This window comes from Mastigoproctus giganteus, chromosome 4, assembly GCF_048544385.1.
Source record: "Mastigoproctus giganteus isolate SK-2022 chromosome 4, ASM4854438v1, whole genome shotgun sequence".
In the NCBI taxonomy this organism is placed as follows: domain Eukaryota; kingdom Metazoa; phylum Arthropoda; class Arachnida; order Uropygi; family Thelyphonidae; genus Mastigoproctus; species Mastigoproctus giganteus.
The window spans coordinates 37,391,912-37,517,649 of NC_143578.1; the positions used below are offsets into that span (position 1 = coordinate 37,391,912).

Consider the following 125,738-nt stretch of genomic DNA (forward strand, 5'->3'; position numbering starts at 1 on the left):
AGGGCGTAAATTATTCCATTAATTTATATTAGTTTGAACAACTAGAATGTATAAACATGCAAATGGTAACTCGACCGAACAACTAACATAACTTTTCACGAATAAGATATAGGCGCACAATATATAAGTAACTTTCGAATTGGTTTCTTAACTTTCCATACTGTTAATTCAGATTTGGCTATGTATTATTGATGCTTTCGCACTATATTTATACATTTCTTATTGATTATACAGTAAATCTCTTGTTTTTTATATATTACAACACTAGGTGGCGCTGCTATGCAATTTAAAATAGCTAGAGTAAAAAATATATAACATAGTTTGTTTATATATGAGGAGTTCATCGAGTTTTGTAACGTTTTCTATTCACAGAAACAAACTTAGAATGTTTACCTCATCTGCGTGATTCTACTCGGGAAGCGAAGTTATATTACGTTGCATCAAACTGATTAAGACAACTCATTGGTTGAAAGAAATTGTCTGGCTCTTTCGTTGGTCTTGAGGGCATCCAATCCCGTTGGCGTCCATTGCCAACAAATTGTGGTAAGTGTGATCTCTGTTTAGTGTGATTGGCTTGTTCTCGACATCAAGTGTCCTACTTTGAAAATGTTTCGTTTTTCAAAGCACTTATTGATAGTTTTCGTAAAATTCGACTTCTATATTCATTTAGTGAAATTATGAAATGAGCACCTATACAGACGCTTGTAAACTCCGCGACTGGTGTTGAAGGCCATGCTTTGTATAAGATCCATAAATTATCGACTGTGTTCTGACTTCTTTCGTAGAGTTTACCACCTAGAACAGAAAGTGACCTATTTTATTCCTTTAGTACTTTGTATATCAGCCAGATTTAAGAGATCTGATAAGTTTTGCAATGTACTACGATTTTTTTTTATTTTTGATCTTTTGTAATCACGCATATTGAATGTATATAATTCAAAGAAGCAAGTAAAGATTTTGATTCTTGCATACAGGTAGAATTATTTTTAATTAAGGCCACAACGTTTTTAATTGAGGTCACAAGCTACATTATCTCTAGAGGGGGGTCAAGCATAAATTGGTTAGTCTTTACAACCTGGTACTCAAATATTCACATATTCAGAATTTGCAGGTACACTTGCAAGATTAAGGGGGGGGGGAGCTTGCTAATGTAATCTCTTGTTAAGCTTGTTCATCTGTGTTGCGTTCAGTCATTGTTATTGATAAGCAGAGTTGTTATTATTCATTTCATTGTTATCACGTTATGGCTAATGGATGGAGACAAAAGTGCCCTGTGTTTTTACGTTTTTGTTACAGCAGAAGATGTATAATGGAAATTTCACATATGTTTCAATTACTTGGGGGCGGGGAAATACAATTAAAAGTATATTTTGTGTAATTAAAAATATTTTTGTTAATTTTTGTATTGAATCGTTTACTTATTTTGCGCCCAGGAAATTATGATTAGAGGGATTATTATAAAGTGGTTTTGAACTTGTGTTCCGGAATCTGTGGGGGTGGTGATGAGTCTCACGGAGTAATTCTTTATGTAATTTGTATATGTTACATGTAGTTCATGTATAGTATCACTTCTGAAAATATTGGGGTTCCTTATAAAATTGTCACAAAACAGTTCTGACAGAAAAAGGTTGAACATAAGATTGTTTCCCTCATTCGTCTTGCATTGCTTTGATATGTTAGTTCTGTTTATTTTTCTAATTTCTGAAGATTCAAATTTTTGATTAGTCCCTTTTCTTATCTGCTCTCAGCTCCATAGTTATCAATTGTTGATTTTTTTGGCAAATTTCTCTTTTGCTTCGAAGGAATCATACACGTAAAGGTGAGTACAGTGGTCTCAGACAGTTTTTAAATTCTGTACAGTGGGATCAACTGATAATGTTACAAACAACAAATTCTAAGTGGGAAGCATTCAAGGATTTAATCGTGGAAGCTACTAAAAGTTTCATACCTATTAAGAAATATATTATTCAAGGTTTAGGCCTAAATGGTTATCAAATGAACTAATGAGACTCATGGAAGAGAATTTATATACATCCCATGCATTTTTCTTATCAGGCGACACAGAAGCCTATGGCAGATATAAGCTAGTCTGTAATCAAGTCACAAAGGAGGTTAGGCAGGCGAAGGCAGATTACGAGAAATCTTTGACAAAGGATGCTAAGAAAAACAGCAAGGATTTCTTTACTTATATAAACTCTAAAAGGAAGGGGATGAATCTGATTGGTCCACTTGATATCGATGGTTCGATTGTTGATGATCCTGCTCAGAGAGCAAACAAACTGAATGAGTATTTTGCCTCTACATTCGCACATGAGGAGTTATTAACATTTGAAAATGCCAGAAGGTTATCAAATTGTAGCAGGGTGCTTAATGATTTTGTGATAACTGAGTGCAAAGTGGAGGAGAAATTGTTGAAGTTAAACATAAGAAAGGCATCTGGGGTGGATGGGATCTATCTAGTTATATTAAAGGAGGCAGCAAAGGAAGTAAGCAAACCCTTAGCCATAATTATGAGAGCATCTTTGGACTCGGGGGGGGGGGGTTACATTTGCACATTTCCAGTCCCCATGGACTGGAAATGTGCAAATGTATCCCCAATTCACAAAGGGGGATCGAAGGGTGACACAAATAATTACAGACCAGTTAGTTTAACTTCTGTACCACGTAAAATAATGGAATCACTGGTTAAAGATGCAAAGATGCATTGCAGGATCATCTAGACAAGACTGCAGCAATAATTCAGACACAGCATGGTTTTGTTAAGGGAAAGTCTTGTCTGACAAATTTGATTGGTTATTATGATGTGGTTACAATGGAACTAGATGCAAAAAATAATTTTGATATCATATATTTGGATTTCAGGAAAGCTTTTGACACTGTTGCGCATGAAACAGTGTCAAATTGGAGTAGAATGGTATTAAGGGTAAATTGCTACAATGGATAAAAGGATGGTTGAGTGGGAGAAGACAGAGGGTGGTAATTAATGGGTGCTGCTCTTCGTGGACTAATGTTATTAGTGGAGTCCCGCAGGGTGTTGGGTCCACTGTTGTTTTGTATATTTATCAATGATGTTGATGAAGGTATATCAGGCTTAGTGTCGAAGTTTGCAGATGATACAAAGGTTGGCAGGGTTGTTAATGGCAGTGTGCTACCAACAGGATCTAAAAAATTTGGGCAGATGGGCTGAGAAGTGGCAGCTGAAGTTTAACCTTGACAAATGCAAAGTACTGCATATGGGTAGAAGTAACCCCAGACAAATGTACCAACTGTGTGGTACTACAAGTAAGGTGGTAGAAAATGAAAAAGACCTGGGAGTAATTGTGCAGTCGGATATGAAGTTTTCTGAGCAATGCAGACAGGCTGCCAGGGCAGGTCATGTGGTTTTTTCAATGATATATAAGAATTTTGCTAGCAGGGAAAAGGAAGTGATTGTCCCTCTGTATAAGGCAGTGGTCAGGCTATGCCTTGAGTGCAGCGTACAGGTCTGGAGGCCTCATTTTAGGAAGGATATAGATTTGCTTGAACGTGTACAGAGAAGGGCAACAAGATTGGTAAGGGGAATGAAGGGATCCTCTTACCAAGAGAGGCTTAAGTTCTGCAAATTGCTGTGGCTGGAGACTAGGCACCTGCGTGGTTGCCACTGCTACATCATGTTTTTCTTATTTTGATGTTTATTTCGTCTAATGTTCCATATTCAAGACTGATCTTAAATAAACAAAATTACTAATTTGTTCCAATTTTTGGTTATTTAGGCAACAATCTAAATTTTTGTTTTCCAGCTTTCATAACTTTTGTGTAATATAATTTCCCCTCCAAATTCAAACACTATCTGTTTTATTCAGGAATTCCTGAAGATTTTGCAAGCTACTGTTTTATTAATTAATAACACAATATTGTCTGCTTATAATACTGATCTGATTTTTATATTTCCAATGCTAAAATTTGTAAGTCATTTCCTAGATCATTTTAACAAAAGAATTCTGGTTCTGTTAAATGATATAGGAAAATTATAAAAAGAAGTGATGGTAAGATGTAGCCTTGCTTCACTTACAAGTTCTGTTTTATGTTCTGGCACAACTATATAACTCAGAATTAAAAGTAATTATTTGGACAAGAATATACAATGATTACCATGTTAATTAGTCTCATTAGCTCAAACTGTGATCAACTCGAAACACCTGTGCTGCTTTCCTGTGCAAGCACTTAGCATTTTAAGGCCTTAAAAAATGTTCTTTTTATATTCCAGCATATTATTCCTGATTTTGTATTCCTGACCAACATAAGTTGTCAGAGGAGTTTACGTTGTTGGACAGATAACTTGTGTAGTCGAGACCCGCTAATTTTCGTAAAATCGGATAGTCTTAGTGGGTCTTGACTACACAAGTTGTCTGTCCAACATGTTTAATAAAGTTTCAAGACTTCGGACCTCCATAATATATTTTTTTTTTACAGGACTTTACATTATATAAGCTAGTCTGTAATCAGGTCACAAAGGAGGTTCGGCAGGCAAAGGCGGATTACGAGAAATCTTTGGCAAAAGATGCTAAGAAAAACAGCAAGGATTTCTTTACTTATATAAACTCTAAAAGGAAGGGGCTGAATATGATTGGTCCACTTGACATCGATGGTTCGACTGTTGATAATCCTGCTCAGATAGCAAACAAACTGAATGAGTATTTTGCATCTACATTCACACGTGAGGAATCATTACAGTTTGAAAATGGAAGAAGGTTATCAAATTGTAGCAGTGTGCTTAATGATTTTGTAATAACTGAGAGCAAAGTGGAGGAGAAATTGTTGAAGTTAAACATAAGAAAGGCACCTGGGGCGGATGGGATCTATCCAGTTATATTAAAGGAGGCGGCAAAGCAACTAAGCAAACCCTTAGCCATAATTATGAGAGCATCCTTGGATTCAGGGGAGGTTCCCACGGACTGGAGATGTGCAAATGTATCCCCAATTCACAAAGGAGGTTCGAAGGGTGACACGAATAATTACAGACCAGTTAGTTTAACTTCTGTTCCGGGTAAAATAATGGAGTCACTGGTTAAAGATGCATTGCAGGATCATCTAGACAAGACTGCAGCAATAATTCAGACACAGCATGGGTTTGTTAAGGGAAAGTCTTGTCTGACAAATTTGATTGGTTATTATGATGTGGTCACAAAGGAACTGGATGCAAAAAATAATTTTGATATCATATACTTGGATTTCAGGAAAGCTTTTGACACTGTTGCGCATGGAAGACTACTGTACAAATTGGAGCAGAATGGTATTAAGGGTAAGTTGCTACAATGGATAAAAGGATGGTTAAGTGGGAGAAGACAGAGGGTGGTAATCAATGGGTGCTGCTCTTCGTGGACTAATGTTATTAGTGGAGTCCCACAGGGTTCGGTGTTGGGTCCACTGTTGTTTTGTATATTTATCAATGATATTGATGAAGGTATAATGTCGAAGGCTTAATGTCGAAGTTTGCAGATGATACAAAGGTTGGCAGGGTTGTTAATGACAGCAATGGCAGTGTGCTACTGCAACAGGATCTGGAAAATTTGGGCAGATGGGCTAAGAAGTGGCAACTGAAGTTTAACCTTGACAAATGCAAAGTACTGCATATGGGTAGAAGTAACCCCAGAGAAATGTACCAACTGTGTGGTACTACACTTAAGGTGGTAGAAAATGAAAAAGACCTGGGAGTAATTGTGCAGTCAGATATGAAGTTTTCTGAGCAATGTAGACAGGCTGCTAGGGCAGGTCATGGGGTTTTGTCAATGATATATAGGAATTTTGCTAGCAGGGAAAAGGAGGTGATTGTCCCTCTGTATAAGGCAATGGTCAGGCCACGCCTTGAGTACTGCGTACAGGTCTGGAGGCCTCATTTTAGGAAGGATGTAGATTTGCTTGAGCGTGTACAGAGAAGAGCAACACGATTGGTGAGGGGAATGAAGGGATCCTCTTACCAAGAGAGGCTTAAGTTCTGCAAATTGCAGTGGCTGGAGACTAGGCACCTGCGCGGTGATCTGATTGAGGTCTATAAGGCCTTGAATGGGTTGAGCACGCTGAATTCTGATGGGATCCTCCCACTTGTTCAGAACACGAACCTACAGGGACATAAGTTCAAATTAAGAAAGGATAGATGTAGAATAGATGTGCGGAAATTTGCCTTTAGCCAGCGGGTGGTTAATTGCTGGAACAAACTTCCATCTGTCGTTGTGGAAGTTGATAGGTTAAATAAATTTAAGGAGGAACTGGACAGGCGATTGGAGGGTATGGTGTGATTTTTTTTTTTTTTTTTTTTTTTTTTTTGGCTGATGCTGCATAAGCTCCTACACTTGCTTTCTTGCATCAAGTGCCACTACTACTACTACTACTATTATGACAAGAAGACAATCATTACCATATTTAGCAGGCACATGGGTATGGCCAGCTGAAATGCATGTGCTGTTGCACTTTTGTGCTGACAACTCAGCCTTGTCAGGCCTTATATTCATTCTTTCCAGTGTGATTTAGCTATTTATTTTGTTGGGCCATTTAACTATTTTCCAGTACAACCTCATTGCAGATTTGCCATTTCCGTAAAAACTATTTTCCTTATCATTTGCTTTATTTTTCAATTTGCTTTATTGTTATATAAGAGCCACAAGAATAGAAAGCAGAGTCTAGGTTTTTTTTTTTTTTTAAGATCAACAAATTCTAAATATAGGTTCTTGTTAATGTTTGGCCCAGAACTTGACTGTTCTTCCCCAAAGTTAGCTACATTATCTCTAGAAGGGTCAAGAGTAAATATTTAATTATCAGTATTTCTAACCCTCTTCTCTAAGATACTTGCATAGTTTTTACCTGATATGTTGAGTGAAATTTCTGTTTAATTTCCACATTCAACTGTATTTTCCTTTTTATATATTAGTATAATTAATGCCTTAACTTTCTCTTCAGAAAACAACTCCTGGATAATATATGATATGATCATCATAACACTGCTTTCCCTCATTCCAGGTCTGATTTCATCTACCACATGCTATCTTTCTGAATTAATATTTTTTATAAGCTCTGTATATTTAAGTATAACTATTTAGGTTAAAGGAGTTCATAACTAATACTACATTGCAAAAAAAAAAAAAAAAAAAAAGGTTTATATTTGCTTTCTTATATGTATTTTGTGTGCTGAATTCAACAGTATCATTAGTTTTCCTCTGGTGGAAGTTGGTTTTGTTTCTGAAATATTTATGTATTACATAAGTGTGTACCAATACTGTGTTAAGTGTAATTCTTCCCCCCCCCCCCAATTTTTTTTTTACTACCAAATGGAAGAGTAGGTTATCTCCAGACTTGTTCTACTTGGGAATATTATATAGGTCCCAGGCAGACACAGCATAGCAGTATTGGTGACAAAAATTTTCAGTGTATAAGAAGCCTACTTTAGAATGCTTGTGGTTGATTAATACAAGATGTGGGCAACTGATTTCTACTGTGATAGTTACAGGTCAATGTTAGAGGAATGGTTTCTAGGTAATTGAAAGCATGTGAATTTTGCTGGATTTCATATATGGAGAGAGTCCACAAATAATCATCACAGCTGCTGCTACTTTTGTGTGATAAGAATATCCAAGTTTAATTTAAAAAGTTTACAGATTGAAAAGCTGCAGTTTATCTTAACATACCTTCCATTGCTTTAGTGCCATACAATAAAGACCTGCCAATTTCCAATCAACCATCTAGAAAAGTCTTCAGAAGTGAATGTTGAATCTAGTGAACAGGATAATTGAGATTATGCTTCGGAAGCCTGTTCATATAAAGGGGCACATTTCTCTAATCAGCAAGAATTGCATGATTAATGAGGAGCTTGGGTCTAACCAAATCCAGTGCAGCTCTGACACCTTGTTTAAAAGAATGGAATATTACTAGATCCTAGGTGCAAGACTGTCACATACAGAAAAAGACTTGACTCATGCAAATTTTACACAATGGCAATTTGGAATCTCCTCTCTTTGATCTTCTCTGGCTTAAAATCTCTCTACCTCATTGTGTCAAATTCATCTTTTGTCTCTACCGTTCCCCCAACTCCACTAATCACTTGGAGCTCTTTGACTTCCTTTCGTTGCAACTTGACTTTCTACAGTCCAACTTTCCTAACAGTGAGGTAATTTTCCTTGGTGATTTTAATGTTCACAACTCCAGCTGGCTTCCGTTTTCTAGTCACACGGACCCAGCAGGTCGAGATGCTGAGGCTTTTGCAATTACTAATGACCTAGCACAGATTGTTCATTTACCTACAAGAATACCGGACAATCCGAATCATACAGCCAATACGCTTGATCTTTTTCTCACAAACAACCCTTCTAAGTACACGGTCGAAGTGAGAGGTCCTTTAGGCACTTCAGACCACAACTTGGTGATTGTCTCTTCTCCAATGGAACCTTTATCTCATGGCTATTCCCAACCTCGTGTTGTTTGGCATTACAAGAATGCAAAATGGGATGACCTGCGAGACTTCTTTTCTTCTTTTCCTTGGTCGGATTACTGTTTCAAAACTCCTGATGTCAACGTTTGCTCAGATCGTGTCAGTGAAATTATTCTTGCAGGAATGGAATCCTTTATCCCACACTCCACTTTAAAATCTCGTCCTTTATCTAAACCTTGGTTTTCCATTAAATGTGCTAAGGCTGTTCATGAGAAGAATGTTGCATATCGTAATTGGCTTGTTTCTAATTCTTCAGTTTCATTTTCTGCCTACACCAAAGCTCGCAACAATTGTAAAGCAGTTATTAATCAGTCCAAACTAGAGTTTGAACAGGCTAAGAGTAGAAAGCTTGCTTCTTGCCCTAATGGTAGCCGAGCATTCTGGTCTCTTGCCAAAGCTATTGGCCGCAACTTTTGGCCATCTCTGCTTCCACCTCTGTCCAAACCAGATGGTTCTGTTGTCACTTCAGCCAAGGATAAAGCTGACCTGCTAGCATCCCATTTTTCTTCCAGCTCATGTATTAATGAACTTGGTAAAACACCTCCCACCATTCCCAACACGGTCCATTCAATGCCTCCTGTGGTCTTCCATCAAAAGGATATCAGAAGGATTTTGATGAATCTTGATGCTAAGAAAGCTCCAGGTCCTGATGGTATTTCTCCACTTGTTCTCAAAATCTGTGCTCCTGAACTTACTCCTATTCTTTGCCGCCTTTTTTCACTTTCTTATTCCAAAGGTGTTTTTCCTTCTGCTTGGAAATTTGCTCATATCCAGCCAGTTCCTAAAAAGGGTGACAAATCCCTTCCATCCAATTATCGTCCCATTGCAATTACTTCTACTCTTTCTAAAGTAATGGAGAAATCAATTAACCGCCATCTCTTAAACTACCTAGAAACCTTCCATCTGATCAACGATCGCCAGTATGGATTCCGTCAGTGTCGATCCACTGGTGATATTCTGGCTTATGTTACCTATTTATGGACTACTTCAATGGAAAGGTTCGGTGAAACACAAGTAGTTGCTCTTGACATCTCAAAGGCTTTCCATCGTGTTTGGCATAAAGGTCTTCTAAACAAGCTTCCATCTTATGGTTTGCCAACTGTTTTTAGTAATTGGTTATCCAGTTTTCTCTCTGATCGCTCACTGAGGGTGATGGTAGATGGCTCTCTGTCTTCTAACTTCTCCACTAATGCCGGTGTCCCCCAAGGTTCAGTTCTTTTTCCCCACTCTTTTCCTCTTGTATATCAATGACCTTTTTCCATTGACTGGAAATCCTATCCATAGTTTTGCCGATGATAGCACATTGCATTCAACTTTCCATTTTGAGAAACCTTGCCCTGCTCAATCAGCTTCAACTTCTCGAAAATCTGCTACCAATTCCTTAAATGCCGATCTTCAGGTAATTGTCCAGTGGGGCAAAGACAACTTAGTTGATTTCAACCCTTCTAAAACTCAGTCTTGTCTTATATCTTGCAAAAAGGATTCTTCTGCTCCTATGCTTATCTTTAGTGACACTCCAATTTCTAGGCAAAAGGATATATTTCTTTTGGGAATTACCCTGACTTCTAATCTCTCTTGGCACAAGCACATTACAAATATTGCTTCCTCTGCATCTAAAAAACTTGGTTTTCTCTTTCGCTCTCGGCGTTACTTTTCTTCCAAACAGCTGCTCACTCTGTATAAATCGCAAATCCGCCCTACCATGGAATATTGTTCCCATATTTTGGGGTGATGCCCCCAAAACCTCTCTCAGGCTTCTTGATTCCATTCAGAAGAGGGCAGTTATGTTAATTAATGATTCATCTTTAACAGAGTCTCTCCACTCGCTTTCTCATAGACGTACTGTTTCTGCTGCATGCCTCTTCTACAGATATTTCCATGGGCACTGTTCTTCTGAATTGGCTTCTATAATTCCCGCTCTCTCTTTCAAAACAGTCCGAACACGTGCCGCCACCAGCCAACATCCATTTACTGTTCAACTTCAGACCCACAGAACCAACTTTTCATCTTCCTCATTTATTCATTCAACTGCCGTTTTCTGGAACAACCTTCCTTCATACGTATTTCCTGAAAATTACAATCTACAGAAGTTCAAGTCCAATGTCAACAAATATCTTCTTTCGTCTTCTCAACCTCCAACCCAAGCACGGTACTAAGTACTATAGGTTCTAATACCTCTCGTGTTTGGGGTTCACATAAAAAAAAAAAAAAAAATTTTACACATTGCAAAATTCCTGTGTTGCTGTTTTGATTTGTGTAGGTTTTATGAAGAAATTGGTATTAGTCACAATCCAGCAATGTCTCATCTAGGCATTTTAACTGAAAGTTTGAAGCTGTGTTGCTTTACAATCGAGAATATGTACCCACTGATTCCTCTTGCACACTATTCATATTAAAGAAGGCTACAGAAATGTGAAGCATGTGCTAGAGAGGATCAAACATGACCAATATAAATGAGATAACAGTGGAAACTTCAGGTTCCTTCAGCTGAGGTTCCTTTTAAGTTTGAAAGGTGGCTTCATTCCATTGCCCTCTGGATAGCAGGACAGTAGATCAGCACTACAGGAGAAGAGGAGATAATGATCTATTAGAATTGAGTTTCACCTTGGCATATCCAATGTCTTAAACCCTTTGTTGAAAGAAGGAATCTTACTACTTCCACTCTATATGAAGCTGCGATTGGGCAAGCAATTTGGGATTCTCAGGGTGACACTTTATATGAATGCAAAAGGGAAAGGTGGCATATTTATTAATCCAAAGTTAAGCACCATGTTGGCTTCACAAGAACTGGAAGGAAATGACTGGTGCTAAGCAAAAGTCCTGGCATTTGTTACATCTTATAGCAAATGGCATTCTTGGTAACATTTAATGAGTGAAAATAACAAGAACTGGTTGTCAAGTTCATTGAAAATTATGTTAAATGGGATTCACAATTCAGTCAGGCTCCGTTACTTGCACTCTTACCCTGATATTTTTCGGACAAAATCTGGGCAATGTTAAAAGAATAGTAATAGAAGCATGTGATGCAAGCGTATGAGCTTATGTAGCATCAGCCAGAAAAAAAAAAAAAAAAAAATTCACACAACCATTCCCTCTAAAAGTTTGTCCAATTCTTCCTTGAATTTGTTTTAGCTGTCAACTTCCACAATGACAGATGGAAGTTTGTTCCAGCAATTAACCACCTGCTGGCTAAAGGCAAATTTCTGCACATCTATTCTATAGCTGTCTTTCCTGAATTTTAATTTATGCCCTCTTAGGTTTGTAATCTGAGCAAGCAGAAGAATCCCATCAGAATTCAGCGTGCTCAACCCATTAAAGGCCTTAACTCAATCAAATCACCTTACAGGTGCCTAGTGAAAGTAATCCAGCTGCTGCAATTTGCCGAACTTGGTAAGAGGACCCCCTTCTTCTTTCCCCTTGCCAATCTTGTTGCCCTTCTCTGTATATGCTCAAGCAAATTGACGTCCTTCCTAAAATGATGCCTCCAGACCTGTATGCAGTACTCAAGGCATGGCCTGACCATTGCCTTATACAAAGGGATAATCACCTCCTTTTCCCTGCTAGCAAACTTCCTGTATATCATTGACAAAACCCCATGACCTGCTCTGGCAGCCTGTCTGCATTGCTCAGAAAATTTCATATCTGACTGCACAATTAATTTCAGGTCTTTTTCATTTTCTTTCACCCTAAGTGTAGTACCACACAGTTGGTATGTTCCTCTGGGATTACTTCTACCCATATGCAGTAGAGAGAATCCACCAGGACATGCAGTCAATGGAGAAGAGGTATCAAGGAAGGTAGGATGAAGCCATATGTGGTTCTTTATTTCAGGATGGTCATACAGACCACAAAAGATGATAAAATGTACATTTTTAAGTAAATATTGTTGTTTAATCCAAAGAGGGCTTAATGATTTGATTGTTTTAGCTTATTGTTATTCATTTGTTATTATTATTATTTTTTTTTTTTAGCTTTTTCTCTCTGCTCTGTATAGAAGTTAAGCCTTGTTAATACAAGGTGTGATCTAAATGTTTGGATACAGACTTTGTATCTTGAAATTGTGTTGCTGTGGCTTGTCACCAAATGTTAGGTCACTCATCTAGATATGGAGAGTACTCATATGTCAGGATCTTTGTCAATGTGCTGCTGCTGACTTACCTGAATCATGGAGGTATATGGGCTATGACCTGAAAACAAAGGCCCAGTTCTCTCATTGCACACTGTCTTCTCCAGTGCTCAAAAAAGCATGGCAATTTATCAAATGTGAATATTATTATCATATATTTTTTGATTGCATGGTATTGTTCATTACAAATTTGTTCCACATGGACAAACTGTGAACCAGGGGTACTGCAAAACAGTTCTGTGGCAGCAATGCAATTCAGAGAAAACAGCTGGAAAAATGGACTTCAGGGAGTTGGTGCTTGCATTGCATTGCATTGAAACAAAATACCCAATCTACTGTGCTTTCCATTCACTTTTTTTTTTTTTTTTTTTTTGCAAAGCACTCTTGGGTGTGGTCCTCCATACTTGCATATTGACCTTCCCGTGATATGTATATATATATATTTTTTTAAGCTGTTGCTTCCCAAGCTTGAAGGATCATAGATTTGTAACAGCTGTGGAAATGATTCAGAACACAACCCAGGAACTATTAGAATTTCCAAAAGAAACCTATCAGGAATACTTCTGGAGGTTGCAGAAGCATTGGAATCAGCATATACAGTGTCAAGGAATATATTTTGAAAGTGATCCATCCAAATAGCTGAAAGGCATCATTTCCTAAATATTAGTTCAATCTCCAAAACTTTTTTGGTTGCACCTCATAATTCTGATATAGTATTATTGTGTATTTACTTTTCTTTCATTTCTGGGCAAACCGTTGATACCATTCAATAACACAGGTAGTATTCAGAATCAGCCTTCCCAAATTTACCAAGAAACAGAAATAAACAATTTTCAGATGAACAGAATCTTTTTGAAAATATAGTGTAATCAATGAATGCAGTCTGAATGATTGAGATAGTATCCAAAGCTTTTGCAATCTTTTTCTTCTTCAGGGACATCTTCAGTTTCTTAATTTAGTAAATCATAAAAATATTTACTTTTCTAATATATAAAAAATATTTACTCTTTACTTTTAAAATATCCTTTTCTTCTGTACAGAGCAGAGAGAAAAGACTAAAAAAAAATTAAGGATTACTTTAGTTAGGATTTTTTCTTCCTTTTTCTTTCTGATATTTGTTTTCCAAATGTTCCGAAGAGTTTTCTTTATTCTGTTTTACACATATTTTAGTTCTCTTGCATATTTTTATATTACAATAAGGATTTGTTAGATTTATTTTGCCAAAAATTCTTTTTTTTTTTTTTTTTTCTTTCCTCTGACTGCCTCTTTAGTGTCTTGTGTCCACCCATTTTTGAATTTCTTGCCTTTACAGACCTCCTCACATTGTTTTGCAGCTTCCACTAAAGTTCTCTTATTTTGTCATTCCTAATCTAAAGTTTCTATACTTACTGTACTCAGAGTTGCAGTTGTTTTAGCTGATATGTGTGGAACCTGTTAGTGATTTGCAGCTGTACCCATCCTTACCAGAGCCAACACATTGTGGTATTCTGATATGTCATTGGTACCATCACTGGGCTGATTGTAATCCATCTGTTTGATTGCATAATTATTTTCACCATCTCTTGGCCTCTCAACATCAGCAAGCTCTCTCTGGTCACAGGACATGCATTTGTGCATGAACATCCTCAGCAAGGCAGCAATATCCATGAAAAGAGCTCCCCGTGTTGTTTTAACTAATGGTATCCCTCTGATTGCAGGGAGTTAGTGGCTGGTGAGCCGTTGCATTCAGCAACATTGTGAATGGCAAATGCTTAAAGTAATGGGAAAAGGTGGATTATGTTCCAGGCTGGATTAAAAATACAGAAATTAAATTTTTAAACAACAGAAATCGGAAAAATTTATAATAAATAATATGTATGAAAATATATTTTTATGTAATAGCAATCCAGAAAAGCCCATATGCTAGTCTTGTCACTTGGGGAAAGGAGAGTGGAACTGGGAAAGGTGGTGATTTGTTGATGGAAAAACTAGGTGCAGTGCAACTTGATTTGTTTTCAGTTTCTTTATAGAGTTCTTTATAAGGTAATACAGCAGCTTTGGGATTTTTTGCCTCCATAATGTGAAAATCAACTTCTGAACACACACACACACTAAACCATATGCACCAGCATACTGTAAGCAGAACATCAAAAAATCGCAGAATCAAAAATCCTCAGAACAAGAATAACCTTAATAAATTTGAATTTTTTTTTTCTATTTTCTTTTTATACAAATATAAGAATAGCATAAGGTGCATACAGAATTTAATTGTACCACGAGGAAGCCCTGCACTGGGCAGTTGGGTGCAATTTACCTATACATATGGAGCAAAGTGCTGGATAAGAAATAAAGGGATTTATCAAAAATTAAAATCTTCAGGAATTTCTTTTATACTCTGGATGGGCAATAACAATTCTAATTGTGAATTTAACAGGTTATAATTGTAAATGGTGTAGTGTATGTGTGTGTATATGTATGTATATATATAAATTTTATTGATGAATCATCTCTTGCCATACAAAACTCATCCCATTCAGTGCTTCTCTTTGTTTTCTAACAGGTAGCTCTTTTTCCCACTAAAATAATGAATATCCCTACACTGTAGATCTTTTGAGTTATCTTTATTCCACTTCATAATGATACCAGAGTTAGCCAATTAAAATGCACCTCCAGTTTGCAATACAACCAAATTTTATTCAAAACGAATATAGAATTTAAAACTTAACCAAATTTGCTAGAAGTATGTCTTGGTCATGTCGACGTGCATTTACTCCTTTTAGTTTGCATTTAATGTAGCTCTAAAAAATATGTTTATCAGTAAAATAATTGGGATGTATGGTGAAATAAAAAAAAAAAAAACCCTTTTTTTTCTTAAGAAAAATACAATATTGCACTCTACACTAATTAATACTGTACTCTTCTCAAATACCACTCCTGTCACAATGAAGCTATCACCCATCAAAAAATACTTCATTCCATATCCAATGATGTGTACTCTATTGCTATAGTTATTTCAGTACAGTTTACTACAAGAATTTGAATGATAAACTCTGAAATAATTTTGTAAAAATTATTTAACATGTTGCTGTTGAACTGATAATATCATTGTTTGGAATAAGTACAAGAGATAAACCCATAAGTGAATAGTATATTGAATTTCTAAATTGCGCATACTCAGTGGTTAGTTCATCTAGTAACTTTTTTGGGAGAGAAAAAAAGATACTATAGTTGCAGACAAAAAAACTGCATCACTTATGAATTTTGCAAACAATGTGTTTTGCACTGCATTATGGGTTGCAGAAATGTTTGAAATTTATTTGTTAGATGGGATATATTTCTCTGAATGAAATCCAATAAAAGACTCCACCTGATATACCTAATTGCCATAAATATCTTCCCAAAGGGTAAAATGTGTAATTAATAGAAATATGAGAAATCATGCAAATGACAGTCATGACAACCAAACATACATTTTATTGCATTTGCGTGTACAAACTAAAATTAGCATTAGTAGAGACATACAATGCAAGAAAGCAAGCTTATGCAGCATCAGCAGAAATGACAAGTTAACGCAGTGGTTTTCAACTGGGGTGCCGTGTAATTGGGTTTAAGTTACTTAAAGTTATTATTATTTATTTATTATTATTTTTTTAATTTATACATTTATTTCGTTATAAAAAGGTGTATGGTATCCATAGTACTATATCTTTTTAATTTTGTGGTGATCTATAATTAATCTTTATTTAGTACCTCTATATAAAGAATAAAATTATTATATAGGTATATATTAAAAGGTTGAAAACCACTGTGTTAGGCATTTATTTTGGCTTAGGGGTGCTGTGAACCGAGAAAGTTTGGGAACCTCTGAGTTAACATAATAGTATTATGTACAATCAGCAAAACAAGTCCTCAATATTTTTTTGTTCCTCCTTGAGCTGCAATTACAGCCTTGCAACAATCTGGCGTAGAGTTAATCAACTTCTGGATATACAGTTGCCCAATTTTGTGGTACCACATCCTTATAATGCTCTCCTGCAGCTGAATCTTACCTATTGACTTTTTCTGAGCAATTTTAGATGACATTATGTACCAGCAATTTTCAATAGGGTTCATATGTGGACTGTTGCCGGGCCAGTTCAACACTGCAATGCCAGCATTTCTGAGGTATGACTGCACCTTAAGGGAGAAAAATGAGGGAAAACATTTGTGTAAGTATGTTTTAAGCCTTGTGAGACAAGAAGACAAACTCATCATTAAATCTAAATAGCATAAAACTTACCAATTTTGCTGTGTGACAAGGTGTGCGTCCTATTGAAAAATGCAGTTTTGGATGTCTGTGTGGTGATCCTAATAACGGGTTTCAGGCACTCCTCCAAAATAGCAGTGTAGGTTTCTGCATTCACTGTTCCATTAATAAACTTAATTTGCCCCACCCCTTTGCTTTTTATGCATCCCCAAACCATCTGACTGACAGGAAACTTTAGTCTGTGTTATGCAGTCAGGATGGTATGCCTCTGATTTTCATCTTCTGACATGTTGCTTCCCATCTGAGCCATGCAGGTTGAATTTTGATTTGTCAGAAAAGATGGTGTCCCATTGCTCTTTTGTCCATGAAACATGCATTTTAGCCCAAGCAAGTTACTTCTTCTTCATTTGTTGGATCAACAAAAGCTTATTGGGCAGATAGACATGCAGACCACATTCTGCAAGCCATCTTTGGATAGTTTGTGCACTTTTTTTCAGCACCAGAGGCCATCTCACAGTCCAGTTTTAGATCAGGAGCACTAACATGACGATTACGAAGGCATAGCCATTTCAAATATCGATCTTGGGAAGACGTAGTCACTCTTACGGCCTGATCCAGGTCTTCTCTTCATATCACTGGTTTCACGCTTTAATTTCAGCACCTGGGATACTGTTGACTGGTGGCAGCCTATTTTATCAGCGATGGCATGGGTAGAAAGCCCTTCCTTGGACAGTACAATTGCTACACTTTTTTTTTTTTTTTTTTTTTCTTGGTGTCAACTGAACATATGGAGCCATGCTTACATCTCCACAAAACAGGATACTAATCAGCGTGTATACCCTTCCAATTCCGTATTTATAGAAAGGCTGATACAATACCTTTTGCTTTCCAACAAACAAAATGACTGTAATCAAACAATATCTTATACATTTAACTACAAATGTTACTTTTTTTTAAGGTGATGCAATTTTTTTGTCCACCACTGTATACCTTTTTATATCATTATCACTAAAGAGTCAGTATCAGAGTCATTATGGCTGTTAAGATATTCCAATAAGGTATATTGGTGAGAACAACCAGGAGCAAGTTGAAAAACAGGCAAATTAGCCAAATTATCCATTGTCACTTAGTCATAGGCACTTGTGTAAATTGAGTACATAAGTTCCCCTGTGTTTCTGGCAGACAGGTTCCATTCTTCTTCAGAGACAGGAGTAATGGATATAAAGATGAACAAGTAGATTTAAGTATAGGTGACTTGGACTATTTAGTATAACTGCAAAAAATGGTATAAAAATCAAATTTAATTGAATAAATCACAATAGGGATTCCCAGAGTGTGGTCCATGAAGCTTCATTTAGCTGTCAGGAAAAGAAACAAGGGTTACAAATAAACATGAAACTAAATTACTAAAATATACTCTTGATTCTTGATTTCATATTCCATTTCATTGTATTAAATGTGACTTTTTTTTCTTTCTTCTTTTTTAGCACATTCATTTCAGACTAAAAATTGCTCATTTAGCTCTATAGGCTGGTGCATTTTTATGAATTTTTTTTCTTTTTTTATCTTTATTTTGATGTATTTGGCTCTAAAATGAGTGTTGGTTTTATTTCGCACATAATTAGCACTAATAGAAGCATTAATAGCAGTGAACCACTGGTGATTTGCTCCACCTGATGAATTAATATTGATGAATGGGCAGATTCATCTAGTATACACTTATTTGTTCTGTGCTGCAATGTAATGTGATTTGTTTTTATTCATTGTTCAAAATCACATTGTTAATGCTTTTTGTGTAATAAACTATTTAAGGTAATTTTTTAAAAAAAAGTAATAATTATGCCTCTTTAATCTGTCATTGTTTGTTCAGGATATATGCCTGTATAGAGGAAACACCTTTGAGGGGAAAAAAAATAATACAATACAGTAATTGTTCCCATGTAATAAAAATCATTATTTCTATAAAATAAAGCTGATGGAAGAAGAGCAGGAAGAATGTATTGCATTTTCTGATCATATTTTTTGCTTCAGACACAACTTGTTTGTGTTGTGACTTGAAGTAGTAAGATAATTACTTGAAAAAAGAAAGCTAAGTTTGTTCTTGTGTTATTATCAAATATAATTAATATATGAAGGGAAGGAGGGAAATATTGATAATTTATGTGAATTTCTATCACTGAAAGCATTTCGTAGCCTACTGATGGGTCACCCCAGCATGAACATGTTAAATACTTTGGCATCTATAGCATTATAATTGTTAAACAACAGAAAGAAAAATCATATGGTTCACAAGACTCTTAACAACTTAAATTAAGTTAAGCTTAATAACTAAAAAATTCCTCTACCGGTGAACACCTAAAGATAAGGGTTATAATGTATGATTTGTCCAATTTAGATACTTGTGTATATTTTTTCAGTTAACATATTAAAATTTAATATAAGTATTTTTATGCATTTTTTTTTTTTTTATGTTCATTAAAAAGGCATTGTCATGATCTTTTTAAAGATCACATGTCAGTTTTCTTAATTTTACTCTTCCTCTTCCAGGTAAAATTGATTTCTTGAGTCTATCATATAATCTGTTTTGAATGGCTCAGTCTGACTCTTCATACACATCTAGCTCTGGAGGTAGTCATAGCCAGTCTGAAGCACATCAGATGTTGGATACATTTTGGCAGAGAGTAATTGATGATATCCGCAACATGGGTGTTGTAAGTACATTTGAATTCTTTTTATGTTTCATAGTTATTTATTAGGTGCTATTAACTGCGCTATTATAGCATAGCTTAACTTAAATTAAGCTATGCTATAATATTGTCAGTTATAAATGGTACTTTAAGAGATCTACAGTTTTCGAATAGTTGCTACTAAATATTAAAAAACTTATTTCTTATTTGCATAGGTTATTTCATTTACACTGACTCTTTATTAAGGTAATGTTCTTTTGCAGCTCTCCTTATGTTATTGTTATTGTTTGTTATTTGGTTTTTAGGAGCATTAGCAACTAAGGCCATATTGCTCCGGGAGGCTTCCTTGCATCATATGGATAATAATAATAATAATAATAATATGCGGTGGTCATTCTCTGACCTTTCCGCATCCTCCATATTTGGTGGTAACGGGCTCGAACCCCGGTCTAATCAAGAAGCGTGTGCTATGCACTGCTGCTCCTTCCCACCTGGCTAGGGAGGCGCCAGCTCTCCTTATTTACCATTTTATTTATATATTGCTTCATATATTGTGCAATTGATAATGTAGACATAACTAGTATGGAAATTAACACATTCACTTTGGTTTAAAGAGACTGCTTTTAATTTGTAATTAGCATAGGAAACCATAATACAAGGTAGGTAGATGTGTGCGTGTGTGTGTGTGTGTCATTTTTTATTGTTAAAACTTTGGTTGTCATAGCTTGATTTGATTATGATGTAAGTTCTCCTTGTAATGGAGATGAAGCTGAAAGCATATACTATGTGCTGCAGACTATAACAAAAGTTTGCTTCTGAGAACTGCTTATGTTTTATAATTTCTGAGAAATTCTTATTTACAAACTAATGAGAGGAATTACCTCATAAGCATGCAGAATGCTTCTTTCCTAACACTCTCCTTGAAAAAAAGAATTTAAAATAACTAAATTAATTCTCTACACTAGAGAGAAAACAATAGCGATCAAGCATACCTGGAATCTGTGGTTCAGCAGCTCTAAACCTGACACCAAAAAACATCAGACAACCAACAAATATCAACGAGCGAAAGAAGACATTGTGTATATAATTAAAATGAATACCAATCTATTCTAAAACAATTTACTTTCTTGAAGTGGACAGGACTTTTTGACTTTGGTCGTGATCACAGGATAGTAAAAACATGAAATTAACAGCGGAATTTGTAGATGAGAGATCAGTTATCCTAGAGCATGATGTAAAAAACCAGAAATCTGAAATAGGATAAGGGCGCTGCACATTAATCGAATTTCTAGTGTTTCAGCTATTCATAATTTCGTATGGCCTTCACTGACAGCATGGAAAGCTAATTCTGAGGCTGAAGAATGTTTAGCAAGGACAGAAGCCTTGTGCTGTTTCACTTTCATGTCTGAAGTATACCATGTAGATCCCTGATAGAATGAGTTGCAGTCTTTGCATGAAATATGATAAACAAATTGTTTTAAACATGAAAGGAGATTGGATAGAATAATTATTTAGCACAGTTTGTAATTTCCTCATAGGAAAATTATGTCTTTGAAAAGTTTTTTTTTTTTTTTTTAATATGAAAACCCCAAACATGAGAGGTATTATAACCTATAGTACTAAGTACCGTGCTTGGGTTGGTACAAAGTACTATAGGTTATAGAAGATGAGATAAGATATTTGTTGATATTAGACTTGAACTTCTGTAGACAGTAATTTTCAAGAAAGACATGAAGGAAGGTTGTTCCAGAAAACGGCAGTTGAATGAATAAACGAGGAAGATGAAAAGTTGGTTCTGTGAGTTTCAGGTTGGACAGTAAATGGATGTTGGCTGGTGGCGGTACGTGTTCGGACTCTTTTGAAAGAGAGCGGGATTATAGAAGCCAATTCATTAGAACAGTGCCCATGGTAGTATCTGTAGAAAAGGCATGCAGCAGAAACAGTATGTCTATGAGACAGCAAGTAGAAAGACTGTTAGAGACAAATCATTAATTAACCTAACTGCTGCCCTCTTCTGAATGGAATCTAGAAGCCTGAGAGAGTTTTTGAGGGTACCGCCCGAGATGTGGGAACAATATTCCATGGTAGGGTGGATTTGCAATTTGTACAGAGTGAATAGCTGTTTGGAAGAAAAGTAATGCCGAGAGCAAAAGAGAAAACCAAGTTTTTTTAGATGCAGAGGAAGCAATATTTGTAATGTGCTAGTGCCAAGAGAGATTAGAAGTCAGGATAACCCCCAAAAGAGATATATCATTTTGCCTAGAAATCAGAGTGTCGCCAAAGATAAGCATAGGAGCAGAAGAATCCTTTTTGCGAGATATAAGGCAAGACTGAGTTTTAGAAGAATTGAAATCAACTAAGTTGTCTTTGCCCCACTGGAGAATTACCTGAAGATCGGCATTTAAGGAATTGGTAACAGATATTCAAAAAGTTGAAGCCGATTGAGCAGGGCAAGGTTTCTCAAAATGGAAAGTGGACTGTAATGTGCTATCATTGGTAAAACTATGGATAGGATTTCCAGTCAATGGAAAAAGGTCATTGATATACAAGAGGAAAAGAGTGGGGAAAAAGAACTGAACCTTGGGGGACACCGGCATTAGTGGAGAAGTTAGAAGACAGAGAGCCATCTACCATCACCCTCAGTGAGCGATCAGAGAGAAAACTGGATAACCAATTACAAAAAACAGTTGGATAACCATAAGATGGGTGCTTGTTTAGAAGACCTTTATGCCAAACACGATCGAAAGTCTTTAAGATGTCTAGAGCAACTGCTTGTGTTTCACCGAATTTTTCCCTTGAATTTGCCCATAAATGGGTAACATAAGCCAGAATATCACCAGTGGATCGACACTGATGGAATCCATACTGGTGATCGTTGATCACATGGAAGGTTTGTAGATAGTTTAAGAGTTGGCGGTTAATTGATTTCTCCATTACTTTAGAAAGAGTAGAAGTAATTGCAATGAGACGATAATCGGATGAGAGGGATTTGTCACCCTTTTTATGAACTAGCAGGATACGAGCGAATTTCCAAGCAGAAGGAAAAACACCTTTGGAATAAGAAAGTGAAAAAGGCGACAAAGAACAAGAGTAAGTTCAGGAGCACAGGTTTTGAGAACAAGTGGAGAAATAAAATCAGGACCTGGAGCTTTCTTAGCATCAAGATTTGTCGAAATCCTTCTGACATCCGTTTGACAGAAGACCACAGGAGACATTGAATGGAGCATGTTGGGAATGGTGGGATGTGTTTTACCAAGATCATTAATACAGGAGTTGGAAGAAAAATGGGATGCTAGCAGGTCAGCTTTATCCTTCGCTGAAGTGACAACAGAACCATCTGGTTTTGACAGAGGTGGGACCAGAAATGGGAAAAAGTTGCAGCCAATAGCTTTGGAAAGAGACCTGAATGCTTGGCTACCATTAGGGCAAGAAGCAAGTTTTCTACTCTTAGCCTGTTCAAAATATAGTTTGGACTGATTAATAACAGCTTTTCAATTGTTGCGAGCTTTGGTGTAGGCAGAAAATGAAACTGAAGAATTGAAAACAAGCCAATTATGATATGCAACATTCTTCTCCTGAGCGGCTTTAGCACATTTATTGGAAAACCAAGGTTTAGATGAAGGACGAGATTTTAAAGTTGAGTGTGGGATAAAGGATTCCATTCCTGCAAGGATAATTTCACTGAGACGATCTGAGCAAATGTTGACATCAGAAGTTTTGAAACAGTAGTCCGACCAAGGAAAAGAAATCTCGCAGGTCATCCCATTTTGCATTCTTGTAATGCCAAACAACAACACGAGGTTGGGAATAGTCATGAGATAAAGCCTCCATTGGAGAAGAAACAATCACCAAGTTGTGATCTGAGGTGCCTAAAGGACCACTCCTTTCGACCATATACTTAGAAGGGTTGTTTGTGAGAAAAAGATCAAACGTGTTGGCTGTATGGTTAGGATTGTCCGGTATTCTTGTAGGTAAATGAACAATCTGTGCAAGGTCATTAGTAATTGCAAAAGCCTCAACATTGGTGTGACTAGAAAACAGAAGCCAGCAGGAGTTGTGAATATTAAAAAATCACCTAGGAAAGTTTGACTGGAGAAAGTCAAGTTGCAAAGAGGAAGTCAAAGAGCTCCAAGTGATTAGTGGAGTTGGGAGAACGGTAGAGACAACAGATGAATTTGACAGAATGAGGTAGAAAGATTTTAAGCCAGAGAAGATCAAAGAGAGGAGATTCCAAATTGCCAAGTCTCTGACAGGGAATATTGGAATGGGCATAAGCGCAAGTACCACCCTTTGAGGTGAAAGGAATCATAAAGTGAATAATTTGGGCAACTGAGATGAGCAGTAGTTGAATCAACCGATAACTGAGATTCTGTCAGAAAAAGTACATGTGGTTTGGCAGACTGCAAGTGGAAATGACATTGTCGAGATTAGAATTGAGACCACGTATATTTGTGAAATGAACTAGGAAGTGTTTGGGAAGTTTAGGTCTTTTCGCAGATAAACTTACTCTATTAGTTTGACAATTCATGGTGTATTCAATAGTAAGAAAAAGTGGGGGGGGGGGACATGCTGTATGAAGTAATGAAATTTTTGGATATGGCATACATATGGTAAGAATATACCCAGATTCTTGACATAACGTGGCCTTGACAATGCCCGCTGCATACACACTACTCGGGGCTCCTCCAAAGCCAGGTGGGCAGGAGCAGCAGTGCATAGCACACGCTTCTTGATTAGACCAGGGTTCAAGCCCGTGACCTCCAAATACGGAGGTTGCGAAAAAGTCAGGGAATGACCACTGCATATCCCCGGAGCAATATGGCCTTAGTTGCTAATGCTCCTAAAAACCAAATAACAAACACACTACTCAGACTCCCTCCAGTCACTATCTGGCAGAATAGAGGTAGCAAGATTGTACACTAGCTGATCCGGAAGCCTCCTAAAGAGTTACCAATAGGTTCGGTCTGGTGTACTAACAAGCAGCTGGCCTGCGAACACTGTTTTAGAGCTGTACCCTCGAAATATAAGGAAGATTGGATCTCGCCACAATGTCCATTATAACTTCAAAAGTCAATCATACTGCGTGATGGAAGAGATGGGGAAGGGTTGACCGGAACTTAGCTCTGGAGACTAAACATGGGTTCCATCACTTGAAGCCTCAAATAAGCAAATTGGTGGTATAGCACTGGTTGATGAGTCATCTACCACCTAGTATTGCCTGGTAACACAGAGGGGCGTGATTCCTCCATGTGGTGTGGGCTTCATACCTGGGTGGTCACCCACTGTGTGCTTGTGCATGGAGATTTTAACCAGGATTACTAACAGTCCAACCATCGTGAAGGTACAAGCAGAGGATTTGGCTGTCACAGACCATCCGGACTTTGCCGAAATTGGGTCCACTTGACTTGAGTGTCACCTGAATATCAGTTCCATCAGTGATTTATTCCCAGATAGCAAGTACAGATGGCATATCTGAGAGAATGTCTGTGACAACCTCAAGGGCCAAAGCTTAAGCTGTTTATGCCATTGCTCAATGTATGGTGAAGAAATAAAATATTTTTTTTTCTCCTATTACTATTGTTATTCAGTGCAGTTTGTGTTAGCATTAGCATTAGTAGAGGCATATGATGCAAGAAAGCAAGCTTATTCAGCATCAGCCAAAAAAAAAAAAAAAAAACACAACCACTACTCCCATTTCACCCCTCCGTTCGTTCGAAATACCTGTCCAGCTGAGCCTTAAATTTATTTAGGCTATCAACTTCAACAACAAGCGATGGGAGTCTATTCCACAAACCAACTGCCCGCTGGCTAAAGGCAAATTTCCGCACATCTATCCGACATCCGTCCTTCCTCAATTTGAATTTATGCCCTCTCAGGTGATTATTCTGAGCAAGAGGAAGAATCCCATCAGCATTGAGCATGCTCAAGCCATTCAAAGCCTTATACACCTCTATCAGATCACCTCGCCGATGTCTAGTCTCCAGGCTCTGTAATTTGCAAAACTTAAGCCTTTCTTCGTAAGAGCAACCCTTTGTTCCATTCACTAATCTTGTTGCCCTTCTCTGTACTCGTTCGAGCAGCTCTACATCCTTCTTGAAATGAGGCCTCCAGACCTGTATACAGTACTCAAGGTGTGGCCTGACCAATGCCTTATACAAGGGAATAATCACATCCTTATCCCTGCTAGAAAAATTCCTGTATATCATTGACAAGACACCATGAGCTACCCTTGCAGCTCGTCTGCACTGCTCAGAGAACTTCATATCTGCCTGCACAATTACCCCCAGGTCCTTTTCATTCTCTACCACTGTCAACGTAGTACCACAGAGTTGATACGTTGATCTGGGGTTACTGTTTCCCATATGTAGTACTTTACATTTGTCAATGTTAAACTTCATTTGCCACCTCTCAGCCCATCTGCTCAACCTTTCCAGATCCTGTTGCAGCAGCATAGTATCAGTAGTGTCCTTAACAACCCTGCCAACCTTGGTATCGTCTGCAAACTTGGACATTAAGCCTGATACACCATCATCAATATCATTTATAAATACAGAAAACAACAATGGACCCAACACTGAACCCTGAGGAACTCCACTAATAACATTAGTCCACGTTGAGCAGTGTCCATTGATTACCACTCTCTGTCTTCTGCCACTCAACCATCCCTTTATCCATAGCAGCAATTTGCCTCCAATGCCACACTTCTCCAATTTGTGCAGCAGTCTTCCATGCGCAACAGTATCAAAAGCCTTTCTAAGATCCAAATATATAATATCAAAGTTATTCCCTGCATCCAGTTCTTTTGTGACTACATCATAGTATCCAATCAAATTGGTCAGACAAGACCTGCCCTTAACAAAACCATGCTGTGTCTGAGCTATAACTGAATTCTTGTCCAGATGATCCTGCAGTGCTTCTTTAACCAGTGCCTCCATTAATTTTCCTGGAACAGAAGTTAAACTAACAGGTCTATAATTACTTGTGTCAGCCTGTGATACTCCTTTGTGAATTGGGGTTACATTTGCACATCTCCAGTCCATGGGTACCTCCCCTGAGTCCAAAGAAGCTCTCATAATTATGGCTAGGGGTTTGCTTACTTCCTTTGCTGCCTCCTTTAATATAACTGGATAGATCCCATCCACCCCTGGTGCCTTTTTTATGTTTATCATCAGCAATTTCTCCTCCACTTTCCTCTCAGTTATTAGAAAATAATCTAGCTCACTGCCAATGTTTACTTCACCTACGACATTCCCCTTCCTTAATAACTCCTCATGTGTGAATGTAGATGCAAAATACTCGTTTAGATTGTTAGCCACCTGAGCAGGATCCTCAACTGTTGAACCATCAACATCCAGTGGACCAATCTGATTCATCCCTTTCCTTCTTGAGTTTAAATAGGTAAAGAACTCTTTTCTGTTTTTCTTTGCGTCCTTTGCCAAGGATTTCTCATAATCTGCCTTTGCCTGCCTAATCTCCTTTGTGACTTGGTTACAGACCAACTTATATCTATCATAGGCTTCCATGTCACCCATTAATTTGTATGTATCCCATGCATTTTTCTTCTCTGCCATATGTCTCATTAGTTCATCTGACAACCATTTAGGCCTGAACCTTGAACAATATTTCTTGGTTGGTATGTAAAGCCTGGTAGCTTCCAAGATTAGTTCCTTGAATGCTTCCCATTTTGAATTTGCTGTTGGTAACATCATCAGTTGGTCCCACTGTATAGAATTTAAATACTGTCTCAGACCATCATAGTCGCCTTTACGAAAGCAAAAACCCTTCCCTTTGCCTCTGATGGTAGTTACCTCCTTGAGTAAATCCCACTTCAGCACACTGTGATCACTGCTACCCAGTGGTTCCTTTATCTGCAGATTCCTAATGCATGAAGAATCACTACTGATAATCAGATCAAGAGTATTACTCCCTCTAGTTGCCTCCCTAACATGCTGGTGTAGAAAACAATCATCCAATAAATCCACAAAAGCCCTGCTAGTGTGTGAGTGACCAACCCACAAATTCCAGTCAATATCTGGGAAATTAAAATCCCCCATTATAACACTCTCTGATTTACTGACCCATTCTATTTCCCTGTACAGTATCTTATTATACTCATCAGAGTCATTAGGCCTATAGCACACTCCTACTCTCAATTTTGATTTACCTATGCTTATGTCACACCAAACTGACTCGACACTGCCCTGTCCATCATTGTCGACTGGCTTCACTTCCTTGGATTTTATGTGTTTTTTAACTAATAGCATAACCCCTCCTCCCCTCCTGTCCTGTCTATCCTTTCTATACACATTGTACTCCCCAAATTCCAGTTCTGCATTACTTATATCTGTGTGACACCACGTCTCTGATATCCCAACAATATCTGCCTTTGATGTTTTGAGCAATACCTCAAATTCATCAAATTTATTTACTAAACTCCTAGCATTGGTGTACACGCAAGTATACCTGCACTTGTTTCTATTCTTAGCTACCCTAACACAACCCATGTGTTTACTTGTATCACAATGACTTCCAGCAGTCTCTGAAATATCCTGCATCTTGTTTTTCAGGCTTCTGCTCATTTCAATAGAAGCAGTGCAAGAATCTCTTTCACCTCTGCCAGTGGCTACAGTTAATCCATTAGTCTTTGTCTCCCCCCAAGCTAGCAGCTTTCCGACCCACCTAACACTGCCTCGGTAGCATCAGCAAATATTCTTGCACCCTTTCTATTTAAGTGTATCCCATCCCTGTAGAAGCAATCTCTCCTGTTAACAAGTACATTCCAGGCTGAAAAAAAATTCTACCCCTTGAGCCTTGCACAATCTTTCCATGGCCGAATTGATCGACAAGGCTCTCATCATATACTTCCTCCTATCGTGTCTGGGCAGAATTGCAGACACTTTCAAATTTAACCCTACTTCACGGCTTTTTTTCAACAGTGACCTGTACTTGTTAAGTAATTCCGCTGGTCTCCTACTTTTAATGTCATTAGTGCCAACGTGTACAACTATATCACCTTTTGTGCCCTTAAAAGATGATATCTGCTCTACAACGTCATCAACCCTTGCCCCTGGCAGACATACCCTGGTCCTGTTCCACCTATCCTTTTTACAAAGCATGTTCCCCGTTTCCCTGACAATAGTCACCAACAACTACTAGTTCCTGTGGGACCAGCGCATTCTGTCTTGGGGGCTGCCTCTGTGTTGCAAGATGACCAAGTGCAAGCTCTGGCGTTGATGTGGGCAGCTGAGAGCTTGATGGGCCCCTCAATTTATTTCCTTCGAGGGCATCCACCCTGTCCTTCAAGGTCTCATATAGGCCCATAACAATGCCGAGTTGTCGCCTAATTTCCTTGCACTCCTTGCATCGTGCACACACAAAGACATCCCCCATGGCAGTATCATGTCCCGTACCCGATTGCTCCGCAAACATCAAGCAAACAGTGCATCTTAAAGGGCTGTGATTCAGAGGGCAACTGCCCCCCTCAGTTCTCCCCTGAGTCACAGCACTCCCATTAGCTTGAGCCTTTTGCTTTGCTGCTCTGGTCAGAGTCATGATTTCGATTTAAATGTCAGTAAAATTACAATTTCAGAACAAAATTAAAACCTTAAACTTGTATCTTAACACAGTTATAACGCTATATTTATTTTTCAGTATCGAGTGTTATCTACGAGTTCCCTTTATATAACTTCCGTATCAAGTATGTATTAATTATTTGTTACGTTTGTACTCTAAGTCGTTATATATATATAGTTAAAAGAACAATTTAATTGACAATGAAGTTTAACAAGATTAATAGATCTACTGATTAATTGACAATATTATATTATGCACTATACTATACAAAGCTAATGCTATCGAATTCCGGATATGCTGTATCGCGTTTCAGTAACGAGTGTTATCTACGAAGTCCCTTTATATAACTTCCGTATCAAGTTATGTATTAATTATTTATTTTTACTAATTATTATGTTCCGTAACCTAAGTGGTTATATGTATAGTTAAAAGTACAATTTAATTGCCAATGAAGTTCTACAAGATTAATAGACTTACTGATTAATTTTCACGTAACAATGGCGGCTGTTTATTAACGGTAAACACGTGTATTTGATACCCTTTCCGATACTAAGTAATACCTACAAATCTCTATCTAAGTTACTTTAACTTTAAGTACCGTAAATAGGAATATAAAGCTACTCTAGAAATAAGTTAATATGTCAATTTAAACTAATAAAGCAGAAAATAAATCAGAAAAAACTTCTCTGTTCCAGTAGCGGCAGAAAGTTAATATGTCAATTTAAACTAATAAAGCAGAAAATAAATCAGAAAAAACTTCTCTGTTCCAGTAGCGGCAGTTAGCCTGCTAGCTGCTTGTTCCTTCCTTGAGAAATTTTTATATGAACACTGAATGAGTTCACCTAAATTTAAGTAATGCTGGGCATAAACAAAATAATTGATTATGGAAATGTCATAATTGATGAGCATTTGCATATTCAATTATGGATTTTTGATAATCAAATAGAAAATATAATCAGAAATGAGAGAGAGAGAATAAACCAATAAAGAGCTTATACTTCTGTTTTTTATTTATTTATTTTTTATATTTTTATTATTTAGTTTTTTTATTTATTTTTGTTTTTTATTTCATAATAGATTATGACAATCATTCGATTATTCCTGTTGCTAAATTTAAATGCCATATGTATCAGAAAACCTGCTAACAGTAATGCAGTGAAGGTTTCATGTAAACAGCCAAGAATTATAATGCTTGGAGCTTGAATATTTTTAGTTAATATGTATATAGAAGTGTCTGTTAACCATAGATTGTGTTGACAAGAAGTGTCCTTGCAATGCCTTGTTTTTGAAGCCATGATACATGATAGGAGTACATGATTGAGAGCCTTTGTCAATCAATTTGGCCCTGGAGAGACTGTGCATTACTCATAGGGTAAATTTTTTCTCAGTGTGGTTTTTTCTTGTAACAGGAGAGACTGTTTTTACATGGATGGGAAAATCTTACATATTAGGGGTGCAAGATTATTTACTGGTGTGCTTAAGGCGGTTTGATGCTATCAGTGCTAGTAAGGTAGTTTTAAATGGGTTGGAAAACTGCTACCCAGGGAAAAGGATACACAGACTAATCGATTAATAGCAGCCATAGGACAGGTGCAAGTGATTCTTGCACTGCTTCTATTGGAAAATGCAGGGTTCTCATGGAACAAGCAAAAGACTCCCCTGTTCCAGGCTGTGTTAGGATTACTAAGATTAAAAACAGGTGGCATGTATACTTGCATGTTCACTAATGCTAGGAGCACATAATAAATAAATTTATTGAATTTGAAGTATTTGTGGAATCATCAAATGAGGACATCGTGGGACTATTGGAGAAATGGTGCCACTCAGATACAAGGGATTGAAAATTTGAATATGGGATAACAGTGTGTACAGAAAGGACAAAAATGACAGGAGGGGGAGGTTAGTTAAGAAGCACATAAAATGTAAGGCACTGCATTTGGTTAACATGGGTGGCTAGTGCAGTGTGGATCTAGGTTGGTGTGACATTAGCATTGTGAAAACAACACTAACAGCAGAAGTGTGTTAACGGCCTAATGATTTTGATGAGTATCATAAACAACTGAACAGACAAATAGAATGGGCCAATAAATCAGAAAGTCTTATAATGGGGGACTTATTGACTGGACCATGTGGCTTGGTCATTCTCACATAGCAAGAGTTTTGTGGATTTTTTGGATGCATGTTTTCTACACCAGCAGGTCAGAAAGGCACTGAGAGAATGCAGTACTTGTGATCTGATTATCATCAGCAATTCTTTATTCATTAAGAATCTAAAAATAAGAGATCCACTGGTGCCATTGATCACAATGTATTGATGTGGAATTTATTGAAAGATGTAACTACAGGTAGTCATCAACTTACGACCATGTTAGGTTCCAACCGACTGGTCGTAAAGCGATATGGACGTAAGTCGGACCAGTTTAGGTAAATCAGACACTGTGTACAACACAATTGGTTTACTATTTACAAAAATAAAAAATATTATGAAAAAGATATCAAATACTGTATAAAACCTAAAAAAAATTATCTTACAGAACTAAACAAAACATATGTAGAAAATAGATAAGAAATATTTTACTGTCCACTCTTGCTTGGCTGCGGGTCATCCATGCCGCCACTTGATGTAGTGAGAGTTGTTTTTCTCATAAACATGTTGATTTTTGTCTGAATTGTTTGTTTCCTTTTCTGCTCATAAATTTCACAGTATGGCCGAAAAGCATCTTGTACCATTCGTTCAATCCCTGCAAATTGTTCGATGTTTGGGTCCATTTCCTCAATGTGTAAGAAGTTTATTTAGTAGAGAAAAACCTTCAGATAACCCTCTAGTGGTGAATTTTCTTTCTGGTTCTTCCTCATCTTCATTTTTCTCTTCTTCCATCCTTTCTTCTTCAACCATTCTTTCTTCTTCCAAAGCGATAAGTTCTTCATTCGTAAGTTCTCCAGATTCTTGCTCTAGCAGCTCCTCAACATCTTCCACTTCAATCTCTAAAAGTCCATTTGCCAGTGTTTCAATATTTTCCATAACCATTTCAAGTTCATGTTCACTATCAAATTCATCAATAGTATTAACAAAACTCTGGACACAGTTTTTCCAGATTCCATTCATGCATTTCTTTGTCACAGCCTCCCATGCAGCCGCAATATTTTTGATGCATTTACAAATATCGTACTGTTTCCAAAACTCACGCAAAGATATTTCTGGGTCGGCGTCTGTTGTGGCTATAGCTTGGGCAAAAGTGGTTCGAAGGTAGTTCGCCTTAAATGTGGCAATCGCCCCTTCGTCCATAGTCTGAATGAGTGGAGTTTTATTTGGCGGCAAATAAACAACTTTTACATCTGGATGGAGGTGGTCTAGGTGAGGTGGATGGCCAGGTGCATTATCTAAGATTAATAAAATTTTGAAAGGAATTTCTTTCTCGAATCAATATTCATGAACTTGAGGAACAAAATAATTTAGAAAACAAGTTTTCAAACAAACAATGATTGAGTCATCCAGGCTTTTCGGTTTGAACAGAAGTATACAGGCAGAAGTGTGCTTGTTTACATTCTTGAATGCACGGGGATTTTTCAGAATGATAAATTAAAAAAGGCTTCAGTTTAAAACCTGCGATGTTCCCACCAAGGAGCAAAGTCAGCCTATCTTTAAGTACCTTAAAACCAGGCATGCTTTTGGCTTCTTGGTGAATGTAAGTGTGTTCTGGCATTCTTTTCCACGACAATCCAGTTTCATCCACATTGAAAAGCTGCTCTGGTTGATACCCTCCTTCCATAATTATTTCATCCAGACTTTTAACAAACTCTTGAGCTCCTTCCACATCTGCACTTGCTGATTCTCCAGTGACTTGAATCCTACGAAGGTTGAATCTTTTGAACCATCCTGTACTTGCTATAAATGTCTGAGTGTAATCTTTTCCGGGGCATTTCTTCAGCGTCTGAAAGAGACTTCTAACCTTTGACTGCACTGTAAAAAGGCTTAAGGGTGTTCGCTTTTGTATCTGATCTTCCATCCAAAGAAACAATTTTTCCATTTCATGGATGGGCCCTGTATGTTGTTTTGTTATCACTGTTGCTTGCATGGTGCCGAACCTTTAACAACTTCGCGAATCCTTTCTTTGTCTTTCAAAATTGTTGACACTGTAGATTGAGAACTTAAGATCATGTGCAATCGCGTTCACCTTCTTTCCTTCTTCCTGCTGCTTTATCACTTTCAATTTTGTGTCTAAATCAATGGCCTTTCTTTCTTGACAGGTCTAGGAGTAGACAAAGGCACTTTCCTCTTGGTTGACATGTTTAGGGGTCTTAAACAAATGCTAATTGTAACATAAATATAACTGAACCAAAAATAGTGAACGTAATATTATGTATGGAAACAGATCGAGACACATGAATCACGACATACATACATCGATAAGATGTTTTGTTCAACTATGATGGCAAAGCTGACTAAACGGATTAAGACTAGCTCATTCGCACCAAACACACGTTACTGGACAGTGGGCTGACACTACACGCACAACCGTTCCCATTAGTCTTTGGGGCTACGGAGACCACATGGATAGGGTGTGAGTGTAGTAGAAAAATCTGAGTGCACTGCACTAAGAGAGGGGGGTTGACGTGCGTATAGCATTCTTCCTAGCAACAATTTTGTATGTATGCTTAGTTCAGGCTGAAATGCGGTGCGAGATGCAGTCGTAAAGTGCATAGGTCATAAGTCGACGACTACCTGTACTGTGAAGGACAAAGGAAAGTGCTTTTGTAAAGGTGACTACAGTGGTCTCGGATGGTTTTTAAATTCCATGCAGTGGAACTAACTGATGAAGTTACCAACATGAAATTCTAAATGGGAAGCATTCAGAGACATTCTCATTAGAACTGCTAGGTTTTTATACCAAGAGATACTGTTCAAGGCTTAAACCTAAATGGATGACAGATGTACTGAGGAGACTTGTGACAGAGAAGAAGATCTGCTCTGAACTAACAGATCAAGGAGTGACAGCTGTCAAGAGAATATCAATGCGGAAGGAAGGGAATCTCGTCTCTACCCGAGTTCTCATCCTAACATTTAACACCCCACGGCCTCCTAGTTCCATCAAGGCAGGGTATTTAAACTGCCCAGTGAGGATCTATATTCCAAACCCACTGAGGTGTTTTAAATGCCAAAAATACGGACACTCACAAACGGCTTGTCGTGGTAACCCTGCCTGTGCTTGATGTGGTGCGAAAGACCACGAGAGCAAGGAATGTTCAGCTTCTAAACCGGTCTGTGTAAATTGCCAACAAAATCATCCTGCCTACTCCAGAGCATGCCAGCGGTGGAAGGATGAAAAGGAGATCCAAAAATTGAAAACGGAGCTGCATATCTCCTACCCAGAGGCTAGAAAACACATTCAGCCAATAAATAGTGGGAAACCTTCATATGCCCAGAAGGTTTCTGCGAAGTGCACTATCGGTACGCAGACTGAGATGACTGTACCACCAAGAGAGTCATTCACACCGATTGCCCGCTATTTATTGGGTTCACAAAAGCCCACCAAAAAAACGCAATCAGCTGCCACTCCTATATCTGTACCTCCTAATGCTCCACCACTACCAAAACCAAGTGGTAAAGAGCCAACAGTAATAACAGAAACAATGGATGTCGAGCACAAGGAGGTACCGGATGAATCAGTCTTGGAACTCTTTGCGGAGGAAGAAATGGACACGGGACAGCGTCCATTCTTCCCCAAAAAAGACAAAGCCAAGACTGATAAAAGTAAGCCCTCAGCACTTCGGAAGCCGCCTGATAGACCCACCAAGCCAAAATAATGGCTAAATTCCTACAATGGAATTGTTGTGGATTCCGGCGAAATACTGATGACATCAAGGCCCTCCTGCAAAAGCACGAGCCAGTTTGCTTTTGCTTGCAGGAGACTTATCTAAAAGCAAATGATGATCCCACCATGTATAACATCACAATCTTTCATAAGGATAGAATTGCGGATGGTCCTGCTCATGGAGGAGTGGCTATCCTTGTGAGTAATCAGACCCCAGTTCAGCCCTTGCTAATTACAACCAGCATAGAGGCTGTTGCAATTCACCTTACAGTGGGATTTTTATTAACGATCTCCTCTATTTATTTGCCACCTGGGACTGACATCTCCCAGGAAGACCTTGATGACCTTGTAACGCAGTTGCCTCCCCCTTTCTTACTTCTTGGGGATTTTAATGGACATAATACCCTGTGGGGTAGTGCTAACATCAATGGAAGGGGACGGATCATCGAGCGTATACTCAATGACAATGCCCTTTCCCTTGTAAATACTGGAACAAACACCTTCTTCCACATGCCTACCCGTACTTTTTCTGCCATTGATCTCTCTATCTGCTCCCCTTCTCTACTCCCTTCACTCACTTGGGAAGTGGAGGAGAATCCATACGGAAGTGATCACTTCCCTGTGATAACCTGGTTACACAGTGGGAGACCATGTCTTCCTTTTAGGTTACCACGGTGGAAGTTTGATCAGGCTGACTGGAATGCCTTCCAACATCAGGCAAATTTTGACCTCAGTATAGTCAGTCAGGAGCCTATCAATGACGCAGTAACGTACATCACAGAAATCATTGTCCAAGCAGCTGCAAATGCTGTTCCAAAAACATCTGCCCGGTTTCCACCATTTCCCAAACCTTGGTGGAATTCACAATGCACAGCAGCAAAACAGGCTCAAAACAAAGCGTGGGGGATATTCCACCGATATCCTACCACGACCAACCTTATAGCCTTTAAACGCGCACGAGCCAAAGCACACTATATCCGCCGTCAGAGTCAAAAGGAATCGTGGATCCGTTTTACATCATCTATTAACCAGGCTACCAATTCTAAGGTAGTCTGGGATAAAATCCGGAAAATGAAGGGAAAATATACATCCCACCCTTCTTCAATCCTAGATTATAATGGATGCACTATTGCAGATCCAACTGCAATAGCCAATGCTCTTGGGGAAACATTCTCTAACATCTCCGCATTCCCCAGAGTTCCTGGTCCTAAAACATAAAATCGAAAAACAGGCACTTAATTTCAAGTCCAAGGGCCTCTATCCCTACAACGGGGCATTCACTAGAGAGGAACTGAAAAGAGCCCTCACTCTTTCCAAAGCAAGTGTTGTTGGACCAGATGGCATCCATTATGAAATGATTAAACATCTTTCACCAAAATCTATGGATTATCTGCTCTCTCTGTATAACAGAATCTTTATTGAAGGGCAGTTTCCGGTCTCCTGGCGCAAGGCAATCGTTCTTGCATTTCCTAAGCCAGGAAAGGATCCAAAAATCACCACCAATTATCGTCCTATTGCTCTGACTAGCTGTCTGTGCAAAATCCTGGAGAGAATGGTTAATTCTCGTTTAATATGGTGTCTAGATTCAAATGACCTTCTCTCCAACATCCAGTGCGGCTTCTGAAGGAACCGGTCCACTTTGGACCATCTTGTTAGACTGGAAACATCCATCCGGGATGCTTTCCTAAAACGCGAACACTTGGTGTCGGTGTTCTTTGACATGGAGAAAGCGTATGACACAACTTGGAGATTTGGCATCTTAAAAGATCTTCATAGCCTTGGTCTTAGGGGACGACTCCCCATTTTTATTAAAAACTTTTTAGACAATCGATCGTTCCAAGTTCGTGTGGGATCCTCACTCTCTCGTTCCTTTAGCCAATAGGAGGGAGTACCACAGGGATCAGTTTTAAGTGTCACGCTTTTTGCCATCAAAGTAAATTCCATCACAGAACAACTTCCTCCTACCGTAAACAGTGCCCTCTATGTTGATGACTTTAGCATATTTTGTCAGTCATGCAACATGAGGGTTATTGAAAGACAACTGCAAAAATCCATTGATTGTCTTAATTCCTGGGCTCTTGCTAATGGCTTCAGCTTCTCGCCGGAGAAGACCGTTTGCATACACTTTTGTCGTAAGCGTAATCTTCATCCTGAACCTGAATTAAGGCTCGGACAAAATGCTATTCCAGTAGCGGCGAACACAAAATTTTTGGGACTCGTATTTGATAAAAAGTTGACCTTTCTGGATCACATCCGTCAACTCCGCACAAAGTACACAAGAGGGCTGAATATTCTGTGCTCTCTTTCCTCTACATCTTGGGGTGCGGATCGATGCACCCTACTACGCATCTACCGTGCACTTGTACGATCCAGACTAGATTACGGGTCCCTGGTATACAATTCGGCCAGAGACAGTGTACTTCGTTGGCTGGATCCTATCCACCATCTGGCTCTCCATACTGCTATTGGAGCATATCGAACATCTCCAGTCCAGAGCTTATACGTCGAAGCAAACGAACCGCCGTTATCGCTTCGACATAAGCATTTGTCTCTAAACTATGCTCTAAAACTGAAATCCCTGCCAGACCATCCTACGTGGCTATCCGTTTTTGAGCCACTATGGGAAAATTTGTACAACACCCGTAAGACTGCCAACCGACCTTTTGGTATTCGTCTCCAAGAGCTACTCAAAGAACTTAATATCAAGGTAGACAAGGTTGCCCAAACACCGAAGCAACCCCTTCCACCCTGGTATGCTCATTTCCCGGCATGTGACTTGTCCCTTAGAAATTGGGGAAAGTCGGACACTCCATCGTCTGTCTACCTGCAGCTTTATTCAGCACACAGAGCTGAATATTCTGACTTCGCACCAGTTTACACAGATGGCTCGAAGTTGGAATCATATGTGGGATCTGCTGCTGTCTTTACAGACAGCACTTCATCGGAGCAGATTCCCTCTGAATGCAGCATATTTACTGCAGAGCTGCACGCTATAGAGTTAGCCTTGGATCACATTAGTGAATGCCAATACCAACGGTTCATTTTATATTCTGACTTTCTCAGTGTGTCACAGGCTTTAATATCTGTGAGATATAATCCTCATCCGGTTCTGTCTAGCATTCAGCAAGATTCACTTCCTCCGAGAACGTGAATATGATATCCGCTTCTGCTGGATTCCCAGCCACATTGGGATTAGGGGAAATGATTTGGCTGACACCGCAGCCAAATCAGCAATCCCCAGTAATAATCTCTGCCTGTCAGTCCCCTATACAGACTACAGGCAAATAATACACGAGAAAATACACTCCCAATGGCAGGATTTGTGGAATAGACAGACTGGGAATAAACTATATCGTATAAAGCCTGTAATTGAACCGTGGCAGTCTAGTCTGCGCAGGAATCGTAAGGAGGAAGTTGTTCTTGCCCGGACCCACATAGGATATAGTCATTTGACACATTCGTTTTTGCTGAGGGCTGATGACCCTCCTATGTGTGAGTCCTGTGGCACAATTTTAACAATCAGACACATTTTAGTTGACTGTACCAGTTTTAGAAATGCTCGTTTTACCGCTTTTAACCATCTGACTGAGCCGTATACACTCAGTCAGATTTTATCCGACAATGACCATGTGTCTGCTATTTTTAATTTCCTAAAATCAGTAAACCTGTTTACTCATATTTAAAAAATCTTATTTTAAGATTTACTATTGTTACCTTTTTTACTGATATTTGTCTTTTACAGTTTATACGTGTTTTTAAAACCTGACGTAGTGACCTAATTCAGTAGGTCACTGGAAGTTTTTACTTTTTATGACAAGGTTTTGGCGCATTATAGCCATAGTTGCTGATGCGCCAATAAAACTCAATCAAACAAACAAACAAACGACTGTAGAAAAATTAGACAGATGGGCTGAGAACTGAAATTTTGCATTCATATAGGTGGCATTTATCACAGATTAATGTACCAACTGTGTGGTATCACACTCAGGGTAGTGGAGAATGAAAAAGATCTGCAGGAAATTGTGCAGTCAGATATGAAGTTCTCTGAGTAGTTTAGACAGGCTCCCAGTACAGCTCATGGGATTTCATTAATGATATATAAGAACTTTTCTAGCAGGAATAAGGAGGTGATTATCCCTTTGTATATGGCAATAGTTAGGCCACATCTTGAGTATTGTATACAGGTCTGGAAGTCTCATTTATGGAAGGATGTGGATCGGGTGGGTGCTCAATCAAGAAAGGCCTAAGTTCTGAAAATTGCAGCATCTATAGACCGGGCATCTGCAAAGTGATTTGAAGTGTTTAAGGCTTTGAGTGGATTGAGCAAGCCCAGTGCTGATGGCATTCTTCCTCTTGCTCAGACTACACGCATGAGATTGCATAAATTCAAATTTAGGATGGTTGCAGAGTATATGTGTAGAAGTTTGCTTTCAGCCAGTGGGTGGTTGATTGTTGGAACAAATTTCCACGTGTTGTGGAAATGGATGGTTTGAATAAATTAAAGGAAGAACTAGACAAAATTACTGGAAGGGATGGACAGTGATGCACAATTTTTTTTTTTTTTTTTTTTTTCTCTAGGTTGATGCTTTATAAGTTTAATTCCTTGCATGATTTGCCACTACTAATACTATTAAAATAAGCAGCAAGAGAAATATGCAAACCTTTGGCCATAATTATGAGAGCAATCGTGGAGATTCAAGGTTGTTGTTTGTTATTTGGTTTTTAGGAGCATTAGCAACTAAGGCCATATTGCTCCAGGGATATGTGGTGGTCATTCCCTGACCTTTCCGTATTTGGTGATCATGGGCTTGAACCCCGGTCTAAATCAAGAAGCATGTGCTACGCACTGCCTCTCCTGCCCACCTAGCTACTGAGGCGCCTGGATTCAGGGAAGATATCTATGGATAGAGGATCTGCAGGTAACATCCCTGAATCCAAGTCCTTGTGTAAATGTCTTTCCTATTCAAGGTTGGGAGGTGTGGTTGAAGGGTAAAGTGGGTAACTACAGACTTGTAAAGTTGGCTTCTGTTCCAGGGAAAATACACTGCTCAACAAAATTAACAGAACAAAATGATTTTCATGAATATTTTATTGCGAACTGTGCCGCCAGAGGCAAATGTTTGACATAAATGGCATCCTGGCTTGCAAATTCAGAGTATCCATAGATTTCTATGGATACTCAGAATAGATTTCTGTTGATACCAGAGCATCTATCTACCACCTTACAGAGCTGCATGTTATGCAGATTATTCATGCCTATAAAAACACGGGTTGCAAACATGTCACTTCATTCCCATTTTTTGGCTTGCTCAGGGGGATAGCCACATCTCCAGTACTCAAGATGGCATGTCATCGTCATTTAGAATTTAAAATGATTCTTTGAGATGGCAGGCTGTTGGATGGCTTGAAGCCTGGCAGTTAGCATTAGCAGAGGCATATGATGCAAGAAAGCAAGCTTATGCAGCATCAGCCAAAAAAAAACCACTTCATCCCTCCGTTCATCCGAAATACCTGTCCAGCTGAGCCTTAAATTTATTTAGGCTATCAACTTCCACGACAAGGAATGGAAGTCTGTTCCACCAACCAACTACCCACTGGCTAAAGGCAAATTTCCACATGTCTATCCTACATCTGTCTTTCCTTAATTTGAATTTATTCCCTCTCAGGTGATTATTCTGAGCAAGAGGAAGAATCCCATCAGCATTGAGCATGCTCAAACCATTCAAGGCTTTATACACCTCTATCAGATCACCTTGCTGGTGCCTAGTCTCCAGACACTGTAATTTGCAAAACTTAAGCCTTTCTTCGTAAGAGTACCCCTTTGTTCCATTCACTATCTTGTTGCCCTTCTACTTGTTGTACTCATTCAGCAGCTCTACATCCTTCTTGAAATGAGGCCTCCAGACCAGTTGCAGGCAGAGGTGGCATGTTGGCTTAATGTCATGCAGTGTTGTCTCAGCACTGTGAAAGCAGTTTCAGGAGAGAGGAACCATTACAAGAAATGCTGGCCAAGGTTGCGCGAGGGCATCAACCAGACCAAACTACTATCTGTCTCTAACAGCAAGATGGAACCCTACAATATTCTGTCATCAACTGTCTCCTTAGGTTGTTATGGCCACAAGTGGAAACATTTCCAACCAGACTGTGTTAAGAAGACTCAATTCAAGTGGACTCTCTGCCTGGAAGCCTGTGGTTTTTATCCCATTAATTCCAAACCACCGCAGAGCTCATCAAAACTGGCACCATCAATATGTGATTTGGAGGCCTGACAAATGGGTTAAAGTTCTTCTTCCTTGTGAGTTTCATTTTAGCTTACAAACATTCTAGACATTATTTCATCTAGAGACAATGAAGTATATGGTACCATCTCGCCAACATCAGAAAGGGACACTTACAGTGGAGGTGTTGTCATGTGGAGTAGAATAATGATCGATGGCCACATCCCTCTTCATGTTTTTAATAGAGGTACTGGGAACAGATCCTCGAACCCTATGTACAACTTCTTAGGGGTGTGGTTGGTCCAGATTTTCTTTTCATGCATGACAATGCCACTGCACATAGAAGTGGCGGAGGAAAATCTTGGAACTGAAGATATCCAATAACTGCTGTGCCAGCACAATTGGCAATCCAATTTAACATGTGTTGGGATAACCTTGGTCATTTTATTGCATGGTGACAGCCAACTCTTCGGTCACTTGGTGAATGCTGGTGGAAGAATGGGATTTGTTGCCACAGAATCTTATAGACACCCTTATATCAAGCATGGTTTTCTGCTGGCTGTTAGGCCTGTTTAGCTGTCGGCGGAAATCATATGCCGTACTGATGTCATGTGACCATATTTTTGAGTGTCTTGTGTTGACTTCTGTAATGTGACCTTTTTAGTAATTCTTATACAACCCCTATAAATGTCCTTTATACCTGTCTGAAGTTTCTTGCTGTCTCCTCATTTCATTGTTATTCTATGGTACACACCATACCAAATTTTGTCCTGCTTCAATGCAAACTGCACGAGTTACATCATTTTTCTGTGTGATCTGTTAATTTTGCCGAGCAGTGTAATGGAGTTAGTGGTTAAGAAGTATTGCAGAATCATCTTGACAGGAATACAGTTATAAGGAAATCAGTGAGAATTTGTTAAGGTAAGTTTTGTCTGACTACTCTGATTAACTAATGTGACAATAATAAAGAAACTGGATGCAGTTAATAATTTTGATATGATATACACTACTTATATTTCAGTAAAACTTTTGACACTGTTTCCACACAAAAAAACTACTGTATAAATTGGAGCTGTGTGGCATTGGGGGAAGGTTACTGCTATGGATGAAGGGAAACCATAGTGGTAGAAAACTGATTTTGGTTAAAAAATGGGCACTACTCTTTTTGGACTAATGTTATTAGTGGAGTCCCTCAGGGTTCATTGCTGGGCCCCTTACTGTTTTGACTATTTATTAACAATATTGATGATGGCATATAAAGGTTATTTCTAAGTTTACAGATGATGCAAAGGTTGGTTGGGTGGTTAATAAGAAGAATCAAGTTGCACTGCTGCAACAAGACCTCAAAATTAGACAGTTGGGCTGAGAAGTGGCAGTTGAGGTTTAACATTGATAAATGTATGGTACTGCATATGGGCAGCAGTAATTCCAGAATAACATACCAATTGATGTTACCATGCTCAAGGTGGTGGGGAATGACAGAAATTTAGGTGTAATTGTGCAGTATAATATAAATTTCTCTGTGCGGAGCAAATAAGCTGCTAGGATGGCTCATGGTGTTTTATCAATGATATACAGGAATTTTACTAGCAAGGACAAGGAATTGATTATCTTGTTGTATAAGGCAATGTTAGGCTGCATTTTGAGTACTGTGTACACATCCAGAAGCCTTGTTTTAGGAAGAATATGGATCTGTTGGAATGGATGCAAAGAAGAACAAGATTAGTCAAGGACACAAGAGTACTCTTACCATGAAACCTTTGATTGTGGAAAGTGCAGTGCTTGAATACTAGGCACCTGTAAGGAGACCTGATTGAGGTGTTTAAGGCTTTACTTGGATTGAGTAAACTAAATGCCATTGACATTCTTTCTCTTTCTTGGGGAACATGTGAGAGGAGACATAAATGAAAAAAGGATGAATGCAGGATAGATGTGAAAATTTTCTTTTGGTCTATAGCATGATTGGAACAAATTTTCATGTGATGTAAAAGCAGATAATTTAAAAATCAATTTAGAGAAGGAAAAAAAAATTATTAATTAAAAAAAATTAATTATTAAAAAAATCATCTGTCCAAAGGGATGGACAGATGATTTGGTAGTGTTCCAAAATACAAATTGCCCATGGACAAGTATTTCTGTAGACAATGTGCAATAAAAAGAGATTACATATAGTGCCATATGAGTTTGTACGATAAGAACCAAAAAGTGGTCTATGTGCTTAGGAATTTCCAAATGACCACTTGACCATTTTCTCCCAGTCTGAACTCAGTTAAAGCTCAAGTTTATGAGTTTCAGTGTCTGTAATATGTTATATATCAGGCAGATTAGAAGGAGAGAAAAATAAAACATAAAATATGAAAAATTTGACAAGTTTGGAATCAGCCTAGACAGGTTTGTTGTGGAGAATGCTTGACTTGTGCAGCAATTTTCTCCAGGTGTTTGGTTGGTTTTGGATCTCCTTCCTTTTTGTTAAAGGCCTTAACACATCTGGTCTAGATGCTTTATCTCACCCTCTCATGCACATCTGTGATATTTCACCCCCCCCCCTTCCTACAAACAAAACTGGTATGATTTAAAGCAGTCATTTTTCATCAGGAGATTTCACACTTTTCTTTTTCCTCATGCTTTCTTGATGAAGATAGTTTTCTCCTGTTTTTTTTTTTTTTTTTTCTTAAAGAAACTTGAAATTACAGTTATGCCCTTAAATCTTGTTTTTTAAAAACCTAAGAATAAATTTCCAATATATACAGGGTGTTTCAAAAATATTGGTACAAACGTTTAGGGGAGGTAGGTAACATCTAAAGGAATGTGAATCGCATAGGAACCCATAACAGGAAACGTCACGGGGAAAGTAGTAGCAGAGGCACAAGAAGCAGAAATGACATAAGACGGTAATTAGTGGCAAACATTTATTTGACATAATATTGACAATGGAGTACGAGATGGATGCATTTCATGATGTTACAACAGATGCTCAAAGATTCCACCATGAGACGTGATGTATGCATGACACCGACGCAGCATGGATTGGCAGACACGGTCGAACACACCTGGAGTTTCTTTGACAGTAGCAGCAGTGCAGATGAGATCCATTTCTGTCTCCACAGGCGATTCATACACGATAGATTTTAGCCCCCCCCCCACAGAAAGAAATCAAGGCTCGATAAATCAGGTGAGCGTGCGGGCCAGGCAATGGGTCCACCACGGCCAATCCATCAAAGCCCAAAATGACTGTTCAAATGGTCACGAACACATCTTCCATAATGGGCAGGTGCCCCGTCATGTTGAAACCAAATGTTGCATCTCACATTTGTTGGAACATCGTCAAGTAACCCTGGTAGAACTTGTTCAAGAAAGATCCGCTATTTAGCGGAGTTCATGCGGGATGGTAACAGGTATGGGCCAACTAAGCAGTCACCGACCATACCTGCCCACACATTTATTGCGAAGCGATGTTATGCCGCATGGCGGCGCACACCACGTGGGTTGTCGTGAGCCCACCCATGAGCATTGTGCTGATTGAATAAGTCTTCCCGAGTAAAATAAGCCTCATCCGTGAACAAAACATAGGCTGGAAAATTCAAGTCTTGTTGAACACTTTCTTGGAGAAACCACTGGGCAAAAGCCACACGTGCAGGACGATCTTCGGGGAGCAGTTACTGAACCCTTTGGAGATGAAAGGGGTGTAAGGAATCGTCATGCCAGACACGCTGTACACTGCAACGAGACACTCCTAAGGCAGAGGCAGCAGCACATATGCTGGTAGTAGGATTATTCTGGATGGTATTCAACACACTTTCTTCCATGGCAGGAGTTTGCGTCGAACATGGTCTGCCCGCAGTACTCCTGTTACCTCTAAATGACCTGTAATCGCACAAATTTTGATGCACACGCGCAAACAAACGGTGGTCCAGTACATGCCTGTCTGGGAAGCGTTCTCCATAAATTTGTTGAGCGGTTCGTCCATTACCCTCTGCTAATCCATACAGTAAGTGCATATCTGCCAGCTCACAGTTCGTATATCGATGCATGCTCTTCGTCCGGTGACTATTGCTTGAATGAGTAAACCAGAAATTTTCCCTCTCACAAACTGACGAACAGCGCCGTGTACCGACTTATGGTGATGTTTCCGGTTATGGGTTCCTATGCGATTCACATTCCTTTAGATGTTACCTACCTCCCCTAAACGTTTGTACCAATATTTTTGACACCCTGTATATTTGAAAATTGACAACCTATAATGAAGCAATGCTTTCCAATAATGGGAAGTATTGCTTCATTGTAGGTTGTTAAATATTAATATTTCCTCATTGATATCCTCTTGCAGGTTGACACCTCATCATGACTTTAAAATATAAGCTTTATGTTGTATATATGTATGCTGTGCAGTTGATTTTATTCTAATTACAACTTTTTTTTTTTCAACTGATTGTTAATTTGTGTTTCAAAACTTGTAGTTTATCATTTGGAAAAATAATACTTATATTCACATCTTTTAATAAACAACTTGAAAAACAAAACAAATGTTTTAGTCTGATTAACTCTTGTGCAGTTTGTAATTTAGCCCTCTCCTTTCTCCTCTAGAATGATTTTAAAAATCAAGAATTGCCATTGGCCCGGATAAAAAAAATTATGAAACTTGATGAAGATGTAAAAGTAAGTAATGTTTCCCAGTAAATATTTGCTATTTTGTTTTATTTAGACTTAATTGTTTACATGTCTTCATAAGGGAGTTTGAACACTATCTTTCATTTCTGTAAATGGTTTTCTTTTTAAATTGCAAAATTTGACTATTACTTTTTCACCTGAGTGAAACATAGCTACTTGCACATCATCTATTACATACCATTTGTTTTATTATAAAATTTAATTTTTTTGCTATTGTTGAATTCAAAGCTTTCTTTTATTCATTTTCTAATCCATAGATAACATGCAGATGTATATTTGCATGTGTGAGATAAAGCCCACATGCTTCCACAAAAATACACGGGTCATTGATAACTGAGGGGCACACTGATATACTGGTTGCCAAAAACATAGTGAAGCTGAAAACACAAAGGTTGAATTTGAATGTAACATCAAGCAGCAGCAGCAGCAGCAGCCTTCAAAGAATTTGTTGCATTGCACTAATGATTTAAAGTACTAAACAAAGGTACTCAGAGGCAGCATACCTTAATCTGGCATAGGAAATGTTGCAGGAAAACACAAACTTCCCACAGCCCTTTGTAATTGATGGGAACCCTTTTAAAAAGTCATTCAGTATAATTGTGTTCAGAAGTAGTTTTTTAACTATAAAAAGGTGGTTTGCTTGTTCTTTGCTATATGAAGTAATTATATTTTCTGAATCATGTCAAATGAAAAGTTTTTAATGAAGCTATAGTTTTCAGAGAAGTCTGGACTAATGAATGCCTCTTTATTGAAAGTAAAAGCTGTTTGTCTTACCTTAATCAAGTCTTTGCTACTTTTTTTTGCCTTCTTTTCCAGACTTCTTGCAATCTGCCTTAGCTTGTGACAACCTCAGTCCTTGAGGTTGTCACAGACAACCTCAAGGTTGTCACAGACGTTCTCTCAGATATGCCAGACAAGCTGTACTTGCTACCTGGGAGTCTAAAACACTGATGGACCTGATATTCGGGTGACACTCAAGTCAAGTGGACCCAATTTCGGCGAAGTCCGGACGGTCTGTGACAGCCAAATCCTCTGCTTCCACCTTCATGATGGTGGGACTGTTAGTAATCCTGGGTATAACCTCCATGCACAAGTACATGGTGGGTGACCACCCAGGTGTGAATCAGCGTAAGCAGGGGTCAAGGTGTGGCACCCACACCATATGGAGGAATGCCGCCCCTCTATGTTACCAGGCAGAACTAGGTGGTAGATGACTCTCATCAACCGGTGTAATACCACCACTTTGCTTATTGGAGGCTTGAAGTGGTGGACCCCATGTTTAGTCTTTAGAGCTAAGTTCCGGTCAACTTTTCCCTATCTCTTCCATCATGCAGTATGATTGATGACTTTTGAGGTTATGATCAACATCGTGGCCAGATCCAATATTCCTTACATTTCGAGGGTACAGCTCTAAAACGGTGTTTGCAGGCTGGCCGCTAGTTAGTACACCGGACCGAACCTATTGGTAATTCTCTAGGAGGCTTCCGGATCAGCTAGTGTATAATCTTGCTACCTCTACTCTGCCAGATAGTGATTGGAGGGAGGCAGAGTAGTGTGTATGTGGGGAGCATTATCGAGGCCACGTTATGTCAAGGATCTGAGTATATTCTTACCATGTGTACGCCCTATCCAAAAATTTCATTACTTCATACAGCATGTCCACCCACTTTTTCTTACTATTGAATACACCATGAATTGCCAAACTAATAGAGCAAGCTTATCTGCGAAAAGATCTAAACCTCCCAAGCACTTCCTAATTCATTTCACAAATATACGTGGTCTCAATTCTAATCTCAATGATGTCCATTTCCACTTGCAGTCTGCCAAACCCCATGTACTTTTTCTGACAGAATCTCAGTTATCGGTTGATTCAACTACTGCTCATCTCAGATGCCCAAATTATTCGCTGTATGATTCCTTTCGCCTCAAAGTTGGTACTTGTGCATATGTCCTTTCTGATATTCCCTGTCAGAGACTTGGCAATTTGGAATCTCCTCTCTTTGATCTTCTCTGGCTTAAAATCTTTCTACCTCATTCTGTCAAATTCATCTGTTGTCTCTACCGTTCTCCCAACTCCACTAATCACTTGGAGCTCTTTGACTTCCTCTCTTTACAACTTGACTTTCTCCAGTCCAACTTTCCTAACAGTGAGGTAATTTTCCTTGGTGATTTTCATGTTCACAACTCCAGCTGGCTTCTGTTTTCTAGTCACACCGACCCAGCTGGTCGCAATGCTGAGGCTTTTGCAATTACTAATGACCTTGCACAGATTGTTCATTTACCTACAAGAATACCGGACAATCCTAATTATACAGCCAATACGCTTGATCTTTTTCTCACAAACAACCCTTCTAAGTACATGGCCGAAGTGAGAGGTCCTTTAGGCACTTCAGATCACAACTTGGTGATTGTCTCTTCTTCAATGGAACCTTTATCTCATGGCTATTCCCAACCTCGTGTTGTTTGGCATTACAAGAATGCAAAATGGGATGACCTGCGAGACTTCTTTTCCTTGGTCAGATTACTGTTTCAAAACTTCTGATGTCGACATTTGCTCAGATCGTCTCAGTGAAATTATTCTTGCAGGAATGGAATCCTCTATCCCACACTCCACTTTAAAATCTTGTCCTTTATCTAAACCTTGGTTTTCCAATAAATGTGCTAAGGCAGTTCAAGAGAAGAATGTTGCATATTGTAATTGGCTTGTTTCTAATTCTTCAGTTTCATTTTCTGCATACACCAAAGCTCACAACAATTGTAAAGCAGTTATTAATCAGTCCAAACTAGAGTTTGAACAGGCTAAGAATAGAAAACTTGTTTCTTGTCCTAATGGTAGCCGAGCATTCTCGTCTCTTGCCAAATCTATTGGCCACAACTTTTGCCCATCTCTGCTCTCACCTCTGTCCAAACCAGATGGTTCTGTTGTCACTTCAGCCAAGGATAAAGCTGACTTGCTAGCATCCCATTTTTCTTCCAACTCATGTATTAATGATTTTAGTAAAACACCTCCCACCATTCCCAACACGCTCCATTCAATGCCTCTTGTGGTCTTCCGTCAAAAGGATGTCAGAAGGATTTTGACGAATCTTGATGCTAAACTTTTTGAGAACACTTGTTCTCAAAACCTGTGCTCCTGAACTTACTCCTATTCTTTGCTGCCTTTTTTCACTTTCTTATTCCAAAGGAGTTTTTCCTTCTGCTTGGAAATTTGCTCATATCCAGCCAGTTCCTAAAAAGGGTGATAAATCTCTCCCATACAATTATCGTCCCATTGCAATTACTTCTACTCTTTCTAAAGTAATGGAGAAATCAATTAACCGCCAACTCTTAAACTACCTAGAAACCTTCCGTCTCATCAACGATCGCCAGTATGGATTCCGTCAGTGTCGATCCACTGGTGATATTCTGGCTTATGTTACCCATTTATGGACTAATTCAATGGAAAGGTTCGGTGAAACACAAGTAGTTGCTCTTGACATCTCAAAGGCTTTCTATCGTGTTTGGCATAAAAGTCTTCTAAACAAGCTTCCATCTTATGGTTTGCCAACTGTTTTTAGTAATTGGTTATCCAGTTTTCTCTCTGATCGTTCACTGAGGCTGATGGTAGATGGCTCTCTGTCTTCTAACTTCTCCACTAATGCCGGTGTCCCCCAAGGTTCAGTTCTTTTTCCCCAATCTTTTCCTCTTGTATGTTAATGACCTTCTTCCATTGACTGGAAATCTTATCCATAGTTTTGCCGATGATAGCACATTGCATTCAACTTTCCATTTTGAGAAACGTTGTCCTGCTCAATCAGCTTCAACTTCTCGAAAATCTGCTACCAATTCCTTAAATGCCGATCTTCAGGTAATTCTCCAGTGGGGCAAGGACAACTTAGTTGATTTCAACCCTTCTAAAACTCAGTCTTGTCTTATATCTCGCAAAAAAGATTCTTCTGCTCCTATGGTTATCTTTAATGACATTCCGATTTCTAGGCAAAATGATATATCTCTTTTGGGGAATACCCTGACTTCTAATCTCTCTTGGCACAAGCACATTACAAATATTGCTTCCTCTGCATCTAAAAAACTTGGTTTTCTCTTTCGCTCTCGGCGTTACTTTTCTTCCAAACAGCTGCTCACTCTGTATAAATCGCAAATCCACCCTGCCATGGAATATTGTTCCCACATCTGGGGCAGTCTCTCCAAAACCTCTCTCAGGCTTCTTGATTCCATTCAGAAGAGGGCAGTTAGGTTAATTAATGATTCATCTTTAACCAAGTCTCTCCACTCGCTGTCTCATAGACGTACTGTTTCTGCTGCATGCCTCTTCTAGAGATACTTCCATGGGCACTGTTCTTCTGAATTGGCTTCTATAATTCCCGCTCTCTTTCAAAACAAAGGAAATTGCTTTCTCTCATTTCCTTTTAACATGGTGGTGTAGAGTACAGTCATCTAATGAATCCATCAAAGCCATGCTACCATGTGAGTGACCAACCCATAAACTTCAGTCAATATCTGCAAAGTTAAAATTCCCCTCTACAAGATAATAATCTGATTTAATGGCCCACTCTGTCTGTACAGTCATTCACTACACTCATCACAGTCATTAGACCTATAACACACTCCTATTCATGTTTTTGTTTTCCAATGCTTATGTTTCATCACACTGACTCAACATTGCACTGTCCATCCATGTCAGCTGAATGCACTGCCTAAATTTTGTGCTTCTTAACTAAGAGCAACCCCCCCCCCCTCCTTGTGTCCTTTCTGTATACATCGTATATTCCCCATATTCAAACTCTGCATCCCTTATGCCAGAGTGAGACCATGTCTTCGAAAGGCCCTACATTGTCCACATATGATAATTTAACAACTATTTCATATTGATCAAATTTATTTACTAAGCTCCTAGCATTAATGTACATGTAAGTAAGTGTACAAGCAACTCTTGTACACTTACTAGTAACACCCTAACACAGCTTATATATTTTCTTGTTCCATGAGAACCACCAGTAGGCCTTGAAATCACCGCCACCTTGCTTTCCAGGCTGCTGCAGTGCCTCTGTAGCCAGATGGGAAGGAGCAGCAGTGCGTAGCACACGCTTCTTGATTAGACCAGGATTCAAGCCCGTCACTACCAAATATGGAGGATGCGGAAAGGTCAGAGAATGGCCACTGCATATTCCCGGAGCAATATGGCCTTAGTTGCTAATGCTCCTAAAAACAAAATAATAACTTAATCTGCCTGCAGCTTCTGTTAAACTATTAGCCCTGTATCTATGCTTGTGTGCCATGTTCTGCATTTCATCTTCCAGTTTCAAAGTACAGCTCCACAAACCATCCAAGGATATGCAACCTCAGAAATGCCATTAGGGTGTCTTTTAAATACAAATACTTATATGCATTTTTACATATACTAACAACATACAATTGATATACTTGAATTTATAGGAATTATCAGGAAATATACAAAATGTAGGTATAGGAAAAATATTTAAATAAGTAACACAATAAACTGAATCATTTCAAATTAAAGCAATAATATAGTTTGGGATATCCATAGTTATGGCACGAAAGAAATTTTTTGAATGAATAATTTAATTATTTAAAATATTGTTATTCAAAAAAATTAAATTATAATTTTAATTTTTTAAAAGGAAAGGTTCTTAGCTTAAAATTCTGTTCTTGTGTATTTAAAACTTGCATAAAATATTGTAATAAATAAAACTATCAAAACACAGCATGATTTTGAAGGTAGTGGCAAATGATGCAAAAAAGCAAGTTTATAATCAGTCAGAAAAAAAAAAGGTGAATACCCTCCTTACCCATCAATCTACATCAACATTTTTGTCTAGTTTTTTCTTTAATTTATTCAAACTACCCACTTCCACAACAGCATATGGAAATTTGTTTAAACAATCAGTTACCTGCTATTTGAAGGCAAACTTCCACACATCTATCCTGCTACCACCCTTCCTTAATTTGAATTTATACCCCTCCATGAGTGTAGTCTCAACAGGTGGAAGAATGTCATCAACATTGAGCTTACTCAATCCATTCAAGGCCTTAAACACCGTATCAGATCTCCTTGCAGGTGCCTAGTCTCCAAATGCTGAAATTTGCAACACTGAAGCCTTTCTTGGTAAAAAATCCTTTGTTCCTTTCACCAATTTTGTTGCCCTTCTTTCCACCGATTTCAGTAGATCTACATCCTTCCTAAAATTGAGGCCTTCAGACCTGTATACAGTACTCAAGGTGTGGCCCTATCATGGCCTTGTAAAAACGGATAATCACCCTTATCCCTCCGAGAACTTTATATCTGACTGCACAATTACCCACAGATCTTTTTCATTTTCCACTCTGCTGAGTGTAGTACCACAGAGTTGGTATGTGAATCAGGGATTACTTATACCCATATGCAGTACCTTGCATTTATCAATGTTAAACTTCACCTTCCATTTCTCAGCCCATTAGCTTAATTTTTCTAGACATTGTTGCACTAGATTATCTTGATTACTGTCATTAACCACCCTGTCAACCTTTGTATCATCTGCAAACCTAGACATTAAGCCTGATATACCTTCATCAATATCATTAATAAATATTGAAAACAACATTGGGTCTAGCACTGAACCCTGGGGTATTTCACTAATAACATTGCTGCACAATGAGCAAAGCCCATTGATAACCACTCTGACTTTTTTTCTTTTCCCACTCAACCATCCCTTTATCCATAGCAGTAGTTTGCCCTTAATGCACGTTGCTCCAATTTGTACAGCAGTCTTTTATGTGTAACAGTATCAAAAGCTTAAATTATTTTCTGCATCCAGTTCCCTTGTTAGTGCATCATAATATCCAATCAGATTGGACAGACAAGACCACCCCTTAACAAATCGTGCTGTGATTGCACTGTAATTGTATTCCTGCCTAGATGGTCCTGCATTACTTCTTTAACCAATGACTCCATTATCTTCCCTGGAACAGATGTTAAGCTAACAGGTCTGTAATTAGTAATATCAACTTTTGATCCCTCTTTGTGAATTGGGGATATATTTGCACATTTCCAGTCCATAGGGACCTCCCCTGAATCCAAGGATGCTCTCTTAATTATGGCTAATGGTTTGCTTACCTCCTTTGCTTTCATCCCTTAATATAATTAAATATATTCCATCCACCCTAGTGACTTTATGTTTAGCTTCAGCAATTTCTTTCCACTATCCTTTCAGTTAACTCAAAATCATTTAGCACTTAACTTCTGGCATCCCCTTCCCTAAAGAATGCCTTGTGTGTGAATGTAGATGGTAAATACTTATTCAGTTTGTCAGCAGTCTTATCAGACTCATCAACAGTTAAAAACACTGCCATCAAGTGGCCTAGTGTGATTCAACCCCTTCCTTCTACTGTTAATGTAAGCATAGAAGTGTTTCCTTTTGTTCTTGGCTAACCTCCTTTTGACTTGATTACAGACTAGTTTATATCAAATATAGGCTTCTGCATCACCTGATAATTTATATGCATCACACACGTTTTTCTTCTTTTCCACAAGTCTCATCAGTACATCTGACATCCATTTAGTTCTAGTCATGAACAGTATTTCTAGGTATGAAAAGGCTAGTAGCTTCTTTGATTATTTCCCTGAATGCTTCCCATTTAGAGTTTGCTCTTGGTAACATCATCAGTTTGTGCCAGTGTATAGAATTTTTAAAAATTTTCTGAGACCACTTTATCCACTCCTATGAAAGCAAAGGCCTTTCCCTTGACAGTAGTTTTATCTTTAAATAAATTCCACATCAGTACACAGTGATCACAGTGTGATACACTGTGATCACTGCTATCCAGTGGGTCTTTTGCCTGCAGATTCTTAATGCATGAAAAAACCATACTGGTAACCAGATCAAGAGTATTGCTTCCTCTTGTTTCCTCTCTAACATGCTGCTGTAGAAAATAGTCATCCAATAAATCTACAAGTCTTGTTAGTGTGTCAGTGACCAATAATTCCAGTCAACGTCTGGAAAGTTAAGATTGCCCTTTATAAGGCATTCTGATTTACTGGCCCACTATTTCTTTGTATAGTTGTTTGGTATACTCATCACAGTCATTAGACCTATAGCATGCTCCTCTCATTTTCGGTTTCCCAGTGCTTATGTAATACCAGACTGGCTGTACATTACATTGGTCACCCATGTTGACTGGATTCACTGCCTTAGATTTAATATGCTTTTTAACTAAGAGCATAACTCCTCTCCCCTTTTCTCGGTAGATTGACTAGTACCACTGCAACTTATTCTCTTAGTCGGCACCATGATAATGGTCAAAATTAAATTTTCTGAAAAGAACTTTACAGGGAGCGAAAACTCAATATTATCACCCCACGCGAGCTCATATTTTACTGAAACACATTTCTGGAGGTTACTAACATAAAACAATTTGCACTTTCCGGGTTACTGGGCTTTTCTGTTACTGCAATTCATTGTAAATGGGTAGTAAACTCTTATCTTATTGCATTTGCGGTAATACCAATGGTTGGAATTCTGCAGGTTTTTAAGTTACAGTATTATAGTGAAATGTGTGTCATCCTCAGTGATATAAAAAATATATAAATAACGAACGTAAGTCGGGGACTTACTGTATAGAAAAATGTTCAGCAACCATACGTAAAAAGTATGACGATAGATGAAAAAACTTACCACGCACTACTCCCGTGTCCAATACGATGCTTCCCTTTATTTTTTACAATGCCGATTTTAAATCTAATAGCTTCTGTTTATTTTTTACAATGCCGATTTTAAATCTAATAGCTTCCGTTTATTTTTTACAGTGTCGCGTATGGTTTGGTCATCAACATTATAATGGTTTTTTTAGAGATTTAATGGATGTACTGTTTTTCAAACTTTTGAGTAATTTCAAGTTTTTGTTTAATTGAAAGAACAACTCTTGTGTTTGCCCATTTTCGTGATTTCTAAACAAATAATAATAAAATAAATAAAAATTCCGATAGCCCTGACATAAATGACACAATGATCGACGTGATGCACTAAGACAAACTAAACATTTGGTCTCTTTTTTTTCTTTTTTTTTTTGAGTGTGGATGTGAAGACAGCAGGGAGTTGCAAGATACATTTTTCGATACAGTAAGTCCCCGACTTACGCACTACGGATTTACGTTTTTTTTCTTTTTTTTTTTCTTTTAGGATTGTAAAATTTAAAACAAAAAATAATAAATAAATAAATAAAATAAGCAATCAATAATGATGATCATGGCACGCACAAATTGCACAAGTGAGATACGGAGTAACAAGCAAAAAAATAGGAAAGAAGAGCAGATTCTTACAGTTTATTTATGTTTTTTTTTTTTTTTATATATGATTGAAAGATTTCAGCGAATGGGATATACATTTCACCATAATAACGTAAAACCCCACAGAATTCTAGCTATTGATATTTTTGCAAATGCAAAAAGATAGTTTACTACCCGTTTATAATTAGATGCACGAACAGAAAAGACCAATTGCACGGAAAGTGCAAATTGTTTTATGATAGTGACCTCCAGAAATGTGCTTTAATAAAATGTGAGCTCGCGTGGGGTGATAATAGTGAGTTTTTCCCTGAGTTTTCAACCCTGTGAAGTTTTTGACCATTATCATGGTGCCGACTAAGAGAATAAGTTGCAGTGGTACTAGTCAATCTACTGAGAAAAGGAAAGCGATCGATTTGAATCAGAAAATTAAACTAATAAGGATATATGGAAATGGTCAAACATTAACAAGTATCTTGCTGAATTCAGATTTGTCAGTAATATAATATAGTAGCAATATGTTATTAGTCATTCCTGAGTTACGTAAAACTCGACGATGTAAAAAGTCCTGGAACGTATCTCTTACATATGTCGGGGACGTCTCTATTTTTGGATTAACTGGGAAATTGATTATCCAGGATTTGTTTTTTACCATCTATCCCGGAAAATCGAGAGTCTACTGTATATGTTTGTTGTGTTCATTAATATGACATAAAAAAAACATTAACATTATCATATACTGTTTGCATAACTGCAATGTACATGTTCTGTTCCATGTGTTCAAATAAACTTTTAATGTTTTTAGTGGCAGTTTTGATTACACGAAAACATTTTTTATTGCAAAAACAGTTTCTGAGATAGACTTCATTTTTTTAAAAATATAATCAGTATGTTGGGATTTTGGCCTGTCAGGATTTTCAACTGTTGGGATTTTGGGTGGCACCGAGCATACACCCCTCCCCCAATCCGTTCCTGCTTGTTCTTCCTATGCACATTGTGTTCCAAGATGAAACACATTCTCTTTGTCAGAGTAGAATGTAGGGTGTAACCAAATTCCATCCTTGAGAAATAAATTCCTTCTACTTAATAACTAGTGAGCTGCTGATTAACCCCTCCTCACCTTAGAGGCCTAGAGTCTGTTAATTGACAAGAGTTGCATTTCATAATCCTTTCTGTCGTGTTCTCCCCTTCCCACATAGCTAACAATGGAACTGCAGATATAATGTAGCCCTTTATGCGATGTGAGTATCAATACCAGGTAACTTTCCTTTTCACCGTGAAATTTTAAATGAAATATGCAAATTTGTTATATAAAATTATTTAATTTCGTAATTTTTTTAATGTACTATTATTTTGATATTTTCTGTTTGCTTGTTATTTAAAAGATATGATAAAATTTATTATATCCATGTTGTATGTGATTTGTCTTTAGATGATAAGTGCTGAAGCCCCTGTGCTGTTTGCTAAAGCAGCTGAAATATTTATTACTGAGTTGTCACTGAGAGCTTGGATACATACAGAAGACAATAAAAGAAGAACTCTTCAGGTAATACTGCCAAAGTTTCTTTCCTTTAACTGATGTTCTATGTGTTTGTACTCACTTATATGCTTTATTTAGTTTATATTTTATTATTTTTAGATATGAACATTTTTTTTCAAATAAACAGTATTTAAAAAAAAAAACTGCTGGCTGAATTCCAAAATGATTTAGTTTATTTAGTATATCTATAGTCTGCAGTTATAAAAATATACAGGGTGGGCCAAAAGTAGGTATACAGTACTGATTGGGTCATGTTTAGTCTCTTAGGTGCTCAAAATGTCCTTCATCAACGTTGCAACATTCCTGGAACCTGTACCCGACACTGACACACAATAACACACAAATTCTGGTTAGCACCAATGTTGATAAATGCTTGAGAGATGAACTCCTTCAATTCGTTCACTGTGTAGGGCTTCCTCTCAAAAACCTTCTCCTTTACTACGCCCCAAAAAAAGAAGTCCATAAGTGTCAAGCCGGGTGAACTTGGTGGCCATTCAGTGCTGCCACATTGCACGATCCAACATTGTGGGAAGGTTGTGTCACAGTAGCTCCATACTGTCAAAGCAAAATGAAAGGGGCCCCATCTTGTTGAAAGAGCAGTTCAGTAAAGTCAGCCCTGGTTGTGAGTTGTGGTACCACCACGTTGTGCAACATGTTTAGGTAATTGTTACCATCCACAGTTGTATCGAAAAATCTGGCCCCATGACACCATCGCTGGAGGGTCCACACAGTGATGCCTGGATGGTTCAGTTCAGTTGTGATAGTCACATGAGGATTTTCATCTGCCTAGTACACACAATTATGCCTGTTCACATGGCCTGACAACTTGAAACAGGCTTCATCTGACTAGATGATCTTATCAAGTTCTGGTTGGTCAGAAATTTGGTTATGCATTATTTCACAGAATTGCAACCGACGGTCTGAATTGTCCTCAAAAAGGCAGTGTAAGAGTCTTGGATGGTGTGGCTTCAATTTCAATTTGTGCATTAAGTGTCGCAAGGATGTTCTCAGTATATATAGCTCCTGAAATGCATGTCTCGTGGGCTTTTTTAGACTGTTCACGAATGTCGGGGTGACTCATTTCATTCTCCTCTGTCACAGATGTCCGAGGACGTCCAGATTTCGGCGCATTACCACTGAACCTGTTGCATCAAATTTATCTCTGATATGATAAATTGTCAGACGAGTTGGTGGGCAGTGTCAAATGCCTTTTGCCATGCTCTGTTCACCTTTTCGCCATTTTCAGTCTTCCAATACTGCTTCAGAATCCACTTTCTTTGTTCTTCACCCAGACTCCCTGCCATTGTTCTCAATACCTGTAAAATAAAAAAATCAATGAAAAATAAAAATAAAATATCCTTCTTATTACCTGTAAACTAAAAAGAAATAATGAAAAATAAAATAAAAATACCATGACCTGATCAGTACTGTATACCTACTTTTGGCCCACCCTGTATATCTAATGTTATAATAGCTAAAAATAAAATTAAATAAAAGAGTGAGAAATTCTTCCCAAAGATATAAAGAAATCTGTCATCGCCAACTATTATGCTACTTTAAAATCTTCCATCTGATCAATAATTTCCAGTATAGATTCCATGGGAGATATTTTGGTTTATTATTATTAGTTATATAACCCCAGGGGCTAACATCTGGTGAGTGCGGACTTGGCACACCCAGGGTCCTTAGCTGGATATCATCATTCTTCTCTCTCTTGGTGATTCCCTTCTACTTCCAGCTCTTTGTTTCTCTCTCTCTCTCACAGGGTAATTCTGAAAATTTTTTTTACCTGTGCAGCATAAGCCTCAGGCTTCCTTGTACCATATAGCTAATAATAATAATATGACGCAAGGAAGCCTGAGAGACAGAGACATATTTCCATCATCTTACTGTTTGCTTTGTCTTTTACAATTAGGTTGCTAGCTTTCTTTCCACCCACTCATTGAAGGTGATGGTTCTCTAAATTCTAACTTGGTGACTTTGGCATTTTCCAAGGTTATGTTATTTCTTCCACTTAATATTATTAATGACCTACTTCCACTGGCTAGAAATCCTGTCTATACTTTTTCTGATGATAGCATACATCCCCCCCCACACTTCCAGTTTGAGAAATCTTCTCTGCACAGATAGCTTAAGCCTAATTTCTTAAATACTGATCTCCAGGTAATTCTCTAATTAGTCGAAGAAAACTTTAACTTGAATCCTTCTAAAACCCAGTCCCGTCTATTTCTCGCAAAAAAGAGGCTACTGCTCCCATTCTCCTCTCCAATAGGGCACAGATTTCTAGACAAGATTATATCTCTATTGGGAATAATCCTGACTTCTAACTTTTTTTTGGAATAAGCATATCCCAAATACTGCTTCCTCAGTATTAAAATAAACTAGGTTTGTCTTCTTCACCCTTGGCATTACTTTTAATCTAAACATCTACTGACTGTACAAGTCTCAAATGTACCCTACCATGGAATGTTGTTTTCACATTCTGTGATGGCGTCCCCAAAACCTCTGAAGTTTTTAGACTCGGTCCAAATCTGTCACGCAGATGTCCAGGTTTTGCTGCATATCTTTCTATAGGTACTGTTCTGTTGAATTAGTATCTGTAATTTCACTTCTCCTCCAAACCATTCTGAACATGTACTAAACTGATCAACATCCATTCACTGTTCAACTCCAAACTCATTAGCATTAATATTTTCTTCATTTCTCTCCTCTACTTTTGTTCTTTGGAACAACCTTCCTACATGTGTATTTCGTGAAAATTATGATCTACAGACACTGAAGTCCAGTAGCAACAAGTATCTACTGTCTTCTCAATCTTCAGTTCCTAAACAGTACTAAAGTACTATAAGTTATTCCTTTCACACTTAGGGCCACCATAAAAAAAAAAAAATAATAAACTAAATTGGTGCATGTTAGCAGTCTTCAGTATCAGTTGTCATCCATTCAAATGCTTGAAAAAATGTTATATTATTTTGGCACCTGTTGCTTGTTTAGAGAGAGAGAGAGAAAAAAAAAAAATAAAAAATAAAAGGTTGCAGAGAAGTGTTAGTGGTAAACATGAAGTAGTAACCTAAAATCTTAGTTTATGAAATATACTATTATATCTCATCTTCAAATGAAGAAAAGCCATTTTCACGAACAGAGTTGGTTAACTTCTTATTTATGGCGTAAAAATGCTATTGTATTGTTTTTTATTAGTGATCTCTTGTATCCATGCTTTTCAATCTTTCCTGATTTGTGGACCGCCCCTTTATGTTTTTGGAGATTTCCGAGGGCTTCTATAGCATGGATTAATTCAACAGATAATTATATAAAATACAAACTTTTAGGTATTTTAGGTATTACAATATATCATTCTGTTTTTAAAATTTAAACATGGTGAATTTTGAATTGACACACACACACACACACACACACACACACACACACACACACACACACACACACACACACACACACACACACACACAGTGATAGCTTTGCATTAGGAACACCTGTCTAGTCGACTTGGATGTGTTGTGGCATAAACTTCACAAGGTATCCCTGTCCTGATTACACTGCAGTGCACATTTATTGGGTATTCAATGGTATTTGATCCAAGTACTGAACAATCCATTCTTTGGTATCTTATCAGTGTCCATTTGGGATGAGTTTGGCAGTCATGTGAAGGTGGAGGACTCAAGACATGGAATGTTGTCTTGTTGAAAGATGCTTTGGTCTGGGAAATGGGACTCATGAAGTGTTGATCTATAAGTACAGTTATCATTTTGACTTTTCAGTTTATCATAATTTGAACTAAACTCATATTTCATGCATTATCAGACATTTTGTATGCTTTTATTTACATTAAAATATTAATGTAAATAAAATTTTTGATAAACCACAACAGGCTTATCAACTTATTGATGCTGGGTGTTATAATTCACATTATAACACCCAGTGGTAAATTCGATCAAAATTGAAATGCCAATTCTAACATCTGCAAATGAAATTAGCAGTCAGAATATGTAGCAAATAAATTAAATACATAACATTCTTCACAGCTGAAAGTTAGTTGCCAAATTAGTCATCAATCTGGAGGAGAAGAGATAACTGAAGACTTATTTGTTATAAGTGGGCAGTTCAGTCAAGGATTTATAGTATTAAATGTTTGCCTATTAGTGTTAAATATATATAAATCAGTTTTTCAGAGTTAGTTTTCCATTTGGATGAAAAGACTATCTGCGACATGAATTTCAGATTATTGATAACTTGCTTTAATTATATTTTTATATAAATGAGCAAATGGTTTTAAACATCAGTTTAAAATTTGTTCCTGCTCTGGGGTAAAGCAGTTCTTTTAACATACTGAGAGGTCTGTTTTGAAAAAACATTGTGATATATACATTAATATATAGACATCTGCATATCTAACAATAACCTTTATTTACATGAAACTAATAATGTGTGCCTTTTTAGTCTTTATGAAAGCCTTCAGTATTCATGGAATAATCTCCACCAGTATTTTTTGTAAAAGTCCTTTGATATTTTCCACTATTTGGCCTTTAAAGAAGTGACCATTTCAGCTCTGTTTTGGGCAGTCTCTCCTCACATGCACCCGATGTTCCAGTTCATCTCAGGTTTTCTAAAGGATTGAGGTCAGGGTTCTGGGCTGCCCAGTCTAACTTTAACACATGCTCTTGTACCAGGTTTGTCACAACACAAGCAGTATAACCTGGACCAGTGTCCTTCAGATACAGGTATGGGTCTTGCCTGATGTGCTGCCACAACGTAGGTAACATTTTTGTCCAGGATGTCTAGGTAGACCTCAGCAGTCATGGTTTTATCCAAAACTTCCAATGGACCCAGGCCAAACTATTTTAAACAGCCCATACCATCACACTGCCTCCACTAAACTTCATTGTCTAGTTGACATAGTCCAGCAGGTAATTTTCTCCAGGCATCTGCTAGACACAATTGCCATACTGGTAGACTCTGTATCATGACGTCACTCCAAAGCACAGCTTTCTGTTGGTTTGTTGTCCAAGAACAACAAGCCATACACCAAGCTAGATGGTGTCTGGCATTAATCACAATAATTAGTGGCTTGTGGATGGCTGCATGATTCTGGTTACTCATATCATGCAGCTGCCTGCACACTGTACTAGTGCTGATATGTGTCCCAATCATCTCACTGAGGGGGGGTGTGTGTGTGTGTGTGTCCTGCATTCCAAATGGACAATTCTTTGCAGAGCTCTCCTATTGTGTTCCATTAGCTCCTGGAGGTTTACCAGGTTGTTTTGTGATGGTTTCAGCACTGGTCTACTTCATCTGCACATCACTGATTGTCAACCTAGAGATATTCAGTGCTGTTGAAATGTCATAGACCAATTGCTTATGTGGCACCTTATTATCATTTTCTGCCAGAAGTCTTAACTTGTGCTGCTTGGGTAGGATGTGACCAGCTGCCTTTGGAGGAGTGTCCAGATATTAATGGTAGGGCAGTGTATGTAGAATTTTAATACTAAAAGGCTAGGATGCTGGTATTTTGTTTGTGATTTCATCATGTTTTAAATACTAATTATGCACTTTTCATTTTGGTGTACTTGACTAGTAGCATTTTTCTGTTCCTATAGTTGGGTACTATCTGATTTTTATTAAATATGAAAAAATAAAGCTCTAAAGTAATACAATAAAAGGCACAGCCTTACAAAAAAAAAAAAAAAGGCATTAATCTCTCAAATTGTAAGCTACTACAATGAGTTGTCTTCTGCTGCACTGTGAATTAGTAACAGTTCCCTACAAAAAAAAAGTATAATGTTACTTATTAGTTTGCATTGCTACCCTCCCTCCCAGATGTACTTGTTGGTACCTTAATAAAATTGTCTTTTTTTTACATGGGCTATAAAACAGAAATGCAAATTCTATTAAAATATATGTATATTGTGTGGAAAAAGGTATTTAATATGATGTCTTTTTTTTTTTTTTTTTTTTTGTTACAGAGGAATGATATAGCTATGGCCATTACAAAGTATGATCAGTTTGACTTCCTTATTGACATAGTACCAAGAGATGAACTAAAGCCTGCAAAGCGACAAGATGATAATACTCGTACTGTGACTATGCACCCCGATCAGGTACAGTACTATTTCCAGCTTGCCCAACAACATCAAGCTGCATTGCAGCAACAGACAACCGGTGTGGCTACAACAGCTACGCAGCAGACACAACAACAACCACCTCAGCAGCAAGCTACTCCTCAGGTTCGTTTTTCAGTTTCTGTTACTTTTTATGATTTGGGTCCCTCTCCCCAATGCTCACTTCATTAATATCAAGAAATGAAAGGTATTGGCACTTTTAAATACTACACGGACAACACTGTGCATATATAAATATTTCATGCATCAGATCAGTTCTTGGAAATTATTGATCTCGGTAATCCATTTCCTGGAATTGGCTATTTAAGCAGCATATTCAGAGTATCAGGTGACTTTCTTGAGACAATATTTTATGATATTAGGGATGGTTCATATTTGATAAAACCTAAATGATTTTAGAATATACCAACAGTATTTGGGTCTCCCATTCATACATAACTAGATATCTTGAACAGATACAGAGAAATTTTACTGAATAGATTTGTTTCTATTTGGGTATGGATTATACACAATCTAAGTGTGTTAAATAAAATACTAATAGTAAAAATGAATTCTCCATATTTAGTGAATTGAGTAAACTTAATTGTCCATTTAGGAAATACTCTGTTAACAAATGATCTTGCTAGAATGAATTTATAAATGTTTCAGCTTTGTAATTGTAAAAGAATTCAGTGTGTTTGATACTTGTTTGGCCTTGCCTAGTATGTTTTTAGCAGAGTGGTCAGGAGAGTAGGAGTGCATTAGCACACTCTCTTTGAGTAGACCAGGGTTCAGGCCCCTGACTGCTAAATACAGTGGATCTGCTAACCTGCACTGGACCACTTTGGCAGATTATGGTCCATTTCCTTCAATGTGAATCATTGAGGAGGCTTCCATCCTGCAGTGGATTGATAATGACTGTACTTTACTTTTTTTTTTTAATTTGAATTTTTGTCTACAAAAGTACTATGCTTTATAATGCAAATATTTTGTTCTTTTATATGACATCATATAGTAACATAATTTATAAATATTCTTGCTTTCTTATTAAATAGCAAATTCAGATAGTTCAAGCAAGTCCTGGTATCCAAACTGTAGCCACCACACAAGCAATGTCTGTACAGACTGCTTCACCAACTCTCTCAGTTCCGTCAGTTTTGCAAGTGCAAGCTGTAAGTATGAAAACTTTAATTAGAGTACCTGTTTGTACTCATTTAGAGTTATGTCTAAATTTTAACATTACTTATACAAAAATAACAGCATAACTGGAAAATGCTAAAGCCATCTTGTGAACCTTATTAATTTCATTTATTTAGATTACAGTTGACAAATTAATTATTTTAAATTTATTAGTCATCTGCTAATCAACAGCAACAATCTCCTGCTAATAGCAGAACAATTAAGTAATTTAGAACTTGGATATGATTTAGCTGCACAATCTTGAATGTACTCCATTAAAGAATCTGTTGTTGAACTATAGTTCAAACTTAATAATTGCATAGTTTGCAATAGAATCGTGCATGAAACTAATGCTATTATGTGGCAAGTTTTGTTACTAAAGCTTGTTGCCACATCAAATCTTGCACCTAAGAAGATAAAAGAATTGCAAGGGTACTGCTGTATAGTTACACATAAAGGTATGTCTGGCAAAGGTTGATGACATTGTAGAGCAGATGTCATCTTTTAAGGGCACAAAAGGTGATATTGTTGTACATATTGGCACCAATGATATTAAGAGTAGGAAATCTGCATGTATATAATGTTGAAAGAAAGTTGCGAGTTAGGGTTAAATTTGAGTGTCTGCAATTCTGCCCAGATACGATAGGATGAAGTACATGATGAGAGCCTTGTCAATCAATTCGGCCCTGGAGAGACTGCAAGACTCATGGGGTAGAATTTTTTTCAGTTTGGTCTGTGCTTGTTAACAGGAGAGGCTGCTTCTACGGGGATATGATGCACTTAAATAGAAAGGGTGCAAGAATATTTGCTGATGCTATTGAGGAAGTGTTAGGTGAGTCAGAAAACTGCTAGCTTAGGGGGCAGATCACAGACTAAAAGATTAACAGTAGTCACAGGCAGAGGCGAAGTGATTCTTGCACCGCTTCTATTAAAATGAGCAGCAACAGCCTGGAAACCAAGTTGCTGGAGATTTCAGGAACTGGGAAGAGTCATCATGGAACAAGTAAATACATGGGCTGTGTTAGGGTAACTAAGAGTAAGAACAGGTGCATATATGCTTGCATCTACACCAATGCTAGGAGTATAGCATATAAATTTGAATTGCTGGTCAAGATATCAAAGGCAGATATTGTTAGGATATCAGACGTAGTGTCACACAGATATAACCAGTGCAGAATTGGAATTTGGGGAGCACAATGTGTACAGAAAAAATAGATAGAATAGGAAGGGAGGAGGGAGTTATGCTGTTAGTTATGAAACACAAAATCTGAGGAAGTGCTTCCAGTTGATATAGATGAACAGTGCAATGTTGAGTCAATTTGGTATGAAATAAGCACTGGGAAAGCAAAAATGAAGGTAGGAGTGTGTTATAGGCCTAATGATTCTGAGTACAACGAACAATTGTGCAGAGAAATAGTGGGCCAGTAAATCAGAATGTACAAAGGGTACTAGGAAAGTTTTGCAATACAGCTTTGTTTATTTAATTTTTTCAAAGTAATTTCCTCTACATTCAATACACCTCTCCATCCTCCGAAACCAATCTTTAAACCAGTTCTGCCAAGTTTCACTAGGGAGTAAAGCACACTCGTTGTCCCAAGCCCGTAGAAGGTCCTCATCACTGGAAAACCGCCTCCCTTTTAGCTTCATTTTCACATGCGGGAACAGTGCAAAGTCGCAGGGAGCAAGGTCTGGACTGTAGGGAGGGTGCTCGAGAAGTTTCAGTCCTGTCGTGGTCAAATATTCGGTGCAGGCTTTGGCGCGGTGAGCTATAGCATTATCGTGATGGAGGTACCAGGTGTCCATTCTTGACTTTGGCCGCAAGTTCTTCATAGATCCAATGACTTTAGGCAGGCATTGTTCAGTATACCACTTAGCTGTGACTGTCTTCTGCGTGTCCAAAACGACACGTTCCACAATTCCACTCGATTTGAAAAATACAGCTATCATTTTCTTCTTTACAGATCGGGATTTTCTGACAATTACGGGTGTGTCGTCATCATCAAAGACCCAAACTTTGTTTTGAGCCTTGGTCGGCAGATCGTAATAGTACAGCCAAGTCTCGTCACCTGTCACGATGTTGTTCACATACCGAGATTGTCCCTTATCAAACTTTTTTAACATCTCCCGGCACCAAGTCACACGTCGTGTCATCTGCTCTTCAGTCAGTTGATGCGGCACCCAGAGAGAACAAAGTTTCTTCACGTGCAAATGATCTTGCAGAATCGAACGAATTGCTGGTGCATTTAGGCCCAAAGTATCCTCTATCTGTTGGTAGGTCACTCGCCTGTTTTCGTCAAGCATTTTCCTCACAGCAGTAACGTTTTCCTCCGTAAGTGACGTTTGTGGCCTTCCCGGCCTCTCAGAATCCTCCAGAGTGAAATTTCCCCTTTGGAATTCTCTATACCACCTGAATATCGTTGTACGATGTGGACAATCATCATCTAGTGCAAGAGTCATTTCTTCTAAGCACTGGTCTATGGTTAAACCACGCACGAAATTATACCGCAAAACTGTCCTTATCTCATTTCGTGACCGCGATGCCATCGCAAGCACTTTACACTCTCACTACTAATGAATAACTGAGCCCATCGACTTGGCGCGGCGGCTACTATACACGTATGAACATGTCTCAACATGCAGCAACAAACAGCTTCCTGTGATTCATTGTTGCATCATATTGCAAAACTTTCCTAGTACCCTTTGTATTGTAATGGGGGATTGGTCATTTGCACACTAGCAAGACTTTTGTGGATTTACTGGATGATTGTTTTCTACAGCAGCATGTTTGAGAGGCAACCACAGGGAGTAATATTCTTGATCTGATTATCAGCAGTGATCATTCATGCATTTAGAATTTGCAGATAAAGGAACCACTAGGTGACTGTGATCACAGTGTACTGATATGGGATTTACTTAAAGATGTCACTACCATCAGGGGTAAAGGGAAGGGCCTTTGCTTTCGTAAAGGTGACTACGGTGGTCTCAGACAATTATTAAATTCTAGACAGTGGACCAACTGATGTTACCAACCGCAAATTCTAAATGGGAAGCATTCAAAGAATTAAGCTTGGAAGCTACTAGACTTTTCATACCAACTAAGAAATACTGTTCAAGGTTTAGGCCTAAATGGATGTCAAATAATGTAATGTAAATGGATGGCTGAACTAATGAAACTAATTGCAGAAAAGAAAAATGCATGTAAATGCATTTTTCATATAAATGCATTTACATGCATATAAATTATCAGGAGACACAGAAGCCTATGGTAGATATAAGCTAGTCTGTAATCAAGTCACAAAGGAGGTTAGGCAAGCGAAGGCAAATTATGAGAAATCTTTGGCAAAGGATGCAAAGAAACACAGCAAAGACTTCTTTACTTATATAAACCCTACGAGGAAGGGGATGAATCAATTTGGTCCACTTGATATCGATGGTTCAACTGTTGATGATCCTGCTCAGAAAGCTGACAAACTGAACAAGTATTTTGCATCTACATTTGCACATGAGGAATTCTGTAAGGAAGTGGAGGACAGAAGCTCATCAAACTCTTAACAGGGAGCTAAATGATTTTGTTAATAACTGGGGGCAAAGTGGAGTGGATGGAATCTATCCAGTTAATATTAAAGGAAATAAGCAAACCTTTAGCCATAATTATGAGAGCACCCTTGGACTTGGGGGAGATCATCATGGACTGGAGATGTGTAAATCATTTTGGTTTCGACTTGCCATTTGTGACGAGCAGATGTGCCTATTGGGGCTCTTCATAGTGACAGCAAAGAAGTATAGATGAAGGGATTAGAGCAGGATTTCAAAGGTTATTTAGTATATTAAAGTTTCTTTTGAAAAGTTTTTTTTTTTTTTTTTTTTTTTTTTTACTCTAATAATTTGATATTTTTAATATTATAAATATAATTTTTTGAATTTTTTGAATTTTTTTTTTTTCCTTTTATCAGTAATAATTAGTAAATTTTACAAACCGTGAACACTTGGTCAGAGGGTACCATGACTCATATGGAAATAGCTGATGGCGATTTCCTGGAGAGTCATGCTTTTATCCTTTGCAGAACCTGTGGTATGTATTCCAAGGTCGACCTAGTGGATAATCTTAGTTCACTTGGAGATTCTTTTCTTTGTCACCATTGCAAGGAGTGCACCCTTCTTAAGTTAAAATTTGGTGCATTGCTAGAACAATTTGAGTCACTGAAAAAATGGGTACTTGCATTCAAGAATAGATGGACTGGAACCAGGGTATGTCTGCCGGGAGCAACTATTAATGATGTCACCAACAGACTATCAGATTTTAAAGGGGTAAAGAGAATATTATTATTGATGTGCTTAATGACATTAAGCATACACGACTTAATGATTTGCTAGACAAATATAGTACCATGCTGAAGAAATGCTGCAAGTTAAGTTAAGTCACAATGTTTATGTGTCTGCAGTTCTGCTGAGGCATGACAGGAGGGATTATATGCTGAAAGCCATGTGGATTAACTCAAGACTTTTTGGGGGAAATTTCTATCAGCTTGGCCCACACTTGTGGGTACTAGGAATCTGTTTTGTAGAGACTGGATACATTTAAACAAACGTGGTGCAAGAATTTTTGCCAGTATTATTGAGGATACCTTAAAAGTTCAGGGGAACTGCTAGTTTGGGGGGAAGAAAGGTAATATAGATATGAGTTTATCTGATATTCTATGAGTTTATTTAATATTCATCAAAGCAACACTTGCACGTACCTTGAGTTCTTGTTTGTTACCGCAACAGAACATATTAGCAAGATGTTCAGAGAGCAGAAATGTTTCAAATTAGCAGGTAGTAATGCCAGGGAAGAGAGCTTAAATAACTTTAAGGGGCATCTCAGGGTAGTTAAATATACAAGAACACTAAGTCTTAATTGTTTATACGGTAATATCAGAAGTGTCATCAATAAAATGAGTGAATTCAAACTGCTGGTTAGGACAAGTAACGCTGACATAATAGGGTTTATGGAAACATGGTGCCACCCGGAGATAGGGGATGATGAGTTTCAGTATGGTATGTATAATGTATTTAGGAAGGATAGGGAAGAGAGAAGGGGTGGTGGGATCATGCTTCTTATCAAAAGCAGCCTGAGCGCAACAAAAGCTTTCCCGGATTCAGATGTTTCGCATGCTAGTATAGAATCTGTATGGTGTGAGATAGTTGGTAGCAAAGGTATAATGAGAGTGGGAGTAATCTATAGGCCAGGTGATTGTGAAGATTATGATGAGAGCCTCTACATGCAAATGGAACGGGCAAGTAAGTGTGAATGTCTTATTATGGGTGATTTTAATTTGCCTGTAATTGATTGGAGCAAATGGGAAGGAAACTTGACATGGGGGACAATTTTTAACTGAACAAGATGATTGGTATTTGTATCAACATGTCAGCAAAAGTACTAGGGAAAAGAATATTCTAGACCTCGTCACCTATGAACCAGATGATGAGAGAGAGAGAGAGAGAGAGAGAGAGAGAGAATGAGAATGAGGGGAGGTAAAGAATTCTTCACATATATTAATGCAAAGAAGGAAGGACAAACCAGATCTGACCCTTATGTAATGGACGTGGGATAGTATTAAGTGCTCCAGCTGAAGTCGCAGATGAACTTAACAGTTACTTTGCATCGATATTTACAGAAAAAAAACCCTTTGTGTCAGTGAGATATTGTGGGAGTGAAGTTGAAACAAATGTAATTAATGATGTTGATATTTCACATGGTTTATTTAATGAAAAATCTTTTGAGGCTACAGGCCAGTGAGGCTCTTGGGGTTGATGGCATATACCCTGTAATCTTAAAGGAGGTGCCAAGTGAGTGCACTGAACCATTGAGGCTAATTATGAGAGCATCACTGGACCCGAAAGTGATTCCGTTGGATTGGATTGGAAAAGTGGCAATGTGTCTCTAACATACACTGGTATATTGTGTTCAAAGAAAGTGCATCACCCCTTAAAATTGTAATTGTCATCCAAATAATGTAAGTATATGTCAATATATTTCTTACAGATAGCATCAGATAAGATTGAAATGCATAGGTGATGTTATATTGCATCAGCTGTTCCTTTCAGCTATATAAGCATGCTCTGCAAGAGTTGCAGTCATTCCTTGCTTGTGTCAGGAGGGCGAGTTACGTGCAGTTGACACCACAAAGAAAGGGTGCTATTGTTGCTTTACATGAGGAAGGATGTTCTTTCCGTTATATTGCTTATAGAGTGTCTTGTAATCAGTCGACAGTGAGTTGATTTCTTTCCAAACTCAAGAATACTGGTTCTGCTGATAGGAAAAAATGAACCAGGCGTAAACGAGTCTTTACGCAAAAACAGGACTGCATATTGAAGTGCTTATGCCTTAAAAACCATAAAACTTTTGTCTGAGCTGAAAAGAGAATGGGAAGAATATACAGGAGTGGTAGCAAGTGCAGTGACAGTCAGAGGATGCCTCTTCAAAAATGGAATTGTAGCCCGTCGTCCTAAGAAGCCCCCTCCTCACAGAAAAAAATGAAAAAAGGCCCGATTAATTTGGTGTAAGGAGCATATCAGATGGACCCCCGAGCAGTGGAAGTCAGTTATTTCCTCCAGTGAGAAGAAATTCAACCTGCATGGCTCTGATGGGAGGCAAACGATTTGCCTTAGGCATGGTGAAGAATACCATCCAGGCCGTGTGGTGTCTAGAGTGAAATTCTCTACCAGCCAAATGATATGGGGATGCATTTCATATCGCGGAGTTGGATACCTGCAAAGGCTATATTGGAAGGCAAATTGCTGTCAACCATTAGAGACCATTTCAACCTACCAAGTAACTGCATCTTTCAGGACAACTCTGCTCCTTGTCATCGGGCAAAAAGTGTAAGTATGCACTTCTGTAGTTACTTTAACTTCATTTCTGCATTAGAGGTTTGACAGTAATGTGATTACATTTGTTGCAGGTGGAAAAAAAAATGGCTGGAAGAACGATCCATTACAACTCTTAGCTGGCCAGAAAACAGCCCGGACCTGAATCCTATATATTGGCGCCTCCGTAGCCAGGTGGGCAGGAGCAGCAGTGCGTAGCACACGCTTCTTGATTAGACCGGGGTTCGAACCCGTGACTACCGAATACGGAGGATGCGGAAAGGTCAGAGAATGACCACCGCATATCCCCGGAGCAATATGGCCTTAGTTGCTAATGCTCCTAAAAAAAAAAAAAACCAAACCAAAAAACCTGAATCCTATAGAGAACTGTTGGCATCGTGTGGAATGTGAAGTTGCCAGAAAGAAACCAAAGGCCCTTCGTGAACTTCAGGAAGTCATAATTTGTGTTTGGAACCATGAACTTTCAGTTGCTCAATCTTCAGAAATTGATCTTGTCAATGCCTCGATGGTGTGCTGCTGTCATCAGGGCCAGAGGCGGTTCAACTAAATATTAGGTTGCACCTGGTGAGCTTTTCATTTTGTTTTCCATTTAAAAAGATAAACTGAAGCGAATTGAGGGCTTCTGATAACATTTCAGCCATAACTGTCGTGTTTACCAAAACTGTTGTATAAAAGTTGCATATACTCATTTTGGAATATTTTGAGAGCACTTGTCAAATATTACTTAGCCTTGCCTTAACTATTAATAAATATCTTTTGTTTATATTTCTATTTGTGATGCTAGTCATTAATGTAACGTACCATCACAAAAAAGGGTTAGAAATGGGAAATTCCTAGGTGATGCACTTTCTTTGAATACCAGTGTATAAGGGTGGTTCTAACAGTGAAGTGGGAAATTGCCATCTGGTTAGTCTAACTTCAGTAGTAGGGAAAATCATGGAGACAATGGTCAAGGGTGGAAATCAGGATCAGATAGAAATGGAATTGTGAAGGATACTCAGCATGGTTTTGTGAAGGGAAAATCTTGTTTAACTAATCTAGTTAGCTATTTTGACAGGGTCACACGTGAGCTGGACTTGGGAAATAATTTTATTGTTTTTAAACAATGTAATTTTACATTGTTTATTTGTATTTCAGCAAAGCATTTGACTCAGTCCCACGTGAGCAGTTACTTTATAAGTTGGAACAGGTTGGAATCGCAGGGGAAATCCTTAGATGGATAGCTGGATGGCTTCGGGGCAGGAGGCAGAGGGTTGTGATAAATGCTTATTCTTCAGATTGGGTTGATGTAAGAAGTGGGGTTTCCAAGGATCAATATTAGGACCGCTGTTGTTTTTGATTTTACATAAATGACATTGATGAAGAGATAGAGGAAGTGATGTCTAAATTTGCAGATGATCTAAAGATTGGTAGAGTAGTTAATGATCACTGCCAAGCAGAGCTTCTTCAGAGTGACTGAGATAGACTTCAGGAATGGTCAGAAAAATGGCAGCTCTGCTTTAATCCAAAGTGTAAGGTATTGCAGCTTGGGAACAGTAACTCCGAAATAATTTATACACTTGAAGTTAAACTAAAGCTGGTAGTGGAGGAAAGGGACTTGGATATTACAATTCAGTCACTCGTGGAGTTAGAGTATTGTAGACAGGTTGCAAGGAAGGCCCATGATGTCCTATCGATGATTTATCGAACAATTGCTAGTAGAGATAAGGACATCATAATCCCATTATATAAGGCTATTGTTAGACCGCACTTGGAATATTGAGTTCAAGTATGGAGACTGCACCTAAAGAAAGTCATTGTACTTCTTGAAAGGATCCAAAGACTGGTAACTTGCCTGGTGAGATTGGAAAAAGGATGGTGATATGAGGGAAGACTTGGAATATGTGAGTTGCACAGCTTGGAAACTAGGCACCTTAGAGGAGATTTGATTGAGGTGTTTAAGGCTCTTAGAGGCATAAGTAAAATGAAAAAGGACAAAATTTTCACAGTTATAAATGATTCTAGAACTAGGGGCCATAATATCAAGTTACATGGGGAGATGTTTAGACTGGATTGCAGGAAGTTTTATTTTAACCAGCGAGTTATAAATTACTGGAATAAGATACCTATGTGGGTCGTAGAGGCTGAAAGTTTTGGGGAAATTCAAAGGTCAGCTGGACAACTACTTATGGGAGGAGGGAAATGGATAGGTTGTCTATTTCCTTTTCTCTTATTAATTATTTTTTTTTTAAATATTCTTCTTATTATTTTATTTTATTATTTATTTTTTTGACTGGTGCAGCATAAGCCATAGGCTTCTTTGCACCATGTGGCCATTGCTAATGCTAATACTAAATGTATCTTCAAAGGGGAATCAAAGGGTGATACAATAATTACAGACCTGTTAGTTTGACTTCTGTTCTGGGGAAAATAATGGAGTCATTGGTTAAAAAAGCATTGCAGAATTGTCTAGACAAGACTGCAGTAATAATTCAGACACAGCATGGGATTGTTAAGAGGAAGTCTTTTCTGACCAATTTGATTGGATTCTATGATGTGGTCACAAAGGTATGGGATACAAAAAATAATTTTGATAATTTTGATATACTTGGATTTCAGGAAAGCTTTTGATGCTGTTACACATGGAAGACTACTGTACAAATTGGAGTTGTGTAGCATTAAGGGCAAGTTGGTACAATGGATAAAAGGATGGTTGAGTGGGAGAAGACAGAGTGGTACTCAATGGACACGGCTCTTTGTGGACTAATGTTATTAGTGGAGTTCCCCCCCAGTGTTCTGTGTTGGGCCTGTTGTTGTTGTTGTTTTATATATTTATCAATGATATTGATGAAGATATTATATATATATATATATATATAAATAAATAAAGGCTTAATGTCAAAGTTTGCAGACGATATGACGCTTGACAGAGTTGTTAATGATAGTAATGACAGTACACTACTGCAACAGGATCTAGAAAAGTTGGGCAAATGGGCTAAGAGATGGCAACTGAAGTTTAACATTGACAAATGCAAAATACTGCATATGCGTAGCAGTAACCCCAGAGAAACATACCAACTGTGAGATACAACACTCAGGTTGGTAGAGAATGAAAAAGAACTTGGGGTAATATCGTGCAGTCAGATATGAAGTTTTTTGAGCAGTGCAGACAGGCTGCCAGAGCAGGTCATGGGGTATTGTCAATGATAAAAAGGAATTTTGCTAGTAGGGCAAAGGATGTGATTATCCCTTTATGTTAGGTGATGGTCAGGCCATGCCTTGAGTACCGTGTACAGGTCTCGAAGCCTCATTTTAGGAAGGATGTAAAGTTGTTAGAACAATTGCAGAGAAGGGCAACAAGATTGGTGAGTGCCACAAAAGGGTCCTCTTAACAAGAAAGGCTTAAGTTCTGCAAATTGTAGCTTCAAGAGCAGGCTCAATGCTTGCACAGTGCAGCAGAAGACAACTCATTGTGGTAGCTTACAATTTGATCAGATCACCTTGCAGGTGCCTAGTCTCCAGATGTAAGTGCACCCCTTTGTTCCTGTCACCAATCTTGTTGCCCTTCTCTGTACTCGTTCTAGCAACCCTACATCATTCCTAAAATGAGGCCTCCAGACCTGTATATGGTACTCAAGGTGGGGCTTGACCATTGCCTTATATACAAAGGAATAATCACCTCCTTGTCTTGTATAATTCTTGGTGTATAATAACTCTTGCTTTCTTGCATCATTTGCCTCTAATGCTAATAAAGTGAACAAAGGTAAAAAATACCATAATTTAAAGGTTGGAGTAAATGGCCTTTATGGGATATTGCAGTGGTTATAATCACCATCCTCTCACACTGAGTGGGAAAAGGCCAAGTTTTAATCTCTGCATGACACTAGGAACTAGGATTTTTTCCCTTCTTCAATATTGATTTAGTCTCATGTGAGGGTTGCATGGTTTTCACTCTGGGAAACTTGGGGTTTTTTTATCCTTCAGAGAGCAAACTGATTGAAGAATACATGCATTTACAGATGCAAAGTATTGATGCCTCATTGCTTTAATTGCTTTGCCATTTAACAGACACAAACACCCACTTTTAACCTAACATAACCTAATTACCTTAAATGAATATTAATATTTAGCATTAGGAGTGGTAATCAATTTAAGCTTTTACTGATACAAAGAGATGCTAGGTGCAAAGAAACCTATGGATAATAGAAATTAACAATGAACATGTTTAAGAATAAACTGATTATTCAGCCATCTAAATGGCTGAATAATCAGTTTGTAATTCAAAGGCACATGTAATTCAAAGCCTGCTGACTAGGTGTGCAGTCTTTGTTGATTTCATATCAAAACTGATTGGAAGAAATGTTGAAATTTAAGTAATTAAGATAATGCCTTTATATATCCATAAATCGTGCATATTCAACCAATAATCAGTTAATATAATGAAAGATTGACACATTGGTCTCTAGTTCCACTGCATAAAAAAAATTCTTTTATGAATTTTTCTTTTAGTTCAAGGTTACTGTACATGTTAACCTTTTTGGGAATGTACTAAATAGTGTTTATTATCTATATAATATCGGTGTAGATACACCATAGACAACTCCTAAGAAACTACGAAGTAGTTGTTGTAGTAAGCATCATTTGCTCTAATCAGTTTTAAATGGTTGGTATATCTGTTTAAATTTGTGGTATCATTTGCTCTGTTTCTCATATTGTGCTCTTCCTTCACAACAAGTTGCCATGATATTGCACTACCTTGAATAAGTAACGCTTCACTAATAGAGAAGACTATTGTTACTTATTCTCAGTGAGTACCACCACCCAGTTTATTATCTATATAATATCTACACCGATATTACATAGATAATAAACTCTTAATGTTATTATGCCTTGTGCATTTAGTTATTTTTAAATATTGTCATATACACCTTTTGGCATCTCTCATATTGTGTGATTATCTTCACAACTGGGTTCTGGGTTGTCATGTCTGCAATACCAGGGTACCTGCCCATCCACTGACCTACCCACCCACTGAAGAAGGGCCAGATAGCCCTGAAATGGCACCAGGGGGAGCCTGATGATGTCTGGAGTTTCCAAGAATAGGTAACAACAGCCTTCTCTACTGGGGAAGCGTTGCCTATTCAAGGAGTTTGAGTTTTTGAGTGGTGTGAGTTGAAAGAGTTACTGTCTGTTTCATTCTTCTACACAGTTTCTTTTCCTCTTCCACTCCTACTATTACTTTCCCTCTGCCTTTTTGCTTTTCTAAGTCTAATATGGACAAGTGGATAGTTGAGTTATTATCCCACACATATACAAAATAGCCTCGAATGGGTGGTGGTACTCACTGAGAATAAGTAACAATGGTCTTATCTATTAGTGAAGGTTACTTATTCAAGGTAATGCAATATCATGGCAACTCCTCGTGAAGGAAGAGCACAATATGAGAAACAGAGCAAATGATGCCTACTACTTCATAGTTTCTTAAGAGTTGTCGATATTATATAGATAATAAATTCTTAACTTATTATACCTTGTGCATTTAGTTATTTTTAAACTAAATAGTGTGTTTCTTGCAAAAAAAAAATTCAATATATATATATATATATATATATATATATATAAATAACAATAAATGAGCCAAGTTAGATATACGAAAATCCCACTATTATAATGAAATAAAAATATAAAATATCTGAACAAATTACTGAATTATTGTGGGGGGGGAGTAATTCATGGCTTTCTTCACACCTTGATACTCACAAACAGCTTTCAGATGAGTGTTGTAGTAGTAGTGGCATGTGATGCAAGAAAGCAAGTGTATGAGCTTATGCAGCATCAGCCAAAAAAAATAAATAAAAAATCAAGCCATTCCCTCCAAATGCTTGTCCAGTTCCTCCTTAAATTTATTTAACCTATCAACTTCCACATCGACAGATGGAAGTTTGTTCCAGCAATTAACCACCTGCTGGCTAAAGGCAAATTTCTGCACATCTATTCTACATCTGTCTTTTCTTAATTTGAATTTATGCCCCCTTAGGTTCGTAATCTGAACAAGTGGAAGGATCCCATCAGAATTCAGCGTGCTCAACCCATTCAAGGCCTTATACACCTCAATCAGATCACCGCGCAGGTGCCTAGTCTCCAGCCACTGCAATTTGCAGAACTTAAGCCTCACTTGGTAAGAGGATCCCTTCATTCCCCTCACCAATCTTGTTGCTCTTCTCTGTACATGCTCAAGCAAATCTACATCCTTCCTAAAATGAGGCCTCCAGACCTGTATGCAGTACTCAAGGCGTGGCCTGACCATTGCCTTATACAGAGGGACAATCACCTCCTTTTCCCTGCTAGCAAAATTCCTATATATCATTGACAAAACCCCATGACCTGCCCTGGCAGCCTGTCTGCATTGCTCAGAAAACTTCATATCTGACTGCACAATTACTCCCAGGTCTTTTTCATTTTCTACCACATAAAGTGTAGTACCACACAGTTGGTATGTTTCTCTGGGGTTACTTCTACCCATATGCAGTACTTTGCATTTGTCAAGGTTAAACTTCAGTTGCCACTTCTTAGCCCATCTGCCCAAATTATCTAGATCCTGTGTAATTATATATCTTGTACTTTAATCTGTTTTTTTTTGTCACCAGAAGGATTTAAACTGCATAGATAATGCCATGTTTTTAATTCCCAGAACAAATTACTCTCTAAAATCCAGCACAAATATTTTGTATGAAAATTTTTCACTTGTGTATTTAGCTAGTATTTGCTTAAATGCTGATACTGATACATTATTTGGCTAATTCTATAAGTTCTGTGGCTAATTGTATAACATTTTAATGGCAAGTCTGCAATATTTGTATTGTTCATGTATTATTGAGTATCCATCCTTCATCTTCTTTCCCATATAGTTAAGTTCAGCTGGAATGTCACACGCCATTCTACTGAATCTGTATTTTAGCCAATAATCTTAACATTCCTTCATAATTTAAATTAGTTTATTGCCCCCCCCCCAGTTTTTGTTTAAGGACATTATTTTTGATATATCTATAAAATTCAAATTTCTATTTTTGCTTCTCTTTGGACAATGAGTGGATGGTTTATTTTCTTAGTTATTGGTAATGACACAACAATGCTATTTGAAGCATTTCACCTTGCTTCAAACGTTTACTGAAATGCTATGAACGATTTTTTCAGCTGTGATTAGTCTGAGAGTATTTGGATCCTTTAGGACCTTAATGTATTATACCCTAGTTGCATGAATCATCCTTGTTTGTGAGCAGTTTAAAGGTATTGAGACTTGCAGAAAGTTATGGTTTATATCTTCCAACCATCCCCCAGTAATTCTATTAAATATATATATTTTTTTATTTTCGTTTTATTTTATTAAACTGTGTATTGGAATTTCTGATAATTATTATAAATGCTGACTAATATTTTTAAATATTAATTATTAATATTTTTTGCAGTTACTTTTTATAAAATAAGCTATTAAGAGTAATTTCTTATGTTTAAACTTTTAAGAGATTTTGCATGTCATTTAATTTTTTTTTACCCATATGGGTTGCAGTATGATAATTTTCATTATTTTTATATTTATTTATTTTAACTCTATCTGTAGGTTGCCAATGATGGTACTCAACAGATACAGCAAGCCCAGCCAACAGCTGCCTCCCAAGTTCAAGTACAAGTGCAGTCTGCAGCACAAGTATGTATACCTCTTATCTTAGAATATTTTCACAGATATTTTTTAAACATTATTTTCTTTTCATAATCATGTGAAATAAAGATAATAGACTAAAGCAGAGTTTCCCAAACCGTGGACCAGATCCAAAGGGTGCGTTTCACAGACCCCCAGTTCCGGGGGGGTCTGCGAAATGCGCCCTCTGGAACTGGAGTCAAATTATTCGTTCTATGTATTTTATTATATAATTGATGATAAATAAAGTTATTATTATATATTTATGTAAAAATAAGAATAAAGTTGTTTTTTTAAATATAAAAAAGAGAGAGAGGATTCTGGTTAATCGGGGCAGCCATTTATTTGGGACAAATCTTAAAGAACAGAACTCAATCGAGAAAATAGCCAGGGTTTACTTTGCTTAATCGGGGCAGGAGACAGCAGCACTCCAGATTACCATAAGCTTGTCTCCAACGGTACTACATTGTCCGGTTGTATTTCTGATGGTCACAACCGTTAAGCAATTAGCAGTTTCCAATTTATTGGGCGTTTCTGTTAGTGCAATCTATTATAGACGGATAAACTCTATCTTATTGAATTTGTGATAATACCGACACCTGCAATTCTGTGAGTGTTTACATTATTATGGTGAAAGGTGTTTGCACTTCCATGAAATCTTCAATCATATAAAAAATAAATTTTCAGAATCTTCTCTTCATTCCTAATATTTAAGCTTTGCAACTTGTTACTCTGTTCTCACTTGTGTGTGCTGTGTTCTTTGTTATTGATTGCTCATCTTTTTTTTACTGTTTTAAATTTTAACCCCACCCACAAATGGTAGTGAACAGAAATATCAACTAGTTAGTATGTACATATTACAGTACGTATTAATTAAGCTATGCACGTAAGCATAAATTTGTTTTAATTTTGCTAACCCGTGGAAAATAATCTTCCGATTTTCATGTATCAATTTGTTAATTGATATGTGAAATTGTCAGTGTAGTACCACAGAGTTGATACGTTGCTCTGGGGTTGCTGTTTCCCATGTGTAGTACTTTACATTTGTCAGTGTTAAAGGCAGTGTTAGGTGGGTCGGAAAACTGCTAGCTTGGGGGGGAGACAAAGACGAATAGATTAACAGTAGCCACTGGCAGAGGTGAAAGAGATTCTTGCACTGCTTCTATTGGAATGAGCAGAAGCCTGAAAAACAAGATGCAGGATATTTCAGAGACTGCCGGGAGTCATTGCGGTACAAGTAAACACATGGGTTGTGTCAGGATAGCTAAGAATAGAAATAGGTGCATGTATACTTGCTTGTACACCAATGCTAGGAGTTTAGTAAATAAATTTGATGAATTTGAGGTATTGCTCAAAACATCAAAGGCAGATATTGTTGGGATATCAGAGACGTGGTGTCACACATCTCACACAATTGGTAAGGTAATAAAGTGTAAATTTGTACTTAATATGTCCGCCGCCTCCATAGCCAGGTGGGCAGGAGCATCAGTGCGTAGCACACGCTTCTTGATTAGACCGGGGTTCGAGCCCGTGACCACCAAATATGGAGGGTGCGAAAAGGTCAAGGAATGACCACCGCATATCCCCAGAGTAATATGGCCTTAGTTGCTAATGCTCCTAAAAACCAAGTAACAAACGAACTTAATATATCTTTACTTTTATAGCCTGTGGATAATATTCCTCCTATTTTTGCTAATTAGAATCACTGTTTAATAGAATTAGATTGTTTCTTCTGCTTTTCGTTTCAATAAATTGATGTTATGGTGTCGCTGGACATGATTATGCAGTCCACTAGTACTCCCACCTACTGCTCTGATAGTTTTTGAGCATTGCATACAGACACCTGTGTCTCTTCCTTGTGTGTGAGTGAAGTAATGCCATGGTGAATTTTTATTCATTGCTAAAATTAAAAATGTTTTTTTACTTTACTTATCAGTTAAGCAAATTATTTTTATGGATAAAACAGAAACTTATCCTAATGCAATTCTACCTAGAGTTGCATTAGGAACCACTGCATTCGTGCCATTGTCATTTCTGGAATAACTCTAAGCTTATTGTTACTTGTGTTGGGTAGTACGCAATATAGTCCCTCAGAAATAAAAGTATAGGAAACATATTTTTGGCATAGTAAGTCTTTCAATTACTCATTTGAATGTAACACTGAAAATTTTGTGCTGAAATACCAGTAAAAAGTAAAGAATTACTGGTAATTTTATTGAGACGTGTTTTTTACCATTTACCGGTTCACTGGTAAACTGGTTACCAGTAATGCAATCCCTACTGTTGTACCACAAACACTTTGCAGCAGGACCTGATGGAATTCACTACATAATGATTTCTTAACTTATTGAACCAACCCTCAAGATGCTGTTCTTGTTCTATAATAGGCTACTTATGGAACATGCTTTCCCAAACAAAATGGTGCCATGCTTACATTTTGGCCTCTCCAAAACCTGAAAAAGACCCTACCAATCTGCAGAACTACTGATCCATTGCTCTGACTAGCTATATGAGCAAGGTCGTGAAAAAAAAATGATCAATGCTCAACCTGGTTCCTAATACAACATGATATCCTCAATCCCGTGCAATGTCGTTTTCTTGAAGATCGATCCACCCTTGTTGATCTGCTGATTCAGTCAGAAATAAACATCTGCATGTGTTTTTGTATGAAAATAACATCATATTATGATACTGTTTGACATAGAAAAAACCTTTGACACTGCATGGAAATATGACATATTGCAGGACCTATATGACACCTAGGATTGTAGGGCAATCTCCTGATGTTCTTTAAAAACTTTCTGCATAAATGGACTTTTTGGGTTCGACTCCATAACCATCTATCTTGTTAACTTCTCTAAGAGGAAGGGATCACACAGGGTTCAGTACGTAGTGCAACTTTATTTATCATAAACTATATAATACAGAACTTACCAGAAACAGTATATACCACTCTATGCAGATGACCTCATTATCTTCTGTCAGTATGCAAATTATTGAAAGACAGTTACAAGATGCAATCAACAAAACTGTTACATGGACTAGAAACAATGATTTCCGCCTCTCATATTAAAAGACCATTGGGATACACTTTTGTAGGAAACTTAATCTACATTCGGACACAGAACTCCAACTGGTCAATTAAGTAATTTCTATAGTTTCTAGCATCTGGTGCAATATTTGGTAAAAAAAAAAGAAAAAAAAAAAAAAACTACTTTCCTCGAGTACATAAAAACGTCAGAATAGCATGCCTGAGAAAACTTAACATCTCAAGAGTGCTATCTGCCACAACGTGGGGAGCTGATACTGTTGCGGCTGTGCTATGCATTAATACAGTCATGACTAGACTATGGCTCTATAGCTCTGCTAGACTAAGCACCTTACTATGGCTTGATCATGTGCATCACAGTGGCCTTTGCCTTGTGCTCAGTGTGTACTGTATATCACCAATCCAGAGCTTCTATGCTGAAGCCAATGAACCTCTCTTACATTTACTCAGAGAAATTCTTTTATTAAGATGTGCAGCAAAACTCAAAGGAAACTAAATCACCCAACTTGGAAACTGCTTTTCTCCTCAAAATTCAAAAATCTTTATAGAACCTACCCACTAACAGGGGTATGCCTTCAGTCTACACTTAGTGATTGGCAACTTGATTTGGGTGAGTTACAACCGGCTGTCCCTTGTACAGTTCCTCCCTGGATGTACTGCTTATTGCCATTCGATTTATCACTCTTAACATGGAAAAAATTCCCAGTCCCGACATAAATTATTATTGCATGCATCACTGACAGCCCAAACTACACAGTTCACTCCAATGTATACAGATGAGTCTAAAACTGACAGTCATGTCTGTGTGGCTGCAGTTTATCCCAATATCGCCAAAGCTCAACTTGCAACTTAATCTACATTCGGACACAGAACTCCAACTGGTCAATTAAGTAATTTCTATAGTTTCTAGCATCTGGTGCAATATTTGGTTAAAAAAAAAAAAAAAAACTACTTTCCTCGAGTACATAAAAACGTCAGAATAGCATGCCTGAAAAAACTTAACATCTCAAGAGTGCTATCTGCCACAACGTGGGGAGTTGATACTGTTGCGGCTGTGCTATGCATTAATACAGTCATGACTAGACTATGGCTCTATAGCTCTGCTAGACTAAGCACCTTATTATGGCTTGATCATGTGCATCACAGTGGCCTTTGCCTTGTGCTCAGTGTGTACTGCATATCACCAAGAATGCAAGAATATTTTCTGATGCTATCGAGGCAGTGTTAGGTGGGTCGGAAAACTGCTAGCTTGGGGGGAGACAAAGACCAATAGATTGACAGTAGCCACTGGCAGAGGTGAAAGAGATTCTTGCACTGCTTCTATTAGAATGAGCAGAAGCCTGAAAAACAAGATGCATGGTATTTCAGAGACTGCTGGGAGCCATTGCGGTACAAGTAAACACATGGATTGTGTTAGGGTAGCTAAGAATAGAAACAGGTGCAGGTATACTTGCGTGTACACCAATGCTAGGAGTTTAGTAAATAAATTTGATGAATTTGAGGTATTGCTCAAAACATCAAAGGCAGATATTGTTGGGATATCAGAGACGTGGTGTCACACAGATATAAGGGATGCAGAACTGCAATTTGGGGAGTACAACGTCTACAGAAAGGATAGACAGAATAGGAAGGGGGGAGGGGTTATGCTATTAGTTAAGAAACACATAAAAACCAAGGAAGTGAAGCCAGTCGACATCGATGGACAGTGCAGTGTTGAGTCAGTTTGGTGTGACATAAGCATTGGGAGATCAAAATTGAGAGTAGGAGTTTGCTATAGGCCTAATGACTCTGATGAGTATAATAAGGAACTGTACAGGGAAATAGAGTGGGCCAGTAAATCAGAGAGTCTTATAATGGGAGATTTTAATTTCCCAGATATTGACTGTAATTTGGGGGCTGGTTACTCACGCACTAGCAGGGCTTTTGTGGATTTATTGGATGATTGTTTTCTACATCAGCATGTTCGGGAGGCAACTAGAGGGAGTAATACTCTTGATTTGATTATCAGCAGTGATTCTTCATGCATTAAGAATCTGCAGATAAATGAACCACTAGGTGGCAGTGATCACAGTGTGCTGAAGTGGGATTTACTCAAAGAGGTAACTACCATTAGGGGTAAAGGGAAGGGTTATTGCTTCCATAAAGGCGACTACGATGGACTGAGACAGTATTTAAATTCTATACAGTGGGACCAACTGATGATGTTACCAACAGCAAATTCAAAATGGGAAGCATTCAAAGAACTTATCTTGGAAGCTACTAGGCTTTACATACCAACTAAGAAATATCGTTCAAGGTTTAGGCCAAAATGGATGTCAGATGAACTAATGAGGCACATGGCAGAGAAGAAAAATGCATGGGATACTTACAAATTAACACATGACACAGAAGCCTATGATAGATACAAGTTGATATGCAACCAAGTTACAAAGGAGGGTAGGCAGGCGAAGGCAGATTACGAGAAATCCTTGGCAAGGGATGCAAAGAAAAACAGCAAAGAGTTCTTTACTTATGTAAACTCTAGAAGGAAGGGGATGAATCAGATTGGTCCACTTGATATCGATGGGTCAACTGTTGATGATCCTGCTCAGGTAGCTAACAAACTAAATGAATATTTTGCATCGACATTCACACATGAGGAGTTATTCAGCAAGGGGAATGCCAGAGGTGTATTCAACTCTAGCAGTAAGCTACAGAATCTTGAAATAACTGGGAGTAAGGTGGAGGAGAAACTGTTGAAGATAAACACAAGAAAGGCACCCGGGGTGGATGGGATCTATCCAGTTATATTAAAGGAGGCAGCAAAGGAAGTAAGCAAACCCGTAGCCATAATTATGAGCGCTTCCTTGGACTCAGGGGAGGTACCCACAGACTGGAAATGTGCAAATGTGACCCCAATTCACAAAGCAGGATCAAAGGCTGACACAAGTAATTATAGACCTGTGAGCTTAACTTCTGTTTCAGGAAAATTAATGGAGGCACTGGTTAAAGAAACACTGCAGGATCATTTAGACAAGACTTCAGTTATAGCTCAGACACAGCATGGTTTTGTTAAGGGGAAGTCTTGCCTGACCAACTTGATTGGATACTATGATGCAGTCACAAAAGAACTGGATGCAGGGAATAACTTTGATATTATATACTTGGATCTTAGAAGGGCTTTTGATACTGTTGCACATGGAAGACTGCTACACAAATTGTAGCAGTGTGACATTGGAGGCAAATTGCTGCTATGGATAAAGGGGTGGTTGAGGGGGAGAAGACAGAGAGTGGTAATCAATGGACACTGCTCATCGTGGACTATTGTTATTAGTGGAGTCCCTCAGGGCTCAGTGTTGGGTCCATTATTGTTTTCTGTATTTATAAATGATATTGATGATGGTATATCAAGCTTAATGTCCAAGTTTGCCGACGATACAAAGGTTGGCAGGGTTGTCAAGGACACTACTGACACTATGCTGCTGCAACAGGATCTGGAAAGGTTGAGCAGATGGGCTGAGAGGTGGCAAATGAAGTTTAACATTGACAAATGTGAAGTACTACACATAGGAAACAGCAACCCCAGAGCAGCGTATCAACTCTGTGGTACTACACTGACAGTGGTAGAGAATGAAAGGGACTTGGGGGTGGTTGTGCAGGCAGATATGAAGTTCTCTGAGCAGTGCAGACGGGCTGCAAGAGTAGCTCATGGAGTATTGTCAATGATATACAGGAATTTTTCTAGCAGGGATAAGGAGGTGATTATTCCATTGTATAAGGCAATGGTCAGGCCACACCTAGAGTACTGTATACAGGTCTGGAGGCCTCATTTCAAGAAGGGTGTAGAGCTGCTGGAATGAGTACAGAGAAGGGCAACAAGATTAGTGAATGGAACAAAGGGGTGCTCCTACGAAGAAAGGCTTAAATTTTGCAAATTACATTGTCTGGAGACTAGGCACCAGCGAGGTGATCTGATAGAGGTGTATAAAGCCTTGAATGGTTTAAGCATGCTCAATGCTGATGGGATTCTTCCTCCAGCTCAGAAGAGAGGGCACCTGAGAGGGCATAAATTCAAATTGAGGAAAGACAGATGTAGGATAGACGTGCGGAAATTTGCCTTTAGCCAGCGGGTGGTTGGTTGGTGGAACAGACTTCCATCCCTTGTGGTGGAGGTTGATAGCCTAAATAAGTTTAAGGCTCAGCTGGACAGGTATTTTGAACGAACAGAGGGGTGAAGTGGAAGTGGGGTTTTTTTTTTTTTTTTGGCTGATGCTGCATAAGCTTGCTTTCTTGCATCAAATGCCTCTACTAATGCTAATGCTAACTGTAGCAGGTTTATTGCAGAACTCTATGCAATTATCATAGCTCTAAACTTCACATGGTTAACAACCATACCACTCAATTAGTTTTTTAACAGTTTTTTGCATTTGTTTTTCTATGAAATTTTTTTTTTAGTAGAATTGTTTTGAGTGATAACTAAAACTTTGCGAAACTATAATTTTTGCCACTTAGCAGTCCTTGCATAAAACAGAACAAATGTCACTAATATTCATTAAGATAATTTTTTCCTGCCCTAGGCAGCTGCAGCAACGCCACAAGTCTTACAGCTTCAACAACCAGTTCAGAGTCAAGTCCAGCAAGCAGGAGGATTGCAAATTGTTCAACAGTTCATCAACAATAATGGAGAAATACAACAAATTCCTGTGAGTAATAAGGATTTGTTTTTAGTTGAATATATAATTGATGAGTTATATGTTTCATGGTCACAAAATAATATCTTGCTTGTTATTCTAATGCATATAATGATTATAAAACATAACTGGCTGAAATTTGTGCGAGAAGCATGCGCAGAGGTAATGACACCTACAACAAAGTAGCAATGTGGTGATCTAGTATGCTTTTCGTATGCGATTTAGCCTAGAGTACATGGGTTGAAGGAGAGGAGGAAGCGAGAAATTATTGCATTTTGATTATAATCTTTATATCTGGAAGTACTTTTGCTTGCTCACCAGTAATAGATCAGGAAATTAAAAACAGTTATTATTATTTTTTTAATTAGTGGATATTGCTTTGTGGATGCCGTGATCTAATATGTTATAATGTATCACTGCATAAGACACACTTGAAAGGCCAGCAAGAGCCCCATCTTGCTGGAAGGCCAGCAAAATGGGACTCTATGGTCAGTCTGTATTTTAATTTATTTTGTCTTTCACTTTTTTTTTGCTTTAGTTAACCCAGCAGTGGTCACCTGACAGATGACCACTGCTGGGTCATCTGTCACTAAAGTTAACTGTTAATCAATGATTAAAAATTAATTTTTTATACCTTCCCAAATGCAGTCAAACTTTTACTGCAGTAGCTTCTGAAGTGATTTTTTTCCCCCTCCATTTTTATATACAAATTGTGAGAACCTGCCACTGTCTTTGAGACTTTGGTTCTTTGCTTAAAGTGGCATGGTGCTGAACAAGTGCTGATGCTGTGCTTGTTTATATTTTCAAGTTACTTGTTTTTCTTCTCCCACTATCTCAAAAAATATCTGTGCTTACCTTGTTGTTTTCGAAATTTTTGTTGTTTTCACATAGTAAAGATGAGAACACAACTCTGTATTCTCTCAAGAAGATGAATACTACTCTATGGGAAGCAATATAAGTAATTTCAAATTTCATATGCTGTGAATTACACCAAATTTGAAAAAATCAATTTTTTGAAATAAACCTGAAAATGGTGGGAATTAATAGTATTAAATATATATACAGGGAGTCCCCAGTATCAGAGTTCATTATTAAAGTCCCCGCAGTTACAAGGATTTGAAAATTAAAGAATTAAAGGAAGCCCTCGAGAAAATTGACCAAGCACTTGAATATGAGATTGTGAGAATGACCCTCTTCATTATCATGCAGCAAAAGTTAAGCACTAAGTTAAACATAACTAAATGCTACAACACAATTTTATCTGGGGGGAAAAAAAAAAAAAAAAAAAAACCTCTGGACTTTTTCTTTTTTGTAAAACTGAAAAATAGTGCAACTTCAATAAACTTTACTTAACCTTACATTGTTCAACATATAATAAAAAATGTCTAATAAAGTAATTCTCATTTTTCAGTTCCTTTGATCCATTTTTTACTATGTATAAGTATATACACATTATGAAAATTTGGTCCCCATTATAAGTGGATTCGTTTTAAGTGGAATTTTCTGGAACCAATTATCCTTTGATAACAAGGATCCCCTGTAACATCTCTTTTAATTCATTAATAATATTTATATACATAATAAGCTGAAATATACATGCATGTTTCTTAATGGTCTTTTAAGAAGAGGCTGATGTGTCATTTAAATCCCTTGTCATTCTATATTATGTCTAAAAAAAAAACCTTTTTTTTTTTAAATTAAAAGATTAAAACAAAATATTTTAAAATTTAATTTCTTTTATTAAAACATACATACGGTAAGTATTGCCATCCATTAAGTAAAGATGAACTATTGGCATTACTCAAAGAGAATTCAAAAAACTAAACATTTTCCAGAAATTAAAGTGAAGCAAATGATAGCCCTAAAAGACAAAAAAAAAAAAAAAAAAAAACTTAGACCACAAATAAATGGAAAATTTAATGATATAGGTAGTGCTGATGAAAATAAATAAAACAAAATCACTGTAGAGCCTTTATTTAAAAACTATAAAAAGACAATAGTTTTTATGTTGTTAATTGTCTTTTTATACATTTATCAGGTGGCACTGGCGTTACACACCAATGCAACTTGATCGTTGCTATGAATACCACTTAAATACAGCTTCTTCAAGCAACACTTCTTTTGGCTTTTTTAATGTCTCTCTATTTAATACACTGCTTTTATCACTCCCCACGTCGAATTTTAAAGGAAATGTCTTTATAGATTCCCTTTGTTTTTTAATATCTGACACAGCCTGTTGGCCAATACCAAATTCTTCAACAATTTTTTTTTTTTTTTTTTTTTTTCCCCCAGGAATGTCATTTTCAAGTTAAAGTAAAATGTTTTCTTTTTATTTGCCTTTTTAATTCTTTAGAACCGATGATTATAAAAATATGCTAATTTGTGTACATATATATGTATGAAGCAATAGCATTCATCCGGCTGTCATCAACAGTATTGAACAACACGCAAGACAATTTAATGTTTGTTCCATCTCTCTCTGCACAGTTAATCAGCATGCAGTAACAGTTACTCATCTGCCTTCCTAAATCCCTTGTGTCATTCAAAGTACTAGACTGTGAACAGAATTTTCATATTTTGATCCAGATTATCCAATATCTGTATTAACTGTAACCAGATTAGCGAGGTGTGTGTGAAAATGGTGTGTGATATATAAGTATAATACACACCATATTTCCAATAAAGTATTTCTGTGTTGTGTAACCACCTTTGTGTTACACAACATAACAGTTTTCAGTATTAACTGTTTGATATTAAGCCCTGTTCCTCATCTCTTTCAATTGCAGGGTGTCTGTCATGTCTGGAACCATTGTGAACTGTTACAGTATATGTTCAAATTTTTTAAAATAATTAAATGCACTTGGCATAATACTTTAAGAGTTTAATATCTATATAATATCGGTGTTTAGATACACCATAGACACTCTTAAAATGGTGTATCTAAACACCGATATTATATAGATATTAAACTCTTAAAGTATTATGCCAAGTGCATTTAATTATTTAAAATATTATCTTATACACCTTTTGGCATCTCTCATATTGTGCGATTAACTTCACAACTGGGTCGTCATGTCTGCAATACTAGGGTACCTGCCCACCCACTGATGATGGGCCAATAGCCTTGAAACATGTCTGGGTGGTGGTACTCACTGAGAATAAGTAACAATAGTCTTCTCTATTAGTGAAGCATTACTTATTTGAGGTAGTGCAGTATAATGGCAACTCGTCGTGAAGGCAGAGCACAATATGAGAAAGAGCAAATGATGCCCGCAACAACTACTTTGTAGTTTTTTAAGAGTGTCTATGGTGTATCTAAACACCGATATTATATAGTATATGTTCAATAAGCACCATTCCTATGACAACAACAAATATATATTTTTGCCAGTTCAGAGGAACATGAATTATTCCTGTGCATTCAGTTGTTATCTGAATGCACATAGTAATAGTTTATTCTTTAAGATGTATGAGAGTACATATTTTCACACCTTGACTTGAGGTGGCCCCACAAGTAAAATTCATATTAAGTTTTACTGGTCATGCCACCAAGTTTCTTTTCCTCACGTGTGCACTTCACTTATGGTGTAAAATGTTGCCTCAATTATAACCTTAAAAATCTGCAAAAAATAATTCAGAGTTGTTCACTTTTTGATGCTGTCTTTTATATTCAGTTTTTTCTGAACAGAACTGTGAAAAATCAATTTTTTTATATTGAAAACAAGTACAGTGGATATTGTGTATTGTGATCACTTAAGAATGCTGCTATTCAGTGTTATTTACTGATTCAGAGCAGAAACATGTACATAAAATGGTGAAAGTGGACAGAAAGAAAGCATTAAAATCAGTCAATATAAAATACTTTAATTTGACTGCCACTATTTCATCGAGAAAGTCATCAATCGAAACTGTCATAACGTTTCTAAAAATCTATACAAACTATTAAAAACAAATAAAGAAAATATTAAAATCAAGAATTAGAAAAAGGTTAATTCTCTACTGTAAAATAGTTAGATTGATAGGAGTAGAGATAGAGTACTTTCTTTTTATGGAATAACAATAGTAACAATTATATGAACTGTACAAAGCAACAGCATTAACTAGACACGCAACATGTCGGAGTTTTAAAAAAAAAATTAGGATGTTACATAATCACTTCTGCTGCACATGTAAACTGCGATGAGGCAAAAAAGTGATAACATAAACTGAAGTGCTGATTTACAACAAATGGTATTTATTTATTATTTTTTTTTTTTCAATGTATTTGTATGCATCTGATCAGGACTTCATAAAAATGATAACATTACAAGAATGATAATGTTATCTGTGATCACAATAAGCAGCATGCACTGTATTTTAAATAATTTTTTGTAAATAGACAGCACTTTAGACATATTTTATCATTTTTTCTTATTTGAATAGTATCTCCATTATCTGTGACTGAGAGTGAGGCCCTTGTGGGTAGCACAGTTGGTAGAATAGAGTTCTGCGAACTATTTTTTATTATTATTTTTTTTTTGGGCCTTTTTCACAACGTGGCCAAGTTAGTTGGGTAGCATGGTTTTTCCTCCTGGAAACTCTGGTTTTTCATCTAGCAAAACAGAAAATCTACCACAGAACACATGCAATTTACAGACAGTATATACAGAGAAGTATGGCCTTGGTCTCTGATGCTCCTAAAACCGAAAGTGAGAGTGACCAAAATGTTGGCTGGAAAAACCCACACACTGCAATAATTGAACACAAGCCACACTCTTCCATGATGCGGAGTCAAGAGCATAATGACTGGATGCACTGCCATCGCTTCTCAGCCTTTTGGCTAAGATCAAAGTGTAGTGCCATAAAATGTTAAGAGCATGTGCTTCAGTAATTAGATGTGAGGGGTGCACATTAATTTTAAATTAATATTTTTTGGTACATGCATATAATTATTGACACTAGGCTTAACATAGGTCCTACATTTTTACTTTTTTGCTTGATAACTAATAAAATTTTCAGTGAAATTTCTCTAGAATTTTCAATGACAAAATAAAACACTTATTAAAAGATATTTTGAATTTCAGCTGTCTGTACTGAATACATGAAGAGCAGGATATCACTAAAGGTCATGTGGATTCTTAAAGCCCCTATTGAATCAGCTTTGGGCTAAAACTAATCGAATTGTTCCTGTTATTCTTAAATGCCAATTTTTCAACATAGTTGTCTTGTGTTCCCATATCCGAAAAATGAACTAAAAAATATTTTCTCTTTAGGAATGAAAGAGCATTTTGATATTTGATTAAATATAATCGAATACCATTCTTGGTTATGACTTATTTTTTTCTTTTCTTTCCAGCTTCAGTTAACACCTGCGCAACTACAGTTAATTCGAATGCAAATGCAAGGGCAAAATTCTAGTCAGCCTATCATCATTCAGGCAGCTCCCATACAGCAGACAGCAACAGCAGCATCACCAGTCCAACAAACAGCCACTCAGGTGAGTGCAATGAATAGTTGGACTGGGATTAATGCTCGTACTGACCCTACATTGGATCAGGTGAGTTGTCAGTGGTTCATGTTCCAAAGGCTTCAAAAGAACTGTCTTAGTTTGTGTTTTTCTTGTTTATTGTGCATCTGTTTCCCCAAGTTTTTTTATTGTGTTTTTAAAAGAACCAAATTCCCATTCCCCTTTCACATATATATTCATTAAAAAATGTATTGCTTGTAAAAGAAAAGAAATTTTGTACAAATATTTTTGTCACCAGAATATACATTATATATCATTTGCCCTATTTTTAAGTGAAATGGTGTCATCTCAAAAGTAATCAAGTGGTAGGTAAAAAAAAAAAAAAAAAAAGCTTAATCTTAATATTTGCTGAATAGTTTAAAACAAATAATAAGAAATATACTTGACGCACCAAGAATGATTTCCAAAATTATTAACTACAAATTGGATAGAAATACAATGTCTGAAGAAATTTTCTCTCTGGTATGCAGTATAATAATGTCTGTTGAGGTTATGGCAAGCATTGTGGTGAGATCCAATATTCCTTATATTACAAGAGTTCGTTTTTAAAGATCTTAGCAAACCAGTTGCTAGATTGTCTACTCAATAAGACCTATTGGAAATGATCTAGAAAGCATATGGATCAGCTAATCTTGCTGTCACCCCTGAGGCGCCTCTGTAGCCAGGTGGGAAGAAGCAGCAGTGCGTAGCACAGGTTTCTTGATTAGACCGGGGTTCGGGCCCGTCACCACCAAATACGGAGGATGTGGAAAAGTCAGGGAATGACCACCGCATATTCCCGGAGCAATATGGCCTTAGTTGCTAATGCTCCTAAAAAAACCAAATAACAAAGCTGTCACTCCTCTTCTAACATGATTGCAGGGATTCTCATTAAGGCTTATGCAGGGAGCACAGCCAAGGCCATGTTATTATAGAAAGGTGGATATATCTTGCTGTGTATGCCATATCTAAAAATTTCATCAATTTATATATGATCCCTGTCCCCCAGATTCTGCCTTGTTTACATTAATGCACTTCATCTGCGCTACGCACAAACTGATGGAACAAATTTATTTGCAAAAAGCAGTAACCCTTCCAAAAATCTAATTAATTTCTATATAATATAGGTGTAAAAAACACTATAGACAACTCTTAAAGGAAACAACTATGATAGTAGTGTAAAAGGCATCATTTCAACTGTAGTAGTAGTGGCATGTGATGCAACAAAGTATTAGTAATGGCTGCATGGTGCAAGAAAGCATATGGCTTATGCTGCACCAGCCAAAAAATATATATATGTATATCCGAACAAAACAATGATAAAAAGAAAAAAATAAATAATAATAATTAATAAAAAAAAAAAAAGGAAATTAAACCTATCATCCTATGTGCTTCCCTTACCCGAAGGTACTATCCAGATGGCCTTTGAATTTCCCCAAACTGTCGGCCTCTACCACCCATGAAGGCAACTTATTCCAGTAATTTATAACTCACTGGCTAAAATAAAACTTCCTGCTGTCCAATCTAAACATTTCCCCCCGTAACTTGAATTTATGTCCCCTAGTTCTAGCATCATTTATAATCTTGAAAATTTCGTCCTCATTCGTTTTACTGATGCCTCTTAGAGCCTTGGAGTCTGCTGACGAGGCTAGTAGGGGCCAGACGTGTTCAAAGCCGCTAAGTGGATTTTTCGTATTTATTGATTTGAAATTATTGTTTTTCTAAAAACTTTTGATTTAAATTTAGCAGTATAGCATTATTTTGTGATTTTCTGATTAATTTGGTGTATTTATTCTTTACTCGGCCTTGCAGTTACATAAAAGTATCGGTAAGAGTATACACGTGTTACAAGTCGCAACTCCGCTGAACGAGAAGTGTTTTTTTTTTTTTTTTTTTTTTTTTAGCCACATTTAGCCGCTTATTGAATATTTTTTACATAGAATTATTTTTTGTAAGTAGCTTATAGACCTAGTAAGGATCGTTAGTTTATTCTGAATTGAGACAGCGAGATTTGAAAGTTAATTAATACTTAAGTGTCCATATATTACCGTTCGTAACTTCCCACCTTTGTCTTTGTCATACGATCGTCATATATCGAACCTAGATAGCGTTAGTATAGTATAGGTTATAATATTTTCAGTGATCGATAAAATCTATTAAACTTCTTGAACTTCGTTGGCATTTAAATTGTACTTTTAACTAAATACATATACCGACTTAGATTACAAACGTAACATAATTAATTAATACATAACTGATACGGAAGTTATATAAAGGGAACTCAGAGATAATTAATACTTGACACTAAAAAATATATATCCCGTTATAACTGTGTTGAGAGATAATTTAGGGTTATAAACTGAAATTGAAATTTTATTTAAATTAAAAGAAACATGACTCAGACCAGAACAGCAAAACAAAAGGCTCAAGCTAATGGAAGTGCTGTGGCTCAGAGGAGAACTGAGGGGGGCAGTTGCCTTCTGAATCACAGCCTTCTAAAATGCACAGCTTGCATGATGTTTGTGGAGCATTCAGGTACGGGACATGATATTGCCATGGGGGATGTCTTTGTGTGTGCGCCATGCAAGGAGTGTATCGAAATCAGGCAACAACTCGGCGTTCTTATGGGCCTATATGAGAGCTTGAAGGACAGGGTGGATGCCCTCGAAGGAACTAAATTGAGGGGCCCATCAAGCTCTCAGCTGCCCACATCAACACCAGAGCTTGCACTTGGTCGTCGCGCAACACAGCGGCAACCCCCAAGGCAGAATGCGCTGGTCCCAAAGGAACTAGTAGTTGTTGGTGACTCTATTGTCAGGGAAATGAGGAACATGCATTGTAAAAAGGATAGGTGGAACAGAACCAGCGTATGTCTGCCAGGGGCAAAGGTTGATGATGTTGTAGAGCAGATATCATCTTTTAAGGGCACAAAAGGTGATATAGTTGTACGCGTTGGCACTAATGATATCAAGAGTAGGAGACCGGCAGAATTGCTTAACAAGTACAAGTCACTGTTGAAAAAAAGCCGTGAAATAGGGTTGAATTTGAAAGTGTCTGCAATTCTGCCCAGACACGATAGGAGGGAGTATATGATTGAGAGCCTTGTCGATCAGTTCGGCCCTGGAAAGATTGTGCAAGGCTCAAGGGGTAGAATTTTTTTTTCAGCCTGGACGGTACTTGTTAACAGGAGAGATTGCTTCTACAGGGATGGGATACGCTTAAATAGAAAGGGTGCAATAATATTTGCTGATGCTATCGAGGCAGTGTTAGGTGGATCAGAAAACTGCTAGCTTGGGGGGAAACAAAGACGAATAGATTAACAGTAGCCACTGGCAGAGGTGAAAGAGATTCTTGCACTGCTTCTATCGGAATGAGCAGAAGCCTGAAAAACAAGATGCAGGATATTTCAGAGACGGCCGGGAGTCATTGCGGTACAAGTAAACACATGGGTTGTGTTAGGGTAGCTAAGAATAGAAATAGGTGCATGTATACTTGCGTGTACACCAATGCTAGGAGTTTAGTAAATAAATTTGATGAATTTGAGGTATTGCTCAAAACATCAAAGGCAGATATTGTTGGGATATCAGAGACGTGGTGTCACACAGATATAAGGAATGCAGAACTGGAATTTGGGGGGTACAACGTCTACAGAAAGGATAGACTGGATAGGAAGGAAGAAGGGGTTATGCTATTAGTTAAAAAAAATACGTAAAATCCAAGGCAGTGAAGCCAGTGGACATGCTGGACAGTGCAGTGTCGAGTCAGTTTGGTGTGACATAAGCATTGGGAGATCAAAATTGAGAGTAGGAGTGTGCTATAGGCCTAATGACTCTGATGAGTATAATAAGAAACTGTACAGGGAAATAGTGGGCCAGTAAATCAGAGAGTCTTATAATGGGGGATTTTAATTTCCCAGATATTGACTGGAATTTGGGGGCTGGTCACTCACACACTAGCAAGGGCACAAAAGGTGATATATTTGTGGATTTATTGGATGATTGTTTTCTACATCAGCATGTTCAGGAGGCAACTAGAGGGAAGAATACTCTTGATTTGATTATCAGCAGTGATTCTTCATGCATTAAGAATCTGCAGATAAATGAACCACTAGGTGGCAGTGATCACAGTGTGCTGAAGTGGGATTTACTCAAAGAGGTAACTACCATTAGGGGTAAAGGGAAGGGTTATTGCTTTCGTAAAGGCGACTATGATGGACTGAGACAGTATTTAAATTCTATACAGTGGGACCAACTGATGATGTTACCAACAGCAAGTGCAAAATGGGAAGCATTCAAAGAACTTATCTTGGAAGCTAATAGGCTATACATACCAACTAAGAAATATTGTTCAAGGTTTAGGCCTAAATGGATGTCAGATGAACTGATGAGGCATATGGCAGAGAAGAAACATGCATGGGATACATACAAATTAACACATGACACAGAAGCCTATGATAGATACAAGTTGATCTGTAACCAAGTTACAAAGGAGGTTAGGCATGCGAAGGCAGATTACGAGAAATCTTTGGCAAGGGATGCAAAGAAAAACAGCAAAGAGTTCTTTACTTATGTAAACTCTAGAAGGAAGGGGATGAATCAGATTGGTCCACTTGATATCGATGGGTCAACTGTTTATGATCCTGCTCAGGTAGCTAACAAACTAAATGAATATTTTGCATCGACATTCACACTGCCCAAAGTGCTGTGTACATCTGTCTCATCCTGACAAAGTAGTAGTGGCATGTGATGCAAGAAAGCAAGTGTATGAGCTTATGCAGCATCAGCCAAAAAAAAATCACACCATTCCTTCCAAATGCCTGTCCAGTTCCTCTTTAAATTTATTTAACCTATCAAGTTCCACAACAACAGATGAAAGTTTGTTCCAGCAATTAACCAACCGCTGGCTAAAGGCAAATTTCCGCACCTCTATTCTACATCTATCTTTTCTTAATTTGAATTTATGCCCCCTTAGGTTCGTAATCTGAACAAGTGGAAGAATCCCATCAGAATTCAGCATGCTCAACCCATTCAAGCCCTTATCCACCTCAATCAGATCACTGCACAGGTGCCTAGTCTCTAGCCACTGCAATTTGCAGAACGTAAGCTTCTCTTGGTAAGAGAATTCCTTCATTCCCCTCACCAATCTTGTTGTCCTTCTCCTGTACACGCTCAAGCAAATCTACATCCTTCCTAAAATTAGGCCTCCAGACCTGTACGCAATACTCAAGGCATGGCCTGACCATTGCCTTATACAGAGGGACAATTCACCTCCTTTTAGCCGACCGGGCTAGCCGAGTGGGTAAAGTACCTGCCCGGCAACCCAAAGGTCGCGGGTTCGATTCCCACCTCGGGCTTGGATCAAAGTACTGCAAAAACCTTGGGAGGTGCAATATGGCCACAGAAGCCGATGCGCCAACAACTACCAAATCAAAAAAAAAAAAAAAAAAAAACCTCCTTTTCCCTGCTAGCAAAATTCCTATATATCATTGACAAAACTCCATGACCTGCCCTAGCAGCCTGTCTGCATTGCTCAGAAAACTTCATATCTGACTGCACAATTACTCCCAGGTCTTTTTCATTTTCTACCACATAAAGTGTAGTACCACACAGTTGGTATGTTTCTCTGGGGTTACTTCTACCCATATGCAGTACTTTGCATTTGTCAAGGTTAAACTTCAGTTGCTAGTTCTTAGCCCATCTGCCCAAATATTCTAGATCCTGTTTAAGTAGCACACTGCCATTACTGTCATTAACAACCCTGCCAACCTTTCTATCATCTGCAAACTTCAACACTAAACCTGATATACCTTCATCAATATCATTGATAAATATACAAAACAACAGTGGACCCAACGCCAAACCCTGTGGGACTCCACTAATAACATTAGTCCACGAAGAGCAGCACCCATTGATTACCACCCTCTGTCTTCTCCCACTTAACCATCCTTTTATCCATTGTAGCAATTTATCCTTAATACCATTCTGCTCCAATTTGTACAATAGTCTTTCATGCGCAACAGTGTCAAAAGCTTTCCTGAAATCCAAATAGATGATATCAAAATTATTTTTTGCATCCAGTTCCTTTGTAACCACATCATAATATCCTATCAAATTTGTCAGACAAGACTTTCCCTTAACAAACCCATGCTGTGTCTGAATTATTGCTGCAGCAATAATTCATGCTGTGTCTGAATTATTGCTGCAGTCTTGTCTAGATGATCCTGCAATGTATCTTTAACTAGTGACTCCATTATTTTACCCTGAACAGAAGATAAACTAACTGGTCTGTAATTACTCGTGTCACCCTTCGATCCCCTTTGTGAATTGGGGATACATTTGCACATCTCCAGTTTGTGGGAACCTCCCCTGAGTCCAAGGATGCTCTCATAATTATGGCTAAGGGTTTGCTTAGTTGCTTTTCTGCCTCCTTTAATATAACTGGATAGATCTCATCCACCCCAGGTGCTTTTCTTATGTTTAACTTCAACAATTTTCCTCCACTTTGCTCTCAGTTATTACAAAATCATTAAGTATTCTGCTACAATTTGATAACCTTCTGCCATTTTCAAACCTTAATAATTCCTCATGTGTGAATGTAGATTCAAAATACTCAATGTCAAGTGGACTAATCAGATTCATCCCCTTCCTTTTAGAGTTTATAGTAAAGAAATCCTTGCTGTTTTTCTTAGCATCCTTTGCCAAAGATTTCTCGTAATCTGCCTTCGCCTGTCTAACCTCCTTTGTGATCTGATTACAGACTAAGTGAGGCTGGAAGGCAAGTTCAACGTTCCAGGTGAGGCCTAGGTCTGTATGGGAAGTTACCCTTTGCACCCTTTCACCACTAACGAAGATTTGAACATCATTTTTGGCTCTCCCAGTTTAATTATCTGTGTAGAGGCATATTGGTTAATATCAAAAATCGGATGAGGATGATTTGAACTCGCGTAGAACTTCAGATCGTCGGCATAAGAAACAGAATTATGTGCTAGGAAAGGTTCCAAAACAGCTGCGAAGAGGATAGCCGAAAGCACACTCCCCTGCAGGATGCCTCTTGTGACGTTGAAAGTTACCTGGATGTCATTGACGGTAACAGACGGATGTCTTGGAAGTAGAATTGACTTCAAGATTTGTAACAGTGTATCTGCCAGACCTAGTGCTTAAGTATGATAAATAGAGCTGGAAGTATATTCTGTCATATGCCAATTTAATGTCCAGGAAGATGATGTCAATCTGGGATTTACTGTTGAGGGCGTGTTGGATTCTGAAGAGAGTATCTAGAAGATTGGTGGTTGTTGATCTCTTGGGCAAAATGGTACGAAGGTACTCTGGCCTCTGACGAAAGCAGTGCTGGGCATTTGCTGGCTGAATCGACTTTCAAAGATTTTAAGTAAAGAGCAACTGATGGAGATTGGTCGCAGATCTTTTGGAGATTTAGGTTTCCTAATCTTTGGAATGGGCTTGACATGATAGGATCCCAAATTGATGGAACAGTTCCAGATTGTAGGATTCGTTTGAAAATGTGAAGTATAAGGTTAACTATGTATGTGCTGCATATTTTTACTATGAATAGTAGGGAGCCATCTGGTCCTATAGCAGCTTTATTGGGTAATTTGTTAATGACATTAATCAGGGTCTCTCTAGATATTTCTATGTCTGCACCTAGGTAACCAGTCCTCCTGTGAGAGAGAGAGAGAGAGAGAGAGAGAGAGAGAGAGAGAGAGAGAGAGAGAGAGAAATCTGGATCAGGACAATCTGCCTGCAGGAAGCTGCACTGTGCCCATTCCTGTATGAGCTTTCAATCAACGACCTGATGATTTGTATGATGTGAAAGAATCCTTCTACCCCTCTTCAACTGATCGAGTACAACTTGGTTTAGAACTTGCCTTTTCTTTTTCAGGAAGTAAGCTTTCTTTCTTAAAGATGGTAAGGTCTGAGGAAAGTTGTGATTTCTGCCATTTCTAGTAGGCCTGTTTCCTGATGAAGTCCAGCTCGGTTTCCTTATTAAAACACCGATTCGATCTGCTACAAATCCTGACTTTCTTGGCTGCACTACGGAGTGCAATTAACTTCATTTGTTTGGACAAGGCCGTGATGGCATCCTCTATGGACTCAGAATATAGGTGTCCTCAGTCAAATCTGTTCGGGCACTGTAAAACGATGTCTGGCTTCAGATATTTAGTAGAGAAGGCAATTCGGTGGCATACTCATCCAGTAACTCAGGGGAATTGCTAGGCAGGAGTTGGATGCCTGGTAGGTTATGGAATATTATGTCAAGTGCTTGACCTCCTCTAGTAGCTGGTGCCAAAAACTGCAAGATCAAAGGTCTTGAGAGTGACCTCAAGGCCCACAAGAGCATCCTCATGCTTAGGCATTGGCAAGTTGAGATCATCCGCAATACAGTTGGAGTTCTAGGCACTAAATTTGTTGCCAGCCAGGTGAGCAGCTCAGATCTAGTCTTCATAGTGATCTAGAGGGGGGAATGTAAACCAGACAGCATTGGATTTGGATAAGGGGGCTCCTCAGTGTTGTACAGGTACATTGAAGTTGTTCAACTGACTTACTCTTGTCCTTATTGGCTGGAAATGACTGCTAAAAAACATTTCTACACCACCATCCCTTCTGGTGTTCCTAGGATTTCCAATGTGCTTGTAGGGGGTGTTAGAGGCACAAGATCAAGCTGTCTATCCACAATAGCCATGTTTCAGTAAGACAAACTCATCAAGAAGGAGGGTCTGGAGAGAGTGAACCATTTTGTTTTTATGCTGCATACATTCTGTATGAACCAAAGAAGCTTTCTGTTGTGCAAATCTGGTTGCAAGTGGCCCTTTTGTTGATATGCCTGTATGTCCTGTCTGGGTCCATTGTAAGCAATCTGTCTACATCTCTCTTGAAATGGCTTAATGATATGCTTCGCATTTGCTGGACAGGAGATGATAAAGGAAGAGTACTTTGGAAATCTTGTTTTGATAGCCTTTGCATCAATCTTAGTCCCATGCTCATGGGCAAAGAGTGCCTTGATACTTTCAGCTTAGTATTGAGGTTGAGTCTTGAAACAAATTCTTTCTCTGGTCTGTACAGCTGATATATTATAGATCCCCTCCAGCCTTCTCAACTGAGTGACGGAAACCGGTTGGCCCAGGGCAGAAGCTTTTGTCTCCTGTATTGGTAGTCTGTTCCCTTGAGGTTGCACTGTAAAATCATCTTGGGTGGAAATAGCCATTCTGGGGTTACCGCTGGAAGATTGTGCTAGAGAATCCAATTGACAAGGATGACTCAAGGCAACTACCTGAGCAAAGGTTCACCCCTCCCTGTTTTGGTGTGGGGGGTTCTCTCATTGTCATGTTTTGACTGTGGTGGGGGAGGTTCAGAACCTGTCCACCATGCTTGTTGTCTCCCGCAAGGTTGGTAGGGGTTAGGTTCACCTGGATTCGTGCACTGATCCTATGTACGGGGACTATCGGCAACCAAGAGCAGGCCATGCTCAATGGGGCAAGAATGCAAGAGATGTGTACTCATTGAGTTAGACTCCACAGGTGGAGTGAAGATCTGCTGAGTCAACCTGTCTGCAACTAGTGGTGAACTCTGTGTAGATTTTTTGGATAAGTTTTCTCTTGCTGGGATCAACCAGTTTGGGCTTTGAGGGTCATGGAGAGGCCTCATCCACTACACATAAGTGCACTTGAGGTTCCTGATGATCCATCAGTGACGTCTGACTAGAGATTTTCAGATCTCTGAGTTGATCTTTCAGCACGAGCACTTGATCCAGGATTTCTGTGTTTTGGGCTCTGAGCCTTCTATTCTCAGCATCAAGGCAAGCAAGAGAATCCATTATTGGAGACAGAACCTCCCCTAAGCTGAGCTTGAGATCTGAGGGAATGTTAACCCGGGAGTCAGTCACGGAGACAGCCGGAGCAAAATCGTATTCCCACTCCAAAAAAGGCATCTATCCCAATGTGTAAACTTGCCTCATGAGGCATTCTTGTGCAGGTGATGGAATGCTTCTGACCTTTGAACCCTGCACATCAAACAGCGCAGAGGATGTGGATGGAGTTGCCTTGGTAGGGGTGATAGACGGTACCTCTTCCTCAGAGATATCCCCTGGTTTTAAGTTACTTGCACAAAGGTGGCAAAGGCATTTTCTTCTCCTTTGTTTGCTAAACTGTTTAACTTTAGGTGTCTGGCAATTATGGCAGAAGATTCTCTGGCACGAATAGCACCATATTGCCGGGGCCTCTGGTTTACTCCCACAATCGGCACAGGACATTTGCTGAACACCCATTATATCCTTCATTGTATCAATCTAAATGGGAATCAAAGGCACAGGCTTAAGAGGAGATGAAGGGTATTACTAGGTAGGCAATTTTCAGGAAAGTGAAAAAATAGAGTGAAACAGTCTCGATGCAATTAGTCAGCTTGGAGAGCAGTATAAATTCTGAGAAAGCACAGACTAAAAGGCTAGCAAAAGTGGTCTGTTGAGTTGGTGTCCAGGCAAAAAGTTGACAGATTCTCCAAAAACTTGGTTGTCACGCAAATAGCAGACAAATAAACGCTTGATTGCCAAGTTTCTTTCAACTTGTTGCCGAAGGCAGTCTTATAAGTAATGGGGGCGTAAATAGGTCAGAGTTGTAAATGGTGTGCGATACACAGGGTCAACTGGCAAATAACTTCCAATGTGGTGCAGCTATCACAATTGACTTGTCACATGAAATGATGCCTCAACAACCAACAAATATGATAGATTTAAAAGGTCATTCTAAGGATTGCCACCAAAGGTGGACCTATATGCTATTAAGTAAATTCTCTAATACTTTGGTAGTGCAGTGCATATAATACATCTGGCAGATAAATTTTATACTTTGGCATATTTTGTTTGGGGATTTCAAATAATCAGGGTTGTGCCCTGTAGCTAGGACATGTACCTAACAAAGTTTAATATCTGGAAATAAATGGTACTACTTCTTTTTATGGTTTCAATGGATCTTTCTGCTCGTATTATAGTATTACAAGAAAATTAATATTATGGTATTTTTTGCTAAAATTGTGTATTTAGGTTGAAGACCATTTAAAAAAAATAAGAAAAACCAACTACATATGTAGGCCAATGCAGTGAATGCGACTGGTCTAGATTTTATTAGGATTGTATTTTATATGAAGCTGTACTGTAAATAAGGTTGAGATTTTTGCGGTTAGGAAGTGAGGCTGAAAAAAAAAATTTCATTATTAACTCATCTACACAAAATTTTTTCTTTTTCTTTTTTGCAGTTAATAGTAATACTTAAGAACTGTAATACTACATTTCTGACATTTAGATCATAGTTGCCTGGGAGTCTTCTGTGATCTCAAAATTAGAAGCTAATATTTTGGATGTTTATGAATATCTTGAAACAAAAAAAAAAAAAAAAAAAATTTAAATACACGAGAGAAAGGTGCTGTATCAGTCCTCTTCAAAAATTTAACTTATGAGCAGTAGACCTTTTTATAAGAGTTGCACAGAGATAGTTTCTCTTTATCTCAAAATTAGCTTTCCTTCTTATGTTCACCTTAGAGATGACACCATTATCCATCACAAGTCAACCTAAATTACTAATGTTTTTTTATATTGAACAGCACCACCAAAAGACACAAATTTATCATTCACTTAAAACTTCAAGCAGGGCTGTGATAGCCTGTTTAAAGATTTACTGGTATCCTGTCAGATAGTAGGTGGTATTTGTTAACAACCTTGTGCCAAAAAGTGAATAATGTATAGAATCTAAATGCCAAGTGGTATGGTGGTTAAACTTCCAATTAGTGTTATTAGTAAATGAGGTAAGAAAGCTTGTAAATCATTACAAAAAAAAAACCCTTCTCACATCATCTATCCATCCCCTCCAATAATTTCTCTAGCTCTTCCTTGAATTTAATCAAATTACCCACTTTCAAAACAACAAATGTAAGTTTGCCCCAACAGTCAACCACCATTAGCTAAATCAAACTTCTTCACATCTATCCTGCAACCATCCTTAATGAGTTTGAACTTGCACCCCCTCATGTATAATCTGAGCAAGAGGAAGAATTCCATTAGCATTGAGCTTATTCAGTCCATTCAAAGCTTTAGCCACATCAATCAAATCACTTGGAAAAGTGCCTATTTTCCAGATGGCGCCTCCGTAGCCAGGTGGGCAGGAGCAGCAGTGCGTAGCACATGCTTCTTGATTAGACCGGGGTTCCAGCCCATGACCACCAAATACGGAGGATGCGGAAAGGTCAGGGAATGACCACCGCATATCCCCGGAGCGATATGGCCTTAGTTGCTAATGCTCCTAAAAACCAAATAACAAATAATAACAATTTTCCAGATGCCGCAATTTTGCAGAACTTAAGCTGTACTTGATAAGACCACCCTTTTGTTCCTTTCAGCAATCTCGTTGCCCTTCTCTGCACCTATTCCAGCAGATAGGCCCTTCCTAAAATGCAGCTTACACTCCTGGATGCAGTATTCAAGATGTGGCCTAACCATTGCCATTTAAAATGGAATAATTACCTCCCTTATCTCTGCTAGCAGAGTTCTAGTATAGCATGAGCTGTCCTGGCAGCATGTCTGCAATGATCAGAACTTTGTATCTGACTGCATGACTACGCTATGTATGGTATATTGATCTAGGATTACTGCTATCCCTGTTTAGTATCTTGCATTTGTCAATGTTATACATCAGCTGCCATTACTCTGCCAAATTTTTCTAGACCTTGTTGCAGTAGCTTATCTTGATTACTGTCATTAACCACCCTGCCAACCTTTTGTATCATCTGAAAACTTAGACATTAAGCCTAATATACCTTCATCAATATCATTAAATAAATGTTGAAAACAACAATGGGCCCAGTACTGAAACCTGGAGGAATCCACTAATAACCTTAGTCTGTAAAGAGCAGTGCTAACTGATAACCACTCTGTCTTCTCCCACTCAACCATCCCTTTATCCATAGCAGTATCTTTTCCTTACTGTCACACTGCTCCAATTTATATAGCAAACTTTTATGTGCAGCAGTATCAAATGCTTTCCAGAAATCCAAGTATGTGATATCAAAATAATTTTTTGCATCCACTTTGTTACTGCATCATAGTATCCGATCAGATTGGTTAGACAAGATCTTTCCTTAACTAATTCATGGTGTGACTGCAGTATAATTGTGTTCCTGTCTAAATGGTCCTGTATTACTTCTTTAACAAGTGACTGCATTATTTTCCTGGAACTGAAGTTAAACTAACAGGTCTGTAATTACTCATGTTGCATTTTTATCCCCCTTTGTGAATTGGGGATATAAATCTCCAGAAGGTCTCTATGGACTGGAGATGCACATTTCCAGTCCACAGTGACCTCCTCTGAATCCAAATATGATCCCACTACCTGTATTACTTGGCTGCATAGATAAAGGTAGTGGGATGATCGATTTAAAATGACAGTAGTAATTTAGGTTGATGCATGGATAATGGCATCATCTATAAAGTAAACATAAGTGCCAAGCTGGTCACTGGAGGGATCAGAGCATCTCTCAGATAGAATGTGAACACAGATGCATAGTATTGTCAATTTACTTGTGATAGTAAATGTTGATTACTTATCATGCATTTAAAATTTAATTTCTGAACTGCAATGATGGTTTACCAATTTTAATATACTTTGGTTGCTTTAAATACCATTTTTTTAAAATTAAGTTTGAAACGCTTTCAGTTATGTGATGCTGTCGTATATTTACTAATAATGATAACACATATGTATAAAACAATTCTTTTAGTTAGCAGATCCTTAAAAATAAGTTTGGCATTAATTTTAAGTACTGTAATTAATGTTTACAAAATTGAAGAAAAAATAAATTAATAATAGGAACAGATTTATTCTATTCATTTAAACCATTCAGGTTTAATTAATTTAAGATACATGGTACTGAATAGTGGAGTTTTTGTTTATGTGATAAATTTATGATATAGAAAATTTCCCCTTTATTATCCCCTTGTCTTTGTCTTGGGTGTTTGGTATTTTTGTGCATGTGTTGAATGTTACCACTAATGTTGAGTCCATCGTTGAACGAGTCTTACAGCAAGGTTCTCAGCAGTACTCCAGCCCTAAAAGGTAATCTGTTCAACAGGTGGGTAACCCATTTTTCTCACTCTCTTTTTATTTTGGCTCTCTTTTTTTAGATTATATGATACCAACTGTCACTTGATGAAAGAGGATTCTTTACTTACTATTTTAAGTATAATAGACAATTGATTGAATTTATATTTATACTAACCTAAGCTTTAAAATTTGTATCTTTGGACAATAGTTTCTTTATAGATTTACATTACTTGTTTAATGCATTTAACTTGTTTACTGTACTTTATTTATCAAATATCATAAAGATGCTGTCATTAAATAAATTACAATAATTAGAAAAAATTGTTTATTTAAAAATTAATTGTAATCTTAATTTTGTCTTTAATTTTTCTTCAGTCTTAATTATTAATTTAAAAGATCATAGTAAAGAAAATAAGAGATTTAAAATAATCATAAATAGGAATGCACTTTGCTTTCCTGTTGATGTTTCCCCACTGCATTATATTTACAACTTAGTATAAGCAGATGGGAACAACTAAATAAATTACAGAATTAAATAATGGCATTATTGCTATTATTTCGATCACATAATAATTGTTTTATTATTATCCCAGGCTTTTATTTATACTGAAGTTACTATTCTGAGGTTGAGACTAATAATCTAAAACTATAATCTGAAGTAAATTCCCATGTCTTTTTTATACCATACATTTTGAAGGAGAGAATAATCAAAATGCTGACAGCCATGAGGCTGACAAATAAAAATGTTTTATAACAAGCAGCAAACATCTTATACAAGTTCTGTACCAAATGATCACCTGATAGCGTGTTGATGAACACTGCATTCATTTAAGCTAGTTCTAATTACAACTTTTATCTCAACAAGGCTGACCGCAGTCTTCTCCTTGTTAAGGTACCCCATTCCTTGAGGATATCATAAGTAGTGATAAATTCATGCTTGTGTGTGTATATAAACGTGATTGATGTAGTCATGCGAGCATGGAAATTATCACTTAGTGATGCCACATTACATTGTTTTTTTTTTTTTTTTTTTTTTGGAAACATGAGCACATTATATTTGTGAAAAGCAGCCCAAGCTTATGGGCTGCATTTCACAAAATTAAAAATTATTTTTAAAAAATTTTCAAAAAATTAAATACTTAATTTTTTTTTAAAACCTAGTCTGTGTACCATGTTCCTTAACACCTCTTTACTTAATAATAAAGACATTTTATTTTCAGCAGTTTTGTAAATTAAATAACATTTGTAACTGAAACCTCTGTTCAAAGAAAGGGACAATAGTTAATGTTGTTTTCAGAATTGAACTTTCGTTGTCGGATTGAATTTGATGCAATATTAGCAGGTTCAAATATAATTTTATTCTTTTGCATTGAGATAACCTCAAATATAAAAGAATAAAATTCATCTATGTAGATGCAATTTTTTTCAATTTCAGGTGATGGGAAGTATGATGTAATCAGGCATTTAAAAACAAATAAGCAATAAAAGCAATGTATACCATGTAGAAAGGAATGCAAAAATAGATGTTACAGTGATATTGCCATATGTCACATGTACCAAATGTTTTGTTAGCATCATTTATCATAAAATATAACCTTCCTGTAAGTTGTGCTAATCATACCATTGTTCAAAAATGTTTTCTGACAGTTAAATAGCAAAAAAAAAAAAAAGTTCTGGAAGAACAAAAACAGCAAGAATTGTTAATGAAATTGTGTGGCTAGAAAAAGAGGTAGTGATAACTCTGAAAAATGTTGTTGTTAGGTTTGTTGGTGCAACAGCAACTGTGGCTATAATGCACTGAAAAATGTGCTTTTGGTTGCTACAGAAAGTAGCAAGTAGCTTGTTCTCATTGCCAGCACTACAAGCAACATTGGGCATTTCCTGCTGAACAATGTGAAAGCATGTGAGATTCCTTTTAAAACCTATCTGGCACTTTGTGTTGATAAAACCACTGTTACGATAAGCTTTCCTGTTGATTTAATATTTTTGTAAAAACTGAACTTACAAAAATATTAAAAGTGGAGATTGAGCACTTATAGGCTGGCTGTCTTTATCATCCCATTAATTTCTAGTGCTGAAAGAGAGCTGCATGCCTCCCTGTGAAAGTGTGTGAATATTTAGTAGATATTTATTATCTAAAAAGAAATGCTGAAAAGAAAGATGGATTTAAGAAATTAATTAATGCATGCCACTACAGTAAAAAAGATTTCAAAGCATCTGGGTACATTTAGGCTTCTTAGATAAATGATAGCTAGACTAGTAGAAGAGTGGCAATCTCTGACAAGTCAATTTAAAAAAAAAAAAAAAAAACCTTCCCATTTTACCCATCTATTTGCTCCAAAAGATTATTCCAGCAATCAACTATCTGCTGGCTAAAGGCAAATTTCCACACATCTGTTCTACAGCTGTCTTTCCTCAATTTGAATTTATGCCCAGTCAGAGGTGCATAATCTGAGAAAGAGGAAGAATCTCATTAGCATTGAGCTTGCTCAAACTATTCAAGGCCTTATACACCTCAATCAAGATCACCTTGCAGTTGCCTAGTCTCCAGACACTGCAATTTGCAGAACTTAAGCCTTTCTTGATCAAAGCAACCCTTTGTTCCCCTTGCCAATCTCATTGCTCTTCTCTGTACTCGTTCCAGCAGCTCTACATCCTTCCTTCTACACTTTTGTTTTTTATGTAAATAAGCTACTTCTCAACCTCCAAGCACGGTTGGAGGTTGAGAAGACAAAAGAAGATATTTGTTGACATTGGACTTGAATTTCTGTAGATGTAGACTGTAATTTTCAGAAAATACATATGAAGAAAGGTTATTCCAGAAAATGGCAGTTGAATGAATAAACGAGGAAGATGAAAAGTTGGTTCTGTGAGTTTGAAGTTGGACAGTAAATGAATGTTGGCTGGTGGCGGCACATGTTCGGACTGTTTTGAAAGAGAGAGCGGGAATTATAAAAGCCAATTCAGAAGAACAGTGCCCATGGAAGTATCTGTAGAAGAGGCATGCAGCAGAAACAGTACGTCTGTGAGACAGCGAGTGGAGAGACTCTGTTAGAGATGAATTATTAATTAACCTAACTGCCCTCTTCTGAATGGAATCAAGAAGCCTGAGAGAGGTTTTGGGGGCACCACCCAGATGTGGGAACAATATTCCATGGCAGGGCGGATTTGCGATTTATACAGAGTGAGCAGCTGTTTGGAAGAAAAGTAACGCCAAGAGTGAAAGAGAGAACCAAGTTTTTTTAGATGCAGAGGAAGCAATATTTGTAATGTGCTTGTGCCAAGAGAGATTAGAAGTCAGGGTAATCCCAAAAAGAGATATATCATTTTGCCTAGAAATTGGAGTGTCACTAAAGATAAGCATAGGAGCAGAAGAATCCTTTTTGTGAGATATAAGACAAGACTGAGTTTTAGAAGGGTTGAAATCAACTAAGTTGTCTTTGCCCCACTGGAGAATTACCTGAAGACCGGCATTTAAGGAATTGGTAGCAGATTTTCGAGAAGTTGAAGCTGATTGAGCAGGGCAAGGTTTCTCAAAATGGAAAGTGGAATGCAATGTGCTGTCATCGGCAAAACCTGTATGCAGTACTCAATGTGTGGCCTAACCATTGCCTTATACAAAGGGATATTCACCTCCTTATCTCTGCTGGTAAAATTCTTGTATATCATTGACAAGACCTCATGAGCAGTCCTGACAGGCACATTATAGCCTCAGATGCTGATGCACCATAAAAGATATATAAACAAACAGCTATCCTGACAGCCTGTCTGCACTGCTCAGAAAACTTCACATCTGACTGCACAATTACCCCCAGGTTTTTTTCATTCTCTACTACCCTGAGTGTAGTGCTGCACAGTTGGTACATTACTCTGGGGTTACTACTACCCATATACAGTACTTTGCATTTGTCAATGTTGAACTTCAGTTACCACCTATAAGCCCATATGCCCAAGTTTTCTAGATCCTGTTGCAGTAGTGTATTGTCATGAACAACCCTGCAAACTTGGACATTAAGCCTGATATCTCTTCTTCCAGTCACACAGCTCCCTGAGGAGCTGTTATGGATTTAACAAATTCCTCCAACTACATTGATCATGTGCTCTGAGTGGCATCGCAGTGTCATGCCCAGAAGTTCACTGATCCCATCCTTTCTCATAGTTGCAGGCCCTCCTCCACCTCCTCCCCTCAATTTTTCCTTCCATTATATTCTTCAACAGAAAGTTTTTCCTTCTTACTATATGTCCAAAAAACTTGTTTTCTTTTGTTGATGCTATGAAGAAGAATTTTAGGCCTGCCAGTTTTATTCAATACCCATTCATTTGTTCTTCAATCAAGGTAAGAAATACGCAGTATTCTCCTGTAATGGCACATTTCAAATGCCCCAATTTTCTTCCTGTCAACTCTTCTCAGATTTCATCCTTCACATCCATAAGTGGCAACTGGAAAAATTAACAAATCAATGATTCTCAGTTTTGTCTTTAGAGGCAGATCTTGATCTCCATAATTTTGTCAGATCAGTTACTAACATTTTAGCAATTGCATGTCGCCTCTTTACATCATTTGAGCAGTCACTATTTTTATTTATTCTTGAACCTAAGTAATCAAATTCATCAACTTCTTTGATATCTTGCCCATTAACCTTCACTTTACTGGAACTGAGATTATCACCATAGTTTTACACACATTCAGAAACAATCCTTTTTTTCTTACTTGCTTCACACTCTCCTCAGAGTTTTAAGATCCTTAGAATTGCAAATTAGCACAGTATCATCTGCACAATGAAAGTTGTTTATCTTCAGTCCTCCAATTTCTATGCCAGTCTCTAAATCTTCCAAAGCTGCACACATATCTTTGACATAAAAATTAAAAAGGTGAGGTGACAAAATACAGCCTTGCCTGACACTGTTACCTGTTTTGAAAAAGTCAAGTGTTTCTCATGTTGGTTCTCGTGGTTCCTTCCTCTTCCTGATACAGTAGCTTAATTAGCTGAATTATGTGGATTGGGAATCCCATATTAATAATTTTCTCATGTCAAACACTTATCAAATGCTTTTGAATAATCTATAAAACACGAAACGTCTAGAGCAGTGGTTTTCAACTGGGGTGCCTTCCAGGGGTGCCACGTAATTTGGGTTTAAGTTACTTAAACTTATTATTTTTTAAAATTTATATGTTTATTTCATTATAAAACGGTGTACAGTATGGTAGAGGTGCTGTAAAATAAATTACTTAGGGGTGCCGTTATTGAAAAAGGTTGAAAACCACTGATCTAGAACATTGAATTCTTTACATTTTTCAGTAATCAGTTGTAGACCTAAGATCTGATCTCTGGTTCCTCTTTCTGAAACCTGCTTGCTCTTCTAGCATTTCTTCTTCTTCTTCAAACCTGATATACCTTCATCAATATCATTGATAAATATATAAAATAACATTAGTGCATAAAGAGCAGTATCCATGTGTGACACCACATCGCTGATATCCCAATGGTATTCACCATTGATGTCTTGACCAGCACTTCAAATTCATCAAATTTATTTACTGTACTACTAGCATTGGTAATACATGCAAGTATACATGTACCTGCTTACTCTTAGTTACCCTAACACAGTCCATGGCTGTGTTAGGGTAACTACGTGGGCTTGAGAGGTGGCAACTGAAGTTTAACATTGACAAATGCAAAGTACTGCATATGGGTAGCAGCAACTCCAGGGTAATGTATGAGCTGTGCAATATTACTCGTTGAAGTGGAGAATGAAAAAGACATGGGGGTAATTGTGCAGTCAGATATGAAGTTTTCTGAGTAGTGCAAACAGGCTGTTAGAGCAGCTCATGGGGTAAAGGGAAAAGGATATAATTATCCCCTTGTATAAAGCAATTGGCCAGGCCACACCTTGAGTACTGCATACAGATCGCCGACCGGGCTAGCCGAGTGGGTAAAGTACCTGCCCGGCAACCCAAAGGTCGCGGGTTCGATTCCCGCCTCGGGCTTGGATCAAAGTACTGCAAAAACCTTGGGAGGTGCAATATGGCCACAGAAGCCGATGCGCCAACAACTACCAAATCAAAAAAAAAAAAAAAAAAAGCATACAGATCTGGAGGACTCATTTTAGGAAGGGTGTAGAGCTGCTGGAACAAGTGCAGAGAAGGGTAATGAGATTAGTGAGGGAAACAAAAGGTTTCTCTTACCAAGAAAGGCTTAAGTTCTGCAAATTGTAGTGTCTAGAGACTTAGCAGCTGTGTGGTGATGTGATTGAGGTGTATAAGGCCTTGAATGGTTTGAGAAAGCTCAATGCTGATGGGATATTTCCTCTTGCTCAGATTACACACCTGAGGGGGGGGGCATAAATTCAAATTGAGGAAAGACAGTTGTAGAATAGATGTGTGGAAATTTGCTTTTAGGCAGTGGTTGACTGCTGGAAGAAACTTCCATCTGGTTGTGAAAGTTGATAGCTTAAATAAATTCAAGGCAGAACTGGACAAATGTTTTGAGCAAATGGTTGGGTGAAATGGGAAGGGTGGGTTTTTTTTGGCTGGGGCCAATTCTTACATCATATGCCTGTACTAATGCTAATGTATTTACTTGTTCCATGATGACTCCCAGCAGTTCTTGAAATCCCCAGCACCATGCATCTCCAGGATGCTGCTCCTTCCAATAGGAGAGCAAGAATTGCTTTCACCTCTGCTTGTGGTTACTGTTAATTGAAAAGCAGTAAGAAATTGCTAGTGAGTGGCAATGAAATGTCCAAATCCATTTGATAATCACAAGGAAGCTTTTAAATGTGACAACTTAATGAACTCCCCAAGAAAAAGAACTGAAAAGTGAAAAGCAAACGTCTAGTGAAAACAATACTAAACAGACTAAAGTAAGCTGACGAATCTAGGCATGTTATCCTCATGCATGCAGAAAGTTTGTTCATGTTCCTGGCTTGAGTAAAGAAATTTTTTTTTTTTTTTTAATGTTTTAAAATAGAATTTCCATTTGAAAATCCCAACATGGCTCACATCACACTTGAATATGTTGAAGAATATAAATTTTATATAGCAACAATTTTTACTTCAACTTCTATTTTGAAATTAGATTATCATATTTGACAGAATCAGAAGAATGATACTGATTTAATCATAGGCATTTTTACTGCCAAATATGGAAAGTCTAAAACAAGAGAAGATTCTGTTCTTTTGTTTTGAGGAAGTACTTTATTGTAATCAATGGACACTGTTCCTCGTGGACTAATCTTATTAGTGGAGTTCCCCAGGATTCAGTGTTGGGCCCATTGTTGTTTTCTGTGTTTATCAATGACGGTATATAAGGCTTAATGTCCAAATTTGCAGATGATACAAAGGTTGGCAGAGTTTTTAATGACAGTAATGAGAGTATGCTACTGCAACAGGAACTAGAATAGTTTAGCAGATGGGCTGAGAGGTGGCAACTGAAGTTTAACATTGACAAATGCAAAATACTGCATATGGGTAGCAGCAAATACTGTACCAACTGTGTGGTACTACTCAGGGTAGTGGAGAATGAAAAAGACCTGGGAATAATTGTGCAGTCAGATATGAAGTTTGCTGTGCAGTGCAGATAGGCTGCAAGAGTAGCTTATGGGGGTCTTGTCAATGATATACAGGAATTTGCTAGCAGGGATAAGGATGAGATTATCCCCTTGTATAAGGCAATGGCCAGGCCACACCTTGAGTACTATATACAGTACTCAAGGTCTGGAGGCCTCATTTTAAGAAGGATGTAGAGCTGCTGGAATGAGTACAGAGAAGGGCAACAAGATTAGTGAATGGAACAAAGGGTTAGTGTTACCAATAAAGGCTTAATTCTGCAAATTGTAGTTTATGGAGACTAGGCACCTGTGAGGTGTATAAGGCTTTGAATGGGTTGAGCAAGCTGAATTCTGACAGGATCCTTCCTCTTGCTCAGATTACACACCTGAGGTGCCATAAATTCAAATTGAGGAAAGGCAGGATAGATGTGCAGTAATTTGCCTTTAGTAAGCGGGCGGTTGATTGCTGAAACAAACTTCCACCTGTTGTGGAATTTGACAGTTTAAATAAATTCAAGGCAGAACTAGACAAAATTTTGGAGTGAATGGATGGGTAAAATGGTGTTTTTTTTTTTTTTTTTTTGGCTGATACTGTATAAGCTTGCTTTCTTGCATCATATGCCTCTGCTAATGCTATTCTTACATCCAACTGCATGGTACAAGTTTCATTTGACAAATGATGTTCTTATGAATGCTGAGATAGCAAATTTCATCAATCAGCAGTGCATCATATTTAATTTTTTTGTGGTCAAGTTTCCTGTACTTTTTTGGTGTCATTGAAGGTAAAGATATTGATGTAAAGTGGTCCTTGGTTGGGGAACTGATAAGTGCACAAGGAAGCTTGAAATGTAATGCATTACGTTACATCATGCTTGGCATTTTAATAATCCTTATACCAATACTGGATGTGGAAATTCAGCTAGGTGAAAAAACAAAAGCTGGTTTAAGTCCTATCTCTGAAGCTTTAGAAGCCAGGTGTAGACAGTAGGGCTAGTGTTATAAACAAAATTTTGACTCAACATTTCTGAAGAGGACCTTTCAAGTAGTGTCTTTCTTGAAGTAGTCATAATTAGTTGATGTCTAATAGAATATCCAAATGGAAAACCACAGAAACAAAAATTCTAAATTGCACTAATGTTTGAAAGCATTCTCTACTGGAAAACAGTTCTATGGCTCATTTTAATACAAAATGCATGTTATCAGCAAAATTTTATTCAAGTCCAAAGTCTGGACTTTAAAAACTGTTTTTTTCTGAGAATATCCTGCCTTCCTTTGGTGTAGTCCCCCTCCCCAAGGCTCTCATTTTCCTACTGCTTAGTTATTTGGCCTTTCAAAAATCAGAAGTTGGCAGCTGTGAATGGGTGATTTAGAAGACATGCAACCCATAGTATATTTACAGTTTTATTTCAATAATTATTATAAACATGATTACAGACTACTAAATGTTAAACTGCCTTCCTTCCCAAATGTAAGTGCAAACTCTTTTCATCATGTTTGATAAGACTTGATATAGTGTTTGTTAATTTCTGATTAGATACTGACTTTAAACAGTCTGAAGTATAAAAATTTGAGGATCATGGATGTTCAGTTATTAATATGTGCATGTCTGAGAAAATGAGAGGTTGCACTCTGAACAAAACACTACTGGTTATTGAATGAAAGGCAATGTATAACAATAAATGTTATCATCTGGGGATGACCATTGCTGCTATTATACGTTAGAATCAAATTTTTAATTTGTTTTTAATGAAAATTTTCAAAATTGAATATAATTTGTTTAGTTTGGTCCCTTTTATATTTTGCTTGAGAACCTTGTTGTACTTGATTTTTCATTTTGTTTTCAGATAATGAATAGATTTGAACATTGTACCATCATAAGATACTTGCAGGAGGAGGGTTTAATGCCAAAAGAAATACATAATGATATGACACAAACTGGTACATCTGCTCCATTTGCACCTTGATTAAGAAATGAACTAAATGCAGTGGCGGTGGTGGGAGTATCAAAGATGTGCTTGCAACAGGCGACCACCTATGGCTACTTTCCAAGAAAACATTTATGTGATACAACTATGGTAATGGCAGACCATCAATTATAACGATACACAAAATAGAACTGTCTCTGGGCATCTCACATGAATGGATGCAAACTATTCTGAAAAAAAAATTGTTTATAAAAGGGTCCTACAAAGAGCATCCCATAGCTTCTGACACCTGATCAAAAACATAGTGCAACACTTCCTCAGAATTGTTTATGCATTATGAAGCAGGTCTGGAAAATTTTTAATAAGATATGGATCCAACACTGTCAGCTTGAGTTAAAGCAGCAGTCCAAGCAATGGAAACAGAAGTGTTCAACTCCAAAGAAAGAAGAAACAGTTCCATTGGTTGGAAAGCTGATAATAATGGACTATGAGTTCACCATTATTAACTTTCCAAATAAGAGTATACTGTGAAACTCATTACATCTATTATGAGATGATATCAAGGCTAAAAGAAAAGTAATGCTGGCAAAAGGTATTTGTTTCACCAAGACGTCATTCCCATTTATACATCGGCAATCACTGTACATTAAGGTGGTAGATGACTTTCATCAACCGGTGAAATACCACCACTTTGCTTATTAGAGGCTTGAAGTGGTGAAACCCATGTTTAGTCTCTAGAGCAAAGTTTCCGGCATCCCCCCCTCACTCAATACTTCTCCTTCAACCCATGCACGGTACTAAGTACTATAGGTTTTGATACCGTTCGTGTTTGGGGTTTTCATAAAAAAAAAAAAAACATACAAATTGCTGCTGCACCCACCTTATTCACCAAATGTGGCCACATCAGAATTGTATCCCAAATTTAAACTTCACTTGGTAGGACAACATTCAAAATTAATAAATCATATTAACCCTGAGATTTTTTTTTTAAAAAACTTTAGTTTGTTCTACAAAAATGAAAACCTAACTGCATTGCAGGATCACTGGTATGGGTGGTGCAGATTTTTTCAGTATTCCCTTGTATTGTTGAAAGAAGTTTTGTGCAGGCTAGTTGCTAATTATATCAAGGGTATGTGGCAAGGGGCAGACAGACAGTTTTTATATAGTGAAATGGATTACTAAATATATTTCATATAATGAGCAACTCGAAGTACTGTCCATTTAAACTTCATAATGTGGATTTGGAAATCATTGAAGTCAAAGATAAATAGCCTTTGTGGTACCTATGATAATATAGAAGCAGTTGAGGTAATGGGCAAGGTCCTATGATTTCATTGAGCTTGTGAACTAATAGGCATGTATGCATGATATATGCTATTTAAAAGCTTTAGGTATATCCAGAAGGAACATTCAGTACAATTCAGGTGAGCACGGATGTAGTGAGAGAATGTGGCTAAGTTTGTTACTGCAGACCTGATTGCCACTTGAAACTTGTCCATTAAGAAGAAAATTACGCATCTCAGCACAGGATGGCTCCAAAACAGAGGAAGGTAGATTTACTATCTAAAGATTCTCCTCCATAGGTATCTACCAGATACCAGCCAAATTACAAGACAGCTTAAAACACTAACCATTACATCAGTTGAAGACAAGCAATACTATCAGTGGGATACAAAAGGGGTAAAAATGAAACGATATTTCATTCAAAATTAATTTCTAATCTGCCCTGAAAAAAACATATTTCAAGACAGTTCCTAAGGAAAAAGGTTTCAGTGAACTCCAGTAATTGTTGAGTGACTAAGAAGATTAGTGATGCAATTATAAAAGATTTTATATGCAACAAACAAATGCATGCTTAAGTGTTTGTTTGTTTTTTGGAGCATTAGCAGCTAAGGCTATATTGCTTGCTTGCATGCTTAACTCTGACTTTTTCCATATGATAGTCTAATATGTATATCAAATGGTAGGCTACAAGGTAAAATCTGCTTTAAATATTTTTTACCTATGCAAATTTGCACACTGACTGGGAATTTGTCTATTTCATTTTATTCACTTTCTCCTGCAATTTTGAAAAACATATATTCTCCATCTACTCAACATATACCATTATATGAAATTTAATAGGACCTAATGGATTTTTCTATTTTGTTATAAGGCTTTTACATAGTTATATAGGCGGCCCAATAAAGCCCAGATGACCAATGCAATCACAGTGAAGAAGCAGTAGGATTGATTGCCACTCCTGTATTTTTTTTTTTTTTTTTTTTTTTCTGCATGAAATCCCAACCATTTGCAAAAAAGTGAAGCAGTATCTTATTTTATAGTAGTTAATATTTCTAAGGCTTCCCTACTATTAACTTCTGCAAACAAAAATATAAACATTACCAATTTAATGTAAATGTGTTTTCCAAGAGTTGGTTTTTGATTATATGCCATTTGTGATGTGATTATTACTTTTATTTCCCCCTTCTTTACTGCATGAATAAAGGTAATCATTTCATCTGCTGGCAGATGATGGATCGAAATTACCAATTTACCCCACACACTACATTTTAATGTGTATCAATAGGTTAAGAAAGGTGAAAGAAATTCTTTTAATATACTACTAATTCATAGCTGCCTTTCATTTTTCATCTTTGAAATGATAAAGTTGAAAACCATATTTCACTTTTAAAAAGATGCAAAAAACATAGCTGAGTTACTTGTGTAAACATTATGAATTAGTAATATTTTTCTTTTAGACTGTGTACCAAATTCAACAAATGCCTCAGGCAGGTCAAGTGACTGCTGCTACTGCCACCCCTGTATTTTTAACTCCAGCCTCCGTAGCAGGTGCCACAACAGCTGTACAAATACAAACTGCCACTCTCTCACAAACAGACCAAACAGAAGATGACCAACAGGCCCAGCAGCAACAGTGAGAAGTAATAGGAACCAGTTTTTTTCCCCCTGCATGAAAAGTCCCAACCATCTGTGAATATATATAATATATATTATATATATAAAAAATGTGGGTATATGTATACAGAGAATAGCTCTGTAGGACTCTTTTGATACTAGTACTATATGCTGGTCTTTGGCAGCACACATGGGAATTTTCATAAAATAAATTTTGTATAGTTTCTCTTGTTTTTCTGTGTATTTAAAATAGTGGGGCTATAGTCAATCACTAATTATTCAGATATAGTATAACCAACAGGCTAATTCAAAATATGAACTTGGCATGTCTGTTGTAAAGTTTAACTGATTGAATGTCATATATATACCTGTTTTACCAAAGGTATGATTTTTAAAGTGATAATGTTCTTTAAAATCTGATTCCAGGAGCAGCAAACTAAATATATGTACATTTATATTTTGCCTACACTGCAGTTTGTGTAGGCAAGATATGTTTATTGTATACATACAATGCATACTATAAATAGAAGTATTCAGAACTTCTCCACAAATATTGTGTACTGTGCCAGAAGTTCCTCCCACACGTTTATTGGCTCAGACATATAAACCTCAGAGGCAAATCTCTGCCTTTATAGGAGTATGGATTGAAATTTACAGACTTGAACATAGTGGTGGGTTGGATGCCACTTCAGTAACCTTCCTGTGTAAACTTCTACTTGTCTGAACCTCAATAAAATCCATTGTAGTAGATATTCTACTGGTATGGCCTCAAAATCGTGGAATGTGTTTGATGAACCATAAAGGATGTAATCCTTGTCTCTCACACATCTGAAAAAAATAGAGCAGATCAGAGTCCACAAGAACATCAATCATCCATAGGGCAACTGTACATAAGTCCAATATCATGGTCACCACTAATGGGAAATAATATTTGAATGGTGTCATTCCCAATGTCCATAGACTCAATAGTGGCAAAAGGTACTTTGGTGTTAAGAATCTTACTACATAAGTGTTTTTGCATACCGGGCTGTGTAAACTAGCCTGGTATGCAAAACTTGATTCCAAGAAACTGTGCACATACATACACAATTCAGCAAGGAAATGAGCCAACAGTACAACCTAAGTGACCGAGCATGGTATGAAAAGTGCTGATGCAAATATCAGACATGCCACCTTGCTGGAGCATTCACACACACTGGAGTTTAGACTAAAGTTGTTGAAAGCATGCCATAGCAATGCTGGTCCATTTTTGATTCAATTACTTCCCACAATTGTTGCAAATTAGATGGTTAAAGATTTCTACACTGAGTGGGCAGAAATCATGGAATACCTATCTAGCAAAAGGTAGACCCACCTTTTGCCCAGATAAGGGCAGTCACGCGGCGAGGCATTGAGTCCACTAGTTCACGAAAGCTTCCCACAGATATTTCCATCTATCCATAATTCTGTAGCATTCCTGGGTGGAGGACCCAAGGTTCGAATGGAGCTATCCACAGCATCCCAAAGATGCTCCATAGGGTCAGTGAACAGGGAGGCCATTCCATGGTGGTAAAATCTGCAGAATGCTCTTCGAACCACGTTCTAGTTCCCACTGCTCTGTGGGGAGGTGCACTGTCCTGCTGGAAGAGTCCATTGCCTTGTGGGTGCATGATGACCATGAGGGGTCAAGATGGTCTGCAAGGATCGGCATGTAACCTGGACCATTCAGAGATGCATCTAGATGTACCAGAGCTCCTTTATGCCAGTTGAACATGCCCCAGACCATTACCAACCATCCACCTGCCTGAACAGTTCCTTTTTGGCATGACGGGTGCATAATTTTGTGGTTCCTGCCAGATATGCACCCTGCCACCCACTCAAAATAATTGGAAATGGGACTCATCTCCAATCATCCAAGGTCCAGTGCTGATGTTTCTTGCCCTATTGGGGCATGGTTGTGTTCAATGGGACTGATGGGTCAGCAACTTCCATAACCTATTGCAGCTAACAATTGCCTGATGGTCTTGGTAGAGATGTTTCTGGCACTTCCCTTGTTGAAGTCTGATTTGTGCCACTGTCACACTCTGGTTGGTGAAACAATGAATGGCCACATTCATCCACCCACAGAAATGTCTATGTTACTCCAGAAATGGCATATTCTCGATACATTCTTGATGCTGTCGAATGAGGTAGTGCAATTTCTGTACCACCTCCACAATAGCGACCCATGCATCGGACACCTCTTTGAAAGAGGGCATCATCTCTCTTTCAAAGTCTGTTAACTCACGATGTTTATCCATACTGACATCAAATTACGGTCTACAAGAATGCAGTGTACCTATGTACCTGGCAAGTTGGTGGGTTCATCCACTAGCAAGAGGGGTGACAGCATTGCGTTGATTACGAACAAGATATCCCATGAATTTGCCCTTTCAGTGTACTCTGAGCTCATTCCATCTCACATGCTAAATTTTAATTGACAATCTGGTGATTGAAAGAGCCATTGCAATAGGCCAAAATCATTGTCATTTTCAGTACATATTATGTATAAACTCAGCCTCATCTTCCTGTTGAAACAACCTATTTGCATATGAATACACTGCAGCCACCAAGTTTCTCAGTAGGCACTTCCCACGAAGGGAAGTGCCTAGTGAGAAACAATTTGCAATCCAGATAATGGGCACTACGAAAATGCCCCACACCACTATACCATCACCACCAAAAAACAGCAAGAGTCCTCCACGAGTGTGAAGTAAGAAACAGAATTCACCAGACCAGGCAATGGTATTCAAATCCTCCAGTGTTTTTCTGAGCCACTGTAACCATACTTTTTTTTTTTTTTTTTGCTGAAAGGAGTGGAAACCAGTTTGGTCATTGGCTGAAATACCCCATACAGGGTTCCCAAGATAAACCCAGTATTGCCTCCATGATAACAGTATGTTATCTTGGTATACTGTTGCTAAATAATCAGTACCCCCAATGAGTTGGAAATAAAGACAGTGATTTTTTTTTTTTTTAGTAGACCTTTCACCTTCAGAATGAGTTGCAGCTAAAGAAGTGCAAGACCAAAGCAGCATTGTAAACAGTAGTGTGTGCAACTCACATTAAGAATTTTTTTTTTTTTTTATTGAAAGGTTAGTCTGTGTCGGGATGGCCTAAACTAGGAATAAATGTTTTTTGATACTGTTCCACATACGACTGCTATATAAATTGGAGCAGTATTAGTAAATTGATAAGAGGAGTTTACCTCAATATAGTACGTGGAACACTTCCGTATGATACCCTCCAGAAATTAAAACGGAAAAAACGAAAAAATCGACAACTTACCGGTACATTAGAGTAAAATATAAATAATTAAAGTGAAATATAAATAATTAAATAATCAATTTAACACAATTCAAAATCAATTCAAAACAATTAAAATTCAAATTAACGCAATTAAAAGAATCTAACGAAAATATTCAAAACGATTTTCCTTCCTGAAGCTGACAATGCTTTTCGACCGACTGTCGTGATCACAGGAATGAAAATTATCGAATTCGGCTAAACCTGCAACTTAAATAGTGATTGTGTCTTCGCGCATGCGCGTAAAGGTCCACGCATCGGAGATCAAATATGGCCGCCGAACATTAACAGAATTCTCGTGTAATTTAATTTCAACGGTTTCTGCAATTAATAGTCGCGTATAATTACGTTGAACGTTAAGTATTTTGGCCTCGTTAAATAAAAAAGTATGTTTTTCGTTAATGGCATGAAAGGCTAATTCTGACGCTGCTGAACGAGAAGCACGAACAGAGGCTTCGTGTTGATTTACACGGATATTAAGAGAAAACCGCGTGGAACCCTGATAAGACGAGTCGCAATCACCGCAAGAAATGTTGTATACTAGATCATTAATTTGTGTTGCGAACGCCGAAAGAACCGAGCGATTGTTCAGTATAGTGTGTAACTTCCGTATAGGCCTAGCTATAATTTTAAATTCGGTATCTTTAAAGAATCTGTTAAGCTGTTTGTGCCACTGTTCAACATATGGGACAGAAATAAAGAATTTTTTGATATTACTATTGTTGATTGGTGCAGTATTTTGTATCCTATCCTTAGCTTGTACCCTAATTCGATTTATTGTGTTAATGGGATAACCCCTGTTCAAGAATCTGCTAGTTAATATTTGTATTTCTGAGTCTAAAGCAGAATCCGTCGTTGAATATTTATAGGCATTTAGAAATTGATTAAAGATAATCGATCTTTTGTAGGTGAACGGGTGGTAGCTATTATAATGTAGAAGCATACCGGTGTTTGTGGGTTTTCGATAGATGCTAAATTGTATTTTGTTCGAGTCCCGGGTAAGCGTGACCCGGGACTCGAACAAAATACAATTTAGCATCTATCGAAAATCCACAAACACCGGTATGCTTCTACATTATAATAGCTACCACCCGTTCACCTACAAAAGATCGATTATCTTTAATCAATTTCTAAATGCCTATAAATATTCAACGACGGATTCTGCTTTAGACTCAGAAATACAAATATTAACTAGCAGATTCTTGAACAGGGGTTATCCCATTAACACAATAAATCGAATTAGGGTACAAGCTAAGGATAGGATACAAAATACTGCACCAATCAACAATAGTAATATCAAAAAATTCTTTATTTCTGTCCCATATGTTGAACAGTGGCACAAACAGCTTAACAGATTCTTTAAAGATACCGAATTTAAAATTATAGCTAGGCCTATACGGAAGTTACACACTATACTGAACAATCGCTCGGTTCTTTCGGCGTTCGCAACACAAATTAATGATCTAGTATACAACATTTCTTGCGGTGATTGCGACTCGTCTTATCAGGGTTCCACGCGGTTTTCTCTTAATATCCGTGTAAATCAACACGAAGCCTCTGTTCGTGCTTCTCGTTCAGCAGCGTCAGAATTAGCCTTTCATGCCATTAACGAAAAACATACTTTTTTATTTAACGAGGCCAAAATACTTAACGTTCAACGTAATTATACGCGACTATTAATTGCAGAAACCGTTGAAATTAAATTACACGAGAATTCTGTTAATGTTCGGCGGCCATATTTGATCTCCGATGCGTGGACCTTTACGCGCATGCGCGAAGACACAATCACTATTTAAGTTGCAGGTTTAGCCGAATTCGATAATTTTCATTCCTGTGATCACGACAGTCGGTCGAAAAGCATTGTCAGCTTCAGGAAGGAAAATCGTTTTGAATATTTTCGTTAGATTCTTTTAATTGCGTTAATTTGAATTTTAATTGTTTTGAATTGATTTTGAATTGTGTTAAATTGATTATTTAATTATTTATATTTCACTTTAATTATTTATATTTTACTCTAATGTACCGGTAAGTTGTCGATTTTTTCGTTTTTTCCGTTTTAATTTCTGGAGGGTATCATACGGAAGTGTTCCACGTACTATATTGAGGTAAACTCCTCTTATCAATTTACTAATATTATTACCAACGTAGAACATATTGAGTAATACAGCTCTGATTCATACTATCAAATTGGAGCAGTATGGCATCAAGGGCAAGTTACTTACTGTTATGGATAATGGGGGAAGGCAAAGAATGACAAATGGGCACTGCACTTCTCGGATTACTGTTTTTAGTCCTGGGCCTCTAGTTTAATATTTACTAAAGGCATATTAGGCTTAACATCTATTTTTAGATTATACGAAGTTTGGCAGGATTGCTATAACCGAGATATGGGATTTTCTAAATCTTGTTGCTATTGCAAATGGGCTGAGAAGTAGCAACTGAACTTTAACATTGACAAATGTAAAGTACTGCATATGGATAGCAGGAATCCCAGAATAACATACCACTGTGTGTACCACTCTCAGAATAACAGATGATGAAAAAGACTTGTACAGTCAGATATGAAGTTCTCTAAGCAATGTGGATGGGTTGCTAGGACAGCTCATGGGCTGTCAATGATAAGGCCACTTCTTGAGTACTGCGTAAAGTAAGTATGTTGATTTGTCAGAATGGGTGCAGAAAAAGAGGAACAAAAGGATGCTCTCACCAATTCAGGCTTCAGTTCTGCAAATTGCAGTGTCTGGAGACTAAGCAACTGTGAGATTTGATAGAGCTGTGTAAGAACGAATGGATTGAGTAAACTGATTATATAATCCTACCTCTTATGTAGATTACACAAGAGGGAGCATAAATTCAAATAGGAAGGATGTCATAGATGTGTGGTAGTTTGCCTTCAGCCAGCAAATAGTTGGAAGAGACTTCCACCTTGTGTTGTGGAAGTGGGTACTCTGAATAAACTCAAGAACTAGACAAACAAAAATACTTCCCATGGACAGGACATGGGAAGTATTTTTTAAATTTTATTTTAATGTTTTGTTGATGCCACATAAAAAAAAAAATAAAATGGAACTAACCATTGTGTCCCATCTTGCCACAAGGCCAACACTGGCTGGAAACTCACTGCATAAGGTGGTACATAATTTTTGGTTTATTTTTGTTTCACCCTGTTGGTCACATTGTGGTTGGTTTTCATGCCTCTTTATAATGATATTTCAAGCAATTTGGACCTGGTGCCATCAAGGGGTTACCACTAAATTTGAATTAATTGGAGTTTCAATGCTTGATTCTCACCTGTTCATTGCTGTAGTTATGTATTGGATTTTCTATTTGCCACACAACTGACATTTTCATTTTATATTCAAATTGTTTCCACGACATATGATTACGGTAATGCTTTGCTGTACTGATTTTCTTTCTCTTATTATCTTCTTTTTATATATTATGCACTGCATGATTTAAATTCAGGATAATTTGATTCAAAAAGCTTTACTTCCAGTAGTTCATCTCATAATGATAAATGGAAAACATCTGCAATTACTTTAGTTGCAAATAGCAGAGCAAGTATGAAATTCACACTTTCTGAATCTAGCAGTTTAAATGCCTTATGGGATTGAGAACCGGAAGTAGACAAGTTGAAACTCCAATTGAAAAGACCTTTGACGAAATTCTTTTAGTTGGTGATGAGATTTGAACAGAGATCTTTCCAGGTGAGAAATAAAGCTGCTATACCATTGTGGAACAGTTGGTGGAGTCACTACTATTTCCAGTTTTTTTTTTTTTATTTATTTATTTTTTTTATTTAGATACAATGCATTATCTATTAAAAGAAACCCAGTTATGTGTAAGTTGAGGAAAGAGTGGATGTTTGAAGCAAGGAAAGAATGAAAGGTTCAACTGATGTGCATTTATTTTTTCACTTTTTACAGGTCTATACTCAACATTAGTTGTAGACATGTCTTTTGGGAGGCAAGCTATGCACCTTTCACAATATCTAATACAATTCTAATGGTTACTAGTCTAGTTGAACTTGAAAACATGGCAGTCAGCAATCAAGGAAGCTTATTGCTGCTTCAACTTTGAAATGTATTTTATTCAAGAAAGGCACTTATTTCATTAATACTAGATTTAAATTTTGATGAATAACCCAAGGGATATCCAATATATAGAAGTAAAAGCTAACTGCGATGAAATTTAAAATGCCATTAACTTATTTCTAGGTAAGGGGGTTGTGGGTATGGTTGATTCAGTAGTAAGATCTCTGTACCTACAGTATTGAAAATATTACTGTTTAACTGGATGATGATAATTAAAAT

General features: G+C 37.7%; 1 protein-coding gene across 3 annotated transcripts; it reads left to right on the forward strand.

Moving 5' to 3' along the window:
• The first annotated feature begins 339 nt into the window (after positions 1–339).
• Nf-YC (nuclear factor Y-box C) lies at positions 340–118,189 on the forward strand. 3 transcript variants are annotated; one of them, XM_090371485.1, is made up of 10 exons: positions 340–543; positions 19,357–19,520; positions 45,685–45,756; positions 56,478–56,591; positions 62,567–62,701; positions 63,757–63,873; positions 78,348–78,434; positions 86,031–86,156; positions 91,480–91,680; positions 117,945–118,189. In XM_090371485.1, the coding sequence occupies exons 2-10, from the start codon at positions 19,398–19,400 to the stop codon at positions 118,122–118,124; spliced, it is 1,155 nt and encodes a 384-aa protein (XP_090227611.1). In that variant the 5' UTR covers positions 340–543; positions 19,357–19,397; the 3' UTR covers positions 118,125–118,189. The 3 variants fall into 3 exon arrangements, with proteins under 3 accessions (XP_090227611.1, XP_090227610.1, XP_090227609.1); XM_090371484.1 differs by having other exon boundaries at positions 341–543; positions 62,567–62,827; positions 91,480–91,620; XM_090371483.1 differs by having other exon boundaries at positions 342–543; positions 62,567–62,827.
• The last annotated feature ends 7,549 nt before the right edge of the window (positions 118,190–125,738 follow it).

What these genes read in the sequence shown, in the direction of transcription:
- Nf-YC (XM_090371483.1), top strand. Translation starts at nt 19,398, where the DNA reads ATGGCTCAGTCTGACTCTTCATACACATCTAGCTCTGGAGGTAGTCAT. An exon ending in AAGTGCAGTCTGCAGCACAA is followed by an intron (nt 78,435 to 86,030) that starts GTATGTATACCT and finishes TTCCTGCCCTAG; the next exon opens with GCAGCTGCAGCAACGCCACA. An exon ending in GAGAAATACAACAAATTCCT is followed by an intron (nt 86,157 to 91,479) that starts GTGAGTAATAAG and finishes TTTTCTTTCCAG; the next exon opens with CTTCAGTTAACACCTGCGCA.